The following is a 144,179-nucleotide window of genomic DNA, read 5'->3' on the forward strand; positions in this document are numbered from 1 at the left end:
GACTAAATGCGGTTCCACGAGAGTTCGCCCACCTTGCATTGGGGCCCTTTCAAAGTTTCGCACTGATGGTGAGGAACGGGGATCCCAATACCGACTGGTTTCGCTCGCTGGGAAGCAGCCACCGTACGAGGCTAAGTACCGGCAAAGCCGTTACACCCGCTCTGCGGTGCTTGTACAAATCGGAAGGAAACGACCCCACTTGTCAACGTTACTCCACCAGAGCTCGGGCTGCGGAAGATTGCTTGCTGTTGGAGTGTTCCGGCCTCGCAGGGGGCCATCGCACTGCCTAGACGCAACTTTGATAGGTGCCAGGCGGTCCAAACCCATCGGAGAGGGGTGAGGACTGGTTAATCGCGGGAAGTTCCCGGTGACAAACATGCGCATGCTTTCCTTCGTCCGGTAAGGTGGGCTGGAGGACAGCATCTAGACCCCTTCCCCCTTCCGCTCTGTGTCCTGCGGAAAACTATGGGGCTCAGGTTTTCTTGCTTTCAACGAACGTTTTTGAACGGACACTCTGATGACGATGATGATAATGATGAAAACAATAATAATAACAATGGCTGCGCTAGTCAGGTATTCCAACTAGGTCTTATTGCAATAGCATTCACTAGAATAATGTATTGCACGCACGCGTTGTCGACTGTAGGCGGGGCTAGAGAAGGATTGTGCGTAGAAAAGAGAAGCACTTTTTGCTCATCCTCATTTCCCCCCTTGTATGTGTACACAGGTGGCTGTGTGGCAGGGGAATCCAACGATGCGAAAGCTGGCAGGCAGGAAAGGAAACGTATTCTTTAAAATTATGAGAAGTTCCGGAAAATTGGGCGGGTGGTGGAAGGAGGGCGTCCACTAGGACGGTCATCGGACGGATAACTTGTCCCTGCAAAGCATGCACAACCGAAACATCAGCGAAGGCTATTCAAGTACATAAAAAAGTGTTTAAGTCAAGCTACTTTTCAGAACAATGTATTGGGCGCCCGAAATAATTTAGGGCACATTGTGCTATGTGACGTCCCTGAAATATGTGCTCACGGCACGCGTGCTGGAGGTCAGGCTGCATTGAAGCGCAGCCACCTCAGCGCAAACTGAAACCCTCTGCAGTGTACGTAAAATAATGGTCGCCACGCTCACCCAGCAGGTTTGCGGAACCCTCCAGTAAAGTTCCTAATCATTCCATTCGTGCCGCGCCGCGAAAGCTATAGGCTTACAATCACGTCGGTGTTTGTAAGAATGGTCAGATGACGTACTTACAGGGCTGCCTTTCCTGGCGAATCTTGTCTGCAGTTAGGATTGTGTTAACGTTTCCTTTCTCGCAATCCGAAGCTGTGTCGACAGAATTCCAGTGCTTGTATAGGTTCGATTCACGGTCATCTTCCTGGCATTTGGCGTTGCTTTAGGTGGCATATGAGCAAAACTCTATGCTAGTGCGCCCAAGCTTTCTCGATGTGACTTGGAGGTAGGAGAGGGCAGGTATTTGGGCGATTTTTGAGGCGGGGTATCACGGGGGATAGCCTATGCAACCTTCTTGCTGACGTCAGCAATGCCACTGACCCCCCGCGTTGACTCACATGGTGGCCGAGGCACGAGGTCTTGGGTTCGCTTCCCGGTAGCACATTGTTTCGCCTGTACTTAAAAAAAAAATTCTCCCGGTGGCAAGAACAACTGCACACACGGAGCTCCCCACGCGTTATTATTTCCCTTTTTTTCGTCTGGAGGCTGCTGTTACACGGGTTTCTCAACATAGATCAGTGTGGGAGCAACCCCTTCCCTAGCTGTCCCAAATATATAATTTATACACGTTCATATGGTTGTAAACCTTATTTTAGAGGAGGGGTTCCCCCCTCCCGTGCCAGTGTTACTTTTTACTCTGCTGATATATTTCACGTTTCAGGTTGGTGCGTTCGGTGAACGGTTCCTCGAGGCTAGCCTGGCTTGTTGTTTTTCTAACACCGTTTCTACGGATGGTTTTTCTTGTAGAATAGGCGTCCAGGGAGATAGAGAAAAGAAGAGATGCAGGACATGACGAAATAGCATTGAATCCACGGAGGGACTAGGAAAGCTTGCAAAATTATTATCAGTATGCTTTAGCTACCGGTATCCTAAAAATGCCAAGCTAATTTAAATCAAATAATAATCACATCAGCCTCACCTTCTTTGTATACGAGCTGTTTACCAAGACATTAGTTGACCGCATAAACAGTGCCATAGATTTATGTCAACCGAGCGAACAGGCAGCCAGGTAATCAAGAAATATTCGCAATATAACGAACCTGTCTATACCTGGCCATCGTGGATTAGCAAAGAACGTTCTGTTCAGTGGAAACCACCGCAGTAATGGAACCCTTCAGAGAACCAAGCGTTGAGAATTACATAGAGCTCATGGAGGACATACACAAAAGATGGATGGGCACGATAATCCTTCGCAAGTCAAGTGGGAAATTCCATGCTAGGAAGAGCGCAATACACGGAGACACCACCTCTCCAAAATGATTTACAGCTTGTCTGGAGGAGGTACTTGGGAAGCTTGACGTGGAGGAGTTAGAAATGCGAATAAGTAGAGGATATTTGGCACCTTGAGATTTCCGGATGGCATCGTATCGTTCGATGAGTCTTGAGAAGACCCGCCAATAGTTGTGCAGGAACTGTATTCAAAAAGCTTAATTGTACGGCCAAAAGCCTCATAAATAATAAGAAATCGAAAGTCATTTCAGCGAACCTGCCCTTCAGCTTATGTAATGGATAGAGACCGGATTTTAGGCAAATGCCTATTTTGTTCCTTGCGCTCCTGGCGCACCATTTTGATATATGAGCATGAATTAGCGGCTAAGAAAGGCTTTTATGTTATGGCGTTTTGATAGTGCCTATAAATGCCTAATTTCCAAAAACCCAAAATTGGCGATCTAGAAAATGCCTATTTTCTAATGCTAATTTTCTAAATATATATATATATATATATATATATATATATATATATATATATATATATATATATATATATATATATTTTTTTTTTTTCAAAGACCGGGGGCCGGTCTTTGAAAAAGACCGGCCCCCGGTCGAAACGTTAGCATAAATGTTGTTATGTTTTTCAGTTTGACTTCTCTATCGTACAGCTAACCTCATAGCCAGGAACCTTTTCTTTTAACTATATATATATATATATATATATATATATATATATATATATATATATATATATATGTATATATATATATATATATATATATATATATATATATATATATATATATATATATTGTTACAGTGTGTCAGTAGTTAAAGAAGGGAATGTTAGTACATAGCCCCAAGCATTGCGGACATGTGCTGGGGCTCAGCTGTGAGGAAGAAGAGGTTCGGGCTAGGTCCAACGCGGTGCTCCCTTCTTTGTGTGTGTGAAATACACCTTCATTTTTACGTATTCCTCTACGTAACATCTTGGTGGAGGTTGCCCGACATCCCTTACCTCTCGTCTTGCCGCTCAAATCCTCGAGGTTTCGTGACCATTCATCACGTTACTCCGCAGCGGGCGTCATATTCACCCTGCCACCATGGCTCCGCCCAGCCAGTCGGCGACCCCGCTGGTCGTCGTTACTCAGCCCCGCGAGCCTGGTTTCTTCACCGGCACTGACAACGTTGACGTCGAAGATTGGATCAAGCACTACGAGCGGATCAGCACTCACAACCGTTGGGACCCCACTATCATGCTCGCCAACCTCCCTTGCTGCTTCAGAGGTACGGCCCTCACTTGGTTTGAGACGAATGAATCCACGCTCACCAGCTGGGACGATTGTAAAGCCAAGCTTTTGGAAGAGTTCGGCAACCCTGTCGCCCACCAGTTACGCGCAAAAAGTGAACTTGCCTCCCGTGCCCAAACGTCGACCGAGCCGTACGTAGCCTACATCCACGACGTTCTGGCTCTCTGCCGTAAGGTCGATGCGAGCATGAACGAGCAGGACAAGGTCGGGCATGTGCTCAAAGGAATAGCTGACGACGCCTTTCACTTGCTAATATGCAAGGACTGTACGACAGTCGATGCTATACTGAAAGAATGCCGGCGAATTCGAGCATGCGAAGAGTCGGCGCATCACGCAGCAGTTCCAACGGCTGCCCAACACCGCTGCTACTTCTTCTTGCGACGCACCAGCCCCTCAGTCGTTTTCGCCCGCGCCTTCTTACCGCGACGCCCTAGAGCACACCGTCCAAAAGATAGTGCGCCGAGAACTTGAAGCGACAGCTCCTGCCGAAACTATGCCCCATGCCGTCACCAGCCCTGTTCCAGCCATTTCGCTCATTCAAGCTGTCGTTCGTGAGGAAATTACCAACATGGGCTTCCAGCCAGTATGCGCCGTAACTCCTGCTCTCCGCCACAGTTATGCCCCACCCGGACCACGCAATGTGTACGGCCCTACGCGCTACCGAAACCCCGCTGAATGGAGAACTCCGGATGACAGGCCGATTTGTTTCACGTGCAGGCGTGTTGGGCACGTCGCGCGCTACTGTCGGAACCGCTGGTCCTCCAGGAGTACCTTTTGGGACGACTCCCCCTGCAACGATGGACACCGCCCAACCTCCTATCGCTCGCAGCCCCACCGTGAGACCCAATTACCAGCAGATGCTCCACCGGAGAGTACAACCTCCCAACGCCGTCGCCTGTCTCGCTCTCCGGAACCTCGTCGACTTTCGCCGCACTACTCTCGCCGTTCTTCTCCGGGAAACTAGCTGATGCAGCTCCCGGAGGTGACGCTGCATCAACGACCGACCCCGCAAACCCTCTCTTGACGTTGCCGACTGAAGACAATTTGCTAGCAGTTGAAATTGATGGAGTCCCTGTTAATGCCCTAATTGACACTGGTGCCCACATCTCCGTCATGAGTGCACAGCTGCGCTCTCGCCTCCGCAAGGTACTCACCCCTGCCCTTTCGCACGTTCGCGTTGCTGACGGAGGAACTTCGGCTGTCGCGGGTATGTGCACTGCCCGAGTGAGCATAGCTGGACACCCCGTCACTGTTATGTTCTTTGTTCTGGACAAATGCCCTCATGACGTCATTCTCGGCCGTGATTTCCTCTCAGACCATTCTGCCCTAATCGACTGTTCGACGGGTCTGCTTCGACTTGAGCTCCCACTTTCCTCCGACGACCACGCCCCACCTTTCCTCCACTTACGCTCTGATGAGCACGTTCGCCTGCCGCCTCAAGCCGCTACTTATGTCCCTCTCTCTTCAAGCATGCCCGTCCCCGATGGAGACTACGTCGTTGCGCCCGTCCTTGACGTTCTACTCACCCGAAACGTCGCCCTTCCCCATACTATTGTCTCCATACAGCAGAACCACGTCTCCTTGCCTTTCCTGAACTTCGCATTCCACACCCAGGTTCTTCCGCAAGGAATGACTGTCGCTACTGTTTGTCCGGTCTCCGATTTCCATATTTCCGCTTTTACTGTAAACACCATATCCCATCCGCCCACTTCGTCCGCTACACCTCCGCCCACCACTCAATTCGACGCTATGATTAGCCCTGACCTTTCCCCAGATCAGATACACCTTCTGCGTCAGCTGTTGGCTTCGTATGGTGACATCTTCGACTTGGAAAATCCAGTGCTGGGTCGAACTAGCCTCGTGACTCATCGAATCGACACCGGTGACGCCATCCCCATCCACAGGCGCCCGTATCGGGTATCTCGCGCTGAACGGGACGTCATCCAAGCCGAAGTTGACAAGATGCTCTCCAAGGATATTATCGAGCCTTCGTGCAGCCCCTGGGCCTCACCAGTGGTGCTGGTAAAAAAGAAAGACGGCACCTGGCGATTCTGCGTTGATTACCGGCACCTTAATCACATTACAAAAAAAGACGTCTACCCCCTACCCAGGATTGACGATGCTCTCGACTCTTTACACGGTGCTAAATATTTCTCTTCTATTGACCTTCGATCTGGCTACTGGCAGATAGCTGTTGACGAGTTGGACCGAGAGAAGACCGCTTTCGTCACACCAGACGGCCTTTACCAGTTCAAAGTAATGCCGTTCGGACTATGCAATGCTCCCGCAACGTTCGAGCGAATGATGGACTCTCTTCTTCGCGGTTTCAAATGGTCAACATGCTTATGCTACCTGGACGATGTGATAGTGTTTTCACCCTCTTTTGAAACGCATCTTCAGCACCTTTCAGACATCCTCATAATATTTCGACGTGCGGGCCTCCAGCTGAACTCAAAAAAATGTCGCTTTGGCCGCCGGCAGATAACCATCCTTGGCCATCTTGTTGGCAATAATGGGGTTCAACCCGACCCTGACAAAGTACGCGCAGTCAAGCAATTCCCCGAGCCTCGCTCATCCAAGGACGTCCGCAGTTTTATTGGCCTATGCTCGTACTTCCGGCGTTTTATACGGGGGTTTGCTGACATTGCGCGCCCTCTGACAGACCTTCTTAAAAAGGACGCTGAGTTCCATTGGGGTGCATCTCAAGCAGAAGCGTTTTCTAAATTGATATCCGCTCTCACCACTTCACCTATCCTGGCCCACTTCGATCCCACTGCCGCCACCGAAGTCCGGACAGACGCTAGCGGACATGGCATTGGCGCTATCCTCGCTCAGCGACAGAACGGTAGAGACCGTGTTATTGCATACGCCAGCCGCCTCCTGACGTCCGCTGAGCAGAATTACTCAATTACGGAGAGGGAGTGCTTGGCACTGGTGTGGGCTGTAGCAAAATTTCGCCCGTATCTGTATGGACGCCCCTTTTCGGTGATAACCGACCACCACGCGCTCTGTTGGCTTTCTTCTCTGAAAGATCCTACAGGACGCCTAGGTCGCTGGGCTCTGCGTCTGCAGGAGTATTCGTACACCATAGTTTATAAGTCCGGCCGCTTGCATCAAGACGCCGATTGCCTGTCCCGTTACCCGGTTGACAACCCCGACCTTGCTGTTTCGAGAAACCCAAGTAGTGTGCTCGCAATAACGGATTTGTTACGCCTTGGGGACGAGCAGCGCCGCGATCCATCTCTCAGCGCAATTATGAACCGTCTCAACTCTGGCTCCCATGACCCTTCACTGCGCCTCTTTAAGTTACGCAATGGGATCCTCTATCGCTACAACATCCGCCCCGAGGGTCAAGAGTTGCTTCCGGTCCTTCCTGAACGTCTGCGCTCGGACGTTCTCCAGCAACTCCATGACGTACCCACTGCAGGCCACCTCGGAGTTTCCCGCACCTACGACCGTGTGCGTCGTCGCTACTTCTGGCCAGGCCTTTATCGCTCTGTACGGCGTTATGTGGCCTCTTGCGACCTCTGCCAACGTCGTAAAAAGCCTACCACATCCCCAGCAGGCCTTCTCCAACCGGTGGACATACCCACCGAACCATTTTTTCGTGTAGGCGTCGATCTCCTTGGTCCTTTCCCGGTATCCAGTTCGGGCAACAAGTGGATCGCGGTCGCCACTGATTATGCCACACGTTATGCAATTACACGCGCTCTCCCCACCAGCTGTGCCTCTGACGTTGCTGATTTTCTTCTCCAAGACGTCATCCTTCATCATGGCGCTCCTCGTCAGCTCCTTACTGATCGGGGCCGCTATTTCTTGTCTCGCGTTGTCGCCGATATTCTTCGTGCTTCCTCAACGCAACACAAGATCGCGACTTCTTACCACCCTCAGACGAATGGTCTCACTGAGAGACTCAATAGAACACTTACCGACATGCTCTCAATGTATGTCTCCGACGACCATCGGGATTGGGACGTGGCGTTACCGTACGTTACATTTGCGTACAATTCGTCCCGTCACGACACCGCTGGATATTCTCCCTTTTACCTGCTCTACGGTCGCGAGCCTGTTTTGCCACTGGACACTCTCTTGCCGCCTTCAGTTCCAACTTCGGAATATGCTCGAGCCGCAGTTGATCGTGCCGACCATGCTCGACAAGTTGCCCGCTCTCGCCTCTGCTCATCGCAGTTTTCCCAAAAGGCGCTTTACGATTCCCGCCACCGAGACCTGCAGTTCTCACCTGGGTCTCTTGTTCTTCTGTGGTCGCCGTCCCGCCGCGTGGGGCTCTCTGAAAAACTGCTGTTCCCTTACACGGGACCCTACCATGTGGTCCGTCAAGTGACTCCAGTCACCTATGAAATCTCCCAAGCCGCCCCTTCGCCAACTTACCACCTTGGAAGCGGCAAAACAGACATTGTCCACGTTTCCCGCCTCAAGCCGTACCATCGCCCTCCCACAACATCGCCCTAGGAAGCACCGAGACGGCGCTTTTTGCCGCGGGGGTTATGTTACAGTGTGTCAGTAGTTAAAGAAGGAAATGTTAGTACATAGCCCCAAGCAATGCGGACATGTGCTGGGGCTCAGCTGTGAGGAAGAAGAGGTTCGGGCTAGGTCCAACGCGGTGCTCCCTTCTTTGTGTGTGTGAAATACACCTTCATTTTTACGTATTCCTCTACGTAACAATATATATATATATATATATATATATATATATATATATATATATAGGTATATGAACACTATTTAGCCTCAAGTTTCGCTTTCGAGTGCAGTTTGAGATCGTAATTTATGTCACCGAGCAACATTGGCTGTTCTGAACTCTATGGGGTTTAACTTAGTCCTCTTGTTCAACCTAGTCCTCTAGTTTAACCAGCTGCCGGGAAACAGTAGTTATCAGCAGTGAACTGGAACTCTTAGTCTGAGTGACAAGAGGAAGAGTTTGTAACAAAAAACTTGGAGGTGGTGCAGTTCGCTATTGCTTCCGCAATTTTCACAGTGATTCTCAGACTACTGTGCGCGTACTGTCGAAACAGATATCTTGATTGATTATAGGGTTTAACGCGCCGACGCAACGCAGGCGATAAGGCGCGCCGTAGTGGAGGGCTCCTGATTAATTTTGACCACCTGGGGATCTCGTATGCACGGGCGTTTTTGCTTTTCTCCTCCATCAGAAAAGCGGACGCCGTGGCCGGGAATTGAACCCGCGACCTCGTGCTCAGCAGCGCAACGCCTTAGCCACTGATCCACCACGGCGGGTCTCTAAACAGGTATCTTAAAACATGTGCAGTCGCATCCTCGTTTCTAGAAGCATACTCCAATCCAACTCAATTTTCAATGTTACGATTGAGTATTGAACACGCCTTTGTTAGCAGATTACTCCTATATTGAATAGCCAACGGCGAAACATCACGGTGCAGGTGCATTTCCTTACACCTTAAAATTGATACCGCCGATGGGCTCTAACATACGCTTCTCCACGAAAAATATGTTCGGCCGCTTAAGACATTTTGAAAAATGCTTTTCAAATGTTTGGAAGTGTGTTTGGCAGTGTCGGGACGTCTTGCTTGAACGTTACGGGAAAATTGCCAGTGTTGTACCTAATGGTCCTTGTGTAAGAACATGTTAAGGTCTAATAAATCGTCGTCTCTCTTGTGTTTATTGTTTGCGTCTGTTTTTGTGGTGTCGTAATTTAATAGCGCCAGGAAGACAAAAAGTAACACTTTTACTAATCGGTATTCCGAGAGTCCAAATTCTTTTTCACTTGTTTCACCATATGCGACTCTAGAGCAAGATGCTGTGGCCATTGAACATAAATGTGAGCAGTTCGCTTGTTCAATCAAGACAATGAATCTTCATTAGTTCAGCAGTTTTATGGGGCAATGAAGTGGCTATGTTAAACTGTTTGCACCTTTGTGCCGTCAAAACATTTTGGGTTGCCTGTCGTAGATACAGGCCGCGCACGCCTTCGTCTGAAATTATTTGCGTTCATGTAGAAATGCATCGTGCCTTTGTTTGCGACGTTGGGGGCCTAAAGCATTGTTTTGAGTCGACTGCCTATTTTATGCCCCTAAAGCGAGCATTTTTATCGCCTAAAAATCCGGCCTCTGAAAAACGGGTGGATAGATGTATATTTGGGATCACTTTTAAGTGCTGATACCAACTACACGAAATAAATTAGGCGCATAATTAGTCTTAACGTGGGCAGGGGTGCCTTCGGTAAGCAATGAACAGCAGGCTACCTGTTACTAAAAGGACGGCACAGAGCCAATGCGTGCTGCCGGTGCGAACGGGTGGCGCAGAAACTTGGGGACTTAGAATACGCTGCGAAATAAAATTTATATCGGTCCAATCGGTCCATGGAAAGAAGATTGATGAGGGTAACCCGTGCGGATATGAATTATGAAACATACTCTATTTAGGACAAAGGAGCGGTATTGGCCTGGACACGTGATGCGTAGAACTGACAACGACCGGTGGACCATCATCAGAGTAACGGAAGGGCTACCTGTTAGGACTACGGAAGTAGGCGAAGGCAGATAATTCGATGGGATGGAAGAAAAAAATTATGACGAAGAAGAAGTAGTCGGCGGTCTTTTTCTTATTTTTGTTGGGATCTGTTCTTCGCGCAAAGTTTCCTGCTACCAACTGTATCAGCGCGCGCTGTGCGGCGACAGCATTTCCCCCTTCTTTCCCGGACGCTCCCTTCCCCTCGCTGCCCATGCGGTATAAATAAACCGCCAGGGGGTCATTCCTTGCTCAGCTACTTCTAGCGCAACTCAGTTACCGCAAACTCGATACATAACTAGTATCCCGAATGGTAAGTTCTACTGAGTCGACGCTGCGAAAAAAAGTTACTTCAGTGGTAAATTTTTATGGTCTCTGCTATGTTAGCAGCATGCATGCATGTTTCAGTGGGCAGGAAATGCGAACGGTCTAACCTGCGTCACAGGCTCGACGGTTGGGATAACTAACACGAGTTATACAAGTTTCACGAAGCGCTCTTATTTTAAAACATTAATTATGAGATTTACCACATGTATTGAAACGGCGCAATGTTTTCGGTGCTTCCGTCATACTTTTTGCTAGGCGTTTCGACCGCTTCGCACACTCACCCTATAATTGGCCCGAAGACCTCGAACAGTTATTACTGCTGCGACGGCGACGCCCAAGATAAGGTCAACACGTGCAAGGAAAGCAGGGGAAGGGGGGAAGAGGGAGGGCCAGGAGCCGCGCAGTTGAGGGCCGTGTTCCATAAAGCTGCAGCCGTGCCTGGCATTAACACGATTTTCATGCAGTGAAAGGCATTGCCGCCTGACCCGTACCGTGAGGCGGAGATGATTTTGGACAGTTGCGGCACTTGCATAATAAAACTGCGTTGATTATGAGTGGTCGAAGATTTTGATGCAATAAATTGAAGGTGATGCGCACTTAAACGTTATAAAGGACTCCAGACTTCAGGTGTGGTTTGTACCCGGTATTTGGTGCTTGTCGTCAGGTTTTATAATAATTGTTACGGGTGTAACAGATGGAATGGGTTTATTTACAATAAAGGGGGCGAGGCCGGGGGCGCTGGTGATTCGATCTTTGGCCGGTAATCGAAGCGAGTCCACCTGAGACTCCCCTTTCCCTGGGCGGGCGACTGGCGTTTCCCTGCGACTACTTCAACCATTTTTTTCTCTTAGGCTGTGCGTAAGCTGTGTCACGCAAAACACGAAATACTTTGCTCAGTTCTGTCGCGCCATAAAAATATATCTCATTATTTAATCATTATATTGAACACACGTTTTTCTCGTGTGGCTCTGTCTCTATTCACCTTATTTTATCGCGCTCTGTGTGAGTTTTTATGTTTCCAGACTATATATATATATATATATATATATATATATATATATATATATATATATATATATATATATATATATATATATATATATATATATATATATATATATATATATATATATATATATATTGGTTTGTCATATCTTATTGTTACAGCTAGCGTTTAAATAATCGTCCGGGATTTTTTTTTGTTTCGGCAAAGAGATTCCCGTTTTGGAGGAATGTTCTTCAAGCTTTGCTTTCTACCCAACATTTCTTGTAAGTCACCTGGCTATATTTCGCGAAAGTTTCTGTTTTTTTTTTAATTGGGAGCTCTGTCTTATTGTGCATACCTTTAGAGGAAAAATTCCTGAGTATAGGAGGGCTACCCGCACGGCGTTGTTAATCGGACACGTAATGCCACACTTTTGAAGAGGTGTGCTTTTATCCACAGTCATCCACACCTCTTTACTGACCCTACCTGTCCAGCCTGCGGGGCACTCGACACTCACTACCATTCCCTCTGCGAATGCCCCGCAGACCCGTACCCCCCGTTCCCTCCCCTCACCACTGGGAGCAGATGTTGCGTGACCCGGGGGAGTCAGGCCAAGTCCTGACCACCTCCCGGGCCGTGGCGGTCGCGGCGGCCCTGTGGGCCTCCTCCACCCCCAATACCTGATCCCGATGGACAAAAAAACGTATTCCTTCTTTCCTTCCTTTATCCGCAGCCATCCTGCATACAGCACGCCCCATAACCGGGTACAGCGGCGACGGGTAAAGCACGGAATTTCCTAATGGGAAATCTTGAAGTAAAGAATGCGTTTATGTATGCATACGGCTGGCTTGCGGTTGCATCAAAGGCGAAACTGCAGCTCCAGATGCCAGGTTTTCTACTCACTGTGCGGTAGGTCGATTGCTGCAAGCAAGGGTTCGATTAGGTGCTTGGTGACACCTAAGGAAATAGTAACGTTCTACCGCCAGGAAAGGCAAAGACTACTGGCCCACATCCTATGTTAACGCGGGTGCAACTGGTAGCGTACAAGCAAATACAGTGAGGGTTCTTGTCTCCTCTCCCTTTGCTTAGTCGCATGTTTCCACTCAATACGGTGGGAGCTACCGAGCGCCAAGAGATAGGATAACCCGCCGTCACATATGGCTGAGGAGATCGAATTCGATCAAGAACACCCGCCAAACCTCTTTCCCCCTGCAGAGCGACGGGAGGACTTACTGTCCAACCCCACCCCGGTGGATCAGCTCCATCTGGCCACCAGGGTCCACGCGGCGAAAGCCGCATACATGATCTCGTGAAGAGGGAACCCCTTCCATCCGTCACGGGCAGCAGTGCTGAAAAGGTCGGAACTGATATTCGTCCTCTTTTTCTCCTCCACCCCTGCGAGGCCGCAGGGCGTACCGCAGGTGCTCCGCAGGGACGCTGGCGCACCTGCTCTGCTTCTCACACCCAAGGACGACAGAGCTCCAGCACTGCAGCGTCTTGGACTGCCAAGCCACAACCTCGAGGACCTCCACTTCCCCAGGAGTACTGACGGCATCCTTAGAGAAGTCCTCCTGCACCTCATGACCCACCTGGAGGCAACCGAGCTACCCCGGGGGGAGGGGGGGTTAGCCGCGGCCTCCACAACAGCAATGGTGCGCTGGCAGCTGATGGCGGAGGCCGTGCTCTAGCTCGACGGGCGGGTTGACTGCCCGACTTCAAAAGCAATCCATTCCACATCATTCTCCGGTTTCGCGACGATGCTCTGCGATACACACCTGCCCCGTATACTGTACCGCACTCCGGTTGCATCAGTGATATTTAATAGTAAATTGCACGTTACCACTGTCACTGCTCACTGTCACTGCCCCCCCCCCTCCCGTCTCCCCCAATCTCCAAACAGTCATCTCCAAAGCGTGTAAAAGGCCAATCGCAGATCTGGAGGAAAGAGTTGGGGGCAGTGACTAAAAAAGCCGAACGAATAGACCCGCCGTTTCTTTCGGAACGTACCGCTGGAGGGCTTTGAGCGGTGTCCTTTCAGGCAGCGCTGGTGGTGTCCCGTCAAAACACTAACAACTTCAAAGACGTGGAACGATTGGCTACTTTGCAAAGCATCCGATACGAAAGAGAGACAAGAAAAAAGGTCTACAAAACCGAATACAACGCAAGCACAAGAGTTGGGAATTATCGCGAGAAAGTTGTCGTCGAGCGCATACAATGCAATGATGTGAACCTTCTGACTTCGCAGACCAGCAGGTAAAGAGAAAAGTAAGGAAGCAAAAAAAAAAAAAAAAAAAGAAAACAAGCCGGCATTCCATCTGTGCAGGTTTTATTTATTCTTTTTCTGGTCATGAATCATGTGTTACGTGGGTGTTGGCTTTGCAGTTTTATTCGTGTGACACCTTAGAGATCCATCGAGCAAAATTTCCACCTTCGCTGGTACCAGCTGACACAACATATCTACAAACCATGACAAGATATTCTTCCGCACCCTGGACTTCATGTCAGCTCATAAAACTAGAGATTGAAAACCAGGAATTTTCCTTCTGTGACAGCAAAGGAGTTGTGCAGTAGGGTGGATGGCTGGGAAAAAAGTTCATTGTCAAAATACAGCGCAGAACAAAACAACAGAGAAAGTATTTCCTTGTTTTTGTTATATATTATTGCGTTATATTTTCAAGATTGACGGATTAGTGGCATGGTTATGATTCCTGCTTTGGAAGAACCTCTGGAGACGTCTTTCGATCCCGAGTGCCGAAAGCCGCGTTCGATTTTTCGAATCTCCGCTTAGGTTTCCGCGCACGGGCACATAACAATTTATAGACGGCTAAGCTACTGCTAAAGGCATTTCGCCCCTAACGTAGGAAAGCATCTTTCATACCTGGGCTACGCGGAAACTTTCAATTGGTAGTTGACTAGACATACCTGTGCTACGCGACCGTTTTGAAGGCCTTCCGAAGGCCATCGTAATATTAACCATCTTAATTTATTTTAATTCACCTCAAAGGCCAACTTTGAGTACAATTTAGGAAAGGGTACTCAACCATAGATCACATCCACGTTCACATCAATACATAGATCACATCCATAGATCACATCAATACATAGAAAAATCTGCAGAGTACACTAAACCTCTTTACATGACATTTATAGATTATGAGAAAGCGTTTGATTCCGTACTCACGACAGCCGTGCAGGAGCACTGAAAAACCAGGGAATACAGGAAATCTACATAAGACTTCTAGAAGACATATATAAGGAATGCACGGGCAGTATAACCCTCCCCAAGCAAAGCGATAAATTTCCGATCCGAAAGGGAGTGAGACAGGCAGGTACCGTCTCTCAAAAACTATTCAGAGCATGTGTGGAGGGAGCATTTAGAAAGCTTGACTGGGAAAGTGAGGATTAAGGGTAAATGGGGAATGCTCGAGGCATTTGAGGTTTGCGGACGACATAGTCTTGCAGAGTGAGACTGCAGAACACCTGCAAATAATGCCCGAGGAACTAGTACAATCAGAAAGCACGGCCGTGTGGCTAAAAATAAATAGGAATAAATCGAAAGTAATGAGGAATAAGGCTGCCAAGACCGTCTTCTCCAGCTTAGGAAACGAAACGCTAGAATAAGTAAAAGAATATAACTATCTCTGAGCGGTTGTCAGTGCTGACCCCAACCGCGAGAGAGAAATCCGGCGCAGACTAGGTATGGGTTGGGGAGCACCCGGCAAGCACTCCCAAATAATCAAAAGTATACGCTACCTAAAAGAAAAAACTACAACCCGTGCACACTTCCGGTGATGACATACGGAGTTGAAACTTGGCGCCTTACTAAACAACTAGTAAGCAAACTTAGTTCGGCTCAACGGGCCATGGAACGAATAACGTTAGGAGTAACACTCAGGGACAGGAAACAATTAAGCTACCTGGATCAGAGAACAAACTCGAGTAGAAGATATCATAGTTCAGATAAAGGAAAAGAAATGGACTTGGGCTGGCCATGTAGTGAGACGAACCGACAACCGGTCGACAGTTAGGGTAACAGAGGGGATACCAAGAGGGGGGTCTAGAAAAAGGGGAGGGCCGTTAATCCGATGGAGGGATGAAATAAAAAAAAATCGTTGGTAAACTGTGGACTCGAGCAGCGCAGGACAGGAGCAGTTGGAGGGCAATGGGAAACGCCTTCGTCCTGCAGTGGACCTGAGTAGGCTGATGATGATGAAAGGTCAACTGAATTCAAATTTCACCTCGGCCAAATTTATTTTGAACGTACAGTACGTACCACCAAACCAACTGGGACATGACTGGTAGCCCCACGAAATGCATTTAATCAGTTAGAAACGTTTAAAATAGCTCCTTCGCAGACGTCGCTGAACCTGCCGGCGCATTTTGCAAACAGCCATGGAGCGGAAATGAGATGCCGGCAGGCCAGATGTTTATTCCTCCTGCTAGTGAGGAGAACCGGTCGAGTGCCGCTGGGCGCGCTTTTCCGAGGACTGTCGCCTGCGCGAAGCTGTTGCGCGCAGGTTTGCTCTGGATGGCCGGCCGCTCCTGGCCGCTCCGGCCGCTCGCTCGCCAGCTGCAACGTCACTTCAGCTTGGCCGGAATTGCCGCGCTCTTCTCGACTTAGGTTTCAAAATCGCCGATTTCTGGTGGTCGTTTGTGCCATGCACGCGCGTATTTCAGCTGCCATATGTTGTATCTTGTAACTTTTTAAGGTTTTCAAGAGATCGAAATTTTGAGTGCAGTTGGCCTTTATTCCATCTTCATTGAACTTAATCCCACCTTACTAATCAGTACATATCAATCATTATTCTGTTTAAATCCATCTTAACCACCTTAATCTCACCTTTGTAACCATTACTATCAATCATTAAACAATCAGCGCACATGGTAGCCGAGCCAGGGCGCCAGAGCACCACCGCGCTCCTCCGCCTCGCAGTTCCCGCCGCTGAGGTCACGACTTGTGTGACTTTTGGTTCCCCTCGTGTTGACGCTGACGACGACGATGGTCACTTTGCGCGTCAATATTTTAAATTGTATGAGGCGTATAAGGGAAGAGAAGTATAACAAGAAGAGAAGTATAGAAAAGAGGTGGACAACCTCCCTTCCCCCCCCCCCCCCCCCCCCTGTTCGCGCACGGCACTAGGCTGACCTATAGAACAAGGGTGTCGCACTGACAGGCGCCTAACCAGTGTTTTGAAGCGAGGTGGAAAGGCTCCTCCAACGAGCGTTGGACATGCGAGCGCCAAAATTGCCTTTAAAAAAAAAAAAACATGTGCGCTTTGAGGTACGTAGTCTTTCACTGCGTCGTGTATTGCCCTTTGCCATCGCTCGCTATTACGCCCATCTACACACGCTATCGTTCGGCATCCAAGAGGACCCGAAGGCCTCTTTTCGCGGTGCGCGCAGCAGGGCTTCAGGCTTCACGTGGGCTGCACCAAGATTCTTCCATCGTGCACCGGTTGCAGGTAGGCGTTCTGCAGAAGGTCTCTGGCATCGTCGAGTCCCAGCGAAACTCCGATCTGGTCGCGGGCCTTCTGGAAGGTTGCCGAAAGCTTCTCCTGGATCACGGTGATGCACATGGAGGTGAGCGCGAGGCCGAACAGCAGGTACACAAAGGTGGCCATCATGAACGCAGGCTGCCTCGGCACGTAGTCGCCAAAGCCGATGGTGCTCATGGACACGAAGACGAAGTAGAAGGCCTCGAAGAAGCTCCAGCCTTCCCACAGCGAGAAGATGAGCGCCCCCAGCGTCATGTAGGCCACAAGGAAGAGCAGCACCAGCGACACCGGGACCCGGGCCTCGGCCGCTGCGGCTGTCGCCACGTCCTCGGCGAGCCCCGCCCTGGCAGCCGCGCTGCGCAGCTGGGCGCGCCGCTGCCTGCGCGGATACGCTGAGTACTCTGCCTTGGTCCGCCATGCAACGATGACCTGTGGCCAGTAAGAGAGCATCGTTGCCCGATAAATAAGAAGAATGCTGCCGCTCTCTCGTGCTTCTATACTGCGCTCATGGTGACCTCTGTTCTGATTCGCCAAGAAATCCTCTTTGTAAGCGCATGCACTCGGCGGCCTGACCTGCCCGCATATAGATGATTGAATTAAAAGGCGTCGTGTGCGTTCCTAGACGTGATGAAGGGGCTTTGCTATTACCTAGTTATGAAAAAGTCCCTATTGCGTTCGTGTATTGGCTCATGGCCGCTCCCCAAAAATGCCTACCCACGGCTTTGGGGTGGAAGTGCGTGGCTTGGTTCTGTGAACTGTAACGCGGTAAGGAAGAGGGAAAGATTAGAAGGTGTCATTTTTATAACCCCAAATAATAGCGGCGTACATATTGAGACTCTCTGATTGCCATGCAGCGGGAAGATAGATGTACATAACTGTTAGGTTTTCATGGTCGTATGCAGCTGACAAAATATAGCAGACCTCATTCCTTGTAGTACTGTAGGCAGGGCCAGCAGTCAATTGTGCTTTCTGTCTCCCTCTCCGTTTTTATCCGCGTGCGTGTCTGTTCAGCTAAAGAGATGTACGACGAAGACGATTAAACTATATGACCGCTACGTACTTTATGGCAATTCCCCAATATTAGTTGGCTAGTAACCTGGGGTTTTCGGAGGTTCGGACCAAATTTTATTCGGCGCTTTTCGTGCTGCACGGTTTTTATTTTCCTTAAAACCACTAGCGTAATTGATGTGCTTCCATAATGTCAAGCCTGAAGACGGAGTATATATAGGCAACACCTTTCCAAACTACTATTACTGGTAGAAAGGTCCATAAATGTCAAACATTGCTTAGCGCACAGCAGCCTTGGAAATATTTATAGCAAAACACTAGTATACACAAACAAAAATTACAGCGTACTTTATATTCAAAATTGACGCTGGAATAATGTTTACCGAAACAAATGGAAAACCAGGGTTAAACAACATTGTCCAAGGGAGGCGAGATAAGAGCAAAAACAAAAGACGAAGATTCTCCCTCTCACTATCGCGATCAGCACCCAACACAACAAAAAAGAATCATTGAGAACTCTGCCCCAGTCGTCTTAAACTAAGTTACGTTCCCTTAGCAATTTAATGTAGCAGTTGGTAATGTAGCAGTGGTCAACGCTTTTTTATGATTGCAGCACTGCACGTTGATTGTATACACTACCTGTCCGGAAGCCTTGGTGGCCCGGCGGCTGGCCCTTCGCAAGGCGCGCACGTTCTTGGTGTTGTAGAATCGTCGCATGGCCGTGAACGCCATTTTGATGATGCGTGTGAAGAGCTTGCCGAGGTCGGCCAGCACCATGAGCAGCAGTGGAATGCCGAAGAACGCGTACGCGATGGTCGCCGCCCGGCCGGCATTGGTGCTAGGAGCGATGTTTCCGTAACCTGCGCAGTCCCAACGTGGCGTAAGGCTCGGTGAGCCGTGCACGCACAACGTACTTGGTGTTGCGCACATCTGGGACTTTTCAGGATAGCGTTGGCGTTCCTAAAACACTATACCCTTTCCAGTGCCTTCACAGAAGCTACTTCGGGCTTTATTTTGGGCATTGCTTTACATATTCGAAGCTAAATGCAAGCTTGTAATCGTATGTCTGTGCGAATGCGTGAACCCCGCCCATGTAACAGTTAAGCCTAGTTCTTGCTCAAGCTGATGCTCCAGTTCGATTGTTTTCTTGCTCTCTCCTTCCTGGTTGTAAACTCCTAAGTATTCCGAATCATGCATGTAAGCCGATGATACGGCTTTAATTCTCGCACGAGACACATTAAACGAGCTTAGCAGTAAAATAAACGAGCAGCTAGAAAGGCTCGAGTCGGGGTTTACTAACAACCAACTCACCGTTAATATTAATAAAACGAAATACACGCACGAGGTCGCGGGTTCGATTCCCGGCCGCGGCGGCCGCTTTTCTGATGGAGGCGAAAAGCAAAAACGCCCGTGTGTTCGAGATTTCGGCGCACGTTAAAGATCCCCAGGTGGTCAAAATTAATCCGGAGCCCTCCACTACGGCGCGCCTCATCGCCTGCGTTGCGTCGGCGCGTTAAACCCCATAATCAAATCAATTAAAACGAAATACACAGTGCTGAGATCCAGGAAATAAATTATATCACAATAAGACAAACTTAAGGTTAAATAACGAGTTGATACTACATGAAAACTGTTACAAATATCTAGGTGTATGTTTTGAATCTGACATGCACTGGAAAAACAAACAAAAGTTTGTTCAAAACTAGGCGACGGTTGCCATATCCTCTTGAAGGAGAGAAAATGCTTTGCTTTGTCCATTCTCCGTATGCTCTATTTTGCTTTTGTCCTTAGTGAGTTGAGTTATTGCATTGAGTCTTGGGAAACGAATACCCTACTTATCCGGAGCCTGTAGCACGATAGGAAAAGATAGCTTTAAAAAGGGGTACTGACACGAAATTTTGAAGGCGAGAAAACTTCGGAGATAGGCTGGTGTGAACACACATGCATCATCTGCAAAATATCAGCGGTAAATACAGCCTAGAACATACTTAAAATCGATTTTAAAGTGTGCGAAACGCAACCGAGCAGCCAGCGGATGACTTCGCGCAATCGTCATTTCCTGGATGTGGAGTAAATAAACAACATCAAAACACGTCATGAGTTTGTGTTGGCCGCTTCCGCACTGCCGCCGGCTCGCTGCTCCGATCGCAGGTCGGAACTGCTGCTCTCGAGCAAAGAACGATCCGATCGTTGGCGGTGGAGGCGCCCGGATTTCATTGGCTCGTCGGGCAGCTGGCCGCGACCTAAGTTATTCCAGGCACGCTATTTTTACTGCTTTTTATTACACTGGACGCTAAAATGCGCCGGGGACACAAAAAGCGCACTGAGCGAGCCGCACGGTCGCTGCGCAGACGGCGGCCACGGCCGCGAAGTGGCGCAGGCCGGTGCAGGTAGCTCGAGCGATAGCTTGTTACCGCTGCACGAAATGGGACTCAAGTCCCAAACAAGGCAGCACATACGAGAAAGGAGTTAATGATTCGATTGCGAATTGCATTAAAAAACGTCATCTGCGCCGCTTACAAGAGCGGCAATTGAATATCCGCCGCAGTGATAAGCCTAACCACATGTGTAGGCGGACATGTAGGCAGACCGGCCGGCTGCTCCCAGCGCGCGTCTCCCCACCCACTGTCTCTAGCGTTTGCACTCGCAGCAATTTGCACTCGCAGAGCCTGCATAACGTCCACGGTCGCTTTTTAATTAAGCGGCCGACGAGATCAGTACGTATAGGGCATTCGCAGAAACTGCCAGGGACGCGGATTCGACAGTGCTACGGCAGCTCTGCTCTGTGATATCCGTCCGAAGGTCACGTGGACAGCTTTTTTTACATGAAGCCTACAGAGACCGGATTCATGTCTATACCGATGGCTCGGTAACGAACTCCAGTTCTGCGGGAGCTGTAATTGTGCCAGCCAGATCAGTAGACATTCAATTCAAGCTGTCCCATTTAACAACTTCAACTGCATCCGAACTCACAGCTATTAGCGAGGCTCTTCTGTACCTAAAACAAGAATTACCACAAAAATGGGCTCTGCTTTGCGACTCCAGGCCAGCTCTCCAGTGTCTGCACTCTGCTCTTCGCCGCGGCCCGTACGAACAGCTTGTGGCCGAGATTCGTCAAGAGTATGTCTTCCTAGTAAGGCATGGGCACAAAATTATTTTTCAATGGCTCCCTATACGCCTCGAGCGCTGCCTGTAGGGGCGCCACTGAAATCCTTCTAGCGGCCCGTTCCGAAAGCAGTCGCGGGAGTCGCGGGCCCGCTGCACCGCTGTCGCCGTTGCTTTTGAGGCACGTTCGCGGCTAATATTTTCCGTTTGTATGCGTTGGAAATATATATTTATGTGGAGCAGTCACTCTGTTCGCAAATGTCGTGTATTTACGAGAGTGTATATGCTTCTGACGCGATCTTACTTTAGTACATTCGGTTCGCATAAGCGCCAGGTGTGTGTCACAAGCCGGCGTCGCGAAACCGGCATACATGCATGAAGCTGATTGTAATTCCACTGCCCTGAAATTGACTAACAGTACCTCCGTAAGCAGCGTTCGTTCAGATGCTCATGCTGCGGCTATACACTGCGATGTAAATCGGTTTCGTGTGCTTTCATAATCTAGCGGAGCACTCATAGCTGACAGCCCGTCAGTTACGCTTCATATCTAGAATATTGATCACTACACTGAACAAGCCAATGCGGCATAAAAATATCACGGACATTCTACGCAATAAGTACGATGGATAATGCAAAATTACATGCGGGAGTCAGCACAAAGAATTTACGGCTGGGTCGTCTTGTCGCGAGGTGAGCTTCCCCAAACAGTCATCGTTTACATATATCCTCCGCTTATTTCCGCGGCCGTGACTAAACGCTTCTTCGAAACATCATCATATGACACAGGGTGCCTGCAGAATTGAGCACAAAGTGAAATCAGAGGGCCTTATCAGATACCATACTCTTCTAATGATATCTTTTATCGCTTGTGAACTGTCTTACTGTATACTTCAAAAAATGTGTCCGCCGAGTGATCAGCTGTTCGTTAAAGCGGAAAAACAAAATAAAAGTGAACGCGCAGCTTGTGTGTGATTTACTAAAACGGTCTTTCCTTGATTTCGCTCCGCATTTGTACATTACGATAGTTAAGCGCCCCCTCCCCCCCCCCCCCCCCCCCCTCCCTGTTATGGAAAATATCATGCATTTCGCATCTACTTGGTCCAGTGAGCTCAACCATGCTTGAGGTAAGACGAAGGTCTCTGGGATTTCCGAAGCTGCACTGGGTTTTTTTTCATTCCCGCACGAGCTATTACATTGTTTTCGGGCTAGGCAGACCATTTATTTTTCCGTGGTTTCATTAACTCTCATTGGTCCATGCTATCAGGCGGGAGCGGGCATATATTTAATAATCCACCGACTTGGAATATACTTAACATGTTCGCGTGGCCTCTATTTCTATAAAAGGCACAACTTTTTGTCAGGTATCAGGTGATCACCTCTCCAAATGATATTTTTGTACGACGTATGCATTCAAAACAAGGCCGAATTCGTTGTCCGCGCTCCAAAACGAGACCAACCTCTCACTGTGCCAATATCAGGTCTAAACGAGGCGTCAATAGAATTCACTTGCGCCTGAGATATTCGGAGGTAACAGTGGTGATATTCCGCTGCCTTCGCCGACGCCCGTAAGAGCGGCGAAGAAGCGCGCAGTACCGCGTCCTCGGTTAGCTTTTGTTGGCGTACGAGCACTATATCAACTCTGATCAGGACGCAGCTGTTTTTTAAAGTGCCCTAAACGTACTATTTGCTTAGAGACATCACCATAATAAAATGTTTAGGGCGCGGAAAGGCAAAAAGAAGCGAAAGAGAACCAAAACACTGCATGAGCCGCTATCAGCTGCGCAGCGGACATCCCGTAAGCACCGCGGAGAAGCGGCGTCAGGCGGCGCAACGATCGCGAAGCTCGACGCGTATAGCCACTGCGGCATTTCTGGGAATGAATGTGCAGACAAAGCGGCTCATCATGCCCATGGAAGTGCCCAATCGGCCGACATCCCGTTATCGCGCCATGATGCGGCAAGGTCACTGCGCTCCATCGCCCGCGAAAGTGATCACGCTGTTTGGAATACGCCGGAGTTTTCAAACTCCCGCCTGTACTTGCTCGACCCTGACCTGCAGCGCCACTTACCCACTAACATGCCACGCTCGGATGCCACACTACTGTGCCGACTGTGGATTGGAGTTGCTTTCACCAAAGCTTACTCATTCACTATCGCCATGACTGACAGCCCTGCTTGTGACGTGTGCGCCACGGACGAGACAATAGAACACCTCTTATGTCACAGTGCCCGGTTTGCAACGCAGAGACTGCACCTGTCAACCGCTCTCCGGAAACTCGACAACCAGCCATTAACTGCGCAAACTGTTTTGTGTCACAGGCGTTACCCATCGCAGTCCGAAAAGGCCACAAAAGCATTACTTCGTTTCTTAAAGGACACAGGCCTGTCTGAACGATTGTAGAAACACTGTGTGCCATTGTTCATTTGTCATTTGGTTAGTTTACCGTTTCGGTTTAGGCTTTATTATCCCCTATTGTTTTGTTTTTGTAGTTATCTTTAATTTTTCTCTTCTTGCTCCTCAAGCTCTATTCCCTGTCTTTTCAATACCCTTTCTTTCTCTTTAAATCCCTCCTTCCCCACTTCCCATGCGTAGAGTAGCCAACCGGACTGTAATCTGGTTCACCTCCCTGCCTTTCATGCACTGTATTATCCTTCCTTTGTTTATACAAAATTCGCCGCACCCGCTGAAACCGAAACAGAGACTGGCCACATCAAAAACGTCTCTACCATCGCACGCTGAAGCAAATGAGCGTTCTACACATGGTAAGTAGATCATTAGCTATTTATCGCAACAAAAAAACCAAGACGCAACATTTCTGTGTCAGTGCCCCTTTAAGGTTTATTACATATTCGAAATGCACGGACCCTATAGCAAACCACTTCTTCAAGCAGCCTCTCTTCTACCGTCGATACGTTAAACGTAGCTAAAACAATGAATAAAATATTGAAACAGAATGAGCCGTTACCCCATAATATTTTATACTCCCGAAAAACGACACCAGAGTTGCAAGGGATAACCATTTTAACTTAAGTGTCGCAATAATTACGGTCAGAGGTTGATTGAGTTTAGTGGTGCCCTAATTTGGAATAGCATTCTTAATGATCTAAGAAATAATTTTATACAATCATTGACAACTTTTTTGCTGACCTTGTAATATGTATAAGCAACGTAGTTTCATTACAGGTCAAAATGATACTTGCTAGCGTTGAATTTGAATTCTCAGGGTGAAGTTTTGAATTTCTGGTTCCGAGTTTGTGAATGTCAATTATAAAATCTTGAATTGGAATTTTGAATCTATTGGTGATCTCATTCTTGGAATTTTCGTTATTGGCGCGAGACATGCGCGTCTCCACCCACCGCAATCGAATTGTATTTGCCTGTTATGATGGACCCGACACTGCCCTTCGGCTATGGGTCCTGTAAAAATGTGAAAACGTGCCGCACTTAATTTGTGAACAAGCACGGAACTTGAGAGTGCGCCAGGGTAATCTGTGGTGGACGCGCCGTCGACAAGCAGTCGCGTGGGAAGACAACGCACGCCGGCGCACAATGTCGAGGCTAGTGGAGCTAACTTGCATTGTTGATACCATGGCGACTCGTTTGATCTCAAACAAGACGAACGGTGACTCGCGGCGAGTACCTATACGCCGTGCAAATGTATACGCTTTTGAGCCCCCCTCCTCCCTTCCCCATTTCCCAAAAAGGGATCTCTTGTTTTACTAGGTTTTTAGCCAATATCTGCTTTCAGGTCCTTTTATACTTAACTAATTCGGCTGCGCGAATGAAATACAGATGGCAACTTTGTTTTGATTACTAATTACTGTGTTCGTCGTTCTAATTTAGGTCTGTGATGATAAATTTCGGAACACCTCGCCTCTTAAAGGGGTTATGAAGACAACCTTGCGTAGCTTGAAAGAAATAGCTACGAAAGGATTTTTTAAACAAAAAATGCAAAAAATTGTTTACAAAAATTGAAATACTTTTGCTACACAACGCTAGCAGTGACGCAACAGCGGCCGGACTAAAACATCGTTATAACAATCTATACCTATAAAAAGAAATGCCCGACTGACTGGCTGACTGACTGACTGACTCGTCAACGTTCAGCCGAAACTGGCAGATGTATAAACTTGAAATTTTGCGAGTACAATTTGCGAGTAAAATCCCGCCTTAGATTAGAATTCCATGTGAGGTCAACGTCAAAGATTAGGCCGAGATTAACCTGCGAGGCATACTTGACTGGTTTGCACGCACAAGAAGAACATAAAGGCGTGTGCAAAGTTAACGGGCAATCAAGTACAAATTTTTTTTAATAGATTGTGGAAACGCTCGAGTTGCGTTTTAAGTGTATCAATAATTAGTTTAGCAGAAAACCAGTACATTGAATTACTTGCTGCAGTCTGCAATGATGTAATGGCCGCATACTGAAACAGCGAAGGGGAGACCGCAGTGTTAAGATCATTAACAAAAATATTGAAAAGCAAGGGCTCAATATCGAACCTTGAGGAACTCCCGATTTTATTGGTGCAAAACTGCTACGAGATTCCCCTAGAGAAACGCACTGACGCCGGCCGTGCAAGAAATTTTGAAGCAACTGCAAGAATGGTCCTCTGAATCCAAGCAAGAAAAGTTTATGTAACAGAAGACTACGGGGTACACTGTCGAATGCGTTCTTAATATATAAGAACAGAGCACAGGCAACTTTATTGTGTTCGAAAGCTGAATTCAACAAATCAGAAAAGTTTCCAAGCGGAGTTTCAGTGCCTCTTCCTTGAACGAACCCGTACTGGTGAGGTGAAATAACATTGTTACTGTCTAAAAATTCTGCCTGCTGCGGTGGCCCAGTGGCTATGGCGTTGTGCTGCTGAGCCCTAGGACTCGGGTTCGATTTCCGGCCGCGGCGGCCTCTTTTCTGATGGAGGCGAAAAGCGAAAACGCCGGTGTCCTCGAGATTTCGGCGCACTTCAAAGATCCCTAGGTAGTCAAAATTAATCCGGAGTCCCCCACTACAGCGTGCCTCATCGCCTGTGTAGCGTCGGCACGTCAAACCCCACAATAAATCAATCGACTGTCTAAAAAGTCTGACATAAATGGGTATTTTTCTAGTATCTTGGCGATACATGATAAAATAGATATAGGCTGTAGTTTTCTATTTTGCTACGATCGCCCCCTTTGTGAAGCGGAGTAACTATCGCCGCTTTCATATCAATTGGTATGTTGCCGTTGGAATAATGTTATTCAGAAGTGACAGGAGTACAGGTCCGCGCAGAAGTAAACGGAGCACGGTAGCGGTGGCCGAACTGCATCGCAGCGCCGCGTATGGGCGCCGACGGGAACCATGGAGCGCCGGTCAAAGAGTGTGTTCGCAGTGTTCGCACTGCCCCCGCCGCCCTATCTGATATGTTTAATCGCCGCTCTGCTGGCGTGTCATGCTCGGCGAGACGGTCTTCAAAAGGCAGCGCTGGGCTACAGAGTGCCGCTGGTTGCATTGGCGCTCGCAGGCATCCGCGGCGACCGAATCCGCTGCTCATGAGCTGGACGAAGCTGCGCGCGCCCGCAAACGTGCCTTGTTGCGCGCTGTAAAGGGCGGTATAAAATTGTAGGCCGCTGCGATTTGGCATAGCATGTCATTGCGATATAATTAATAGTAAGCCGGCAACAAAATTGCCACGTACAATATAGAAAGCACATTCACAGACATTTCCGTTGTTCGAAAAAAAAATCTCTCTTACGAGATTTCTTCTTTAATGTTGGGTTTGTCCCAAGTTATTGCTGCCGGTCAGTCCAGGTCTGTTCTGAAGAAAGGAAAATAAAAAATGTCCTTGCGGTGGAAATTCTGCCGGTCAGTCCAGGTCTGTTCTGAAGAAAGGAAAATAAAAAAATGTCCTTGCGGTGGAAATTCTGTATCAGAGAAAACCACAAAGAATAGGTACAATCGTTGCCTGCTATTACAGCGGGTCACACAGGGCGCATATTTTGTTGTCGCATTAAAATCGACGTTGTTATTTTTAACGAGCACCTTATATTAGTTAAGAAAATGTTGCAGATTTAAAATAAACTCCGCATTGAATTGAAAGATGGCTTCACTGCATGACCTCAATGTTCTGCCAAAAAGCGCCGTCAAGGCCTCAAAATGACCGATGACGCGTATAGTCGTCATGACCGATGGCGACCATACTCTTAATCGGTTAATCGGTACAAAATCTTATGACGGCTATCCTCGTCAACGGGAGCGCAAGGGTTAATGCGACAACAAAATATGCGCCCTATGAGGCAGGCTGTAATAGCAGGCAACCATTGTACCTATTCTTTACGGTGTTCTCTAATACAGAATTTCCACCACATGGACATTTTTTATTTCCCTTTCTTCAGAACAGACCTGGACTTACCGGCAGCAATAGCTTGGGAGAAACCCAACATTAAAGAAGAAATCTCGTAAGCGAGATTTTTTTTCGAACAACGGAAATGTCAGTGAATGTGCTTTCTATATTGTACGTGGCAATTTTGTTGCCGGCTTACAATAATTTATATCGCAATGACATGCTATGCCAAACCGCAGCGGCCTACAATTTTATACCGCCCTTTACAGCGCGCAACAAGGCACGTTTGCGGGCGGGCGCAGCTTCGTCCAGCTCATGAGCAGCGGATTCGGTCGCCGCGGATGCCCGCAAGCGCCAATGCAACCAGCGCCACTCTATAGCCCAGCGCTGCCTTTTGAAGACCGTCTCGCCGGTCATGACACGGCAGCAGAGCGGCGATTAAACATATCAGATAGGGCGGCGGGGGCAGTGTGAACACTCTTTGACCGGCGCTCCATGGTTCCCGTCGGCGCCCATACGCGGCGCAGCGATGCGGTTCGGCCTAAGGTCCCTTAAGTAATTTCAGGGACCTTAGTTCGGCCAGGAAAGTTGCGCGTCTGGTTGCCACATGCCGCGGGTTCCAGTTCGACAGGAAAGCCGCTTTCAGTGCTGCGCCCAAGACCCCGTATTTCAGTCAGTTCCGCTCAACTGAGCATCGGTTCAGCTGAGCAGAAGCGGCTTGGAAGCGGCGGCAGCGGCAGCCGCTCAGCTGATAAGCAGCCGACTTTCGAGGTTTTGTTCACGCCGCTCCTGGCCACCACTCCTCGCCGCTGCCGTTGGCGCGGCGGCCCGGCGGCAGCTCTTACGTGCGAGACGGCAGACGGGTTGCTTTCCCGCACGACCTGGAACTCAAGATGGCGGATGGACGCGCAACTCTGCTCCCCTAGGGGAGCTATATATAGGAACTCTAGTTCGGCCTAAGGCCCCTACAGTTAGTTCGGCCACCGCTCCCGTGCTCCGTTTACTTCTGCGCGGACCTGTACATTTTTATTGACGTCAAAATCCCGTCGCAGTTCCCAGATCGAAATTTGATCTATGCCTTAACGTTTATTAGGTTGGAGGCTAGCTAAGAGTGACTGAAGCTCATGTTCTGTGATAGAGGGCAGATAGGCTGATTGCAACAAACTGCTTGATAGCGTGCAGCGCTGCGCATCTGGCCTTGAAACAGCAGAAACTACAGAAAAAATTCCCCCGCATTTCCCCGAGGGGGAGAATGTGAAAGTGCGAATGCACGGTTGTCGGCCCGCTTGCGGCGCTTGCGCTCGGCCCCCGCAGCCCACCGCCTCGCCGCCTTCTCTTCCATCTCTTCCATCGGGTTTGTAGTATCACGTGTACACCACGCAGTTATCAAGCCGCTATAACGCCGCTGAGTCGCCAACGCACGCCGCTGACGACGTAGTTTGAATGCGTTAAAGATATAAGGCGCGTCACTAACACTGATATCACCGTCGCGTCCGTGGCTTGGTCGGTAGAGCGTCGCGCTGCGGCCGCGAAGTCCTCGGATCGAAACCTGGCGCCGGATGCTGTTTCTTTTTTAAATATAGAGGAGCACTGCGGACGCCGCCGCCGCCGCCGCCGCCGCCGCCGCCGGCGGTGGATGGTTTGGGGTCGCTTATAAAGTGCATTCGCACTTAAAAACGTTGAATTCATCAGCTATGCTTTGAGTGTTACCAAGAAAAGCAGCTAGAATAGAGGCAACGTTATTGCCACGTTTTTCTGTGACTTTAATGCTGTTAATTAATGACTCACGTTTTCTTGATGTTTGAGTGGGCTACAGTGAATACACTTCGAAGCTGAGCACGTTTAGCAAACCGGATCATCGCGTTTACTTTGTTCCCGCACGTTTTAAATTTGTTTTGCAGTTCAACACAGGGCAGTGCCTAGCTTGTTCCCAAAGTAAATCTTTCTTTTACTGCAGCGAGTATTTCAGCCGACATTCACTTGTTTTTGGGGCTTCGCGGTCTCATCCTATATTCGTGCGTAGCTTTTCTCCTGCAAGAATAGAAAGCCTCAACCAACTTTTCGTAAATTTGGGAAGGAGGCACAGTGTTTAGACAGTGAACCCAATCAGATTGGCCTACTAGTCTATCCCTGGGGTCGGTAACCGAGATGACTTTACCACCGTGCTCTGCTGAAGGCGGCCTAGGCAGTTGTGTTATGCTACAGATGATCTGCAAGCTCAATGGGTTTCTACAATAGCGGATTGCGCCACAAGGTGACCTGCCCGGATCAATGCAGGACGTGACCAGCTGCCCTGATAAAAATTATTCTCGGGTTGGTTTACGAATCAAGTCTTCCATGCCCCACTTAGGCAGAATATCAAGATAATCTGCTACCAACGGCATTGTGGGGCGAAGAGTATCGATGTTAATATCACCTAGCATGCAAACGTGTTCATCTAGAGCAAAAGATGACATTAATGCATCAAGTTCAGCAAGAAACAACCGCCCATTCTTACAGGGAGACCGGTATACTGATAACAGTACCAACGTTTGGTCCGGTCCGCTTATACGCAAGGCGATAACTTCTGCTTGTGTAAAACAAGCTGGGAGCTGTGATACAGTCCAAGCGTCTCTGATAAATGCTGCAGTACCCCCCACCTTTCCGTCCGTGGAGAGTATACAAAAAAGTTGGGAAAGTCGGAATGCAATACATAATAAAACCTCCCGATTAAACGTTGATCTCAGTTAAAATAAAGGCGTTGAAAAAAGAACGAAAAGAGGACGTTAAAGCACAGAAATTATCCCAGTATTTCCGGATGCTACTGATATTGGCGTGTGCAAGCCGAGTGTAATTTCCCTTTAAAGTGGTGAGACATTTTTTTCTTTAAGGAGGCTACTACAAACCAGCTGCTTAATATGGTCCATGCTCAGTTGATCCTTTCAAGATCAGTCGGCCTATCAATGCGGATCTGAGACTCGCCCTCGAACCTTTTACACAGAACTCTTCCGTTCCTGGTCCAGGCAAACTTGCAACCGACTTCCTTGGCTCTTAACCTTGCCAAACGGTACAGTTCACGGTTCGCCCCAGTCAAGTTTTCGTTGAAGTATAACCGAGGAAAATCTGTGAGCCGAGGCAGCCAGGTGTTTACGGGCATTAAGCCACTTCTCTTTGACTCCTGCCCTCTTTGTCTGCACCAAGATAGGTGGAATCGAGCCTATTTTAGCCGACAAGCGGTGTACAGTCAAGATTTCGTCTTCAACGTCGTCTAACTTCAGTTCTTGGGCTATAACATCCAAAAGGCTGGTAAGTTCTCACCAGTTGTGACAGGAAGACTATGAACCTCAAAGTTGCACCGTCTGTTGTACTGCTCCAAGTCGTTCATTTCTTTGGTTAGTTTGTCAAATTGTTCATTCCGAGAGATGACTGTCAATGTAAGAGATTCAACTTCGGTGCGTAAGGTAGCCAGCTCAGCCTGGTTACTGGTCACGGTTGAAAGGACTGAATCGTATTTTGAGTAAAGAGCGCTGGTATTTTGAGGAAAGAGAGAAACAGAACACTTCTGAGCAAGATGTTCGAAAGAATACCTATTACAGCTTCACTCTGCACACTTCGCAAAGAAGGAAGCGACCACTAAAGTCAAACTAGGGAACGTGGTGTTAGTGTAAGAAAAGACACTGCGCCAAATGTGGAAAGCAGCTAGAGTTCAGGAGGTCCACGAAAGCACCGATGGTGTCATCCGTTCTTGCAAGATCAAGCTGCAAGATGGACTCGTGACAACCAGACCCATACAGAGACTTTGCCTTCTCGAATTTCGTGCCTAGCCATTTTCTGGTAGCCCAGAATGTGGGGAAAATATCATCGCCATGTTTTTTTCGGAGGATGAAGACAATAAAAAAGACAGCTAGATGTGACGGAGAGGCTGAGCTCATAGCTCGCGCTCAGAGCTCGCTTCTCGCGGCACTAGTATTCTCTTCCCTCGCGCAGTCCAACATTAAACGCCCGTCCTGTCTGCCACGCAAATAAAGCCTCTTGATCTCTTTGTTTCACGACGAGCTTCATTTGTGGGTTCCCGCCACGCCTTGGCTCAACAGAGGAATCTCATATTTTTTTTACTGCCTAAATGTAAAAACGATCGTGAATTCTCGACTCTCGCCTCTTTCCCAACCATGCATGTGCACTTATGCAGTAGCGATGAGCTACATCTCGATTGATTCATCGACGGCTTCGCTCCTGGTTTTCGGCTATAACATGTTTGTTTGCGTAATTATCTTCACTAGTTGCTGCGTCGCTTCTAGTTCCCACTCCTATATTTTGACTCGGGATGTTCGCTCCTCTCTGGTAGATATGTCCTCCACTCCCCACTCAATCGGGGACTGAGTCCAGACTTGCTTCGCATCAGATGCATCTCTTTTGAATTTTCTCTATCTAATACGATTAAAAAAAGGCAAGTAAGTGCTCGAGATACCGTGCAAGCATCACAGATTCTGTAAAAGAAATCATACTTACCTCTTCCTTACTTGCATTCTTACCTTACTATTACTTTGAAGCGGAATCTGCTGACTTCGATCATGCACGAATACAAGATTTAATTGCGCAATTTTGAAGCTGCTGACATAGAAAAATAGCATGTATGCTGCCGGGAATCGGGTACAAACGAGGTTAAGCCGTGACAGTCCGGCCCGGTCACGGGAATGTACGACCTTTGCAGCCCACGTATCCCTATAGCCCGTGCAACAAACGAATTCCAATTAGCAGGAAGAAGTGAAACAAAAACCGCCAGCACATAGAACTAGTCAAATGGCATTCGTGGTGACACCCCAGTAGTCCCTCCCTTTCCATTCCCTTTCCCGTCTACTCGAAACACTCACCACCAGTAATTTTAAATCTTGGCCCCAACACCAACTTAATCGGCTCTCCTCCGTCTACTCTTTTTTTTTTTTTCCCGCTACACCTTTTGATGGCACGCCCGCGAAGTGCTTCTCTTTTCCTTGCCTCGTTCCGTGCACAGCCACGGTGCAAGGAGGAGTGTATTTCCCGGTGCCCACACCCGCGGCCGGGAATCGACGCGCTTGGGTTATAGGAAGGAGGGGGGAGCAGAGGACGTGTTTCGTCGGCACGGCAACGCCGCCGCCCCGGGGCTGTATTCACCGCTAAAGAGGTATTTTACGAGCCGCTTAAATGGGCGTGAGATTGAGCTGCCGGCGCAACGGTCGTACTGCGCCGAGCGGGGCGTGTGCACTACTACGGGAGGCCATATACGATCCGGGGTACTAGGTGCGGAAGTGGCGAGCACAATTGGAGTGCGCCGGAATCGATTCTCGCTTCCGCAAAGAGACACGTTCCGCGCGGCTTCGCGCGTTCGGCTGCCGTGCGAAACGAAGTTGTTGCGTGATTCGGCCGCGGGCCTAGAGCGCAGTCCGCACGCCGGACGCTGCCAGCACCGCGATCAAGACGAGCCTCTCCGCCCTCTCCACCTGAATTTCAAGCGCAGCGCGCCGCTGCAAATACAGGGGCCTTCGAGTTAGGTGCGCTCATTACACTCCCGTCCCTCGCCGAGTCCCGGCTACTGCTCTGTCGTGCCGCGAGGCCATTTGAGCCAGCCCGCGCGGCGCTGGACAACGCCATAGATCCGTGCGGTCTGCAATTCCCGTGGTCGATACTGCTTGTTTCGTTCTCCGTTGTTCTATTCCTTCTTTTTTTTATTCTACTGGCCATGGGCGTCGGGTAGAAAGGTGTTGCGATCTTATTCGAAGAGGAAGCCGAGCTGTCATGTATTCACATCGCTTTAGACGACGCGGCCTTCAGCCTTTCACATCCCGCATGCTTCCAGTGTCTCCCATGGGAGACACTGGAAGCATGCGGTTTTTAACCCTGTGCACGCGCTCGGGAGAGCCTGTCAGCTTAAGTAGGAAAAGCGCTAACGGAAACAAGATTCTCGCGGTGATAATATGTCAAGCAACACCTGCGTGGTCCTTTTTTGTTTTAGTGGTGCTTCCGAAATAAATGTTAAATGTGGCCTCCATGCAGTCGCGCCATCAGACAACTTGTCATGTCGATGGTGCTTGACTTAAAGTCTGAGGATCTTTTCCTTTCGTAAACGCGCGAGCAACCACGTCTTAGCGTATTATAGTTGTATGGAAGGGCTTTAACCACGGAGTATTTTAAAGACGATAGTATTTCTTGGGCTACTTAAACCCAGAAATTTTGGTCTGTCTGTATGTCTGTCTGTCCATCTGTCTGTCTGTCACTCGATTCAGCCACCCGGCCAAAATAAAATTGATATTGCGCAATAGTCTTATATACTCACAGCCAAATGTAAACGTCTAAGCCCGGTTTATATGTTCATATTTTTCAACTTTGTTGAACAAGAACAAGTCATTACGCAAATATAAGACAGGAAATTAGTACACAAGGGATATTTACAAGGTTCCTTTATTAACAAATTTATGAATGCTTGGTTTTTCGATAACAAATGATATTCTACATCTACAGCAGAAAACCGCCGCCTCCTGGTGGCATATGAAAAATCACGCGGCAACATTCCAATAGGTAGGTTCCACGTTCTGCTTGGAACGCTCGTGGAGCACGGCCACGTGGTTTTATAAACCTTGTAGTGGGCCGCCTCTATTCACGCGCGTCTCCGCCGTACTGCAGCGCTGGCATCGAGGAACCCGGCCTGTAGCAGTGGAACGCGGTAAATTCAAATCGCCTTGCGCAAACCTTTAGTGTGTTTACCTTGGGATGAGCGCGACGGTACAGAAACAGCATGAGAGGTGAGCGGGAAAGCAAAGGGGGACATTTCCTTGGCAAATGTCTACAAAGACTATCGTCTTTTGACGACATTTGCAACGAAAGGAGCAGATACGCGGCCAATTTTTTGTATGAAAACACTGCACGGGTTTAAGATGATAAACATAAGATCCCAGAAAGATCGCAAAACAAAGGCTGCCCCAAACGGCTGTAAGCTGCCGCGGCTTCTTTCTTATTCAAGTGAAGCAAAATCGGCTATATGATCAGCTTTCTTGCAGCGTTGTGCTTGGTGGCGTTATCTGCTGGTTGTCCTACGACGGGCATGGAAATTGAGGTCAGTGTTTTTCCATCTCTTAGCGCTGTGGTTCTCAAATGGGGGTCCGCGAAGACATTCCAACGGGTCAGCGAACCCCCTTTTTTAAACCTCCTCTCCCTCTACCCCTTCCTTTTCCTTTTTGCCAAACTCAGCCTTTGACTGATTTGATAGATTGTAATGGTATCCCCTAAGTAAGGAGGTGATGACCAGTGTCATCTCACACACACACAAAAATTATGCACTCTTGCTTTAATGCTGGCAGTGCCCTTAGCAGCAGGCTCAAACTAAATTTGTCCGTCAAAGGCGGTGGCCGTCCTACTATATATTCCCGTGTCTTCTGCTCTTCCTCCATGGCCATTCCAATCATTCTAAGTCACGCCTACAGGGCTGCCGTTTACTTTCTCTCTGCCTGACAACCCTAGGGCTCCGGTAACGCAAAATAAAGAGAAAAATCAAGGCCCCCTTTCTTACAGAAAGATTGTTAAACGCGAAGCTTTCTCCCATGCAAGCTGAATAAAGTCCAAATTTCACTACCACGCAATGAACCCAACGAATGCTGAGTGACCCGAATCAAATCATCTAATAGAACCAAAGCATCGCATCGGGTCGCTCAACATTTCTTGGGTTCGTTGCGTGGTCGTTGGTATGGACTTTGACTTTGATTCAGTGTGCGGGGGAGAAAGCTTCGCGTTCAACCATCTTCCTTTAAGAAAGGGCTTTGATTTGTTTTTCTCGAGGCCCTAAAGGAAAGCTGGGGAGACACGAATAATGTCCTCCAAGCGTTTCGAATTTTTATCATCGTCAACGAGTTGGCTTTCCCGCAGTGCGTTTTCAATGCGGCAGTCGCCATCAGGGAGGCTAATGGCCATGTTCTGAGTCTCTTCTCCACTCAATGTGTTTCCTCGGCCGAGTAGAGGATATCGCAATGCCTTTACACGCGAAAATCGCTTTCAATCCTAGACTGGAGATTCCAGGGGAGGAGGGACTCGGATTACTAGGGTAAGAAAGCTCTGCTTTCTGTCCGGGTCCGAATGGCGCGAGTCTATTTCTGATGCCCTTGTTTCTGGCCTTTTTCTTATCCCTTTATATCAAGTGCCGTACCCCCAGTATCCACACAAAGATGTCCTCAATAGAGTGTGCAAAATGTGTGTTCTACCAGGTGTTAAAACATTATTTTTAAATTACACACTGGCACGCTCCCTATAAAACTTGGATGCAAGTCCGTGGTCGTGTTATAGCTTGGTCGACAGACTGCCGCCTCTGTTCACGACCAAAGCGCCAATTGATCATTTTGTTGTAAACTGCAGGGATGCTGTCTTTTTCTGGGAATTTGCAGCGAACACTCAGAAAAGATGTGGATATCACGCCTTTCCCAATTCGATTTTTGCCATTCGACTATTCTGGTGAGGTACCTGATGACATATTTGTTTTAATTGGTTTGTACAGTCTGTGGCGATGCCGCTTATGTGATATGCATGCCAAGCCACCTAGATCAACCAAATCGTATTTCCGAGAAACTGGCATTTGTACATAGTGGGTATAATTCTCTCTGCCATCCACCTGACCGGTTCCTTCTTTTGAACGCTCGAGTGTGTTCCCCTGAATTTTGATATATTTCTGCTTCCGCTAATTTTAGTGTATTCTCTTGTCTGCTTGACTGTCTTAACCATGTAGTGTCCTTGTACTGTCGGTATAACTGAGCGTATTGTCCCATGCAATCAAGAAACAAAAAGTTCGAATGGTGCAGTCAAATAGGGTGGAGGGGAAAAGCGAAAACGCCCGTGTGTTAGAGATTTCGGCGCATTTATAAAGACCCCCAGGTGGTCAAAAATAATCCAGGGGCCGGCGCCCCTCATCGCATGTTTAGCGTCAGCGCGTGAAACCTCATAATCAATTAGCGATCAAATAGACGTCGGCTGCACAACTCGAGGGACCCAGGTTGGATTCGGACCAAGGGAAGCGTTTTTTTCTTGAGAGAGAGAGAGAGAGAAATAACTTTGTTATGTTCATTGGGTACTGCGATGTGGTGGGTGCCGCTAGTCCAGGGCTCCAGTCTCCAGGGCGCCGGGGGCTACTCTGGCGATTGTTCGGCACTGCTCATTGTAGTCGGCACTCGACAGTGCCTCACTCCCATACCTCGGTAAAGTTGGCCGGGCTCACTCAAACTCACTCACAAATTTACTTTGAAATCACCACTCACTCAAACTCAGACTCTTTTCTGAACAACACACCTGCGCTCCCTCAAACTCAAACTCACTGCGAACACAAAACTCAGAACCCACTCTGGATCAGAACTCAAAATGAACTCAGAACTCAAATGGAATCAGAAATCAAATCAAATAAAAATCAATTCAAAAATTAAATCAGAACTCAAAATGAATTCAGAACTCACTCGGTCTCAGAACTCAAAATGGATTTAAAACTCAAAATGAACTCAGAACTCGAATGGACTCAAAACTCAAAATGTACTCAGAACTCAAAATAGACTCAAAACTCAAAATGAACTCGGAACTCAAATGGATTCAAAACTCACTCGGGCTCAAAACTCAAAATGTACTCAGAACTCAAATGTACTCAAAACTCAAAATGGACTCAGAACTCATTCGGGCTCAGGCGTACTTGAACTTAGCCGGGCTCAAACTCCCTCCGGCTCAAACTCACGATGCCACACTAGCCTCGGGCTCACTCAAACTCAAGCTCACGTGTGAGTTTGAGCCCAAATGAGTCTGAGGGAGTGGACTCATGAGTGAGTCCGCCGGCCTCTGCTCACTCCAGTGCTCTTATTTTAGAGGGCGTTTGTGAATTTTGGGGCACCCTGCTGCCGTATGGTAAAGGGTGGCTAGTTGGTTCCGCTTGGAGCACGGCCCCACGGCCCCAAAGGAAAGCTTAGACACGATCATGCTCTTCAGACGTTTCGAATTTTCATCATCATCATCATCAACGAGTTGGCTTTCCTTCTGGGCGTTTTCGGCGCTCCCGGACGAATTATTGGTACAGAGAAAGCTTCGCTTTGCCTCATGTCCAATACATTTAGCTTCGTGCAGCGCGTGTTTGAAGGTCGGCTTCTTGCTCAGCACAACAGCTGTGCGGAAAAACCAGACGCACAAAAGGTGCCGATAAATAAATACCTCCATAGACACGACTTTTGCTGCAAAAGCAAATTGCTTCGCAACGGGTCAATATGTTTCATCGTGGGGTGTGCCGTCACTCTTGCAAGGCCAAGAGGTGTCCCCCGCCCACTCATGGCTGAGAAGCACTGTCCTAGCGTATTAAAATTCATTAGTACAAGGGTGGCAGCATCTTATAAAATATGACGTGTTAAGTGAATGCGCGCCCCACCGTTCAATACTTGATATGCTAAACATCCGAGTCACGCGCAAATACTCGGGGAATAAACGAAGGGGAGAAAGGGCGGAACGAATGCGCATCATACAGTTCGCAATCTTTCACTACATGCGGGCGTCGCAAGCTGGCTTTGGCCTTTTGCCGAGCATATTTTCCGTCTTCATAGTGTCACAGAGCTGGCGCGTGTAAACACGCACCGTGCCAAGCGGCCCTTTCCTCGTCCTCGTCGCTAGTCCTCTGGTTTTCCACTCAAGTTGCCATCTTTAGCGTGTTAACCTCCAGCTGCCCAATCTTGACTTGAAACGTACGGATCCAATGGATGTATTAGTCACCGCCAGACTTCGTCAATCTTGCTGTCACATGGTTTAACATTCCCGCCGAAAGGTTTGCTGGTTGTGCTAGCGAGTGGTCCGCCTTTCTTGCGAGAGATGGCGCGGCGGAGCAGTATCGAGAAACAGAGAATCTAGGGGCGCGGGAAGGATGGCAGCGAAAAAAACTTCAGTTTGTAAAACCGGCAAAGGAGGGCTCGGGGAAAAGGGAGTGCGTTGCGTTTTGACCCTTGAGATGGCCGCCTCAGAACAACGGCTTTATGAGCAAATACGCGCGACAGAACGAGAATTTTGTATGCAGTGGCAAAGATCCTGAGGCGATCAAACACGCATCGTAATTGAAAGCAGAAGTATTCATGCAGTCTCAAATTAAAAGGACGTCCACCTTTATTTAGCGTCGGGATATATACAGACGAACGAAGCGTAACTGGCGTGCAGTTGAAATGAGCAAGATTCGATTAGAGCGTTGGTGGGGAAAAAAAAAGAGCAGAAAGGAGGCGTTGCCAAAGCGATCAGATGATGGTTAGTTAAGTTATTCAAAAGGGAAATATGAGCCTTAGTTCAGAAATAAAATGTATACGAACAGAAATATAGCTTGCAAAGGCGAGATGGCCTTGGCCATAACTCCAATTCAAGGCGGAATCATTTAAGCGGCATCAGTTTAATCACCATGTCGTCAGTGATCGCGTAGTATGCTTTGATGCCTGAAATAAAATGTGCTGTTCGGCTAGTTTGTACATTACAGCTAAAAGAAAAGAGCGCTAAGAACAAGGCATAAATGCCGAGGTAAGCTTTACTGCATCGACATAGCAAAGTTGCAAAAAAAAATAAAAAAACATAAAAACTTTCAAGGGTTTGGAGAATGACTGAAGTCACCCTCCAGTTTTCAGGTGCGTCATAATGCCGCAAAAAAAAAAAAAAAGTAGTTCAGTTAAACCTGGATGTAACAAACCGCTATGTAACGAATTCCTGGATTCAACGAAGTTTTCTAATTCCCCGTTGCCACCCTCAGAGAAGCCCACGTGTTTGGGGCCTCTATGTAACGAAGGTGTTGCGGCGGTTAACCTTGATGTAACAAACTCGCTCAGCTTATCAGTCATTGTTTTTTGCGCTTTTACTGAAAAATCGACCAGAGGAATGCACTAATTTACCGAGTACTGGTACTAATTTAAGAAGCCAGCAGCTACGAAAATATTGAGAACCGTCAAAAACAAATGATGATGATGATGATGAACAGAGCGGCTAGCGCTGTCCCATAGCTAACGTAGCCCTAACTTTAGCCTTTGCTTGTGTAGCGTGACACCTGGTGGCAAGGGTAACTAACTTCAATTTTTTTCGCCCGCACCGCGAACTACTGCTCGTTTCCCTCTCAAGTGCGGTGTCGGTTCGAGACGTAATTGCGCGTGTACTCTTCACTGCTATCTGTGCTGTAGTTCACCAGGGATGAGTTCCGCTGCCGTAAAATAAAAATTTCACTCTTTTCGAGACAAGCCAGCATTTTTAAATGCCGTCACCGCCCGGTAAAATATCCAAGTTAGCGCCATCAACGATTTCGGGTGCGAAAAAGTGTGTCGACCAGTTCGCGAAAGGCTCCCTTTCATCGTAAGTTTTGTTTTTGAAACACGACCTAAAATGACCGAAGAAATTGGTTGAAATGAAATGACTTTATTTCTGATAAAGTATGTACAAAACTTTTTGGAGGTAAATTGGGAAAAATGTTGCTCAACTTCAACTTGACGGGCCCAAAAAACCATATGGCAGCAGGACGGTGGGTGAATACAATCGTCTTAAAGGGACAGACAACCGATTTTCGTCGAGTACATATTCTCTATCCCAAATGAAAGGGCATCACTTAAAGCATCTTAACGAGAAGCGGTTTTGCTGATAACGCCCTAGAACTTTTTAAATCGAAATTTTTAGATCTACGAGCCGTACATGTCCTCCCAAAAATAATGCTGGCAACCATGACATACAGTAGCGCGGCAACATACTTTTGTCTGTATGCAAAATGAAAAGCGATATTTAAAAACTTGTTCTGAGCTAAAAAAACTGTGAATCGCAGGCTTTATTATTCCTTTGTGAGTTTTTTTTTAAAAATTCACCAGTCCATTTTGCACGAAGGCGCCATCTGTTCGGATGCACGATAGGTAGAATTTGGCTTCACGCATGCTTCACGTTGTGGAGGTCGGAAGTTCGATTCTCCCCGGGCGCGTCCTTTTTTTTTTAAGGTGCCATTGGTGTATTTGGAAACTGAAATATTATATTTTGGCGGAACAAACGCCCCTGAGTCAGGCAGAATCGTCAAAGCTCCTTCACTGGGTCTGTTTACTGAACGCTGCGTTGATTCTGGGCATGGAGGCTCAGTTAGCCACACTGAGAGCAACCCAGCGGCGGCGGGCGGCGTTGGCGGGCGGCGTGTCTTAAAAATTTTCAAAATAATGTTTAAAAATTCATATACAATATAAACTTATACAAATAATTGCGTTAAAAGGTTTTCAGTAAGAATAAACGTTTCAGCAGTTACAGTAGCTGCTAGGTTTGCAGGTCACGTGACAGGGACACATATTGTAGTGTCAAGTTTCGACACTACGAACCGCCACCCTTCCGATTTGAGAAAGTTTGCTGCCAAATTAAACTTATTTCCACCAATTTGTTTATAAATTGCTTGTGGTTACCGGGCTGTATGAAACGCTGGCTTTCATATGAGCTAGAGAAAATACGTGCGACAAAAATCGGTTGTTCGTCCCTTTAAATGTAGAAGAAAAAACATACAAGCAACATCGGAAAAACGAAAGGTATACAGACGGCGGTACGATATCAAGCATGGTGTAAACGGAATACGGAATAAGTAAAGCCTCCAAAAAGCAGGTCATAAAACAAAGCAAGACAAAAAGACAAAAAGGGACGGCAGACGCATAACTTCGATACTCTCACAGACATCGCAGTAGACAATGCTAAGCAAGCAAATGTAATCGTGCAAAAGTAAAAGTTAACTTTGTTTCCGATGTCGGGTCTGTCCCCGGGCGTGCAAATCAACGCGAACGGTTATTTATTAGTACCATTTTATATTATTATTATTATTATTATTATTATTATTACTGCAATATCATAATCATCACTCGCCCCCCCCCCCAGGGCGAGCCTACAAATCCACCCCTGAATTCATCCCGGCGTGCTTGGCTAGCCGGATACGAGCACGCAGCAACAGCACTTTGGCAGATTAATACCCAACACTGTCGTTTCACTAAGTACGCTGTCGTTCTAAGTAAACACATTTCTATACGCCGCTAACAGTAAGTACATTTCTAAACACATAAAGACAAGCTGGCGTGACTGACTGTCATGGCTGGTAGACTAACTACTAGCATCGGCCAGCCCAAAGCGCTGCCGGGCCTGGAGGCCTCAAATAAGAAACCTACATTATCTCCACGGCGCAGTGGCTCACTAATGCTGGATGGTGCGCAGTTCCAACCGTGAAAATATGAAAAAGGCTTAGCAGTGTTTCCACAGACCCCTCAATATTTGTTCGGCCCGTAAAGTTATCGCATTGGTTTTTGCATCTGGAGGTGGCTCATAAAATCTATGAAATGCTGCAGGTGGGCTTCACTAAAACGCCCCCAAACGACCAGTCAATGTTACCAAACGCGTGAAGTTGGCGAATGACGAGGTCGAACATGCGATTAAAGCAAAAAATTAAAAAAAGAGTCGGTGTAGGGGCAAGAGCGCAAATGGACGCCTCGCGCTGCCGACCCAGTGCAGATTCTATTTTTTACTCAAATCGCATGCTGGGCCTCATCATTCACCAAATTTGCGCGTTTGGTAACGCTGACTGGTCGTTTGGGGGCGTTTTAGTGAAGCCCCCCTGCGGCGATTTCTTGAGGTGTACAATTGTACAAGAACAAATTTCAGGATTTCTCGAAATTTCTCTCCTGACGAGGTCAAACGAGTGTACATCCGGGTTAACCGTATTTTCACAACTTCCACAAAAATACGAATGGCTTTAATAGCAAATCCGATGTAGATACACTTAGAAGCTACAAAATTAAGACTGCAGAACAATGGGAGACTGTTCTGCTCAGCTCCACACCGGAGGCACAACTAACAGCAGTCCGGATGGCCGAAGCTGCCGCGAGGATCCAAGGAATCCTGGCTGACGGATGAGGGAGGGAGACCATCCAGGTCGTCTACCCTTCAGAACCCATCTCGGGCATCAGATAAAGTCATCTCTCTCTCTCTCTCTCTCTCTCCACAATATCTCTTCGGAATAACTGTTTAACCTGCCATCGTAGTTACGTCACTGATAGGAGGCACCTTTCTTTCTTATTACAGAACATGATGGATGCCTGACTGCAAGCAAACATTTTTCTGTACTTACGTAACTGTGCATCGTCATCACGACCCGCCTCTGACTAACTTGAGGGGAAGAGCGATTACTGGGATCCAGCTCCTCACAAGAGCTTCTGGCGGGTAAGGGGAGGAATCATCATCGTCATCGTCATGTTTGTTTCTTTCCAAAGAAGGACACGTCACCCGCTCCTATGTTAGGAGCTGGCTGAGGAAGAGGGCGTGTTTGCCTGCGTGTATCAATAACACTCGTCAAATGCTCTCCTACTCGGCGTTCTTACCAATTCCTTTAAAAGAAGAATGATCCTTAGATTTTTTTTCGCTATTGATAAAATATTAAATGACACGTGTGTGGGAATCTCGCCTTTCAGTGGCGCCTATCATTTTTCCCCACTCTTTCCAATCACTGACTGCCGTGAATCCTCGTCCAGAGCAGCTACATCATCACCATCATCAGTGGTATCTTCATCATCATCATCATCAACTGCTCATTCGCGTCCACTGCCGGACGAAGGTCTCCCACAGATGTTTCCAACCGCTCCTGCCACCAAATTTTTGTTTCCATCGAGGCGCACTCACTGGGACATCGAACAATCCCACTATTTCGAAATACGAGGACTTTCACCTCTCCCTGTAAATGGGACACTCGTCTGTATAATATTCTCATTGTACTGCTTTTTTTAGGAATCACTAATAGACTGAAACTGAAACTGAAACTTAGCTGCATGCTAATATGACCAAACAGTTTACATCGACTAGAGATTCTGCTTATGGAATAAATAAATATAGTCTTTCAAAAGGTAATGCTTGTGATCAAGTTTCTAGGCAGCGTGACGCACCTTCTTGTTCTGATACAAGTGACCTAGCTTCATGGGCAAAGCGTACGTTTTCAGTGGCACGTCACAAAGGCGCTAACAAAGGCACAACACTGAGCTGAAACAATGATTTCAGGCTGCTTATGCATCCGCTTATCTCCATCAGAGTGAAGCGAATCTTCAAAGAATTCAGTACTATACAGGCGCCGCTTTACTGTGGCAGCGATTACTTAAAACCCCTACTTTTTGTCAACCCACAATTCTAGCGAACTCTAGGAGCGCACGAAAGTTCAGTCTTTTTTATTATGCCGGAATTAATCATTATACCTCCACCAGCTTATGCGCAGGTTGTTCCATATTACCCACACGTCAGAACACTGTACAGTTAAAATGCGCGAAATGCTGCTCTTCTACTGAGGAGACGCAAGGAAAACTGTGGAGATTAGTTTGGCCACACCTGTCTCCATTCCGATCAAGGTCGGATTTGAGGTGAAATCAGTTGGGGCAGGTGTTTGCGGAAACGTTTTGCCACTCAGAACGTCCCGGTAGCAGTTTCGCAGCCAGAATGCTTTGGGTTGTGCGGATTATCTTCCCATCAAAGGTAATCTAAAGTGACTGTGGGCACGCACATGGCCAACATTCACACAAGTGTCGTTACGCCCCTTGCTCCCGGCGTTGTTTCCCTTTTATTCAACCAAATGCAGTACCCCCCTCCCCCTCCCCTTTCCCTTGTGCACCAGAAGAAGTCCGAGCAGTAAGTAATGCACGTACGAACCAGCCTCCTTTCCAGGCCCTCTCTGTGTTCTGTGCTTGCCCTCATCTGTAACCAGCTTTGTGGAAAAAATATATATACCATTATGCACGACTAAAACCCCTGGTACATTTTTTGCCACGGCATCTATAACAGTAGGTTTTCACAGCGGCCAGTCTTGCTTCAGGTGTCAGACGTCGGCCTCAGGCATTCGAAAAATTTAGTGGCCACGGGATATCCTTGAAATAAAGGCTTTTACGGCAATAGTAACGAAACGATTGTTATTCGGAACTGATGCGTTATTATAATTAGAAACGCAGCACGTTCTGTCCACAAAGAAGTGTGTAGGTGTACTAATTGCGGTAATTCTTGCCCTACCAAGCAATCGTATCGGTGAAATATCCCGCTCTTGCAAATTTTTAAGTGCCGACACTGCGGCGGTCGGTCGTTTTAGTTCCCAAGAGGAAGCGACGCGTTCAAGAGGCTACCACGCAATAATTATAAAAACGAATCCGAGCCGATGACACACACGGGCTGCGTAGAGTTCTTTTCTTACCTAGCGATCGATTGAATGCAATTATGCAGAAGCCTAATTGAAATTCGCCGGCGCACGCGTGGGCCTGCCACCTTGATATGCATGTGAAAGGAGCGGCGCGGGCCTCTGTTGTCCCACCGGAACAATCCGCCGACCTGGAGAGGTGATCCGAAGAAGAAATACTCAGCCGATGGGGGCGTGCACGGGAACGGAAACACTAGATGCGAACAACGGAAGGAGCCGGAACGATGGAGCCATCGACGAGATCGAGCAGCAGGCTTTACATGAAGGTCGGGGAGGCTATTATTGTGGAAATAGCTTATATATGCACAAATTTCACTTGTGCTCCATAACGTATTTCGGAGGTAGTGATTACTAGTCCATTTTTGTGCCACGAGGAAGAAGGAAAAAGTTGGCAGGTCTGCCTTTGTACCCTTTCGAACAATGTGATTCGAAGCGCGTGAAGCATAAATAATTGTTTGGAAGGGAGGTTATAGCACGTGTTATAGCACTTAACGGATTGCCCAATGTCTATCCCCTAGAGTAAAACTGTAGTCCTTCAAAGTTTCACACTGCCGCTGCGGCCCAAAAACTACTCGCTTTGGGAGTTCACGACACGTGGGAAAAGCTGCAAGAAGTCCATAATTCAGCTTAACTACGGCGCCTGCAATGGACCTCTACAGGTCGACAAGTCCTTATTACATTATTGCAGCGCCATGTCCTTCCGAGGAAACAAAAAAAAAAAAAAAAACGCATCCCTCTAGCCCTGCGAGATTGCACCCGGGTGGCCCCAATCCCTCGCAATATGCACGCCAGCTACCACATTGGCCGCCGGGCTGCTCACGCTCGAGTCCTTACTGCGCAATACGGGAACGACCCCACCGCTCTATACACAGATGCTACCCCATACCCTGGGCACGCCGGCCACGTAGCCTGTGTAGTTACGCATACTGCCCAATGCATCAATGCCGCCATTACTACCACAACCTCAATCGATGTCGCTGAAGAAATAGCCATTGCCCTGGCCGCCACTTCCCGCCCTGAACCATGCAGTTACTATCCTCACCGATTCGCAGACAGCCTGCCAAAACAACCAGATTGGCCGAATTTCTTTATCAGCCCGACTAATCCTCAAAAAACTGCTTGGCAACTCTGGGCTCCTGGAGACACCGCCATCCCCGGCAATGAAGCGGCTCATGCCGCGGCTCGTGATTTGATACACCGAGCCATTGCCGACGGTGGAAAATGTATACCCCATCAAGAACAACCCCACCTACTGAGTGGCTACAAAGAAATTCTCCCCATCACAGGCAAACTTCCCGCAGCCTCCCACCGCCACACGGGCGCCTCTCCAGAGAGGAAGCTACAACTTGGAGGCGGCTCTAGATGAGTACCCACCCACATCTCACCCGCCTCCACCTCATCTTCCCCACCCGACAACCTTCCCTCTGTGCTTACGGTCCCCAGCCTTGCACCCTCTACCATATAATATGGGAGTGCCAATGTACTCCAGACTTTCCCCCACTTCCCAACCTCACCTTAGAGCAGTGGAGGGCTTCCCTCGCCAGCCCAGACCCGGATATCCACCTAAAACTGGTGACCCGAACACGGACGGCCAGCTGAAGTCAAGGAACCCCGGACTAGGGATGCCTCCCACGGGGCGAGGCCCACTCAGCCTCTGCTCGATAAATAAAAATATTTATTCTCTCTCTCTCTCTCTTCAGCTATTTAGGTGGATGGTATGCTCAATTGCAAATTACAAACAAACGTGTTTTGTTTCGTGCACTGCTTGTCCTTCTTCGCAGAGTGGAATGACACTGATCTCTTTTCTTCTAAACTGAACTGTTAAATTGGGCGCGCATTTTTAAACCCTAAAATTTTAAGCAAGCTATTCCGAGAACTCAAAAAAAACATCCATATTGTCATGGTACGAGCACTACAACTTTGGGAATATGTATGTATGTATGTATGTATGTATGTATGTATGTATGTATGTATGTATGTATGTATGTATGTATGTATGTATGTATGTATGTATGTATGTATGTATGTATGTATGTATGTATGTATGTATGTATGTATGTATGTATGTATGTATGTATGTATGTATGTATGTATGTGTATGTAGGTATGTAGGCATGTATGTATGTATGTATGTATGCATGCATGCATGCATGCATGCAAATAAGATGACGAGATATAATGTATCGCTCAACGACAGGAGGCAACACTGTCAACGACTGCAGGGCAAACGGCCAGCTTGACGCACGCAAATTTGCCTCTGGCTGCCTCACCGCCGTCCAAGGCGGCGCTTTCAACGGAGACTTAATGCCCGAAAGGTTTTCATGTGTTAAAAATGTCACTTGAGCTTTAAAACAAAAATCTAAAATCCATACCAAGTGCATCATCCGTTCGGTTGGATGGCCGCAGGCTGGAAGAGAATGCCAAAACTCGCTAAAGCACAAAATCATTTTTTCTCTGTGGAAGTCTTTTGCTATGAAATTTCAAATTACGTTTGATATATTATAATTTTTCCTCTAGAAGGTTGCTGCTATCTGATTTCAAGTAGAGAGAGAGAGAGAACAACTTTATTTAGCCGCACAAAATCGCGGCGACTACGTGCCGGATGGGGTGGTTCCCTCTTCACGGGACCCATATGCTTCCGCGGCTGCCTGGCCCCTGGAGATCAGGACGAGCTGGTCTTCCAAGGCGGGGCTGGTTAGCAAGGTCTCCCATCGCTCGTTAAGGGGTGTGGGAAGGGTGGTGGAGGGTAGGGTAAGGGGTGGGGGGATTGTCTCGGTGTAATCGCACTCTCCGATGACATGCCGTGGCGTGCCCAATTGCCCACAGAAGCTACACTCTTTCTCGTATATCTCGGGGTACATTCTGCTTTGGAGATAGGGGTGCGGAAAGGATCCTGCTTGTATTTGCCTGTAGATCGTTTGGTGCGCTCTGCTGAGAGATTTATGCGGGTTAGGGTACCGTCTTCTGCCTTCCCTGTAGTGGCTGGTGATGTCCTTGTAAGTCGTTATGGCGTGCGGCTCGTGCTCGTCTGCCCGGTGTTCAAGTTCTCGGGCAAGCTGGTGGGCGAGTTCGTTGCCTTCCAGCCCTGAGTGAGCCGGTGTCCATATCAGTTCGACTTTCTGCTCGGGTATACGGCGCATTCCTCCCTCTAATATTCTGAGTGCCGTCAGAGACACCTGCCCTTTTCTATAGTTGGCATACGCTTTTTGGTCTTCAATATTCTTGGCGGAGCAGCGAACGGGAAGTTTTTAGAACGGCTTCAGCGAAATGTTATTTTTTGTCAGAAACTGTGGAAACGCAGTTCTCACTTTTTAACAAAAAAATTTGAAGCGCACAAAACAACCAAATTCCGAAAATATAGCGAAGAATGGTGGCAGTAGACGGAGGGGTGTTGCGTAAAAAGCCAGATATGTAAACCTTGCTATAACCGATGCTCAGTCTCAAGGTTTTTATGAAATTTTGACCGCGAAGGTGTTGGCAAGAACTCTTGTGACAACAATATTTCCGTAAAAAAATTGCCCCAAATCTATAGCGGGAACTCTATTCCCCTGAATATACAGTAAACCCTCGTTTATACAGTAAAACCTCTTTATAAAGAAGACTTCGGAGCAGGATACTCTCTTCGCTGCAATCAGTACTTCACTAAAAGCGGGACATATTTGACCTCTATGCAGTGCAGCGGGGGCCATGAAACGTTTTGAACAAAGCGATATCGCTGTAAGCGGTATTTTTACATACGTGTATTGCATTGTTGTTAAGCAGTGAAGAAAAGGAGCGTGCGCAGTGTCATAGTGAAGGAGAGCATGCGTCCAACCATCGCCGGATCCCCGCGTGGGTATGCGTTGTGGGCCTGCAGGAGTCAGCAGCAATGTGTGGCCGCGTGTCGAGAAGGGAGACCCCTGGCCGAATCGCTTTGGATGACTGTCCTCCAAGCGACCACTCGTTCATACAACTATCGTTTAATTAAGCGCCACTGAAGAAAACACGCGCACGCGCACGCACACGCACGGTCGGTGTGGTAGTTTCTTCCCCGCCTTTACCTCAAACCCACTCACTGTCCCGATGTTGCACATCAAAGTCGTGAAGTTGAGTCCGCGTTAAATCGAGCTGAGCTCACGTGTTCTCACAACCCTCAGTTCACGCCACTGCGACAACTACGTTGAGTTTGCTGAGCTCGAATGTATTGCTGCAGGTTCGCTGCGTGGCGAGTGTACTTACAAATCAGAGACGTAGGGGTGGGCCAAGGGGGGGGTAGGAACGCCTTCAGCCCAGTTCTCATCGCATACATTCCTAACGCGCATAGAACAGTACTCTTCTTCTTCTTCTTCTTCTTCTTCACCACCAACACCAACGCCATCATCATCATCATCATCATCATATTCAGGTCCACTACAGGACGAAGGCCTCTCCCATTGACCTCTAACCAATCCTGTCCTGCGCCGCTAGAGTCCACAGTTTACCCCCGAATTTCCATATTTCATCCCTCCATCGGATTAATGGCCTTTCCCTTCTAGACCCATCTCTTGGTATCCCCTCTGTTACCCTAATTGTCCACCGGTTGTCGGTTCGTCTCACTACATGGCCAGCCCAAGTCCATTTCTTTTTCTTTACTTGAACTATATCATCTACTCAAGTTTGTTCCCTGATCCAGCAAGCTCGCTTCCTGTTCCTAAGTGTTACTCCTAACATTATTCGTTCCATGGCCCGTTGAGCCGACCTAAGTTTGCTTTCTGGTTGTATAGAAAGACACCAAGTTTCAGCTCCGTATATCATCACCGCCAGTATGAACTGGTTGTAGATTTTTCTTTTGAGTAACATAGGTATATTATTTGGGAGTGCTTGCCGAGTGCTCCCACACCAATACCTGTTCTGCGCCGGATTTCTCTCTCGTGGTTGGGATCAGGACTAACCATCTGTCCAAGGTAGTTATATTCTTTTACTTATAGCATTTCGTTTCCTAAGCTGAAACGGACGTTTTTTTTATGCTTACTCCTCATTACTTTAGAATTATTCGTATTTATTTTTAGCCCCACGGCCGTGCTTCCTGATTGTAGTTCCTCAAGCATTGTTTGCAGGTGTTCTGCAGTCTCACTTAGCAAGACTATGTCGCCCGCAAACATCAGATGACTCAAGTATTCCCTGTTTATCCTTAATCCTAAGTTTTCCCAGTCTAGTTTTCTAAATACCCCCTCCAGATATGCTATGAATAGTTTTTGGAGAAATGGTATCTCCCGGTCTTACTCCCTTTCTAACGGAAATTTATCGCTTTGCTTGTGGATGGTTATCCTACCCGCGCATTGCTTATATGTCTTCTAGCAGTCTTATGTAGGTTTCCTGTATTCCCTGGTCTTTTAGTGCTGCTAAAACGGCGGCGGTGAGTATGGAATCAAACGCTTTCTCGTAAGCTATAAATGCTATATAAAGGGGTTTAGTGTACTCTGCAGATTTTTCTATCACTTGATTGATGACATGGTTGTGATCCATCGTTGAGTACCCTTTCCTAAACCTTGCCTACTCTCTGGGTGTTTGGGAATCCAGGCTGTCACCTATGCGACTAACTATAAGTCTGGTAAACAGCTTGCAAACTAAGAGCACGCTGATGTGTCTGTAATTATTGAGGTCCTTCGGATATCCCTTCTTAAGAATCAGAATAATGTTGGCGTTTTTCTAGGCCATGGGCACTTTTTGAGCCTTCAAGCATTCCGAAACAAAATCTCCTTCCTCCTTCAGGCGATCGACGGTTATGCCATCGTACCCTGCAGCTTTTCCTATTTTCATGCCTTTGAAAGCCTTTCCAACTTCCTCTTTAGTTACTAATGGGACATCGCAAGGATCAGTAGCTTCGCCTGGTCTAACGTCGCTGGAATACGTCTCGTGTAGAATCATTCTGCTAGATTTATTATCACATCTAAGAGGGTAATGTTATCCTGCTCGTCTCTGAGTGCGTACATCCTGTCTTTGCAGCTTTCTCTTAGTTGCTTTGAAGCTTCCACCTATTTGCGGCGTTTCCTCGACCACTGCCATGTGTATGCACGAATGTCGTTCGTTTCACTTCTGTTAATCAGTTTCGACAGCTCGGCTAATTCAATCCAATCTGCCGTACTTGACACTTTCATGTTCTTACGTTTTGGCAATTAGTTCCTTCGTTTTCTTAGTTAGTTTTCCAGTTTTCTCCCTACATGTTGCTCCTTCTGCAGCTGCTGATGATTCACTGAGTGCCGCAGTTAGGTTGTCATTTAGCCTGTTTGCACTGACCTCGTTTTGCTCCTTCAGGAGCGCGAATTTGTATTGAAGAGTTATTTTAAACTCCTGCGATCTGGCTCTGACAGACTTCATGCGGGGTTTCTTAGTTTTCACGAGTTTCTTTCTTCCTCCTTCCTGATTCAGCCTTAGCTTACATCTAAACATCCTGTGATCGCTGCTCCTGACCTTAGCACCTCTACGTCTTGCACGATACCTGGGTTGTCACTAAAAATGAAGCCAGTTTCGTTTTTGGTTGAATTATCGAGACTATTCCATGTCCATTTCCTATTCTTTCGTTTGTAGAACAATGTTTTCATCAACCTCAGGTCATTTCTCTCTGCTAATCCCACCAGTGTATCTCCACGGCTGTTTCGATTGTCTATTCCGAAGTTTCCCACTAAGCTTTCTCCCATTTGCTTCTTTGCATTAAAGTCTCCAATAACAATCGTCAACTGCGTTGTTGCCTTCTTCATTACTGATTCTACGTTCTCGTAGAAGCTATCTGCGGCTTCATCATCATAGTTGTTGGCGTGTAGGCCTGTACTTTCTTTAATCTGTTTCGCTTGTTTAGCTTGATCACCGCAGCCGCGACTCCCTCGCTAATGCTGAAAAACTTTCCCACGCTTCCTGCTATTTCTCTGTGGATTAAAAATCCCACCACGTGTTCTTCTCATGGTGCCCACTGTAGCATGGAATTTGCCCGTTAGTGAGCTCCATGAAGCCTTCTCCTGTCCTTCTAACTTCGCTTAACCCTACAATGTCCCACTTAATGTCCCAGAGCTCCTCTTGTAATGCAGCTAGGCTTCCCTCACTAGAAAAGGTGCGTGCATTGAACGTTGCCAGGGTAAATTTCCCAAGGCGGCCTGTCCGGACCCAGAGGTTCTTAGCACCTTCCTCTGTATCGCTGCTCTGACCGCCGCGTTGGCGGGTGCTCTACAGCTTGCTGGGGACTGGGGGTCGAGAGTTGAGTTGGTCAGTCATTAGTAAAATGTTGGTTAAAACGACTAACCGACACTTTACATTGTCGCTCGTGATTTACTTGTTCTCGGCAGTGTTGTTCCTACGTTTTTTTTAAAGAAAGAAAGAAAGAATTAATTTGTGCCGAGTCTTTACAGGGACGGGAGCAGAGGCTATAGGCTCTTCAGCTTGACAAGGGCCTCTGCACCTAACTACAGTTGACAAATAGGGCACTTATTAACAATGATCAAATATGATATCGCAGAATTTCCCTCAGTAACACACACAATAAAAATTCACACAGTTACAGAGTAGAGCTTAGAAAACATAGGCTTTCACTTCAAGAAAAACTCACTCATATACTTTTAAAAACTCGCACAATTGCAGAGTAGAACTTCACAACAAATATAACATAGGCGTTCACATAATAGTTTTATCACGTAATACACATTTATCAGTAAAGCATTTTAAGTACATATACTTTGTTATATATATTCAATGTCATGGCATAAAAGGATGGACTTCATTTGGGTTTTAGAATCAATATGACTGGTGTCTATGAGACCATGTAAACGATTTAATAAGGCGGGTGCTTGATACTTGATGTGCTGTTTACCGCAATTTGTCCTCACTGTTGGGGTTTTCCTGTACAGATGACGCATGTTGTATTTAAAATTCCGATTTTATGGTGTGTTCTGAAAACTGTGAGGATAATTTTGCTGAAACCATTGTAAAAGCCTGAAATAATATAGTTGTGTTATTTTTAGTATCGAGTATTTTTCGAAAAGTGGCTTAGTTTTTAAGTCCCTGATGAGGCCATGATATTGTTCGAAGGTTCGGAGGACTCTTTTTTGCATAATAAGTAGTTTTTGATAGTTCGTTTGTGTCGTAGTACCCCGTATCACGATATAATATATCATTTTCGAATAAAAGAGTGCATAATACAACTCCATTTGTAGCCATTTTGGTACAACTGGGCTGAGTTTGTATAAACACCCAGCAGTTCTACTAAGCTTCATAGTTAGTTTTTGTATATGTGTGTTCCATGTGAAGCCTTCGGTAAGCTATACGTCTAAAAACGTCTGACTGGTTACGTGTTAAATTTGCCTGCCCTCAAATAAAATGGTCGAATTATATAAATGCGGCTTATTAATAGGAGCAAATACAATGCATTTGGTTTTACTGGCGTTTAGTTGTAGTTTGTTTAGACTAAGCCATCCAGACAGCTAGCTGGTGGACGTTGTTATTAACCTGGTGTTCAAGTTCTAAAATAGATGTACCGCTAAAAAAAATGTTCGTATCGTCTGCGTACATAATTAGCTTGGGAGAACATGGGATATCACAGGGATAATTTATATAAATTATAAATAGTAGAGGACGGAGTATTGACCCCTGCGGTACTCCTCTAGTTATGTTTGCATAAGCCGATGCACTGTTGTTCATGGAGACATATTGACGACGTTTTATAAAGTAGTTTTTCATTAGGTCAAGAACCACACCACGTACGCCATACTTGCTAAGTTTATGCGTTAATACTTCATGATATACTGAATCAAATGCCTCCTGAGTGACTCCATGTAATCTGGTTCCAGTACAAGCTACGCGAAAATACTTCAGGGAGAATTCAGGAACTTTTGTGTAATTAGTCGAGATGCGGGGCGAATTTCGGGCGCTCAGCGAAGTCGTTTGCTCAAGTCGGTTTTTTCTATTCTCAACCAAAGAATAAATTTCCGGGCAATGAGCAGAATTTGATAAAGCTACCACACGGAAGTATTTTCTAACAGTTATAATCCTGCAATACTTGGTTCCAATAAAGCCATTGTTGTGCAGGTGCGAGCAGCCGAAAGTAGCGCGCAATTAAGGCCGCCAACGTTCCGCCGCACTCTCGTCCTCATGCCGGCCCACGGGCGCGGCTTAGGAGGCGCTCTGTGTCACGCACTGCTTTCCGCTGCATCGACGCAAGACGAAACGTGAAACTCCCGCTGAGCCGAGAATCGATTGAAGCTTCTGTAGCTTCTGTCCCTCCTGCCAGCTTCCTCGGTGGCCTCTGGACGAGCGGTCATGTTCATCTCGCGTCTAGCTGTACACACCGATGTGGTCGTTACAGCGCCTGCCCCCGCCGTCGGGGGAGAGAGTCGGGAGAACGTCATGAAGCTTACTCCTGAGCTTCGCTTTGCCCTTTTGTAGCGCTGCGAACCGAGGGCGCGCCACTGGGCGAGCCCGCTCAGGCGAAGATAAAAATGAAGGAGGAATCAGCACATTGCGGGGGGAGCGCCCAAGACAAACAAACCGTATAGACTCCTTACGCCCGGCTTTCAGATTCCGACGATGGCCAGGATTTATTTATTTCCGCTGCAATAATCCCAGAAGCAGTAGAGCAAACCCTTCCGCGCTTTGTGTCTGCGTTGTTTTCCTTCCGCCAGTACTTCCTTCGCTTTGCTTCCTCTTGTACCTGTGAGTTGGCGTGCGTTTGGGTAAAGCTTTCTTCTGCTTGTTTGGCGCTGTCTTCGATGTTTCAAGAGCGCTGCTTAGCGAACCTATGGCGAGCTCTTCACCGGACGTTACCCGCCAACCCGGAACCAGCGTCGCGCGGCCTTTCTTCCCTCGGACCGCTCTTTCTTCTCTCCTCGCACTCCCGACTGCTTCATTTACGACAAACAAAAGGCATCTGGAGATTCGGCCCCGAATCGGCCGGTAAGCTAAGGACAACACTGTACAGGCTGTGACAAAGCTGATCGGAAGAACGGTTATATGATTACACAGCATACCGATGGTTTGAACCAAGCTGCACTGCCCTTCGATTTAATACCAACGCTGGCGCTCTCCTCTCTGGACATCACATTATTTAGCAATTTGTCCAATTTTTTATCACTATTCCGACTTTTTTATTCGGCGAATGCTTCTCATGTCACTCACTCACTCACTCACTCACTCACTCACTCACTCACTCACTCACTCACTCACTCACTCACTCACTCACTCACTCACTCACTCACTCACTCACTCACTCACTCACTCACTCACTCACTCACTCACTCACTCACTCACTCACTCACTCACTCACTCACTCACTCACTCACTCACTCACTCACTCACTCACTCACTCACTCACTCACTCACTCACTCACTCACTCACTCACTCACTCACTCACTCACTGAGAAACAACAGGCCAATCGCAGTATTTAAGAAGTTTAGCTGCAGGTGCTTCGTACATATGCTCTGCGCATGTGTTGCTGCCAGCGCGAACGCTAAAATTTGAACGTATTCCAACCATGATCCAGTGTAAGTACCAAATAAGCGAATGATGAGTGTTACTACACCTAGTCTAGGAGTATGTGCTGTAGCTTTAATTAGTATATCTGCATAGGCGTCGGGAGTAAGTATTTGGGAGGCAGTGAAAATAAATGGGGGGCAGTAACAGGGAAGAACTGCGAGACGAAATTAGCCAAGCAAACATCTGCAGAAACGATCATCTGTCCCGTTCTTCTTCTTCTTTGTTCAGATGCCGCTGCATGGGCGGTGAACCTGTGGAAACGTCTACGGCCATTCGAATCGTCCAGTGGCACAGGACGGCGGTGACACTTGCAGAGACAGCGGCCGTAACAGTGAAGCTCTTCGATAATCACTTTTGGACTCGCCGCGAATAGTCCGCGAGTAGTCCGAGGACCTTCCTCGTCAGATGAGTGTACATGAAAAACGAACCCCGGATTGCGTCTCGGGAAGCCCACGGTGAGTGCGGGACTGATAATCGAAGAGCTGCGGTGTCTCGCCCCGGGGCGCACTCGGTGCCCTCCTCCCGCGCGGCAGCGTCGTTCGACCTCCCTCCCACCGGCGTCCGCCGTTTCATCCGAAGGCGCGCACGGCCACAAACTTCATTTCTGGACGAATGATGAGGATGAACCGCCATCTGTTGTTCTAGGCCGCCGGCGGCACTCGGCTGTTCGAGCTGCGAGCCCTATCAATAATAACTGCGCCGCTCTGTGCTGGCTGGACTCTTTCGCGACGTCTGCAGCGACCGACGACGTGAAACCGAACTATATAGTTCTGGCTGTTTATTTGCGCAAGCCGCAATAACCGACCCTTCCTACATTCTTTCTTTTCCTTCATTTCCCCGCTGCCATTCCCTTCGGCGTTGTCGTCTCAGTCTCGTTTAAACGGCCCAGGCCAAGGTTGCCTCCGCGAGTTCTGTAATGCCGGACTTTCGCGATGGAATTGTGCGGATACGGGTAGCGCATTAGCCGGATCCCGCTGCGATCCCAGTCGGTCTCGGCGACCATCGAGTGTTGACACAGCGGATAGTCTGCCCGGGAACTCGCTTCGTCAAACAACGTGAAATGTGCAACCACGTACCTTTCCATACAGAGCAAGTGGGAGTATCGTACCTCCTACGAAATGACGAGCACTGTCGGCTTTAAGCTGATCGTTTTAATTAATGCCATTGCTTTATAACTGCCCCCCCCGCCCCCCCCCCCCCTCCCCTTCATGTTTATGTTTCGGAAGGCCTATAACCCAGTCCGCATTTGCAGTAGCTGCCCCTACGCATGAGGCTTGATTCGCGGCAGCAGAAGAGAGTAAGTATTTCTGCTGAAGGGGAAATTCAGGAAACAACCCTCTGTGAATGATTTCACAGCAGATTAAAAAAAAAAAACCCAAAGTTGCCTAGTTTATTCCGCAGTACTTCACTACGATGCGCCTCATGACCGAGGTGCAGTTTTGAGGCGTAAAAACGTTAGTTATCGAATCTCAGTTAATTAGACAAAATGCGGCGATGATTATTTCATTTTAAAGTAGAGGTGGGACCACAAGCCGATAGAGGGTGACGCGTTAAGAGTGAAAGGGGGGGAGCGTATGGTGAGGCGGATATCATGGAGGATGGCCAAGGATTTAGCCCCCATATTGCCACCGTCTGAAGTAGCAACCAAGCCTTGCCGTATAAGTGGGGTAACCCCACACTAGCAGTCTCTCTCTCTCTCTCTCTCTCTCTATATATATATATATATATATATATATATATATATAAGATCGAACGCTTTCGATCTTAACAGAATAGTGGCGTTATCAAACAGTGCTTCGGAGTTGCACCTCGCCTAATGCGCGCCCCAATTCCCGCCGGCAGATTTTCAAAAGGTATTTTCAGAAAAATTTATCATAATGTAATTACTATGCGTGCCATTACGCAGTCCTGTGCGATAACAGGGGCTACGGCTGGTACTACATTCGAGAAATCGGCATAGGCTTCTTTTACGTGCCGCCACACTCCTAAGTACGGCCAGTTTATATTTTTGTTCCTACTTCAATGCCGTACTACAATGACTTTTCGTCTGCTCTAGAAACGTGTTAAACCAAGTTTAAACGAACGGTTTGACTTTTTAAGATTTTTCTGTAGCGAATTAAAAATATAGATACCTATTTTGGGCTGCCCATTAGGAAGTTCGTTTGGTGAAAGCGAATCGCGTCGCCTTTTTGTTTGTCATGAGATACTTGAGGTTAAATTCCTGTCCAAAGACCAGTATAGACAACAAGACCGAAGGCTTTAGCCTGTCAACCATGGAGAGCACGCATTAATTTTCTAAGAAACCACCGGCAAGTTGTTTTTCCAGCTCGAGGCCTCGCCGCGAGGAAGCCAAGCAGAAATGGTGCACGGTTTGAGGCGCGCGCGATTCTTTCAGCATTTGAAAAAAGTGCGCTGAATGTGTTTCCTCGTAGACCCTGGTCGCAGTGCCGCCTCTCTGCAGCAGAGATGCCGAGCCACGTGACAAGCTCTGCGGATAAGGAGAACGGCAAGAGGTACCGCGGAGACGGTTGAGGGAGCAGAGCCGGGCGGCGCCCAGAAATGCGTTCGCCGAAAAAGGGGAATTGGGTTTCCTGCTGGCGGAACGAGCGTCACCGAGCCAGGTCGGTGTCGCGCTAAGCTGCACTGTCCCCCTGGGGAACGCGGCAGTCGTCCACTGTGACGCAGGACAAATGAGAAGCACTCGCGCACGAGAAAAACAAAAGTAAAGTGACAGAGGAGGTCTGGCCTCGGGATACGCGGATCGGGCGCACCAGTGTGCAGCAGCCGCCCATCTTGTCCTTGCAGGCCTCTGACAGCCGCCATCGAGGAGACGCCGCTGTCTAATAAGCGGGCCCGCGTTATCCTCCGTTTTGTCCTCTAATTTCCTCCCGGCACACGGAGTTCCTCCCACGAGGGGTATAACGGGAGCGGGCAACCAAGTAACGAGCCTCCTACGCCTACGGGCCGCGCAAAAGAAAGATCCGGGGGCGAAGCCTCCTGCTGCCGAATTGAGGAACAGGTTGCTTTCGGGTATCACTCGCGACAGTGATTTGTCGTGGCCGGGCGGTGTGGTCGATATCCGAATATAGCCCTGTTCTGGGAATGAAATCGCTTGGAAAATGAAGAGCTCGGTTGGAGCGCAGAGCTTCGATTGGGTTCATTGGCCCGACATGGGGAAACATTCTGTAAAAAAGGAACAGTGGACGCTTTTTCTGCGACGAAACAACTGTTCCCGCGAGAATAACTCTTAAGGCGGTGCGGCCTCGGCGTGTACGTTATTATCAAATTTAAGAAAATAGCATCTGATTGCTTTGGGGCACCAAGGCTGGTGGGTCCGCTATTCTAAAACTTGCCCTCCGTAGCGTTTCTAGTGGGCGAACGCATTTCCGAAAATTGAACACGGCTTCCTTTTTTTTATATCTATCCTATACGTGTGCTTCTCGTTCACTGGCTATGTCAGCAGCTAGGCCAATACCAGTCCTATGCTTTATGAACTTTTGTTTATGAGTTGGCTTCATTGTATAACGACTAATTGTGAGCTGAAAACAGTAGTACTTTGCGAGAAAGGTGAAGGAAAAGCTAGAAAATATCTGCATTTAAAAAGTGTGCTGCGCAAGATTTAGCGTTTGTAAGCTCGCTGCTAGCCAAGTAAGGTTAGAAAGGCAGTACGAGGCGGCTACTGACTGCTGCGCTACCTTCCTTTCCAGGACTGATCTCTGTTCCTGTGCAAATACACCTTAGGCTACACAAGGGGACAAAGAGGCCAACTGAATAAATGAATATAAATTGGCGCTGTTCAAGAAAGTGAGGCGAAGGTCGCGGGACGTGGGTGATTCTTTAATGGCGGGTGGAAGTGCTATACGCCTCGAGCGCGTCCTGTAGGGGCGCCACTGAAATCCCCCTAGCGGCCCGTTTCGAAAGCAGCCGCGGGAGTCTCCGGCCCGCTCCCCACGGTCATCGCTGCTTTCGGGGGCCCGTTCACGACTGAGATTCACCGTTTGTAGGCGCTGGAAACACATATTCATGTCGAGCAGTCACTCTGTTCGCAAATGTGGCACATCTACGAGAGTGTAAATGTGTCTGACGTGATCTTAGTCTGGCACATTCAGTCTGTACAAGCGCCAGGTGTGCATCACAGGTCGGCGTCGCGAAACCGATATATGCATACGGAGATCATTGTGATTCCACTGCCCTGAAATTTACTAACAGTGTCTCCGTAAGCACAGTTTCCTCAAATGGTCATGCTGTGGCTATACGCTACGATGTAAATCAGTTTTGTGCGCTTATATAACCTAACGGAGCACTCATACCTGAGAGCACGCCTGTTATGCTTACCAATATCATACCTCAGATATTGATCACTACCCTGGACATACATTTCACGAAATTCTACGAAATATTTGTAGGATGGATAATCCAAAATTATACCCGGGATCAGCGCACGACAAAAAAAAATTAATGCTGGGGCGTCTTGTCGTGAGCTGAGCGCCCGCAAACATTCATATATGCTACATATAACCTCGGCGAGCAGCGTGGTGGAGGGCTTCTAGAGTAATGCGCGTCCGCGACTAAACGTTCCTTCGAAGCATAGTCATATGACGCAGGAAGCCTGCAGAATCTAGCACAAATGGAAATCACACAGGGCCTTATCAGATATCCCCCTCTTCTAACGGCACATTTTAACAGTTGTGAACTTGTACACCTCAAAAAGTGCGTCCGCCGAGTGATCAGCTGTTCGTTGAAGTCTAAAAATTAGAGTAACGTGCACGCGTAGGCTGTGTGTGTGATTACCAAAACGTTCATTCCTTGATCGCTCCGCATTGGTACACAACGTTAGTTAAGCGTCCCCCCCTCCTCCTCCCCCCCCCCCCCCTCCCGACGTCTCGCGAAATAGCAGCGCATTTCGCACACTAGTTGGTCTCGTGAGTCCGACTTGGCGTAAGTTGAAACGACCGTTTTTTAGCATTTCAGAAGCTACACTGAGTTTTTTTTTTCATTTCCATACGAGCTATTCTGTTTCTTCCGGACTTGCAGACCATTATTTTTCCGTGGTTTAATTAGCTTTTCTTGGTTCTTGCTATAAGGTATGCATGAGTGCACATCTTTCATGACGCACAGCCTTGGAATATACTTAACATTTTCGCGTGGTTTATATCCTTATAAAAGGCACAAGTTATTATCAGGTATTGGGTAATCGCATCCCCAGAATATATTTTTCTATGACGCATATATTCGTAATGAGGCCGCATTCCTTGTCCGCGCTACAAAACAAAACACACCTCTCACTGTGCCAGTATCAGGTTTAAACGAGGCGACAATAAAATTCACTTCTGCCGGACGTATTCGGAGGTGACAGCGGTGGTATGCTGCTGCCGTCGCCGACGCCCGTAACAGTGGCCGAGAAGGACGCAGAGCCGCGTTCCCGGATAGCTATTGTTGGTGTTTGAGCACCCTACCAAGACGCAGCGGCTTTTGAAGTGACCTAAACGTACTGTTTACTTACAGACGTCACCATAACAAGTTTTTTAGGGCGCGAAAGGGCAAAAAGAAGCGAAAGAGAACCAGAACACTGCATGAGCCCCTATCAGCCGCGCAGCGCTAATCCCGTTAACGCCGCGGACAAGCGGCGGCAGGCGGCGCAGCGATCGCAAAGCTCGAGGCGTATACAATGATGACGATACTAGGAGGCAGCTGCCAGTGGCCACATCTTCTTCCTTTCTAATATTTTCGGCGTCCTACAGGCCCCGCAATAAACAGAGGAAGATATTGAACATGAAGCGACGGGAAAATATAGTGCTCACCGGTTACTCAGCGTCCTCGGATTTGTTGTAGCCAACTGCAAAACACTATTGTTCAAAGTCATGTGAGCTGTCCGTTTTGGCCACGACCGATTTCGTGTCCGTGCTAGCCGTGCCAGAGTAGTCGATACTTCTTCCACCGATGCCTCCAGCGTCTATGAAAAATGCGGTTTGTGGAATGAGACTAGTGTAATTACCGCTCGTCTTGACCAACGCCTGGACCATCGTTTGGACCATCTTCTGTCTTGTACAAGGACATGTCAGTACTCACGGAAGCGTCATGTGGCACATCGCTTGTCGTTTCTTGGGGGAATGCAGGTACCGGGTGGTTCTTCTCATGCGTATACCAATCAGTCCACGTGGGGCGTTCCCTTTCATTCTCATTTTACCAATCAACCGGCAGTTTGTCATGCGCTTTGGGGTACCTGCACCTGCTTGTCGTAGGTCCACCCCATTTTGCCATTTTCGTTTTGATGTCGGGGACTTGCGACCGCGCTTTGTTTTGGCCAACACAATCCCCTTCGAACCCGAGCTACCACGATGGCGACGTGTACGTGAAGGCTGCTTGGATGAGTCTGAGGCTCGGTCGATGTGTCGATGCTGATGAGGGGGTTCTTGTTCTACGTTCGGCGCTTGCGAACCTTCAAGATATCGCTCGTTGTGCACCCAACTTCTTTTCATCACATGCAGACAACGCCAACGAGATGACTCTTCCGCCCCCCCCCCCCCCCCCCAACACTGCGTTGCCGTTGCTCGGATGACTCGTCTTCTTTGGAGATAGTCGAGGGAATTGATCGTTTGGAGTGCCTTGTGTCTTGGAAGCTGTTGTCTGGTCGTCTGACCACGGAACAGAAATGGTTGCCTCCTCTGTGTTTATTAGTGTATTCATTTCTTGTTTGAAGGAACGAGCCACCTGTGGCTACTGGCTGCTGTTCACAGCGTATTCATTGATGTTTACGATACCATCGTGTTTTTCGGGGAGTATTTTTAGAATGTCACTGATAGAATGCTTTTGCACTTCCGGGAACAATCGTTCCATTCTAAGTTTGGTCAACAGGACAGAAGTTTCGAAGTCCTCCGCATTTTCCAATTATTCCGTGAATTCATCCAGGTCGACAAGCTACTCAATTTCGGTGTCCAGTTTCTGCAGAATTGCATTTTTTTCTATTAGGAGAGAGAGAGATCTCTCTCCTCTCTCGGGCGCCGAGTTCGAATAATTTGTGTCTCGGGGCAAAGATAGGTATGCCTAGTGGTTGTTTGTATATCTTGCGGATTATTGTGTTTAATCTCCCCTTTTAATGTCTTAGGATCGTAAGAACGGCGCGGCATATGCAATTAGACTGATGAGGAAAGCTTGAATGAGTCTTATGATGCTGTTTTTAGGCACCCCTTCCAGTGAGCAGTGGGAGAGGTTGCTGACCAGCTCCGACTGTGAAGATGAGGCTATGCTGGTCGACCTGGCGGTGACGGCGGCGTTCTCTTGCGGCCTCCCCTGGACATAGGCGGCTGACCACACCCCCTTTCCTTACCCTTTTGCTCTATAATAAACGTTTGTTCATCATGTCTACGTTTGGTATGACAGTCCAATCTTTGGTTGTGATTGAGATTATTTGGCGACATTGAGGCTGACGGCCATTGGGATAGATGACAAGTAGTTCCGATTTTTGCCCTGAGCAGGAGAGAGACTTCTAGGGATAACATAGCTATCAACCACTTCTATCGCTTGTATCTGTATCTGTATCTGATACTTCTATCGCAGGGTATCTGGTATCATCCCATCACTGCCTCCTGCTACCCAGAGTGTAATATTGTCTGCATAGAGACCATGATTGAGTCTGGGATTGAGTTTCGGAGGCAGCCCCACGAGAGCCATGTTGAAAAAGAAAGGAGAAAGGACTGATCCTTGGGGAGTGCCCTGTTCTCCCAGTCGTATAGTGCCCGATTGAACATCACCTATCGTGAGGCTGGCAGCTTTCGCTGTGAAAAAGTCTCTCACGTAGTTTTAGGTGCACTTGCCCACTCCGAGCAGCTCGAGATTCTGTAGTATGGCCGAGTGTTTGAGTTGGTCAAAGGCTTTAGTTAAGCCAGAGTCCTTCAATGCTTTTCTGGTCACGAAACTCCGCCGTAACGCTATGGGAGCAGTTTGCTATGTCGCCGAAGCCGCCGCGGGGCGGCGCTGATCGCATAGTGGGGGACAGACGAAACCTGCGCGCTGCGTCGGCGAGGCTGCACAACCACGGAATCCGGTAGCATCGGCGCGTTGTTTTCCGAGTTTTAAGCTACCAGTTGATGTGACGCCTTTGGTGATATTGTGCAAGGACACTGGGCGGAAATGCCCAAGACTTGTTGCGTACCGGGATGGCGCTCCGGCTACAGAGGTACGAGCGAAAAGGTCTCGTTGTTTTGCTTGCCGAGTGACGCCGATAAGCGCGAACAGTGGAAACGTGCGATACCGCGACAGGAAGCCGGCGGCTTTTCTTTTGACTCGCAGCATGTCCGTGTCTGCGAAAAGCATTTTGCCACTGCGGACGTTGTTTGGAACGACACTTTTTTGGTGAAAGGAGACGTCGTCTCTTTGCGACGTGAGAAACCGAAGCTGCGGCCCGACGCCGTTCCAAGGCGCTTCGACGGGCTGCCGGCGTATCTGAGCAAGCCGAAGCCGCGATCCCGTTCAACGAGGGTCCAGCCAGCAACAAAGAGACGTCGTTTGTCGTCGCCTGATGCCATCGCAGAAGAAATTCTGCCGTGTTCAAGCACGGAAGCATCCCAAACAGCAGTGACGAGCGCTGCAGGTAAGCTAAACAGTTTTTCGTGGCGATTCTGCTGTTTGGACCGAGTTTGAAGCTCCCAGGAGCCTCAAGCGCTATATAATTACGTTTCATCCTCCTGTAGATGCGGCAGTGGGTATTGGTGCATACGCAGAGACAGCCTGCCAAACAGAAGAGGTCGTCTGCCCTATTTCTGAGTTGCTGGCAGTGAAGGGCCAGCTTCGGAGCACGACGCAGCGACTCCGCCGGAGCCAAATGAAGCTCGCGAAAATGACCGCGTTAGCGAGCAGGCATAAAAGGCAGCTTACTGACACCCAGAAGCTGTCTGCTCGCGAAAAGTTGATCCTTGATCAGTGCCTGATGAAAGCCAACGCGAAATCTCCGACTGCTGTAAGGTAAGGTACTGACATGTGCTCAAGTGTTGTATTGCTCATAATGGCCTCCTCTCGTGTATGTGTCCATTAATGATTTTGGAGAACACGGATATGGCGAAAGATAAAAAAACTGGTCCAGTGCATTGGCCCAGTCAGCTCAGGATACTAAAGGGGCATATGCAATATTCTACGTCCTCTTGGCGTACTTTGCTGTCTCAGCTTTTTCTGGGGAATGTGCATGCTTCATTGACAAGAAAAGTGCATTTAATTAGGCGTCATATTGTGTTTGCACTCATTTCAGCATTCTGAAAAGACGTAAAGGAAAAATGTGTTCTATCATGTGAGAAGGCCCGGTACTATGTGGTTACATAAGAAACAAACCCTTTAATTAATGCTTCTGTTGTTTGCACTGCTTTGTATGTAATTTTTCGGTTGGTGGCCTCTTCCATATCCTGTGGCAAGCGCATGCAGCTAACCATTTGCATGTCGTCAGTGATGTCATCGTATACCTGCACTATGCGTGCATGACATGTACTGTGATGGAGAGTGGAAAAATAATTAATAGTTGCGTGGCAGCATTTTTTAGGCTGGCAGAAGTTCATTTTTTGTTTATTTTTGGTTGCTTGCGTTTTAAAGCTTAAATTGTGCATGAGTGATGCCGCATGCTTTTCCGCACCCACATATATATTTAGTGGTCGAGCTAGCCGTTAGAACTGCACTTGCTCGTTTACCAGCATGTGAATGCACAACACATGCTCTACTTCTCCCCTAGGTACAAGAAGGAGTGGATATATGACTGTTTGCTTCTTAAGGTGAAGTCGACTGCTGTCTACACTTTCCTACAAGAAAACGGCTACCTTCCCCTTCCCAACCCTCGCACGCTGCATGGCTACCTGAGAAGCCTCAAGGCCGATTTTGGCTTTGATGCAGGTTTATTTGCAGTCTTGCGTGAAAAACTTCAAGGAGTCCCAGAAAGAGAACGCCGAGGTTAGACTCCTTTGGGAATTAACTTACCCTGGTTCTGTTTTCAAACAAGCCGCATAACTAACCAAAATATTTTCGCAGGTGTACTAATGTTTGATGAAATGAGTGTGCGGAAAAGTCTGCACATCAGAGAGTCCGACATGTCCCTTTTGGGGAAAGTGGACTTTGCTGAGCACACGAGACCAGCAGACCGTGAGAAAGATGGGGACCATGTGCTCGTGTTCTTGTTCCGGCCTTTTCTTGGTGGCTGGTCGCAGACGGTGGGAAGCTTTTGTGCGTCTGGTGCAACACCAGGCTCAATAGTGGCGAAACTGCTGCTTCAGTGCATTGTGCACCTTGCCAATGCTTGCGTTGTGGTGGATGCCATCACATGTGACAATTCCACAACAAATCAGTCTGCTCTGATGTCCCTGGGTAAATATCTAAGTAATGAGCTTGCAGTTCTGAGTTGTATTTTTTATTTATTTATTTCCCTGTAATGGGGCTGACAAGCGTAATTTCTCTCCAGGTATCAGCGGTGACATGAACGCTGTAAAGACCACTTTCCAACACCCATGCGATCCAGCGAGATCTGTCCATGTGGTGATAGATCCTCCTCACGTATTCAAATGCGTACGGAACAATCTGCAGAAGGTTGGCAAGTTTCTGGTAAGAAGTGTTTGCATCTGCACTAATTGTGCTCTACATTGTCTCTTTTCGTGACATTTGTTATTGTTACAGCTGCCCGAAAGCCAAGAAGTTTTTCACTGCCACTACGCTGCCCTACTGGAGTATGAAATGGAGCAAGCTGGGCTGCGTGCGGTGCCCAAGCTGACGAAAGCGCACGTTGCTCCAAATGCATTCCAGAAAATGAGTGTCCGGCTTGCTGTCCAGGCAAGAAACTCAACTAATTTACACCTTGGAACATGTCTGTACAATTATTTTTGTCACTGAAAAAAGGGAAGCATGGTGGCTTAAAATTATTCTATGTGTTTTACAGTTGTTTAGCGAAAGCACTGCTTCAGCCATGGAGTTTTACAGTACACAAGAGGCGTGCGAGAAGCTTCGTCACTCGGCAGCAACTTCAAGCTTTACAAGACGCATGAACAAGCTATTCGACAGCCTCAGTTCTCGCAGACCAGAGCATGTGATGTACAATGAAGCTGAACACATTGCTGTAAGTGACTGATATTATTATTCTAATAATGGCACTATTTTTACCTATGCTGATATTGTTACTGAATTTCAGACGTTGAAGGAGAATATAACTTGGCTGGACGAGTGGCAGAAGTACATCGAGTCGTTGCCTGTGGCGAGGCGAGCGTGTTTCTTGAGCAAGCCAACCTGTGCAGCGCTTAGAATAACGCTCCACAGCACAGTTGCACTAGTTGAGGTGCTCCTTGGCTCTGGTTTCCGCTACGTGCTCGTGGGTAACTTCGGACAAGATCCCTTGGAGGTAACCATATTTACATCTCAAGCTTCTGCGTTTACTACAAATTGCTTTCTTCTTTCAGCGCTTCTTTGGCATAGTGAGGCACGTAGCTGGCGATGGAGGGCAGCCTACTGTTCAACACTTCTTGTTCATTTACCGTATGCTTTCGGTGAACAACCTGGTGCGACCACCTAAGCGTGCTTCTGTTGATGGTGATGGGCCACAACTCCTGCTCAAGCTGCAGGGCCTCTTTGAAAAGGAACCGCCTGCCAACAGTCAGGTAGAACACCAATTATTTTTCTATTTAGGGACAAAAGAGAACAAAGGTGGAAATCAGTTGTTGGTTTATGTGTTCTTTTTTCAGTAGTTAGTTTGCGAAATCTTTGTTATGAATGACCAATCAGCCCAGATTTATAGTATATACATGCTTTAGAAAACAATGCTGAAACATGGCAACATGAAATATGCATTTCAGGTTGATGCCCTGGCAGTCCTCTTCGACGATGTCTTGTTGGAGCCACCAGGGAGCATACAAGCTGCATCTGCTTCGAACCAAGTGCTGTCGCCCAAAGAGTGCATACTCGACTACCTCGCGGGCTATGTGACAAAGAAGTTCCTCACCATGAGCTGCCTTAGCTGTGTGGACACTCTGAAGGGCTCATCTCGGCAAGCAAGCGACTTAATACTTGCAAAGTCAAGAGGTTTCCTGCAGGTGCCGTCAAGCCGACTGCTCAGTCTCCTGCAGATTGTGGAAAGCTACGTCGAAGAACTCACTGTTAGTAGAGTGGCTTGTGTGGACGTTTACATGAACATTGTGGAGAGAGTGTTGCTGGATGAGCGTACTTCAGCAGCTGCTGTGGGTTGTGGGTCCCACTATGTAGGCACCACGGCAGAAGTTGTGCACTTTTTTCTCAGGTGTCGTCTGCTCTTCTTTACGAGGGAAAAGAATAAGCTTGCACGGGCAAGTAAGCGTGCAACATGCCCAGCTGGTGGGGGCAAGAAAGTGATTAGCTGAATTGCTTCCTGAATGGATTCAGGCATGCAAATATGCAGCATTTTACTGTGTTTTTTCTGTGATACATAATTGTATAAATGCATTTTTAAAATTTTTGTTCTCTAGTATCTCAACCATATTATTTTTAGTTCCACTTCATAACAACTCACATTATTTTCCTGTAGGTGTCTGCTTCCTTGTGCGGGTCTTGTACAGTTTATTTTTCACTCTTTGTAAATTGTCTTTGTAGTTTACTGTTTTTAGTGTTCCAGCGTATTCATGCACCTTATTTTGTCACCTTGTTAGCTTTCGCAAAAAAATCTTTCCCTGTGTTTATTCACTGATGTGTCAAAGACGCCAATTTCCCTTCGTACTTTTTCATTTTGCTTCAAAAGTTTGCGTTGTTTTTAGTAGTTTTGTTACCTTCATGTGTCGGCCTTGTACATAGTTTTTCAATGCCTTTATATACTTTGCATTCTTACTTCGTTTACATTAGGTTTGTTTTGCAATAGTGCCATGTTCGCGAACATTTGCCGCGATGCGTGCCTTGGATTTGTTTGTTTTGTTACTAGTGCATGAATGCACCTTGCTGTCTGATCTGGTGTTACGAGCTGAGCGCTAATTTACTTTTTCTGTCGTAAGCAGCGCTCGGTAGTTTTGTTTAATAAGTAAAAGATGTAACCTTGTCGTCACTAACCCAGACTTCCTATCTCATTAGCAATGTTCTCGGTCTGTACAGATGTTTCTCAAAAGAAAAGCATTTCCACACAAAAGAATGCATAGCAAACTTTGAGGCATTCAATTCGCTAACACTCGTCTGTGCAAGTCACTTTGCTGACTGTTTCTTCGACGTATATGCTTTCTAGCTTATCGCGGAACACAAGTTCGCTCCTTCCTTTCAGAACTTTAAGTTGCCCTTGAGTACGTGACATCGCTGCGCTGTCTGTTGTTTATGCTTTTATAGCTTATTGTGCGAAAATGTTTTCTGCTATAAACCGTATTGTTTTAAGAACACTCCATCATCATTGAGGACATGACGATATGTATTGAAATATTCCCTTCGTGGCATTATTGACTCTCTAGCTTGACAACATGTAGTGTATTTTGACCAATGTGAAGTAGTCAGCTGAATAAATCAGCGGTGGAGCAGCAGCATCATGCTCATAAACAGGTGTGCTTTTTTAGAGACTTTGAAACACGGCTTCATTTCAGTAGGTCAAGCATCCCCAGTCAAGTATCTTCATAGCTATGCCTTGCGAGTATAGTCTATCATAGCAAAACGCCCTGTTAAACTGAAGCATGCAACATCGAAGTGGTAGTTGGATTTGGCTCGGAGGGTGGGACATTTCTGGGAAAGCAACTCATTCGGAAATTGGAGCTTCCCGAATGACCTTGAGTGGCTGCACAATATTTCGCGAGACTCAGTTTTTCTCGTTCTGTGCCTATGTAACGTTACTCTGTTGAATGAACCAACTAGCCTAACAGCAAGTTTTATTACCCTGTTGAAGTTCCATGAAAACGAACACAAGGTAGCTGCGAACTCGAACTTAAACTTAGAATCCTAGAGATGGGCATGTATTAATGCGACGAAAGCTTCATCGCTCGCACTTTGAAGCTTTGCTGAAGCTCTATGTAATGAGCGCACAGGAATGAGGTCAACTGTAACAAACTAAACACGAAATTTATAGCTTTAGCTTCGGTACCGCAGCCGCGGCGAACACCGGCGGCGTAGACTGTCGGATTGCATATAACTCGCGCGATCGGCGTCGCCGCGGGTGCTCACTGCGCGTATAATATTTGCGAATTTCTAAATCTGAGGCTTCGCCAGAGTCGAAAAACCAACGAGATAACCTTCGCTTAAACAAAGCACAATTTTACGCTGCCCTGCACGAGATGAAAGAATTGTCGCAACAACAGGTACATTCATAACTGCTGCGGCACGACTGGCTCCATCAAAGCGTTGATATCATGCAAAGGTAAGCGAAGAAAACCTTTTCACACGCGAGTGCAGCAACCACATTGTACGTCAAGCTAAATATGAATGATAGCAGAATATTTTATGAGCTTTCAACAACTGCCTCGAACGGGTACCAGCTTCGGCGGAATGCTTGCGCGCGGGTGGCGCGGGCATGAAATGCCCCCGCGCTGACAGCGGCGACCCTAGCGGCGACTTTTGTCCCTGTATGAAACGGGAGCCGGAGTTTCGTGACCAGAAAAGCATTGAAGGACTCTGGTTAAGCCTAGTCCCAGGACGGCCCTGGTGTCATAAGAAGAGTTGTGCCGTCCCTCGATGACTTGGTGCTGTGTTGCAGGAGCACGTCCTGCGTCGAGAGACCTTGTCTGAAACCGAACATTGAGTCCGAGAGTAGGTGTTTGCCTTTGGTCGGGTTTAAAATAGATACCTTGAAGGAGTGCTGACACGAAATTTTCGTGTTACGTTTTTTTCACTGCCAGGGGTGCCTACCAGCCCACTAATCATAGCACATTAGACGGTCGATCTCATGGTAAACAATCATGTACGGCGTCGTTTTTTCTTGTCAGTTTCGGTTTCGACAAAACGAACGCTGAGCGGCCGCCATGACAGGAGGGCGCCCCTGACGTCACCATTCTTGTCGCACCACTGTCGATCTGGACGCGCGCGCCCAGACCAAGAAGGCTTTATACAATCTCCTTGGCCCAGACCGGCCGAGGTCTCCACCATCCCCACGCGCCCAGACAGCATGACGTCAGTCCGAAAACCATGACGTGTTACACACGGCATAGCAGCGCGCACCAACCGCAGCCAGTGCGTCGGCAACGCCACGGGGGCTCCGACGTCGAGAGTTTGGGGCAAGGAGCAGATGATGTCATGCTGGCCCGCTTTGATCTTTCTTGTGCGGGCAAAGATCACAATGGATCTAAAATATGTTATACTGAACGGTGACTGTTGAAACTTGCTGGGAGATATCTCCTGATAAAAAGGAAGTATTTTACATAGTTATCACAGCTTTGAAATTTCGTGTCACTATTCCTTTAACTTTAACATTGGCCCTGACAACCCAGCCATAGACAACGAAGGAGCTCCCAACTTAACATTGGATGAACCTTTCACGGAGGCAGAGATGAGAGCAGCAATGTCTCAGCTCAGAACCAAATCGGCTTCGGGTTCAGACGACGTCACTAACGAGACGCTTAAGAATCTGGATGATGGTTCTGTTACGGCCCTGCCTAAATACTTTAATACGTGCTGGAGGGAAGGTGACCTTCCGAAGCAATGGAAAACAGCAAAGATCGTATTCATTCCTATATCCGGCAAGACTTTGAAGATTGAGAACCTAAGACCCATCTCTCTGACGTCTTGCTTAGGCAAACTTTTGGAGCACATGGTCTTGAATAGACTAAACAATTACGTTGTCATTCTAGAGCATTGTGGTGAAGACGCCACAAAGGGACTTCTTGGAGCGTATGCTTAGGCGGTGAGCGGCGAAAACGTTTCCTCTTTTTCAGTTACTCTGAATGAGAGAGACGGGTCGAAAAGTTGTCGGCGACGGCGAAAAGCCTGTGTTACGTGGGTGGCGACCGCCGGAAGCAGTTTCGTCTACGTTCCGCACAGTGTGCTTGGCGCCGCCTGCAATGTTTAGTCGTACTACTCCGGACAAAACAGACCGCTGGCGCGCCTTGCCCTCTGAAAACTATACCTCCCAGTGTGGAGCAGTTGGATCGCAAAAATATACAGAAGGCACAGCTTGGAAAAGATGAACACCACGCAGAGAGGAACAAAAAGCCTAATTCGAACGATGAATCAGGGCAGCCAACCAAAGACATGCATATATAGTGCTTGTACGAAAAAAAAAACAAAAAAAAAACAGCGATTCTCATTAAATCACGTCCTCAGGTTGCACATATTCGGTTCAAAATGATTGAAGCAGTAATTTGCGCGTCTCAAATATTTCTTTTTCACTTGCGCTCGTCACCAAGCCTTTTCAGTGCTGGGTAAGGTGTATGAAATGATGATGGAGCTTCTTTTTGTTTTTACTTTTACAACTTCTAGGCCTGCTAAAGAATTCGTGCATAAGCCCACGCACCCAATATTTTTTTATGCACCCAAACGGTTCCCAGTTTCTTCTGGCCCGTTTTACTTCTTTCATCCTTCAAATAATAACGAATAGCTCTAGCATATGTTACAGGTTTTCTTTTCATCCTTTGCAACTTCTGGCGTCGTCAAGTTGGAGCCACTTTCAAGTCTGAAGAATTCATTTGCTTCGTGAGATTGATTTGCGCTCGCAGAGGAGAAAGAAAAGAACGCAATTAACTCGCTTGATGAATTCATATAACGAGCCGTCGGAAACGCAAAAAGAAAGAAAGAAGGAGCGAGTAACCTTTCCTGTAATTTGCTTTGAGAGTTCGGAAGCTATCAATCATCCATATAAGTAGCGAATGTGTCGGGGGGGGAAAAGGAACGCACAAGAATTTCTTCGTTAAAAAGAATAAAAACAAAAACCGAAACATGTGCTACAAATGTATAAGCAGCGGTGCAGCATCTTAAAATAATATATGGAATGTAATAAGATTTCAGCGCGAAATTAAGAGAAAAAGACAGACTCGTCAGAATAAAGCACCCGCGCTCACCGTTCGAAGGATCCTGCAAGAGGGCTGTGCAGCATTTTTTTCTACAGTCAGTGATTAACCGGCTACTTTGTCCTGGAAAGATGGTGATTAACAGCAGGATTTGCTTTGCCACGAAGAGTGAAATATATCTTACCTCGAGCTTAATTTAGTGCCCTCTTTAGATGGGCACAGCAGCGCATTCCTGCACTTTGAACCCATCATTTTTGAGCTGCTTCTTTCTTTCTCTCTCTCCCACAGAAGACGAATTACGATGGGCGTGCGGGTGAATATAGATGTTAGGTTTCGCGATGAAATGTTCCACTGAGAAAGACTGACGTCAAAAAAGGCTTCCGTTTCGGTATAAATAACGACGTTGCGCTTTGCGTACTGAGATAAACATTTTTCACGGGTTCACGCGCTTAGTTCAGCTGACACTTTCGAAAGGTTCCGCAGCTGGGTGGTTGCACGTCCAGAAGAAAAGTTCTCCCTACGTGGAATACCATTCTAAGCTTCATAGACGAGCACAAAGAATTGCCTTAAAAGCTTCGCACGATGATGACTAGCCGTATAGAGTACCGCTGTTGTGTACAGGCGGCTTTAGGATGCCATATGCGTACCGGCACTTTCCCCGAGATAGTGACTCCCTTCTAGCGGTGGGACGCAACGGTTCGGAACATCGCTTGCAGACGTTCATTTTAAATTTCTAGTGAGCATTACAATAATTAGATTTCGTAAAACTGATCTGGAATTTAATTGCCGTACCTTCCAAGCCTATGTACAATTTGTTGCATCTTGTGGATCCAGCCCGGGGTTCAGTGGTTTAGGTTGAAACAACAAAAACAAAAAAAACATAGATAAAAGTCCGCCAATTTTGAATGAACCTTAAAAAGTCAGGTTCTTCCACCGCCGGGTGCGCGGGGACAAAAAAAAAGGGGGGGGGGGGGCGGATGTCTGCACGTGGGAATCTTGTGAAGTACACAGTGCGCCTGCTTTGTGCGCACTGTGTACTGCAGAAAGCATAACCCCCCACCTCCTAAAAAATTAACATTACTAAAATTTAGCACATGCTTCCTAGCTTTCCTCTAAATGAGGCGGCCATCAATGCGATTTATTTATTGCCGCTTACTGCAGTCTCGGTTGCGACGCTTGTCAAGATGGGTTGGGGCAAAAACGCGCGCATCGGATTACCGTCGTGATTTCGCAGTCTGCCCTCCTAACGAAAACGGCAAAGACGACCACGCGTTGTCCAGATGGGCAAGCATTGCCCGACGGCCCTCGAATCGGGCCGTCGCCGGGCCGCAGTGCGCCTTGCACAGCACGTGAAGTCAGCTCGCTATGGGCAGCTAAAAGACGCACGCTCCGAGCCTGCCAAGTGAAACTGTTATATCCCTAAAGTAGATTTGTTAGGCTCACAATTGAAGCGAGAGGGAAAAATTCCTACTGCATGATGTGCTCGCTTGACATTTTGGACAAACGTACTCTTCAAAGTGTTGTTGGGGCAATGGAAGCACTGGAAGTCAATTTTTGGCTTTAACTAATATTATTCAGGGATGCTTTCACTTCAGTCATTCATAACCCGGGCTGTTGAGAAGAGATAAGACGGGGTTAACGGGGGTGCCACGAATTCTTGAGGGCCCTTCATGGCAATTCTTCAGAGCGATCTCGCTGCCCCAGATGGAGGGCCTGTGGGGGATATTTCGGTGCAAAACCCTTACAGTCGGGGCAAATCGCAAACATACGCGCTACACATGCTATGAAGCCTCAGTGAAGCGGGCAAAAAACAAAAACAAAACAACAACAACAACAACAACAACAACAACAACAACAACAACAACAACAACAACAAAACGTGGCACGGACAGGAACCGGGCCGGCAGCTGTGTTTTACAGGCAAGTTACCGAGCCACTAGACTACGCCGACTTTTTCTCGTGATTGCATGGAAGAGTAGCAGAAACTTTAAAATCACGCCATCTACACATACCCAGCTTTCTCGCTCAAAATTCCGACCTCTCAGGAACCTAGCAAAACAACTTCACGAAAGTGATATTTGGCATAAAGCAAGAAGTCAACGTGAAGACGAAAACTAAAGTAACTTTCAAGGATTCTGAATATTTTTTTGTGTAATTTGCTTTCAAATCTTACTCCCCATGCAATTGTATGGGATAGTTTCCATGGCTCTTGAACTTAGTCGCGCAACGCGCAAGACTTGAAACCGTGCACTAATCAAGTTTTCACCCACAATAGTAATAGCTGCACGAAAATAGTTTACGTTTCGCTAAGTAACTACAGAGTAATCACTGTTGAAAGGGACCCGCCGCGGTGGCTGAGTGGCTAAGGCATTGCGCTGCTGAGCACGAGGTCGCGGGTTCAATTCCCGCGATGGAGGCGAAAAGCAAAAACGCCCGTGTGTGCGAGATTTCGGCGCACGTTAAAGATCCCCAGGTGGTCAAAGTTAATCCGGAGCCCTCCACTACGGCGCGCGCTGCGTTGCGTCGGCGCGTTAAACCCTACAATCAATCAATCAACTGTTGAAAGGACTGCCATGAGCGGGAAAGCTGCACATGGATAACGTTACGTTCACTAACACACGCGTCAGAAGGCAAACATGCGCACGCTTCAAGAAGATTCAACCAGTCCGGCGGCTGCGTTGAGCCGGAGGACATTATGCACGAGCGCACATTGTTAGCGGGAAATTGATTTCATACCCGGAGGTTCTTCCCAAATGTGGTCATCCTCCCGACACTTACACAGGCGGAACAACCCAATGAGCACAAAAAGGTGATGGGGAACTGATCGTTTTTTGGTCACAAGCGAGAATCGAATACTCATGTGCAGCTTTCCCGCTCATGGCAGTCCTTTCAACAGTGATTACTCTGCAATTGTTTAGCTAAATGAAAAGTTCTTTTGCACAGCTAATATTCGGGGTGAATGCTTGCTTTGTGCACAGTTTCAAGTCGCGCACGTTCCGCGACTAGGTTCCTGAGCCATGGAAACTATCCCATAGAAATGCATGGGGAGTAAGATTTGACAGCGAATTACACAAAAAATATTCAGAAACCTGGAAAGTTCTTTTAGTGTTTTCATCTTAACGTTGACATCTGGCTTTATGCCAAATATGACTTTCCTAAAGTGGTTTTGCTAGGTTCCTGAGAGGTTGGAATTTTGACCGAGAAAGCTGGGTATGACAGGGTGTGATGTCTATATCTGTTTTTTTATTCCGCTGCTGAATGTCCCCCCCCCCCCCCCCAAAAAAAAAAAAAATACACAGCATCACAATACAAAACAAAGCAGTTGTCAATTATCTCGGATTGATTGCTCAAGAGACTGTCAATAAACCAAACAGCACATATACTCCTTTACTACGGAGCCATGTATTAACCGGCAATGTGTATGCAATTTGAAAAAGAAGGCACTTTTTGCCTACATATCACCAGCGAAAAGAAGTCACGAGCGAAGAAAGAAGCACACAGGACCATCGCCAGACTTCAACTCTGACGATTAGCGGTCGCCCTGTGTGCGTCTTTCTTTGTCCGTGTCGTGTTCGCGCTGATAATGTGTATTCAAGTCAAAACTAGCCAGCCCAACTTTAGCCATTAACCAAAAGCTTTTGCGGCGCCCTGGATGCACGTGCGGTTGGCTCGCTGCATCACACTGCTGCATAAAAACCTGAGATAAGTTTGACGGTAAATGGGCATAGGGAATAAACTTTGAATGAATGAGTGCATTCAGCTTTTCCTCTGTGCACAGTTCGTACAGGTGCTCGAGGGAGAAATGCGCTGCGGGGAACGTTTAAGTGTCAACAGCTTTTGTAAGGAAATCAAAGTTGGCGTACTATTTTTGTGGCGGGAAGGCGCACATAGAAAAAGGCAGATAAGCACTCAGGTATTGCTGAATTAATAATTGTAAGATGAGCTATCAACCATTTTTAGAAAGAAAGAGAAATACGGGCCGAGATAATGGGCAAACAAATGCAGGAGACCCACGTTACCAGACTTTGACTGGAGGAAAAGGTTATCCCAGCGCACGGGCTCCCATCCGGACTGAAGCGCGAAACTGGCCGACAATCGGTGAAGCACCACAAATGGCGTACAACCCTGTGATCTGCAAACCGAGTGAACGCACCCTCTTTCGTGCCTGTTCTATACGAGCGAACAAATAACAACACTAGGCTAAACAATTTAAGCATGTGACGCTTGAGTACTGCTCATGTGCCCGATGTTAATAATGCTTGTCTCAAGAACACGGGCATTGACGTAGTTCAAGTTGTCATGAATGAAGTTGTAATGAATGACTTTCTGCAGGCATGCAAACTACATTTGTCACTGATCACAAAGTCTTTGTTCATTTGAGGGCCCGGTGAGATAATTTCAACTGTTATCGTGTTACTTCTTCTCTGTCCGCTCGCAGTCGCTATTCTATTTTTTTATGACCCTTGTATTCTAGGTATAAGATCACGTGTATGTTTTCTTTGTGGAATATATCAAGAGCTGCAACTGGCGGAGTTAGTACTACTGAGTTTATACTTTCAATTCGAATATGGTGTCCTAATCGCCGAAGCTACGGCTGGCCTACGAGCCGTGTCGTAGAGAGCTACGGAATAATTTAACACACACACACACACACACACACACACACACACACACACACACACACACACACACACACACACACACACACACACACACACACACACACGCACACGCACACGCACACGCACACGCACACGCGCACGCGCACACACACACACACACACACACACACACACACACACACACACACACACACACGCACGCACGCACGCACACACAAAGAAAAAGAAAGAATGCCTCAATGCGAAGATCACTGCCGATCGGTGTCAAATTGGCCCTATGTTCCTTTCTGACTTTGGGCTGTGTCGCTTTAAAGCGAAATAAACACAACTGCAGCACAATTCAAAGCTCCAGTGTCGGATTCTACATCAGCCAAACTTTCAGTCAAACGCGCTGCAAATGGACATGTCTGTTCAGGTATCCGCGCGGTCAGTGCGCATGGCAGAGCCCGGGCTTACATATGGACTGGCGGCTCTGTTCGTGCGCCGGGCTGATGCGATTGACACGCCGAGCTGCAGTGTGTTACGAATAAAGCGATTTTCGCGCCTTCCTCGACGGGCTGCGCGGGGCCCTTCCTTCCGTGCGTTCAGGTCCGCAGCCTCGCTCCTCTGTGCCATCCTGTCCTGGCGATGTGTGCTTCTTTTATCAAGTTACACTTCACTGGCTGAGGGAGCCCCGTACCGCTCTTTGGAGAAATAAAAGAAAATGGTTTCTTTGTTTCTATCGTGGTGGCTCGGCCACCGCGGTGATAGATTTTCATGCCCGGCGTCGACGCTAACAGGGGAAGCGACATTCAGAGCAGCGCGCCAGAACTCGCCGGTCCATTACCGGGTCGTTATTTCTGTGTTTATGCGGCTTCCCGCGCCACGCTTAGCGTGCGGGGCCCTCAATTTCTTTGACTCTCGCCGCCGCGGTTCGCGGGGTTGCGGACGCGCTCTTGCGTTTGCCTCGAGGACTTGGGTGCGCGTATTGTTCTCGCCAGACACTTCCGGCGGATGTGCGCCCTGAGGAAGCGGAGCACTGGCCGGTTCCACGGAGCGAGGAAGTGTGCGCCGGCTGTCACGTTTGGCAGCTTCCTCTGCCCTGCCCCCTCCGCATGTCGTTTCCGCTAGGGACGAAAGAGGAGGGGAGGGGCGGGGCAACAACGCCGACTTTTTGACACGTCCTGAGCGCTTCGAAACGATGCCCAGGCTTATCGGTCGACATTCGACTCCCCTCGCAGGACTTGGACGATGGGCGACTGATTGCCGAGCTGAGAGCAACAGCGCTGGGATGATTCATTGTATCTGCATACTGGCTCCGCCGCACGTTCTGTTTATGACCAACGACGCCTTCTCGAGGCACCGTATGATGATGATGATGCTGAGAGTGGCCTTTTCTCTTCGTAACGCGAAGACTTACTATAGAGAAAGTCAGAAAAAATTGGCCGCGTATCCGCTCCTTTCGTTGCAAATGCCGTCAAAAGACGATAGTCTTTATCGGCTTTTGCGAAGTAAATGCCTCCCTTCGGTTTCCCGCTCACCTCTCATGCTGTCCCTCTTGCGTCGCGCTCCTCCCAAGGTAAAGACGCTAAAGGTCTGCTTAAATCATTTTAAATTTCCCGCGTTCCACTGCCCCAAACCGAATGTCTAGGGAGCCTACATGCGCCGCGCCTTCGTCGCGCGGCGCATGTAGGCTCCCTACGGGTGTCTCGATGCGAACGCTGCCGTACGGCGAAGACGCGCGTTAAACGAGGCGCCCTACTTCAACGTTTATAGAACCGCGTTTCCTTACTCCACGTCCGTTGCAAGCAGAACGTGGAACCTATCTAGTGGAACCTTGCGTAACTGTTGCCGGTTGATTTCATAAAATGGCGCCAGAAGCTATAGTGGCGCGGGCGACAGCAGGCGACGGCGGAGTGGATTCTTTTAAAGACGATAGTCTTTCTTGGGCTACTTAAACCCAGAAATTTTGGTCTGTCTGTATGTCTGTCTGTCCGTCTGTCTGCCTGTGACTCGATTCAGCCTCCCGGCCAAAGCAAAACAATGCCTGCGCAATAGTCTTATATAGTCACAGCTAAATCTACCCGTCTATGTCCGGTGTAATGTTCATACTTGTCAACATTGTTGAAGAAGAACAAGACATTACGCAAATATGAGACAAAAAATCAATACAGAAGTGATATTTGCAGTGTTCCTTTATAAAAATTCAAACATGCTTGACTTTTGCGAAATTAAATACTTCATCAACTGCAGAAAAAGAATTCACTCCGCCGTCGCCTGCTGTCGCCCGCGCCACTATAGCTTCTGGCGCCATTTTAAGAAATCAACCGGCAGCAGTTACGCACGGTTCCACTAGATAGGTTCCACGTTCTGCTTGCAACGCACGTGGAGGAGTCAAACGCGGTTCTATAAACGTTGAAGTAGGGCGCCTCGATTAACGTGCGTCTTCGCCGTACGGCAGCGTTCGCATCGACACGCCCGGTTTGGAGCAGTGGAACGCGGGAAATTTAAAAAGATTTAAGCAAACCTTTGGCGCCTTTACCTTGGGAGGAGCGCGGCGCAAGAGGAACAACATGAGAGGTGAGCTGGAAAGCGAAGGGAGGCATTTACTTCGCAAAAGCCGATAAAGACTATCGTCTTTTGACGGCATTTGCAACGAAAGGAGCAGATACGCGGCCAATTTTTTCTGCAGTTGATGAAGTACTTAATTTCGCAAAAGTCAGGCATGTCTGATTTTTTATAAAGGAACACTGCAAATATCACTTCTGTATTGATTTGTTGTCTCATATTTGCGTAATGTCTTGTTCTTCCTCAACAATGTTGACAAGTATGAACCTTACACCGGACATAGACGGGTAGATTTAGCTGTGACTATATAAGGCTATTGCGCAGGCATTGTTTTGCTTTGGCCGGGTGGCTGAATCGAGTCCCAGACAGAAAGACGGACAGACAGACAGACATACAGACATACAGACAGACCAAAATTTCTGGGTTTAAGTAGCCCAAGAAAGACTATCGTCTTTAAAAATGGAGAACAGATTGATCTTACATATCCATGTTACATAACGAGCTCAGCTTACAAAAGTGTGTACCCGCCGAAGTGGCTTAGTCATGCTGCTAAACCCAAAGACGCGGGTCCGGCGCCGGTCGCGACGGCTGTTTTTACGATGAATGCGAAAAACGAAAACGCCCATGTGTCGAGATTTTAGCGCACCGAAACGTTACCAAGGCAGTCTAAATTGCTCCGTAGCCCTCCACTACGCAGGGTGCATAGGCCAGGTTTAGCTTCAGCGCGTAAAACCCCGAGCAATTAATTTTACAGCGAAGCTGTTAATAACTCGGTGTCCACATATCGTGTCCGTCAGCAAAATCGTGAAGGACGGAAATTTTTCATCTACAGAGCTAGTGCATTGTTTTGCCTTTTTAAATGTCTCCTGCAGTGACCTTTTAGATGGTGTCTTTTCCGTTTAGACACGAGCACCTTGAAGGGCTTCTGGAGCAACGTTTTGGCCGGTGTCGTTCCCATCTAAAAAGGTAACCCCTTTATGCGTGCATCCGGTAACTCCTTTATGCGTGCACGGTTGGGGCGGGAAGGGGTGGGGTGTTGGGGGAGGGGTGCGGGAACGCGCAGACAGGCTTCGCGCGCTTACCGATGACATCCTCGTTGAGCCGGAGGGTAGGTTTAAACGTGGACGTCTCATGGCTCGATGGACCTGACTACTGTCCTTTGTGGTCGAATTTGGGTTGGTGTGTTACACAGACAGCAAGATGCATACGACGCGGGAGGGAAGCGGACAGCCCCATGTTTGTTGGCTAGAGTAAAACTCGAGTTCTTCCAAGTTTCAGTCAGCTAATTAGCTAGAAAGTATGCCAATCGCAAATTACATACGAACGTGTTTTGTGTCGTGCACTCCCTGGACTGCACCCAGCTTCGCTGGGCACTCTTCTTCGCGGAGTCGAAGGGCGCCACTATCTATAGCGTTGATGAGAACGGCGTAAGGAAAGACAATAAGGTGGGAGCGAAAGTATTTTGTCTCGCTAGGCTTGTACGTATATCAGGTAGAAAAATCAACGACAATTGTCGCTGCGTAACTCCGTAATACAAAAAAATCGCGCCAATCCACCCCGTGAATGTGGTTGGAAAGCAAAGCTGTAAACGGCACCCATAACGATTACCCATGCGACGTCACTTAAATTCACTCACATCGCTCTACAAATAGCAAAACCAGAGAGAAGAGAAATGCACTTAACCACACCATTTATTACTTCAAAGAGATATTCTTGGTAAGGTAAAATCAATGCATGATGCATGAACGGTGCTTGATTGAGTTGTATTGGTGTAGCACAAGAGTGGAAACTTTTTTTATAAAATTAAAGTAAGCTCCAACCCGGTGTTAGACGATCTGACTTCTCCGTCTCTGGGCCGCGGACGGAGGCGACGAGATTTACGGCAGAGAAGGAGAAGGAGGAGGAAGAAATACTTCTGTTCAGATTTCTGAACGGCCCAGAGTGCAGCCCTGGGGAGTGATTCCTTCTTCTGTGGGGCCCATATGCAGTCCGCGCGGCCTTTGTTCTGTCCACCCGCTGAAGCTGGGTAGGTAGAGAGGGCCTGGACAGCAGTATCTCCCATTGCTCTTGTTGAGTAGTTGACGGAAAGGGAGGAGGGTGCTCAGGGCTAAAGTCGCACACCCCGATTACGGGGCGGAGTGTTCCTACTTCTGAGCAAAATTTACATTCCGCGTCGTAGCGATTCGGACACATTAAGTGAAGACGCGTAGGCTGTGGGAAGGAGCCCGGGTAGTATGAGCCGTAGGGTAGTTTGTTGTTCTCTGGAAAGGTCAGGGTAAGGCGAAGGTACGGTCTCTCTCAGAAGGCAATTATGCTGGGTTATCTTCCTGAACGTGACAAGCGGGTGACTGTCCTCGTGCAGCTCCATAGCACGAGAGGTAAAAGCGCAGGCTTGTTGTGTGCGCGTATTTGTTGCCCTCCACTGAAGCGTGAGGGGGCGTCCACATGAGCTGTATAGAATCATTTGGGGAGTAATTTTTAGCACGCGCAGTGCAGGTCAGGACACCAAACCCATCTGGTAATTTCAGTAGGCTTGCTGGGAATCGGTGACTACCCTCCGAACCCCTGGTTGAGCGAGAGCCAAGGTGATGGCTGCTTCTTTTGCTGCCGTCATTTCTTGGGTCCTAAGCGAGGTACACGCAAGGAGGTTGCTTCTGGAGGTAGCCACGATGATGGCGTATTGCTGCCCTACATGTTTGGAGGCGTCTGTTTAGATAACTGCATGATCCCCACCGGGGGTGGTGTTTAGAGCTTCAGCCCGTGCTTTTCGGTGACCCTCGTCATGTGAGGGGTTCATATTTCTAAGCAATGGGAGCATCTTTAGTTTTAGTCGCCAAGAGTCTGGGAGTACGTCAAGCGGAGTGACATTCTGGGCTGCCCAGCCAATCTGGTGAAGCCTGCGGTTACCAACCGCAGGTCTGAGTCAGACCTTCTGGTTAGAAAGAGGGCCTTCTATCAGCTCTTCCACCGTGTTGTGGAGCCCGTGCTAAGCAGCCTCTGCGTGGACGCACTCATGAGAAGACCAACGGCCTGCTCGACCACCTTTCTGATCATCATATAAAGCATCTCTATGTCTTCCTTGTCGAGAAGAAGACAGGGGGTTGACGTAAGTGACTCTCGAGAGACAAAAGCTTCAATTAATCGAAAGGTACCGGATTTCTTTAGGCCTCGCTTCTTGGTGGCAACTCACCTGATCATATGTATGATTTGATTAATGCTGTTTTTGAGGCGCTGCAAGGAGACGTCACTCGTGGTGTTAGCCTCGAGATGTAGGCCTAGGATATTGATGCTGGGGCTTGGAGTGATGGCCTGGCCATCAAGGAGTATTTGAATGTATTCCTTGGTTTGGTGGGAGGGCGGACGACAAGGAGCTCTGATTGTTTACGTGAACACTGGATGCCACAGGCTTTAGCACATTGGTGTACTAGAAGTGAGATGCTATGCATTGGTGTGAGCTTCCTTTAATTTTTGTAACTACATGAGCAAGGTGCGCACAGGGCCGCTAGACGGGCGCGAGTGGTCGCGTGACGCTTTCACGTGGCATTCAGCGAGAACGCAGGGGGTAAACCCGTAGATGTGCTTGGTGAGTACACCACCTGTCTTCCCCGTCTTCGCGTGGGCTCGTAGCTAAATCGGTAAGACAACGGGCTCTCGCTTTGTTAGTCTATTAGTTCCAGGTTCGAGTCCCGGCGGTGCCAGTAAATTCTTTTATTTGTTCGCTGGAGTTTTCTGGTGACACCAACGGTCGCGAAAGAACCCTTGGGGGGTAGAGGTAAAAAGCTTTGCTTTAAAATGCCATGGTGGAGAGGGAAACGTTGAACACCTCAGAGAACACTCTAGTTAGCTGTAAAGCAACAGGTGAACTCAGATTAGTTCGACAGACTTTCCGAATCCATTGACTCAACTGTCAGTTTAAAGTTTACGGGTAGCGCAGGTATGACAATATGTTTACTCACTGCATTGATACCTCAAAGATGGTCGCTTATACGAAATTCTTGCTCAAACTCGGCAATGTTCGCAAGCGCAAAGCCTACACCGAATTGACCACGACAAAAACAGACCGTAAATATTTGATGAGGGGTCTAGTCCCAGCATTCGAATGGAATGTAACGACCCAAGATGCCTCACCGCAGTCGGGTTCCTTGGTTTCCCCATCTGAAGGAATGATTTTCTTTGGTGTTCCTTGATTTGCAGTTCCGGATTGCCCGAATAGTTACAACCCGAGGCACAATCATGCATTCGTTTTCCGTATTTATTCCTACGGTGCTTCTTGTCCAAGAGGAGTTCTCAGACTGCCAGCGAACTATCCAGGACTCCTAAAGCACATCATTTATTTATTAAACGAGCGAAGGCACGAGCACTGCCCGTCGCGTAATTCGTCTGTACGGAAAGATGCAGCGTTGGCAGGCTGGTCGCGACTGTGAGCTGCATACGCCAAGATCACGGGTGAGGTCACGAGTTATCTCGTATATTCGGATTTCGCGCAAGCAAGGTTGCAACCCGGCAATATAAATAGTACGCGCAAAGAGACGGTTAGAGCTGACTTTGGGAGCTCGTCTTCTGATGTCGCTTAAAGGGGCTACGAATACGAAATACAAGCTTGTTCTATTCGAAAGACTGTGTTTTATAGTACACTAAACGCTTATCCGGCAGCAAACGATGCTGTATTCCAGGGGAACCGGAACCGAACCCGAACGGAAAACTGGAACCGAACCGGTATTGTTGCAGGGAGTGAACCCAAACACGAACAGTTATTTTTGTAGCGTAAGCTACACTGGCCGAGGTTGAGCAGTTTCGCGTGTGCCGTGAAGGGCTGTTCTGCGCAAGCGCGAGGGACATTGGATTGGATTGGCGTGGCTTGGCTTGGCTTGGATTCGGATTGGATTAAAGTGGATTGTGTTGGATTGTGTTGCGTCATAGCCGCGGCAGACGCACTGGCGCAGGCGCGTGCCCATGGGCACGCGCCGGCTACTTGGCTACTTGGCTACTGCGCAATGGCTACTTGGCTGCTTGCGCTACTGCGCAAGTCTGACGCTGCACCGGAGCCGCTTGATAGCCGTTTCGCGTGGCTCGTGAAGAGCCGTGCTGAGCATGCGCGAGGAGCAGTGACTGGACAGGACTGGGCTGGACTGGAGTGGACTGGATTAGACTGAATTGGACTGGACTAGACTGGATTGGACTGGATTGCTGAACCTTAGCTCACGCTACGTATATCCTGGCATAGCAGAGCTAAGCCACTACTAATTTTTTTGAGCCTGCTGAACCTGAACAGGAGCTGAACCGAAAAATAAATAACGGTTACCGGTTCACGGCAAAATGGTTCGACCACATCTTGGCGATAATGCGCCGTCAATGTCATTCAGGGCTTTTCTCTTTCATGCAAGATCAACTTCGTAACCTTTCACGCGCTTTCCCCTTCGGAGCAACCACAAAACCATCTACGCTTTATACGTGGACGCAACGGGGAAAAGCTATGGGCACCAATTGTGTGTTGCTGCTGGTAGTATGAGCCGAGGGCAAAGCTGAGAAAAAGAAACATTTCCGGCATCCTGAAGACGACGTGAATCTTTAACTTCGCCGCTCCTTCGCTGCGAATATAGGAGCTATCAATTGCTGCACTGCGCACGGCGAAGGCCCACACCCTAAACATGCTTTCCATAATTTGCTTAAAAATGTCGCACACCTTAGAAGTGTAAGTATTTTAAAGGGGTTATCCGCCGGAGTGATTCAGCGGCTAAGCCGCTGCCGAAGATGCATGTGCGATCACGGCCTCCGGCGGCCATTTTTCTGATGTAGAAGAAAAACGAAAACGTCTGTGTGTCGATATTCCGGCCGTCGTTAAGCAGTTCCAGGTGGTTAAAATTTTTCTGCCACCCTGCAACATACGGTGATCCTCATAACACAGGCGCATCGAACCCGCCAATATTTTTTGACAGGTGTGTTTCCGGGGGAAAACAAAAATGGTTCTAAATTATTCCGCGCAGAGCGCATACCTAATAATTCCTACTCTTTCTCGCTGCCTTCATCCATCTAATAAGCAAAGAACCAAAAGGTAGATTTTTCTCTAGACGCCCCTTCTTTTGTCCGACTTTTTAACCAAACTTGTCATTACTGCGAAGGCAGCAAGCGCCGCAGCGCCCGGTATAACCAGTCGTTAGTTTTTCAAACCACGTGAGTGGACATGCTTATACCGGCTATTTCTCGTCGTACGTTGACGTCAGAAGTTTGTTGTAAAGTTCTCTACGTGTCACCGCAATGCACCTAACCAGGTCATATTTCCTGCTTTCTAGCTACAAATCTGCACAAGCCGGATGCAACATGCTTTTGAGGCATGTGATGAGCAACCTTGGATTCGATTTGTGAAAGTTTGAAAAAAGACCCAAGTCGGCTATTTTTTATATTAGATTTCAAAGTAGAGCGATGATTACGACTTACCAGAAATGCAGCGTATTTTTAAAATCGAACAATTTTATTAGAATTAACTAAACTTTTCACGAAGACTGAAAAACTATGGACGAATACCAATAAGAACACTCGAGCTTGCTTAGACGCAGAAAAACAAGACCCGACGTTTCGGCCATATCGAAAAATGTGACATGTCTCTAATTTTTGATTAGAAAGAATTCCTTCTGCAAACAAACAAAAAAACGCGTTAACTTACTGAAAAGTATGCAAAGCTTCGACAGAAGGAAAAAAAAAACCTGCGGCGATAGATGCAATAGTTTGCGTTTTACAGAGGTATTTCACGTGATTATTCCAACGTGCCTGTGACCCAAGCCAGCCTGGAATTTTTTTTTAGAAAGGGAAAGTTTTTCTATTACAAAATAATTTCACATATATTATTCCCTGGGCACAAGAAGATATATGAATTTTCTGTCCAAATTAAAATGTCAACCGGACACATTTGTCAAATTTCTAGGGAAAACACCCTAAACTAGCCCCTAGGACGACGTCAGGGCTGGACGAGAAAGTGGCTGGTAAATCGCCACTACTTCGCCTGCTTTCCCTGATACCTGGCCGAGTTGTTTAAAGTAGTTTAAATTGCACCGTTATTGGGAATAGCAGAATTTTGAATTTTTGTTGGTGTTTTGTTTTTACGGTTGCTTTAAACTGCTGAACATTTGTTTCTCGCCTCAGTGATAATTCAACTCATCGAAGCGGTTCGGTACATGATTTAGTGGAACGTGCGGAACTGAACCGGAACGAAATGAATTAACCCGAACCCGAATCGTAATCGAACCAGTATTTTTATCAGTTCGACACCGTGCTTTATTCACTGAAAAATTAAAGAATCCAAGCCGCAATTACACTTCCCCGACTGCATCGTATGTTTCGTGACGTCAGCAATTATCTAGTCTGGGGAGGTACATAAAACTAAAGGTAGTATGTTGACTGAAGCTGCCACCATGTATGCGACAAAGTGCATTTTTTGTAACCATAGTTACCATGTTCCGTCCTAGTTGGCGCAGAAATAAGGCAAGGACCGCTGTTCGCACGGCGTTTGGTCTTGACCGTAATTTACCTACCGTGTTTTGTTATGGCTGATAGTAATCGTTTCGTGAAACATCAGGTATGACTCGACAAACAGAGTCGCGTGAGTGACAGTGTCGTGTCAGACAGGCCCAACATGCCTTACGGCTGTGTTATAAGCTGTGTCGCTCGGCAGAGTGCCGCACTGACTGCTTCTATAGGCCTCATGCGCTGTCCAGGCGGCGCAAAAGAGAAGGAGGCCTATAGGGTAGTACATGCCTCCGCGTTTCCCATACGTTTGTATTGCTGAGCAACGCTCAAGAGTGCGGTGTTTTCCGGCCCACCACCACAGTAAAATATTCTCTTCGGCACTCCGTTTGGCAGAAAATACAAATTATTTGGTGCACAAATTGGATTACAGCGTCGGGGAAATGGCAGGTGAGTGACGGAGCTCTCCCACTCGCAAGCGCACCGATGGTCGTATGATAGAAGTATAGTGTGAGCCTATAGCGCTTTTCCCTGAATCTAATACGCCTTATGACGTAGAGCTTTCAATTACCGTATGTTATTAGAAACTAAAGAGAATGCATTAAGCTATTATTGCACAATTCATGTGTTGAGTGCTCCGTGCAGCGCCGATCGAAAGCGCGCAGCCCCCCACTATGTAATTTCGCTCGTTTTCGATCGCTAGGAGCAATTTAAAAGTGCAACCTGATGTAGCAGTAACCACGGTTTGCTTTTCGTATGGATCAGTACTATTCAGCGGCGAGCGATGGCTGTATATAAATGAGGGGGAAGAAGAAAAGACACAGAGCGAATCGCGAGTACGTGGCAGGTGATGTCGTATTGCTTTAATTTCTCCTATTCGGCCCTTTTATGTCGCCGAGATTCTGTTCATTAGCCCACTTTGCCTTCTCAAAACAAGCGCGTGTTTTAAGAAAAAAAAAAAGTACTCGCGCGAGTTGGGGCTCGCCGAATACCTCAATGTCTATTTGTTTGCCTGAATTGGCAATGATATATTCATTTTGTAAGAAGCTCGTCGTTTTCAGTGCTAGCAAATTTCATCCGTGCTTCGCGCATTGCATAGCGCTATAGTGCTCATTTCTACGTGCGTGCACCTCAAGGTGGCGTAAGATATGCAGAGCGCCATTGCTTACCTTTGCAAGTCCTGGCAGGGGTAGGCCTAGCGCAAATATTCTTTCGCGAACCGATGAGCAATCTAGTAGACACCGTTCCCAGAGTTTGTGCTCATGAAAACACGAAATCCAGCCACACCAGAAGCAAACTAGAACATCAACAACAAAGTCAACAGCTAATATCTAGGGCTAAAACTCCAAAACATTGTGCCCCCGTATAAATTCGTAGATCGGCCTTGATCGACCGGTTCGGTTCTCCCGCAGGTGTATATCGATTGGTATACGTACACACAGGCATAAAATAAGAAAAATACTGCGCACTATTCGCTGGATGATACTTTCCGCTGGTTTAGATTCCTGCATCACGGCTCTAATTTACCATATTTGTATTATTTTCAAAACCGTCACGCACACATTCGATGTATTTTTAATCATTTGGCTCTACAGCGCGCCCAGAGTAAGTGTGCTTATTTTTTTAGCTTTTTCAGCCACTGACTGCTTATGTGTGCATAGCTCTAAAGGATTTGTTTGGCGACGCATGAGTGCTCCTTATAAATCCCCATCAAATTTCCCCTTTGGACACATTTCTCTGAAAATTTATTGTCCCTTCAACGGCTTATGCGATCGCGTGGCTCTGAGTGGTGCTGCTATAAGAAAAGCGACACGTTAGTTGATGACATGGAACTTTGCTGTTATCCCGAGGGACGACAGCAAGGTTCCATGGAAGAAGGACCGGTTTGAAAGCACCAAGTGAACGTAAATTCCACCACTTACCCGCGCGACAACGGCGTGTACCGGGAGCTCCCCGTGCTGTTTACGGGAGAAAAAAGGAATCCGCAGCTTTCGGGCTTTGTTGCACCAGTGGAGCCAATCGTCGTGATACTTTAACCATTTTTATACCGTTAAAGCACGCTAAGCTCTGTTATGAATCAATAAAAGTCGAGCTCGCGTTTGCTAGTCGATGCCACCCACGGCGGCAGGGCACGAGAGGGCGCTGCATGTCCGCCTAACTCTAGCGCAGGAAGCCTATGTTTACGTGTTCGTTCGTAACTTTCATTATTTACCCCACCACTCTTACCGCTGTAAAAGAATGTGCACTGAATTCAAGCGCAAATAGCTCGTTATCGAGGATTATACTCCCTGTTTAATTTCCGGTGGATTGCGCCGGCCTGAGCCTATCACAACGAGTTGCTCATAATAAGTCATAAGTTTAGTGCGGAAAAGTAGCTAGTGAGTCGCATGCTTGTTCTCTGTTTTCCTCATCATATAGCTTATCTGAGAGAAGTTTACGTTAGAAGTGGTGCCACTATAGTGCTCTAATTAGGCAATCTTTCGAATGAACCAAACTTTAATTTTCTCTTCATGTCCTCTTTAACCGCGGCGAGCAGCTGCTCTCAAGTTGTCTGATCAACGCCTTCTACCGTTTCCCTAATTTTCTCCCCAAGCTCTTTCTCCGTTCAATTAAATTCTCTGTTATATGATAAGTTACGGTTTAAATCTTGAAGATAATACTGATGGGTTTAAAGCTATACATTTACCATACTTTGATTTTTTGTTGAACGAAACTATTATTTCGGAACATTTAACAAAAAGATATAATTTTAAATCGTTGTATCTCCGACTGGAAGAGCCTTACTTTATGCCCCATTGCCACACAAGGTATATATGGACGTGCGACAAAAATATGCTATGTTCCTGCTGCTTTCAACCAACTTTGAGGCGATATTTCTCGTATAAATGTATGCTATAAATGATAACTTTTTGATCAATAGATATTGTTACACGACACGACAGGGCTGCATGCTTCACCAGTATAAACGGTATGCGTTACTTTATGGGCACATCTTCCCCGCCAGCAGCCCGGGCCATGAAGAGGAGAACGAAGCGCTTTTTTGGGCAGAATAGAGGGTCGCACTCCACGCCCTCCGGTGAACCGCTGAAAGTCCTGCGAATAAAGCCTACTTCGCCTCTTAGTCGCCTACTCATCCCTGTAACAATATTAATTGCTGCCAGTATCCTCCATTGTGTCTATTTTCCATGAATTTTTTTAGTACACTGCGCTGGCGCGAATTTTTTGTTTCCTCATTTTGCTTTGGTTTTGCTATGTATTTTGGTATTGTCTTCCTTTGGTTATGCCGACTTCCATGCTCTGCCACTTAAGTCTTACGTGGCCTTGACCGGCGATAGTTTTTATTCTGCTTGAATAGTGAAATCAATCAATCAATCAATCAATCAATCAATCAATCAATCAATCAATCAATCAATCAATCAATCAATCAATCAATCAATCAATCAATCAATCAATCAATCAACCAATCAATCAATCAATCAATCAATCAATCAATCAATCAATCAATCAATCAATCAATCAATCAATCGATCGATCAATCAATCAATCAATCAATCAATCAATCAATCAATCAATCAACTTCATTCACACCAGAAACGCGGCGAATAGATCGTGAGCTCCGATACTACCGATTGAAAGCCAACATTGAACACACGACGACGCAGGTATACCCTAATGAGAGCCCCAGAGAGCGGACGCACGCTAGGCGCAAGCGTTGAATGCGTAAACTATCGTCATTGAAATGTCCGAGCAAGGTGCACGGGGATGCAGTGGGAGAAGGGAAATGCGCGGCCTGCCTCACCGATGGTGGTGAATACGGTGCCGCAGTAGAACATGGCTCCCCAGAAGGTCCACAGCGGACGCTCAGCGTCTGTGGTGACGCCGGCCTGGCAGAGCGCGCGCATCTGCGCCTCGTACTCCTGGAGGCGCCGCTGAGCCAGCCGCCTCCAGAGGGGCTCGTCCGCCGCGCCGCAGCCCCTTCGCAGCTCTTCTACCAGCAGCCGGCGTACCTAGAACAAAGCCGCGGCTGGCTTCACTGCATGCTCTCGCGCACTACTTGCTCTACCCGATTATTTTCCTCCTAAGGATCCCGGGATCCTTATCTGTGGATGCCTGTAAGGGAACAGCAAGTAATTCTCCCAAGGACAGTATGCTTTGCCGTTAAAGACAATCACCAGAGGGGAACTATGCTTACATTTTTTTTTCAGTAGAACATATCCCCCAAAAGGGCCTCTAGCCTCATCCATTCCATTTCAGTAGAACCGCCGCAAAGTAGAACCGCGGCAAAGTAATGCGCATGCCTACGTTGGTGTTTCTTATAAGCTTGACGCATTTTGAAACCACGTTTATGTGCTACTCGGCCCGATCCCATGTGAAGCGCCTGTTTTTAAACACATTTACCTAGGTTTTCTCGTGTTGCCCTTTGCAGGCCTATAACCATCCTTTAACCGGGGCCTCTACTAGAATTTCGAGGGCATGCTTTAGGTACCAGACGTCGTAAAAGAATGCATATTTTTGAGCCGCTTACTGGCGGTCTCGGCCATCGGTGTGACATACCTGGCGGAGGCTTGCCTTGGCGCGAGTCTCGTAGGGGCCCTCAAGAAAGCGGAAGGCAAGGGCGCCCATGGCCGCGTACACCGCCAACAGCAGTAGGAGCAGCACGTGCGTGAACCAGCGTTGGGAGACGGTGTGTAGGCGCTGGGCCACACGAACGCCCCACGACCGGCGGTTCGACAGCGTCACCACGTGCATGGGGCTCAGCAGCGGCGGGGCTGTACCGTGGGTCGGCCGGACACCGTCGGCCATGCCGGCTCACGTGGCACCCGCCGCTCTGCCTCGTGAGCCCTGAGTGGCGGGCAGCAAGTGGGAGCTTCAGCTGTTGACCTTGAATCGAACGTTTCGGCGCATGCTTACTTTTAATGCGGCGATCATTACTTAAGCGGTTCTCAGGTATTCAGTTTTTGCGCCTGCGCTTCCGCCCATAATGGTAGGGCTGGATTTGAACAGGCAAAATTGCGGGGTATGCTAGAACTATCTAAGGATGTGGAGGCGAAAACTTAGTTGAACTGTCTGTTCATCTGCTGTTGAACTTTCTGTGGAACTTTTATGTTGCTCTCGTCGGGAAGCTGCCGCAGTCTCATACATAGACGCTTTCTCCCAACGGGGTTACGACGAGAAGCATTTCGAGCTGCTGCAGCATCTTCCGCTGTGGCATACTTTCTCGGTATTTCCCGCCTGGGACAAAGGCCTGGTTCGTCGACACCCATAGCGATGTGGAATTAAGCTTGAAACAACGCGGCCACGTATACAGGGGGCGTCCAGAACGTGCGATCCGCCGCCATTTTTCAGAAACCTCCTCCCTCGGCTGCGGTTTCTCCTTAGACGTAGTAGAGGAGACAGAATAGGGCTCTTCTATGGCACATGCTTCCTTAAGGAATGTGCGGGAAAGATTGCCCTCCATAAAAAGAGTGGGAAGTTCACTGTCAGGAAGGGCGCCAGACAAAGAGACCATCTCACAGAAATTATTTACAGCATGTCCAAAGAGGGCAGGGCCCAAGGGGAGGGGGCAAGGAGGGTATATAGGACGGCTTGAACGGAAGGAATCATCGATACGAGTAACTGGAGAATATTCGATCCCCTTGAGAGAATGCTTAAGGAACTGTACCCGTAAAGTTCAGTCGTAAGGCTCAGTGTTTCGTCGTTGTGGGCAATTCGCCACACTGTTAGATGTTTGAGAGGCCGGCCACTGGCATTCCATCTTGTCTGAGTAATACTTTTCATTGCTGTCAGGTTAGCTCGTAAGGCACCTTGACACGGACAGGGTACATTTGTACAGCCAACAACAGGCTGGGCTACTGCCCACTGTGCTCTTACCGTGGCAGGTGCACAATTTTCCGAACGCAGTTACCTGCGAACTCCGGTTCACCGGGGACATTATACGTACTTTAATCCAAATTAACGTTTCACAAACGGGCCGAAAGCCTTATCTTTAGTCTACGTAATGAAATGCATGAAGATGTGGACAAGATATTATCTTGAACAAGTTGTCACATCCAATCCAAATTAAGAGAGGGAAATCAAGCCTAAAATTAGCATGGGCTGGTGTGCATGCGCCAACCACTGCGAAGTTTTGAGCATCGGGCTACCTCTGTCACTAAAAAGGAAGGTACACAACGAAACACTATCGCGGTCATGACTTATGGGTCAGAAACTTGGCGACTTACTAAGCGCCTCAAAAGAAAACTTTGATCGGTCTAACTATCCATAAAAAGGAGAATGATAGGGCTAACGCTTACAAGCAGGCAAATGACGTCCTGCATGAGTTAGGTAGCTAACTTGGGTGAAAGACATTCGAGCTCAAACTACGTGTAAGAAAGAAGTGGACTTGGGCTGCGCATGTAATGCGGAAAGTGACAACGTGCGGAGCACCACCAGGGTAGCAGAGTGGCTACCGAGAGACGAGACTAGTTGCACAAAAAGACATAACTCAATGGCGGGATGAGAAAATTCTGCACAAATTATGGATTCGAACATCGCAGGATACGAGTTATTGGAAGTCAATGGGGAAGTCCTTGGCCCTGCATCGAACGTAAGGCTACTGGTGGTGATGATGAATGGCGGATGCTTCACCGTCGGCACGGAATGCTTGACAACTGCCTAGCCCACATCGCGAACTTCAAAGCCGGTTGCTTGCAATACAGGCTTGGCTGTAGAATCATTGTATTTTTAAAGCAAAAGTTTTCTCAGTGGGACCGATAGCTTTTTGCGAAAAAAACCAATGAATTTCCCCATAGACAGGTCGGTGGACCGAGAAGCTCTGATAAGGACACGCGGAAGGATAAGGAAGCTCTGATAAGGTCTCTGGACACGCAGTGCGTGCATGAAACCGGGCTCCCAATTTGTCAAGGCGGTCACTTGAAAATCGCGGTTCTAGATAAGACAATTCACGGATCGATCATGAAGACGGAGTACAATAGTACATTTGTATCTCATAAATTACGTATCGGTAAACATTTAGGTCGTTCGTAGATGCGTTTACTTAGTGCGCGAAAAATCGTCGCATGGGGTCGTTCTTCGTTTGCCATTTGGGTCTTTGTTGAAGGTTTGGCGATCGATTGGACGCACGTTCAACAAAGTTTGGACGCACTTTTAGCGAAGGTTTTGACGCACTTTTGGCGAAGGTTTTGACGCACTTTTGGCGCAGTTTGGATGTGACAAAGCTTTCGCGGTTCTTCTCTCACCTTTCTTTAGGGAGGAATGGTAAGTGTTTTGCCTAAAACTTGCGGTAGGTTGTTAGCCAAGAACGAGCACACCAAAACTGAAACGAAATTCATGCGAGAAATAGTTCATTCGATTTAAGCTTTACCGTTCGAAAAAAAGCTTTTAGCGCATTATTTTTCAATTTGCTATCGTAAAAACAAATCCAACGCGTATTCTCAATTAAAAACGTAGCCTAGCTTAAGTGCTTGTGTTTCAGTTCAAATATGATTGATGCTTTTTCCACTAAATTTTGTGGACCTGTGTGAGTCATTGGAGCAGTTGTAGTAGTGTATAACGGTTTTGCGTATATTTATATTGTCTTTAAGCATTTGCTCAACTGTTTTTGGGAGGGAGGTTGAAATGATTGGCGCGTGGGCAGACAAAATATTTTCCCTTTTTAAAGAGCGAAAGAAATACTATCGTCTTCAAAACCAAGATATCAAAATCTCAATACAATGCGTCCTTTCTGAGAGTAGGGCAGATCGAGCAACGTACACTTCATCCTCGCCGACAGCCGCCGAAGCGTGTGCGAACGAGACGTGTTGAAATGTTGAGCAAAGAATGAGACCCTTATAGCGCCAAACGCTGAATGTGATCAGCTTTGCAGCTTGAAGTGAAGGGAAAGACAGTGGCGAGTGCGATAGGAAGCGCAGGCGCACATCGATGCCTCGATGCAGTTTACCCCGCGCTCGCGTGCCCCGGCTTATTTCGCCGCCGGTGGTACATTTACCTTCGTTGGGAGTACAGTGAACAAATAAATGAAAAATAAATAAAAATTTAAAATTCCGCCCCGACCATCAACGTTACCGTGCTCACCGACTGACAACCTGCCGACGGTTTGCAACGGGGGACATCACCGGCCTTGCAGCTACCATCCTCCAACAACGACCAGAACCACCGCAGACCCGCATTGTATGGACCCCAGCCCATACACGCTACCAGTCACCGATCAGGCCACGAAAGAGCAGGAAGTCAACTGCAGAGACAACTGCAGACTAATGTACCCACACCCAACAAGACTACGCGCCGTCCATCCTACTCCCAATGATCCTCTATGTGCTCATTGCCAAGCCCCAGGTACACTCTACCATATTGCCTGGGAATGCCAACTAAAGCCAGATCTGCCCCCCATCCCCAACGTCTCACGCGAGCAGTGGGACAGTACGCTGGCCAGCTCCTGCCCTGAAACACAGCTTTGCCAGCGGACAGGGCGAGCGCACCGGGCCGTACCAGTGGAGTCTTGGACTGAAGACCGCGACCACAAATATGCTCACTTCAACTCTTATTAAAGTTTCTCTCTCTCTCCCTAACAGGGAATGAAGTCGCGAATGCCACTGCCCGCGAACTTACCCACCGGGAATCCCCAGAAGGGAAGAAGAAGAACCACTTAGCGGATCTCCGGTCCTGCACCCCTTCTCACAAAACTACTACGATATCCTCCATCACTATCGAGCGACCCGCAGGGCGCTACCGTCCCCACATCCATCACTAGGCGTGGTCGATGCACACATTTGGTGACGACTCCAGAGAAATACTTACTACCGCCACATCTTCCTCCATTGAATTTCTCCTATTGCATAGCTCCCTTCCACCCCCCCCCCCCCCGCCTCCTTCTTGCTGCCCCTACTGCCCCAGTACCTCAAATACAACTCATTTAGTTTGGATGTGATGTTCCGACCGCCCACCCCCTTGAGCAGTGGGACAGCTCTTGCTCCGCCGCGGCCAGCTCGCGCATCAGGAGTTTCTGGTGACGCGCACCCAGGCCGCCGCAGCACTGTGTGGACTGCCGGACTAGGATATCCACCTACCACCAACGGTCTCGCTGAGTGCAATAATAAAAACGTTTTCCAATTCAATCCCATCCTGAGGACACCTAAGCACTTCTTATGACTTGTGAATGCGGACGCATTAGTGCTCACTTGGATGTCGGAGAGGGCTCTTTCGAGTAGGTATGTCGCCGCCGCATCCGCGGGGATGACCGGGAACCTCTGACGGCCGCTGTCATCGTCGCTGGCCAATCCCACTTAGTGGATCCTCCTCCTCCTCATCATCAGCCTGCTCAGGTCCACTGCAGGACAAAGGCCTCTCCCATTGACCTCCAACCGCTCCTGTCCTGGGCTGCTTGAGTCCACAGTTTACCCCCGAATTCCCTGATTTCATCCCTCCATCGGGTTAATGACCTCCCCCTACTTCTAGACCCATCTCTCGGTATCCACTCTGTTACCATAATTATCCACCGGTTGTCGATTCGTCTCACTACATAGCCAGGCCAAGTCTATTTAATTTTCTTTATTAGAACTATGATATCTTCCACTCTAGTTTGTTCTCTGAAACACGTAGCTCGTTTCCTGTCCCTGAGTGTTACGCCTAACATTGTTCGTTCCATGGCCCATTGAGCCGACTTAAGTTTGATTTCTAGCTGTTTATTAAGGCGCCAAGTTTCAGCGCCGTATGTGATAACCGGCAGTATGCACTGGTTGTAGATTTTTCTTTTGAGTGACAGAGGTAGCTTACTTTTCATTATGTGGGAGTGCTTGCCGAGTTCTCCCCAACTCATGCCTACTCTGCGCCGGATTTCTTCTCTCGTGGTTGGGGTCAGCACTAAACATCAGTCCAAGGTAGTTGTATTCTTTTACTTCTAGCGTTCCGTTTCCTAAGCTGAAGAGGACGTTTTTGGCATGCTTATTTCTCATTACTTTAGATTCTCACATTTCCACCAAGTGGATATGTGAGAGTTTGGTTGCTTTTGTATACGGCGCAGGCCAATGGCTTTCACTAAATTGGCGCAAAGCTTATGACGACAGCTGCCATTGTTATTGACCAATCAACCTGAGTTGGTATGCGGCCTTCACGTGTGGTAGTTAATGCAGAGCCTAACGACGTACGAAAAAAACGTCAAAGTCACTGTACATCTAGCTGGGTGTGCCTATTATCGACGATTTTCAAGTTGAAGACCGCAACGCATTCATTCCGTCCACCATATGTCAGCTAGAACCATTGTCGCATAGTGGTGTCGGGAATTCCGAAGGCAATGGGTTCCGTTCCTACCCAATCCCAAATTTTCTTGTGAATTTAATTAATCATAATCATAAAATTACCATTAATAGCCCATTCGTGTCCCCTGCAAGTCGAAGGCTCTCACCAGAGATTTCCAACCACTCGTGTCGCGGGCTCTCCGAGTCCGTTTTATGCCCCCCAAATTTTCTTTCTCATCCCAGGTACAACAGACAATAACAAGGCGTCAAATGACATAGCACGCCAACCTGATCCGCTCCACATGGGAGACAAGGACGCGAATAGATCTAGAACAATACAGGGAGCGACAAAGGCTCCTTTCATCGCTAGAAATAACGGGACCGATGAGTTGGGAGACCGCTACTCAGTACGGGTCCCCACATCGAGAAGAAGGTGGTCCAGCTGGCCGAAGGGGCCGCTGGATCGCTGGATCCACTGGAGGGTGCCACTGGATCCTGGCGGCCACCCGAGGAGGAGGAGCAGGAGGAGACATCCCCCCTTCGAAGTGGATCCAGAATAAAGTTATTCTCTATCTCCCTCTCATCCCTCCATCGGGTCTTTGGTCTTCCCCCGACCCCGTTCCTTGACAGCAACTGCGATAAGTTAAACAAATGGTCCAGCGGTTGTCTCTTATTCGCATTATATGGCCTGCACAATCCTACTCCTTACGCTTAAGCTCAGCTAGAATGTCTTCGACCCGATTTTGTGTCCTAGTCCTTAACACAATTTTGCTATGCGTAAGCGTTACCCCTATCATTATTTCAATCGCTCGTTGGCCGACCTAAGCTTTCTTTCAAGGTACCTGGTAAGGTCTAAAGTTGATGACGATAGCTTGCCTTTTCTGTCGCAAGACCATCAAAGGGCAAATAGCGCCAAATATAATTTAATTAGACGCTAAGGAAGAGTGGAGTGGAAGAAAACCTCGGGTAAAAAGTTTAAATATAAACTTAATACTTTAATAGATCTAAAGTTTACGCCCTACATGTCATCACCGGGACACACATTGGCTGTGCGCGAGTGCTCCCACTCACAGAAGCCGCCCACTGCTCATGATTACAGAAAACTCCCAGAAAGCAGCCCAGCCCGCACAAATTCGGCGCCGAGTTTCCCTCTCTTCCCCAGAATTACCATCAATCAACTCACCCAAGATACCCACGGTCACCTACTTTTCCGAACACCACGTTATACCTACCCGGAAGGAGCACCCTTGATCGTTTATTCAGCATTACTTTTGATTTCTTGTGTTTACATTTATTCCTGCAGCTGAGCTTTCCAAGTACAGTTGCCGAAGAATTTTCTACAAGTCCTGTATGGACCGACTCAATAAGAGGATGCCATCCATAAATCTCAGATAACTCAAGTTTTCCCAATGCAATTGTAACCATGAACTTCCCAAATTGTGTTTATAGCCTACTGCTTCTGCAGGTAGGCGGTAAATAATTTCTTAAAGGCTGTGTCTCTTGTTTGACATCTTCCCTGATAGGAAACTGCTTAGTTTTCATATGAAGAAGTACCGTACCCGCTCATCCTTCCCGGATGTCCTCAAACATCGTACTCTGTACTCCTGTACTCTGTGATCTTCCATTGATCTCACCACAGCGATGGTGACTGGTGAGCCGAATGCGTCTTTAAAGCGAACGCTTTCTTAGTGGAATTGATGGCGTCCTGTCAAAAAACTAACGCATTTCCCCATAGACCGGTTGGTCGACCGAAAAGCTCTGATGAGATCTTAGACCCACGGCATGTGCGTTAAACCGGGCTTCCACTCCGTCAAAAAGGTTACTTGAAAATCGCGAAAACGGAAAGGTTGTAGATAAGGCCATCCACGCATCGATAATAAGAAGGAGTACATTATAAACCTTTTTAACTTCTTCATCGTGAGAGCTGCCATATTATCAGTGGGCTGTGCTAGCGGCTCCATGATTGGCGCGGTTGTAACTCCGCATGCGCAACACAGCCTAGAACATGTCCTTATTTTATTACAGATTAACGGATGAAAAGGTTTATACTTTTATTTCAAAAACCACGTATCGGTATACATTTAGATAGTTCGTGGATGCGTTTACTTAGAGGGCGAAAATCGTCCCATAGGTTCTTTCTTCGTTTGATTTGATTGATTGATTGTATGTTTAACGCGCCGACGCAACGCAGGCGATGAGGCGCGCCGTAGTGGAGGGCTCCGGATTAATTTTGACCACCTGGGGATCTTTAACGTGCGCCGAAATCTCGTACACACGGGCGTTTTAGCTTCTCGCCTCCATCAGAAAAGCGACCCCCGCGGCCGGGAATCGAACCCGCGACCTCGTGCTCAGCAGCGCAACGCCTTAGCCACTGAGCCACCGCGGCGGGTTCTTTCTTCGTTTGCTGTTTGCGTCGTTGAAGGTTGGGCGATCGATTGGACGCACTTTCAACGAAGGTTGGACGCACTTTTAGCAAAGGTTTTGACGCACTTCTGACATACTTTTGATGTGGGAAAGCTTTCGCGCTTCTCAACTTTCTTTGGGAATTGATGGTGAAGTTTTATAAAATATATAAATGCCACATACGGATATTTGTGGTGTTCTGCATATTTTTGATTACCGATTTGATGACATGAATCGGGAAAACAACGGCAACACCACGCGTCTTAGCGTGTCTTGGTGTTGTAAACGGAGGAAGGAAATGAACCATTCATCGTCACTAATTCGCCACTCCTCCTCATGTTAATGAGGCACGGAGGCACAACATTGGGCTTCCGCTATTCAAACTGCATCGTGCGACAGGAGTTTGTCGCAGACTTCAGTGCGTCAAGCTCGCTCGATTTCTAGCTCTCTGATTGCTACAGCTACTCCAAAATGCAACGTAGAAGGTGACGTTTTAAGCTCAGATGGATCGTGCATTGGTCGTACCTCGATTGCTTACAGCCAGAGGGGCTTCATAAAGCTGGCACGCTATGACCTGGCGGGGGTTATGGTTCAATAACTTCTTGAACTTTGTGTGAGTGTGGATTCCTATACGCACAAGCAATATTTTATATGTGCACGTGCATATTCGCCCAGTGTCCACGCGCTCTGACTTAGGCCTTGCTAGGAAGGGAGTCATCTTTGAGGTGAGGGTCAAAACTATATATATGTGGTCTCACTCGTTTCATTGGTGAGGTCTGCACGTCAGTGGTTCACCCTATTGCATAATTAAGTATTTAATTTGTGAACGCAAGCGTTTCTCATCAGAGCAGGATGTGGCAGCCCCGGTATAGTATTCTGCCGCAATATTCACATATTTGGTGAGGCCCTCGTCACGCAGTGGCCATAAGTAGCCTCTAGATTGAATGAATGAGTTAAAGATAGAAAAACGCAACTTAAATGTACTGTTTTTTGCACCGGTGGCCATTTTAGGGGCGGTATTACTACTCCAGACGCCGGCTCCGGAAGGTGGCTTTTCTGCTCCGGAAGGCGGCTGTTTAATGCGTTCGCCGTAAATATATGACCATAATTTGGCCCCATCGCCTGCGAGAGTAGTTCGCCAGGCCTAAAGAAAGGTCGAGCGACTTACGTTGTCCATCGGAAGCGTCGCAACACAGCCTGCAGAAGCAGGACGGCGCCGTCGCGGCGCGTGGCCGTGGAGCCCGAGCCGCTCCGCAGCCGCGGTGCTCGCACGCGTGACCGCGGCCGACCCTCGGAGGCAGCACTCGGCAGAGCCGCCGATCGCAATATTTAGCGGCACGCGGCCAGACGAGCGGCTGCGCGCAACATGGTCCTGGCCGGCGCCACCTCCCGATTGGCGGGCCCGCATACACCCGCGCTTCGTCGACACGCTCACCGCCCCTCCGGCTGCCAAGAATCGCAAGAGCCAGCCAGCGATGTTGTTTCTGCAAACGCGCTGGGAGGGCTGCAGGTGACAGAAATAATGGAACCGTCGCCCACTCATTGCTCACATATGTATACGGTGTAACAAAATATACACATCGCGAATGACACTCAGCTCATGCAATTACAGCCCCTTGTGGCATGTTGAACAAGTGTGTAGGAGTTCTACAAAGGACGATTTTTCATTTTCTCAATAAAAATATAGCCAGTGTTTACTCATTACAGCAGAGCTGTTATAGGCAACTCCCCACCCCCGTTTTTTTTTTTCTGCGTGAGTAGGATGAAAAAAGCCGCTTCTGTCTTCCCTATCTCGGCACACACTCTCCCTTCGGCCACCTTCTCGCCTTCAGCGCTTCATATTTTGATATAAGATATCCTATATTGTCCCTGTAAAAATGTCATCCGAGCAAGGCATTTGTGTTTAGAAATGAAACCGACTTTAAGAGATCGGTGCAAGCTTGGGCTTTGTACGCTGGCTTTCTCACATTGCGGTTGCACAGTGAAGCCTACTGACGATCCCGCCGAACCTTTTCCGACGTGACGGCACGGTTTGATCGGGTGTTTGTGGCCAGCTAATAACTCATAAATAGCTCCGCTGAATACACGCCTTCTCAGGGTGGAATGACGGTGCATTTTGTTTAGCAATGGGTAGATTCTTTACAACTTGGACAGGATGCGATTACTCCTTTTCGTAATGGTTTAGTTCACTTTGGAGGTTTCTTTCGGGGCTCAGCAAACACGTGGTTGACTTGTGCTCTCTGTGTCTCTCTTTTCCTGTGTATACATGTATTGCCAGAATTCAGTAAGAAACTTCTCAGTATTTTGTGTTGCGTACTCACTAAAATCACCTTTCTGTTTATACTCATCCTCGCAAATTACCATGCACACTTATGTGGTCAGCTTCCCAATTGTCCATGCGTAAACAATGTAAAATAACCGTCTGCGCGAACTCATCATCACCGCCTTGATTCGTCTCCGTCGATCTCGGGCTGCCGAACTAATGCTCTCTGCGTGAGTCACTCGTCGGCAGCTACGGGCACGACTTCAAAATGTAACTAATGTGACAGGCGGATGCCTACATTAGTTACATTTATTACATTAGTTACATTTATTAGTTACATTTACCTGCCTGATTACCGGTGGAAGGTGAGCGATCGAAGGAAGGAAGGAAGCAAGGAAGGAAGGAAGGAAGGAAGGAAGGAAGGAAGGAAGGAAATGAAATATTTCTTCGAGAACCCTTAATCTAGGCCCTTTTTTAGTAGCTGCGGCCAAGGCTTCCCCCGCTTGGACAACAGGTGCTGCGTTGCTGCGTTTGGGTCAGTCAGCCTCGCCTCACAGGAGGAAAGGGTAAGGTTGGAAATGTGCGCCCACGTTGGGTGCTGACCACAAGCCCATGTTGGGGTATGCTCCGAAAAAGGAGCAAGAGGGCTTTGCGGATAGATTTCGGAAGCGGTGTGTGAGTTGTTCGGTGGGCAGTGGAGTTGTCTGTATCTGTCGGAGGAGGTGGACTGCCGCCTTGTGAGTGCGTGAGTCGGTTTGGAGCATATACTTCGCGCTGCGCGTGGAAAGGCGCGAGGTATGCGTGTTGACTAAAAGGTGGTTTTGTCTTCCATCAGTGTTTGGGGTGGGGGGCTGCATTTCCTGCCAAAACCTCGTTACCAGGAGTCCAAGTAACCTGGAACATGTGTCTACTGACGTCGAGCGCCCATTGAATGAGGCGTGGAGACGTGGAGTACATTGGTTAGGGGAATGCTGCAGCGCTCGTATGCAATTTTCATAGGATTCTTGCGGTACTGCTTGCCGGTGGTTTCTAATACATGCTCCACTAAACTTCGGACAATCCAGTAGACTTCGGACAAAACATACTCATTTAAATAATGGAGGAGCGCGGACAGTACTGGTCATTCGCAATGAGTGGGTATGTTACACAGAGGCCACACAGGGAAGAGGCACCAACTCGTGGAAGTCGCATAGCCATCGCTGGGACGAAGAAGAAGTCTCGTCTCGTTGGCTCTCCGTCTCGACTCTTTGGCTACTCGCCCCTGTTCTCTGCTTCCCCTTGCGGGTTTTGGCCAAGTCTTTTTGATTTCAGATTGCTTTTCATTTCGTTTAGAGAGCACTTTCTAACGCTGGAGCATTTCCTAAATTGTAGGTTCGGGAAGCAGGCGAGCTGATGTCGTTCAGCTCTCCCGGCCAGGGGCCATCGCCCTGGTCGGCTTCCCTTTCTGTGCAGGAGCTGCCTCTGAATTTATTCTCCAGTGGTGGCGTGAACAGGGTTCCTGTGACTCTGGTTCCGGCTAATGGGGCGTCCATTCGTCTCAACCATCCCGAGGCAGTTCAGTCGGCCCTGCAGGGTGCCACGCAGCACTACTAGTCGGTGACCGAGGTCCGGCAATTCGGCAAAGGTGGCCTAGTGTGTAGGTCCTCAGATCTGTCCTGCATTTCTGACCTGCTAAACTGTCGCATGTTCGGCTCCATTCCGGTGAGTGCGTTCATCCCTCATCATCTTGCTTGCTCAAAGGGCATCATACGGGGTGTTAGCGCTGAGTAGATGGCCACGGACGTGCTCCACAAATTTGCAGACGCTGGGGTGATTGCAGTGTATCGCTGTAGCCGAGAGGCCAATAACACCAGGGTCCCCACTGAATCAGTCATCGCCACATTTGCAGGTCTTACTTTCCCCTCCGAAATTGAGGTCTGGCCACTCGTTTTCAGAGTTGATCGTTTAAATCCGCGTCCTCTGCAGTGTAAACGGTGCTGGCGATTTGGGCACTCTTTGAGGTGTTGTAAATCACCCCTTCGTTGCTGCTCGTGTGGGAGCGCGCACTCAGCTTCCGAATGCAACGCAGATGAGGTAAAGTGCTGCCTCTGTCAGCAAGGACATCCAGCGGACTACTCCAACTGTCCTGCACGAGCTCAGGAAGTCAGTGTGCTCGAAGTTCCAGAAAAACGTCGCTGTTCGCGGGCGGAAGCCACAGCCATTGTCAGAGAGTGGGCTTTCGGATACGTGTGTGTTGCCTCTAGTCAGGTGGCTACAACGGACCCTTCCTTGCCTTCGCTTGTAGATGCTGCTATCGCAAAAGCCATACCTGCAACAGTTGACCATATGTCAGGTATATTTTCAGGAGGCTTTCAGCAAACGCAGGCGCAAATGCAGATGATGTCGTTGCTGTTTTCTCAACTGCTCCAAGCATTCCAGGGCATGGTCCCTTTCACGCAGCAGCTCAACTCCAACTCTACTAATCCATTGTTCAGTCTTCCTGAGGCCGTCACTGCTCCTCCTCAGAGCTCTCCAGTAGCCCCACCAATGACAGCTTTCTTGGTAAACCCACTCTGTATCAACACCTTGGCAAATAATGCAACAGTGCTTGCACCAGCGCAGTCTCAGAGCGCTGCATCTATACTTGCTGTTTTTCCTTCTTCTACCAGCCAAATCACACCGAACAATCCATGTCATGAGACGCGACCTTCGTCTACAGCTTCCCAGTCCACTTGTCACCCACCTATTGATTGCTCCACAGTCCCGCTACCTCTAGATTCGTTTGACGAAACATCGACTGAAGACATGATTGTTACCTTTTCCAACAAGAGAGGCACGTCCCCTCTACCCGGTCCCTCTGCGAAGTCAAAAAATAGGAACGCCCTGTTACGCAACACCACGCCAGAGGATATCCTAACCAAAGCGGTGACTGAGGCTAACATATAACTAATCATGGCGTCTCTTAAAGTGTTACAATGGAATTGCCGCTCGATTCGATCCTCTTCTTCCGACCTTTACTCTTTAACAGCTAAAATTTCCCCTGAAATTATCCTTCTACAAGAAACTTGGTTGGACTCCGGCACATTTTTTACGTTTCATAACTACAAAACTTTCCGACTGGACCGTCAAGGTCGCGGTGGGGGTTTACTAATATTAATATCTAATAATTTCTGCCGTAATGCCTTGAAGACTTTTGACTTCTTGTCCTCTCAATGTGAGATTCTCGGTATTGATTTGCTTCTGCCGGGTTGCAAGCCTTTTTCATTGGTAAATGTGTATTTCCCCCATGGAGATTTCGAAGTCAGACCTTTAGATTCGGCTATCGTGGTGTGCCAGAAAGCTGTGGTAGTGGCGGGAGACTTCAACTCGCATCATGTATCTTGGGGATTTAGGACAGACACCTCAGGGAAACGTCTGTGGGAATGGGCAGGCGATAATGACCTTCACTGTCGAAATATGGGCAATGCCACTTTTATCAGTGGTCAGTCGCGGTCTGTCCTTGACCTCACTTTTGCAACATCAGGGCTGGTATCCTCGTGGTCAACAGTTGATTGCGAGACGAACAGTGATCATATCCCTATTCTTTTCGAAATAGCTTGCTCCGCGAAAATACCGAGCCACAGAGTACATTCATTCATCAATATAACTAAATTTTCCTTGGCGTTGGGCAATGCACTCTCTACTTTTCCACCTATGGAACAAACCTGCAGGGCTGAAAGCGTGATCACAGCTCTTAATGATTCCATACGTAAAGCAAAATTTACTGTTGCATCAGTCCACAACAACTCGTGTAGTCCTTGGTGGAATGAAGAATGTACCAGAGATTTCCGACGTAGAAAAGCCGCTTGGAAGCAGTTTCTTCATAATCAGAGTCCAGCTAACTGGGTTAATTTTAATTTTTACCGAGCAACTTTCAAGCGAACTGTATTACGTGCAAAGGAATCCTTTAACATTGGCCGATTTTCAGACCTATCAGAACCACATCGTAAAAAAGCATTATTCAAGTTTATGAGGTCCAGGAAATCCTGTCCCCCCTCTCTGAACCCACCCTCACTGGTTCGTACGCCGGAAGAAATCGTAGACTTCCTAGAGAATATTGCTTGTGACCTACAGCTGCGATTTGCGACGAGCATTCCTCCTACAAGCCGTCGTACTCTAGGCTCAGCTGATTTTGAAGAGGTCACTATAGGCGAACTGGGTAAAGTCTGCGTCTGCGCCAGGGCCGGATGGTATTACCACCGCAATGGTAAAATTGTTGTATAATGAAGCTCCGGCAGATTTGCTAAATGTAGTTAACGTTTCACTTAGAAACGCATGGATACTACCTGAATGGCGTTTGGCCAAACTTCTGCCTTTCCCCAAGAAGCCGGAGCTCGGTTATTCGATTGATAACATTAGGCCGATAGCTCTAACATCTACTCTAGTTAAAGTGATTGAGCGCGTTTTGCTTCCCTGGATTAATAAGTTTCTGATTGATAAGAATATCCTAAACTGCAGACAAATTGGCTTTAGAGAAGGATGCTCCATTTAGTGGGCACATATAGACTTAGAAAGTCGCATCCAGTGGGCACGACGGTATAAGCAGGTTGCAGCATTGGTCACTCTGGATATCTCGAAAGCTTACGACAGTGTGGAATATGGCATCCTCCTAGATCTCCTGGCTTATTATTCGTTCCCGGAGTACATCACTGCGTGGATAGCGGCTTTTATAGAAAACAGAGAGTTCTTTTGTTACCAACATGGCTACGCCTCTTCTCGTTATAAGCAGACGCGTGGAGTCCCCCAGGGGTCTGTCATCTCCCCAGTGTTATTTAATGTGCTCTTGAGCTCCATACATAGTCAGCCTGATGTACAAACATACGTTTATGCAGATGACATTGCCTTTTTCTCTTGTTCGCAGGATATTCATTCCCTGTTTCATTCTCTTCAGTCGTATCTGAATGCTCTAGAATTATGGCTGGACACTCTGAAATTTTCGTTAAATATTAATAAGTGTATACCATTCTCGTGTTCCCCCTTATGGACCCAATATCGATTTCGTTATCCTATCGTCAACAATCCATTCGGCAGGTTGATTCACTAAAATAGCTTGAAGTTATATATGACAGTAAATTGAATTGGCGCCTCCACATTGAGCACATTCCAGCGAAAGGCTCCCGCGCTGTCGCTCTTTTGAGGGGTCTTAGCCACAAGCGATCAGGTCTGAGAGCAGATACACTCTTGATGATTTACCGTATGTATGTTCGCCTAATCTTAGAATTTGAGTGCGTTTTGTTCTCTGGCTCTGCGACCTATAAGCTCTCGCCTTTGGTGAAGCTTGAACGTCAAGCATTGCGCTGCTGCTTAGGCCTGCCCGCTTACGTCCCGATTAGGGTGTTGTACTTAGAAGCCGGAGTTCTAACGTTGAACTCCAGGTTCAAATACCTAACAGTCAATGCATTCGCAAAGTTCTTTGAGTCCCCGCTGGCCAGACCACAGGCTGTTTTCCTCCAGCATGCAATGTCGTTTTTTGGTTCCTATTGGTCTCGTCTCCGGCGCCCACAGGTCATTTTTGCCAATTCGTTGCTTACTCCATTAAACACCGCCCTCCTTTCAGTTCCCGCCTTGCAGTTACCATCTACAGTAGTAAGGATTTCGTTTGATAATATTTTCCCCCAAAACGCTAAGCTTCTGCCGCCTAACATAATCAATAACATTCTCCTGGCTCACCAGTCCGAATACCCATCCCACGTGGTCATTGCAACTGACGCTTCGAAAAAAGACGAAAAGGTTGGGGTGGGTATTTTCTCTCCGACATTGGACTGGTCTTTTTCATTGCGATTACCAGATTTTATCCCATTTTTTATGCAGAATTTCTTGCTCTACTCCTTGCAATCCTGAAACTTGATCCGGTGAATTCTTCCGTGATGTTACTCACCGACTCCTTGTCCGTGTGCATGGCTCTCTCCTCAGAAACTTTACATCCTATTCTCAAAACTTTTTATTCCTGCGTCCCCACTCACGTGCGGGAGATTCGGCTTGTTTGGCTGCCCGGCCACTGTGGGTTAATCCTCAATGAAACCGCTTACATATTAGCTAAAACAGCTTTGGCTTTACCGATCGTCGAAGTTCTTCCCCCGTTTTCTTGCGTGTTGTTGGCACGTTATCCCCAATACCTGTTCAATCAAAATGCCTCCGATCATGGTCTGAACACTTCTCCTGAACTTGAACACCCCAGGTACCGCTGGAAGAGAAGTTTATGCCAAACTCGCTTGTGCGAAGTATTGCTGACTTCTTTTCGTTGTGGTGTGCCGCCACTTAATCGGTATTTATATAGGGCAAATGTGATAACCTCCCCTCTGTGCCACTTTTGCCAAGAAATTGAATCCGAAGAGCATTTCTTTCTTTTTTTGCCGCCGATTTTCTAACCATCGGAGAAGGCTGCTGGAGATTCCCCTGCTACGTTTTGGACTGCCTTTGACTGTACCGGTGCGTTTGTCGTTTGGGGGGACTAGGCTGGGCCGATGCCATAGGGACGTGTGCAACGCCATCCACTCCTTCATTTCGGAGACAGCTCGTCTGCAGTGTTAAAAACATTCCGACTAGGCTGACTTTTACTATGGTTTTCCTACTCTTCTCCCTGTTGTTGTTTTCGTGTTTTTTCTCTCTCTCTCATTACCCTAGACGAAATTCTTTTTTCTGCTCCATTATTTTGTCTCGCATGATTGATTTTAATGAAAACATAACTCTTCTTGGCCAATCCCCCTAAGTGGGTATGCGCCATTTTTCGGGCCACCATCACCACCACCACCACTACTGGACAGCGCGACTTGGTGCTTCGGTGCTACTGCTGCTGCTGGTGCTGCTGAAGAATAAAGCCTGAAAACCTTCTTATAGTTTTGGTGGAGGTGCAGCGATCTTCGTTCTCTTACGCTGGAGCTGCGCACTCGGACAATCGACGCTCCCAGAATGTCTCGCAATGATGACCCCCGGCCTACCCCAACACCCATCGTCTGTGCGGGTGCAATTCGTGAGCGGGACCCTCCCTCATTCAACGGCACCGACGAGCAAGAGGCAGAGGACTGGCTTGCTACTTTTGAAAGAGTGAGTACCCATAACCACTGGGACGACCGCCTCAAGCTGAATAACGTCGAATTTTCCTTGACTGGGCTCGCAGAGCGCTGGTTCTGGAACCACGCGGCAGGTCTTTAAACGTGGCCTGAGTTTAAAGACGACTTCAAAAAAGTATTCGGCCGCCCCGCTGCTCGAAAACTCCTGTCGGAGCAACATTTGCGTGAGCGTGCGCAGCAAAGGGGTGAAAACTTCACTTCTTACATTGTGGATGTCGTCGTTCTGTGCCGAAAGGTTGACGGTGCCATGCCCGAACCAGAAAGGATAAAACACATCCTGAAAGGCATAGACGACGATGCCTTCCATATCCTGCTGGCAAAAAAACCCCAAACTGTAGCTGAGGTCGTTACCATTTGCCAGAGTTGCGACGAGTTGCGGAAGCAGAGGGCTCTCACTCGGCGACCCCTCGCAGAATCAGTTTGTGTCCAGCTTGGCCGCTGATGACGGCGACGGTACCTTGTTTCAACAGATCCAGCAGTTTGTGCGCGAGGAAGTGGCTCGGAAGTTGTCGATCATCAACCATGTGCCCGAGCGTAAATCTTCTCTCAGCCCTGAACTCAGGACCGTTCTCCAACAGCAAGTCACTGACTCCCTTCAAGCTGCACTGCCGTCAAGACCCGTTGTTGCCCCGGTGCCCTATGCCACCACCATACCCCGTGCTCCAGCGACTGCAACCCTGCCTTATGCAGACTCTATGCACTCCGTGACGATGGCCGCTAATTACCTTTCCGGACTCTATCCCTCAACGACCTTACGCTGAAGTCGCCGCCAGGTACATGCATCAGAGCCCCGTCGTTTTCCCGACCACCCGGCTTTTACGTCCGCCGGTGTTGTCTGGTCCCCCGCTCACCAACCCTTGGAGGACGCTGGACAATCGCCCAATTTGCTTTGCCTGCAGGGCTCCTAGACACGTGGCACGCTACGGCCACCGCGCCACGGTGACGGTACGCAACCCTGCCGCAGCTTCTCCCTACCCCAATTCGCCACTCATGCAGGAGGCCACCGCTTATTCGCCGATGACATCTATGCCGCCCGAGAGTCGTGATTTCGAAAGCCGTCGGTCTTAATCTCCGCGACGCCGCTCGCTATCTCCCATGCGTCGTCGTCCTGTTCCAAGGGAAGCGGAAAACTAGGCGCCGCAGTTCCGGAGGCAAGAACTGCGTCGTAGTCGATCTGCCCAAGGCCTCCTCCCTCTCCCGCAAACGTCATTCGTGTTACCATAAATGGCGCTGAAATCTTAGCCCTTGTCGACCCTGGAGCCGCCGTTTGTGTCATGGACGCCAAACTCTGCCGCCGCTTGAAGAAGGGGAGGACGCCGCACCTTGGGTTCTCATTACGGACTGCTACGGCTCACCCCATTGACCCCACTGGCGTGTGCACTGCCCGTGTCGTTATTCGAGACGTCATGTACGCTGTTCAGTTCGTTGTCCTGCCTTCCTGTTCCCGCGATGTCATACTGGGGTGGGACTTCCTTTCTCAACATGGAGCTGTCATCGACTGTGGCCGTGCCGAAGTAGAGCTCTTCCCGTTCATGGATAATACCGTTGGTGAACCGCCCGCTACTTCTGCCGTAAAACTGGTCCTCGCGGTAGAAGTTAGCATTCCTCCTCATCCCGCCATGCTTGCTTCTGTATCCTGCCCATTTCTGTCCAATGCGACAGTACTCTTTACGCCTTCTGGCCTGTTTAACCAGCGACGTAGTCTTCGGCTTCCTTTCTCCCTGCTTTCCATCCGTAACAGACAAACTACACTTCTCCTTTCTAACTACGGCTCGTGTCCGTGCACCTTGGAACGCCGAGAGTGCGTCGGCCGCGTCGAGACCGTACATTCTACTGTCGCTGTGGATGTGCCCGACGATTCAACACCGCTTGAAATCAGTGGACTGTGTGCTCCTATAGCAGCAAAATCCCCCCCCCCCTTCCCCCGTCTGCAGACGTCTTCCTTCGCTCCATTGATGCCGACCTTTCACCGTCCGAATAAGACCAACTTCTCGCACTGTTGAACCGATTTCGGACGTCTTTTGATTGTGTGCAGACGGGTCTGGGACGTACCACCACCGTCGAACACACCATCGATACCGGGGGTCACGCACCTTTACGACAACGTCCCTACCGTGTTTCCCCCAAAGAACGCAGCGTAATCGATGAATAAGTCGAGGACATGCTCCAACGCGGTGTGATTCGACCATCCACCAGTCCATGGGCGTCGCGGGTAGTGCTTGTCAAGAAGAAGGACGGCTCTATTCGGTTTTGCGTCGATTACCGACGGCTCAACAAGATAACTTGCAAGGACGTATATCCTTTGCCGCGAATTGATGACGCCCTCGATTGTCTACAAGGCGCAGAGTTCTTTTCATCAATTGACTTACGCTCGGGTTCCTGGCAGGTTCCCATGGCACAGGGTGATCGTGCAAAAAACGGCCTTTGTTACTCCTGATGGCCTGTTCGAATTTAACGTTATGCCGTTTGGCCTCTGCTTTGATTGATTAATTGATTTTAGGGTTTAACGCACCGACGCAACGCAGGCGATGAGGCGCGCCGTAGTGGAGGGCTCCGGATTAATTTTGACCACCTGGGGATCTTTAACGTGCGCCGAAATCTCGTACACACGGGCGTTTTTGCTTTTCGCCTCCATCAGAAAAGCGGCCGCCGCGGCCGGGAATCGAACCCGCGACCTCGTGCTCAGCAGCGCAACGCCTTAGCCACTGAGCCACCGCGGCGGGTCGTTTGGCCTCTGCAACGCGCCTGCAACCTTCGAGCGGATGATGGACAACACTCTCCGTGGACTCAAATGGCAGACGTGCCTTTGTTACCTGGATGATATTGTGATCTTCTCTCCAGGTTTTTCGACGCATCTTATTCGACTTGAGCAAATATTGACGTGCTTGACGACCGCAGGCCTTCAGCTCAATCTCAAGAAGTGCCGTTTTGCTGCCCGAAAGCTTACCATCCTTGGCCACGTTGTCTCCAAAGCTGGTGTCTTGCCGGATCCTGCCAAGTTGCGTGCTGTAGCGGAAATTCCCAAGCCGACAACTGTGAAGGCCCTTCGCAGATTCATTGGGCTGTGTTCATACTTTCGCCGATTCGTTCGCAACTGTGCATCTCTCATCGCGCTTTTGACAAAGCTCCTCAGCAAGGAAGGCGGCATCTGTGAGTGGTCCACGGCCTGCGACGACGCGTTTACTAAACTGCGCCATCTCCTCACATCTCCGCCAATCGTGCGCCATTTCGATCCTGAGGCCCCTACCGAGATTCACACGGACGCAAGAGGGGTTGGTTTGGGGGCTGTTCTCGCTCAGCGCAAGGCAGGATATAACGAGTATGTAGTTTCTTATGCGAGTCGCACGCTAACACAGGCCGAGACAAACTATTCCGTGACCGAGAGAGAATGTCTGGCCGTTGTTTGGGCGCTTGCGAAGTTCCGCCCGTACCTCTACGGGCGCCATGTCCATGTTGTGACAGACCACCACGCGCTTTGTTGGCTGTCCTCGCTCAAAGATCCTTCTGGTCGGCTAGCGCGCTGGGCTTTGCGGCTACAGGAGTATGACATTCACGTCACGTATCGCTCAGGCTGGCAGCACAATGATGCTGATGCCCTTTCGCTCTCCCAGTTGCCTCATGACAGCGACGGGGTCTCGAGCACCGATTGCTACGTGTCGCCATTGGAGGTTCACCCTATGCCGTCCGAGCAAAATACCCTTGGATTTCCTCCATGTTGAACTTTCTGTCTGGCTCATGGGCGAGCGGTGCATCTCGGACACTACGCCGGCAAGCGTCGCACTTTGCCATTCGTGACGGAATGCTTTCCCGTTGCAACTAACAACCCGAAGGTCGCAAGTGGCTCTGAGTAATTCCGCGCCACCTACGCTCTGAAATGTTTTTCACGAAGAGCCGCATTGCGCCCATGCTGGTGTCCCTAAAACATACCAACGCTTGCGCTTGCGGTACTACTGGTGAGGCATGTACCGCTTTGTTCATCAATACGTCCGTTCGTGTGTTCGATGCCAACGCCAAAAATATCCTCCCCGCCAAGAAACTGAGCCTTTGCAGTCCTTACCATGTCCAGCAAGACCATTCGTACGTGTAGGCATCGACCTTTATGGACCTCTTCCTTGCACTGCAAATGGCAACCGATGGGTCGTTGTTGCTGTCGGCTACTTGACCCAGTACGCCGAGACTGCCGCCCTGCCTGCTGCTACCGCACGCGAAGTAGCCTCCTTCCTACTTCGGCAGTTCATTTTGCCGCATGGGGCGCCACGTGACTCCTCAGTGATCAAGGAAGGGTTTTTCTTTCTGAAGTTATAAAGGCCCTTCTTAAAGCCTGCCGCGCGGTCCATCGCACCACCACGGCGTATCACCCTCAGACCAATGGCCTCACCGAACGTTTCAACCGGACTTTGAGTGACATGCTTGCTATGTACGTCGCAGCGGACCATTCAGACTGGGACGCAGGACTACCATTTGTGACCTCCGCTTCTACCTACTCACGCGGCTCGCTTGTCTGGCTGTGGGTTCCAGTGCCTTCGCCAGGCTTGAGCAGTAAACTGCTTTCGCGCTACCAGGGTCCCTACCGCATCGTCAAGCGGACGTCTCCAGTAAATTATGTGGTTGAGCCTCTCACTCCTTCACCCGATCAGCGTCGCCGCAGCCAAGACATAGTCCATGTTCACCGCCTCAAGCTTTACATTGGCCCCGTCGTAGTTTCATCTCCCTGAGTCGTCAGGATGGCTCTTTCGTTCCCGGGGGCAATAGTAAGGAAGACCGTTGTCTGCACCATACTCATTGAAATAATGGAGAGCGTGGACAGTACTGGTCATTCGCAATGAGTGGGTATGTGACACAGAGGCCACACAGGGAAGAGGCACCAGCTCGTGGAAGTCGCATCGCCATCGCTGGGACGAAGAAGTCTCGTCTCGTTGGCTCTCCGTCTCGACTTACTGCACAGCGCGACTTGGTTCTTCGGTGCTACTGCTGCTGCTGGCATAGAGTTTCATACCAATATATGCTACAGGGAAATCTGGCGCTGCATTCGCGGGCCGCAGTGGGCGGCGCCATTGCAGCTAGCGACGTTCCTCGCCTACTTGGCACATGGCTTAGTTTTTGTCTCGAAGCAAAAAAAAAAAAAGGTAACATTGTTTCATGTTCATCTTTCATGAAGCATCTAAATAATTCCTGACAAATAAATCTTTCTGGAGCTTTTATTTTATAATAACAAAACAAATTTAATTAATCTCCTGCAGTAATATTGCTGCTTGTTTTCAGCCAGAGGCAACTTTCCGGCCTGTTCGTGAGCCATGTCAAGGACAAGTGGAACGTGCCTGCCCGGTACATGACGGAACGCTCGCTGAAGCGCGGCTCCCCTAAGGTCCCTAGGCTCCCCTAGACAGTGGCGCCAAATTTCCATCTAGTGTATATTAGTATGAAACTCTATGGCTGCTGGTGCTGCTGAAGAATAAAGCCGGAAAACCTTCTTAATATATATATATATATAAGAGAAGAAAAACTTCGAACAAGGTAAAAGCACGATTGTGGCCTACGTTTCAGCAAAGAGGAAAGCAAGTTCTCTTTGCTGAAACGTAGGCCACAATCGTGCTTTTACCTTGTTCGAAGTTTTTCTTCTCTTGTGTTCTCTACCATCTTCAAAGTTCTACTACTGCCTATATATATATATATATATATATATATATATATATATATATATATATATATATATATATATATATCGAATTATAATGGGAAATGAGGGGCGCGTTGAATGAAGACAGAAATAAGGGTAGGCAGTCAAGAAATCCAAGGAAACCAAAGGGGAAAATGTGGTAGGTCAGATATATTTTTTTGTAAAAAAAGAAAAAAAGTGGAGAAAAAATGCCCGCCGGGTGGGATCCGAACCCAGGACCTCCACAATACGCGCGTGGTGAGATGACCACTACGCTACCGGCGGGGCTATTTTCCCCTCCTTTCCCCTCCAAGGTAATTTTTTAAATGCAGAGCATTTCAGTAACTCACGATGTCACCCGCGTTGTCGTCCGTAGTCTGCACCGCACCCCTCCCTACTATATATATATAAAAAAAATACTATCCGGCGCCCGGTTTCGATCCCTCGACCCTGCGGGCGGAACGCAATGTACATGGTGCTCTACCAACTGCGCCACAAAGCCGACACAGAGTGGGACTCTACGACCGCGCCTTATATCGTTGACTCATTCAAATTACTGCTGACGAGCGCTCTCTCGTCAGCAGTTGCCACAAGTGCAACATTAACGTAACGCAAACTACTTAACGTCGTGCGCCCCCGGAAATGCTCTGCATTTGATCGTGCCCCTCGCGAGGGGGATGTTTTACTGCGTCTTCTCTCGGTCGCGGGACCCGTGGCGCCATCTGGCGGAGGCGCGGCACAACTCGTAGCACTTTCTTTGAAAAAGCGCCTCGAAAGCGCGGCAAATATGAAATTTTTTTGCAAAACACGTGCACCCGAAACACGTGCAGCCAAAACACGTGCACCCGGCCTTCCCGAAAAAGACTTTTTTCCTGTGCTTGGGGGTGGTAGCCAGCGCCACTCCGACTGCTCGGGGCGAAGGGGACCTTTTTAACTCCCGGGCCGTTATTCGAACGTCTACGGCATGTCGGGAGCGGTCGACCAGCGTTCAACCCTCTTAAGCTACCCATGGCACCAAGACTGCCTGAACAGAGACCCTCGCTATGCATATAGCGAATTAGAATGGGAAATGAGGGGCTCGTTGAATGAAGAAAGAAGTAAGGTTAGGCAGTCAAGAAAGCCAAGGAAACCAAGGGGGGAAATGTGGTATGTCAGATATATTTTTGTAAAGAAAGAAAGTGGAGAAAAAATGCTCGCCGGGTGGGATCCGAACACTCGACCTCCAGAATACCCGTGGGTCGTGGGTTCGGGTCGTCGTGGGTCGGGGGTCGTGTGCGCGGATCCCACCCGGCGGGCATTTTTTCTCCACTTTCTTTCTTTCTTTACAAACAATATATCTGACCTACCACATTTTCCCCTTTGGTTTCCTTGGCTTTGTTTACTACCTACTTTAAATTCTATCTCTCTCTCTCTCAATATATATATATATATATATATATATATATATATATATATATATATATATATATATATATATATATATATATATATATATATATATATATATATATATATATAGCGAATCAGAAAATGGGAAATGAGGGGCTCCGTGAAATAAGACAGAAAATAAGGGTTGGCAGTCAAGAAAACCTCGGAAAGCAAAGGGGAGGTTGTGGTGAGTCATAGAAAGAGATGAAGAATTTTTTGAGTCGAAAAGAAAGTGGTGAAAAAATGCCCGCCGGGTGGGATCCGAACCCACGACCTCCAGAATACCGGTCTGGTGCGATAACCACTACGCTACCGGCGGGGCTGTTTCCCCAGCACTTTCTCGGGTATTTATATTAAGGTATTTTTGTTTCCTGCACTTGGGGGTGGTAGCCAGCGCCACTCGGACTACTCGGGGTGAAGGGGACCTTCTTTTTAACCCCCGGGCCGTGACTCGAGTGTCTACGACATGTCGAGAGTGGTCGACCAGCGTTGAACCCTCTTAAGCTCCCTTTGGCACCAAGACTGCCAGAACAGAGGCCCTCGCTAAGCATGTAGCGAATCAGAAAATGGGAAATGAGGGGCTCCGTGAAATAAGACAGAAAATAAGGGTTGGCAGTCAAGAAAACCTCGGAAAGCAAAGGGGAGGTTGTGGTGAGTCATAGAAAGAGATGAAGAATTTTTTGAGTCGAAAAGAAAGTGGTGAAAAAATGCCCGCCGGGTGGGATCCGAACCCACGACCTCCAGAATACCGGTCTGGTGCGATAACCACTACGCTACCGGCGGGGCTGTTTCCCCAGCACTTTCTCGAGTATTTATGTTAAGGTATTTTTGTTTCCTGCACTTGGGGGTGGTAGCCAGCGCCACTCGGACTACTCGGGGTATATATATATATATATATATATATATATATATATATATATATATATATATATATATATATATAAATATATATATATATATATATATATATATATATATATATATATATATATAGGGCGCCGAAGGTCAGGTCACGCCGTTTGCTAGTTCCTAGCAGTGCCACTCCTGGCACTCCCTGTGTGCTTTTCTGCCTTTTCCAGGCGCCCAAAGCGACAGCCCCAACCCCAGAACATATACATTTGCATGGCGCTACCGCGTCGTTTGAAAACGACGGCTTGTAGTTTTAGACAATTGATGCCGTGGTTGTTGTATTGCTGTTAACATAAAAGGAAGCAAGGCAGCAGACATAAAAATTGCATGTTTATTCATAAAACTGACACAGTAATGCAGAAACACGCAGATGTATACGTACAAGTTAGTGCTATAGGGATACGAGATATTTTCAGATCTTCCAAACCTGGACACATTACACGCAATATTTGCGAATGACACGAAAGGTAAACCTTAGTAGCCGACGTCTCCTTCGCAAAGATTTATTTTTGTGCCCTGAAGATTTGATAATATCCAGAGAGTGTCTTGTAACAAGTATACGCTATACTTGGAACACAGATGGAGCTCTCCGGATGGCGACTAGATCGAGCCACCGTTGAGCTGCGTGGCAGGCTTCATCCTAAGGGTGTTAGGGCTCTTGGCGGTATTATTTATGGGTAAGCTGGTCTCCACTTATTTACAGCATCGAGCTTTAATTATGAGTCCAAACATGTGTAGTTCCGACCAGTGAGGGATTCTCCTTCAAAGCATGCCACGACGTTTCTTCTGCAAAATTTACTAGTGCGGCTACTGAAGCGCGGTGAACGATGGAGGGATGCTTCTAAAACGAATCTAGATTATGAATGAGCAGGTTTAGTGGCCTAATTGTCTCAAAAATAAAAATTGGGGAGTAGCGCCCCGCAGCTATTTCTTAGCAGAGTTGCGCCGTTTTGGCGGTGTACAGAATAATTTACTCTACGAGGTATCTTTAACTTGTTCTGGAATCTCGTACACACGCGCGTTTTCATATTTATCCCCATATAAAATTAACCCTCCGTGAGGGATAATTAAAATCATCCTCGGCGACTTTGCCCGTACTCGGCTTGTTTTAGTGGATAGCTGGATTCAGTGGATTCAGTTTTAGGTTGTAAACATGAGGAGGTGCAGTGAACATGCTGTAGTTTATACTCTATTACCTCACCTTTCAGTCAACACCTTCGTTCTTGTTTCTAGAATTATTTATGTTAGCTATAAAAATGTCAGTTATGTCTGTCTTTTTTTCGCTTTTTGTCGAGTTTGAACAATTGAATATTCATGACTTTGTCTCTATCGGTCTCACTAATTTCAGTCCTTCAACCAGCTCCTACCGCTCGCACGCCTCCTTGACGATGTTCTTTTGCGTGAAACGCGTGCTGAAACGCCGTCACAGCATTCGCTAAGGATTCGTGACTTTAGGGGACAATTTAAGGGTTTTCCTCGAACCCCTTAGGTTGGGAGTAGACAGCGGTGCACTTGGCGCTTGGGTGTTTCAAGTTCGCTGGACGCCGTTCCGAGTGGAGCCGCAAAGCGGTTCTGCTTCCGCCAGTAAGCGGGAGGCGGCGCAAGGGAAGCAAGAAAATCACCCGACAGCGAGACAAAATTAAGCTGGCCTTGCATGCGTGGTCTCGTGGCAAGCCGGGGGGCGTCTTGAAGAGTGCGCCTCACTGGCGCTGTCTTTGGGCGCCGCAGCTGATGTCGATATGGGCGGCGACCACCATGGTTGACGACTGCGGACTCTCCTCCTCTTCTTCGGGCGGCCCGCACTGGGACAGAGAAGAAATGATTTGGCGCAGAAATCGTAACGTAGATGACGAGTGCGGTGCATACAGAAGTGATGAGCACATGTTGTCGCCGGGAAAACATTGCGAGGCCTTTGCGATGTTTTAAGCAACACGGCAACGCAGAGCTGAAGGCCTTAGAAAAGTCTCCAGAGAGCTGATAAATCTTTGGACTCTCTCGGAGGATCTGCATACGTGGAAATAGAAGAACGTTCAGTCTAGGGACAGACCTCATAAAATTCCTATACATGCTATCGCGTGGGACGAGAGACAGCGGGAGCACAGGTGACGGATTCACAAAGGCGTCATATATGGCGCTTTCACTTTCGTGTGCAGAACCAAACATAAAACCGCCGCGATGGCTCAGTGGCTAAGGCGTTGCGCTGCTAAACACGAGGTCGCAGATTCGATTCCCGGCCGCGGTGGTCGCTTTTCTGATGGAGGAGAAAAGCAAAAACGCCTTAGTATACGAGATTTCGGCGCACGTTAAAGATCCCCAGGTGGTCAAAATTAATCCAGAGCCCTACACTACGGCGCGCCTCATCGCCTGCGTTGCGTCGGCGCGTTCAACGCGACAAACAATCAAAACCAAACATAAACACTGGTATTTGGGTTATTTACTACGTGCCATCGGCGCTGCCGTTAGTGGCGTGGGAGTAATCGCGAACACCGATGTGGTGTGCCCCCATATTGTTTTCGCCGTGAAATTGACACCAGATCCCTACGTTGATTATCTCTAAAATATTTCGCTTCCCAATTTTATGGTAGCGGAAGCTCGAGCAGTACCGTTGGAAGTCCTGCAATACGGGAAGAGGCACTCGAGGAGGAACGGCGACGAGTTGATGAGGGGATGAGTTTGACGAGGTGCGTTATAGAACTTACCGCAAGCGTGTAACGAAGAGTATGATCTGCTGGGTTTATAAATGGATCACAAGTAGTGTTCGCAAGTCAGTCGCGGCCGTGACGCCAACTTAAGCAGGATACTACTCGTCTGGTGATGCCGCTCTTAGCACGGGATTCTCGTTGGAAACAGACAGGTAGCCGCATTGAGCGGAACGAGGGCGGCAGCGATAGAAAGCGGCCGTGTTGAAATATCACGAGACAGTGGGCGGAACCAATGCCGGCCGCTTTGTTCAACGAACACTAACAATTTGTTGTCCAGAAAATTCCGGATAAATAGCAAAATAATTCACATCTTGAAGTAATTTTGATGTTATTTGTCTCACACTGACACATTTGTGTACCGTATAATGTTCGAAAATTACCCCCTTAGAATAATGCCGTATGGGTGCTGTAGGAACTTGTAATAAATAAATAAATAAATAAATAAATAAATAAATAAATAAATAAATAAATAAATAAATAAATAAAACTTTGTTAGGGAGGGGCTGGCTCAGAGACCCAGAAGGATGGTTGGCCGGGAAGATGAGGGGTAAAATTAAGTCCGCCTCAGGATGTCAGCCTCGCGGGCGAAACCCCACAGGGGACGCAGAACGCGGGCGGCATTGGTGGACTTAGGTGGCGTTATCCAGTCCTCATACGTGGAGCATGGTCCGCGTTGGCACGCACGAACACCCTCCAGACCCGGACACTGCCATACGAAGTGTTTCATAGTAGGGCAGTCCCCCAAGTCGGCAGGTGACGTCAGGATGGGTGGGTTGAACGTAGTCGGGTTGCTGGCGTTTACGATGCAGAAGGGCTTTCCTTTGTCGGGACACTGATTTGGAGTTTTCACGTGAATCGTACCGCACGTGTGGGAGACCGCTGCAGCTTTCGGGCATATGTCCTGTTTGTGCCCGGGACCATGGCACCGGTGGTGGCACACGAGGGACCTAATCTTGTCGGCTATCGTGAGTGTTCCAAAATATTTGACAATGCGAGGGGGTCGAGGAGACTTAAACGTAATGAGGGCACAGCCACATTTGCCCATCGGTCTCACCGCTAGAATTTTCACACTTTGCGTGGTACGTGCCTCCATGACAGAAGCGCTAGTTTCTCCATGGTCGCAGCCATGCATTACTCCACGAGTCATGCCACGTCCCGGCGCCTGGTGCACCGTGGTTGGAAGTGGAAAGGTACCTTCTGGTATAGGTAGCACCTTTAGTCGCAGTAGCTTGCCTGCCTGTGCTGAATCACATGTTTGAACGATGATCGTGTTAGCATGCTCGATAACTCGTTGACTGCGAAGTGCTCCCTCAAGTCAGTGTTTACAGAGAAGGCGGCAATAGACTTGCACAGCAATTTTGTGCCGGGGGTCTCGACGTCAAATCATTTATTTGGTCGATAAGTAAGAATGTGACTTCCTACATCCACACGCTCTTGGGCCTGCACAGGACGAGTGTGTCGTCTGCGACACCGCTCAACCTTTTCGCTTAGGTTGGGATTGTCATCGTCTTAAGGGATTAGCACTGCAGATAACCAATCAGCCTGGAGATGCAAGGCAACGCGGACTCGCTGGTCTTCATCAAAATGTGAGGGGTCGTCTGTTCGCTTGCATGTGCCGTAGCTGGAAGAGGGTTTTTTGCACCAGATTTGGCTGGTGCAGCGGGACCGTTAGGCTTAACATCCAATTCCCGGCCTTTCATTAAGGAAGCTGGTTACTCGGAGTTAATTTTGATCATTTCGGAACACACTTACATCCGCCACTTACATGGAAAGGCACATAATTTCGGCAAGTCCGGCATGTTTTCAAGAACCATCACGGTGGAAGAGCGATGGCTGTTCTTCCTTCTCTTCCTCAAATAAATAAATAAATAAATAAATAAATAAATAAATAAATAAATAAATAAATAAATAAATAAATAAATAAATAAATAAATAAATAAATAACCAAGCAAAATGTACACGCAAAACATTTGGTAGAAAGTTTGTTTTTTCGCTTGGTTTTGAGGGTGGGACCTCCTCCTCATATTTTATTTCATAATGTGTAGTCATGTAATTGATGCCCCTGTAGTCAATAAATTACAGTAATAGTTAGTGCACGTTCCGTTGCTGAGCTTTTTGTTAGAGAGTTTCAGGAAAACCACGCTCAGGTGCCGGAGTATTTCGGGAATTGCGGAGGAACATTTGTTAGCGGTAATAGGATCTAAGAGGAGCTTCCGTTGCCATCTTGAACCATTGTAACCGAGTATGAAATGGCGACGACGAGTACTGCGAGCCGAGTTTCTGTTTTAGGCTTTGTCCTCCTAGAATGCCAGGAATACCTTTATTAGAAATCATTGTGAGGCTGCTTTCGTATTAAAGTGAAAGTCTGGGCCTGTTGGTTCATGACGTTCAGGGAAAAAATTGGCTGGTGATTACGATACTCCCTAATGCGATGTTTGGGCGCAGCAGCAGTGCGCTGAGGCAGCACTCGTGGGTTATCTCGACGGCAGCGATGATGAGCCTCTTTGTCGGCGGCGCGAAGTGCGTCTCAGGAAGGGACCGCGAACTGCGTCTTAAGCGAACGCCTAAAGGGGCCATGCAGACAAAACACAAGTTTGGGTCATTCAAAAGATTGCCCCGTTATAATCACGCTGACACCACTTTTAACGTAAACTTCGCTCAAATAAGCTATATAATTAGGGAGAAAGGGAATGACCATGCGACCCACTAGCTCATTTCCCGCAACAGGACCTATGCATGATGTCATGCCAGCCCGCTCTGCGATTGACGGAGGCCGGCAAAAGCAAACGCAAATTAGGCAGAGCTTATATGCTTGCCGAACGAGCTATTTGCGCCTAAATTTAGGGCACATTTTTTTATATCAGTAAGAATGGTGGGTCAAACAGTAGAAGCTACGAAAGCACACGTGAACACAGAAGTACCGATGCGTAGTGCTATTGGTACTGCGCGCACTATGCTTGTTTTAGATGCACAGCACTGCCGGGATTTGGGGTTGTTTCAGACGGCACTGGCCGATTGACGCAAGCGACGGTGTCTTACGTGACCATATTTGTCGAGCGAGCAGTATGTTTCACGAAGCGATTATTTTCTCCATCAACAAAAACAAGCCAGGTTTAAATACGGTCACAAACAAATCAAACGCAGAAAACGGCTTGCCGCGGTGTGGTGGGGCCACCTAGGTTGACTAACAGTAAACAAGTCTCCGTTCCACACCAAGTTTAGCTGAAAGACCTGTACTTATGATGTCATTGCAAACGTCGTTCAAACACAAGTTTTGGCGCGAGAATAAAAATTTTAGCCTTAATTGATTAATTTCGCAGTGAATAAAGCATCGTTTGCTTCCGTACAAGCGCTAGGAGCACCATAGAACACGAAATCTTTCGAATAAAACAAACTTGTATTTTGTCTTCGTGGTCCAAGCGAGGCGCCGTCGAGCGCGCCTCGTCCGGGCACAGCATGCTGCCCCCTCCCCTCCCCCACCGCACACTTTCCCTCCCCTCCCAATTTCGCAACACTCTCCTCCTTTGCTTTATTTCATCGCTCGCTTTTTCTTTAACTCATCGGTCTTGCCATCGTTCGCTCGGTTACGTCGACAACGCGGCTCAGCCCATAGACGGCCGCCAAAGGGCTGCGCCCTAAAACCAGTGGAAACACGCTGCAACGAGGAGAGCAAAGATAAGGGCGGTCACTGGACTTGCAACAAAATATTATTGAAAGAACTCCTATAAATACTTTTTATGGGATTTGTTTCGATAGGAACTCCCGAAGGAGGAGCGAAATGCATCAGTGAGCCTTCAGTGGCATTAACTGATAAGAAGATAGCGTTTCTAAATGCAGCCTAAGATGACAAGTGTGTGACAGAGAGTTCTGTGGCGACCTTGGGTTTTGAAGGGGCGAGGGGTGACCCATCTGCGCCTGCGTCGTTTTCGATGAAAAAGTATTTACGGGGAGTTTTTTTCAATAAAATTTTTGTAGTAAGCCCAGTTACGGTCCTTGTCCTTGCCTCTCCTCTTGCGTAGCGTGTTCCCATTGGTTTTTCCCTGAACTGTATTCGTATCCCCGGTTCTGAGACCGAAACTCTAGTTCCATATGCAAAGTAGGGTGTGACGAGGGTGTGACGAGACCGAACGTATTTCGTCCCACATGAACGACTTCATCAGCAGCGGGGTCTATGTTCTTGATTACGCTCTTAACGAAGCCAACATCGCTTATGCTCTCTCTCCCTCTCTCTACTCTCTCTCTCTCTCTCTCTCTCTCTCTCTCTCACACACACACACACACACACACGCACACGCACACGCACACGCACACACACACACACACACACACACGCGCACGCGCGCGCACACACACACACACACACACACACACACACACACACACACACACACACACACACACACACACACACACACACACACACACACACACACACACACACACACACACACACACACACACACACACACACACACACAGCGCCTGCGGGTTGTTAAGAAAGGGGCGGGCGAAGAGAAGCAGAGAGGCAGGAGGCCACCGTTCCGAGCAGTTCCTTCTTCTTCCATTTCTTTATTCCTCTACTTCTTTTTCTACATTCTCCCCCCACCAGAAGATGGAGGTCCCATTTCTAGGAAATGAAGTGTCTGCACCGGTCTCTTAATTATCTTCCCATCCTGCGTCTTCAAGCTACAGGCCCGAGTGAGCCCGTCTCGTTCAGGAAAAACTTCTTCAACACGGCCCAGCAACCAAAGGCTCCTGGGGGTGCCAGTTGCCTCCACCAAGACCACGTCCACAACTTGTAAACTTCGGTTGGACGCACTTGGATGATGATGAAAGGACCTCAGCTCGAGGATATACTCTCTTCTCCAGCGATTCCACAAGTGGTCCAAAAGCTTCTGCCGGTACCGAAGCTTGCTAATTCTGTTTTCACGTGTCACCTGGTTGATGTAGGAGTCGTCCCCATTGCCTGGGCCAGGTGTGCTCAGCAAGGAAGTTCCAATGAGAAAGTGCGCAGGGCATATAGGCGAGGGCTCCTCCGCACTGGTGTACGTATAAGTAAGAGGCCTTGAATTGATGACAGCTTCTACTTCTGTAAGAAGCGTGGTCAGCTCTTCTGCGCTCAGGCTCGTCTTTCCAAGCACCTTCCGCAAGGCTGACTTTACAGAGCGAATCAGCCTCTCCCACCAACCTCCCCACCACGGCGCTGCTGGGACTATGAATTTCCACTTAATCCGGTTGGTGGCGAGAAATGAGGATAATGGAGAGGTGCCCATTATCCTCCGTGCCTCTTTGACATCTCTTGAAGCTCTTCTGAATGCGAGCGCGTTGTCGGAGTACAAAGTGCACGGTACCCCTCGGCGCGCCAGGAACCGACGAAAAGTGAGAAGGAAGGCGTCCGAAGAGAGTCCGGTTGTTAACTCCAGGTGCACAGCTCTTGTGGTAGAGCACGTGAACAGCAAGACATAAGTCTTTGAAGTAGTTGCGCCCGGGGTGTTTTTCACGTAAAGTGGACCAGCGAAGTCGAGTCCAGTTACCTCAAATGGTTTGGATGCCAGTAGTCTGTCCTCAGGCAGCGGAGCATGTTGCACGTTGACAGGTCTGCTGCTGAATCGTTTACAGAGGAAGCAAGCACGAATCACCTTCTTCGCCTCCTGCCGAGCATGAATAACCCAGAAACGTTGACGTAACTGGGCCTTAGTGCTCGCTACGCCACCATGAAGTACGCAACAGTGGGCTTCAACAACCATTAACCTTGTGAAGGCATGTCGCTTGGGTAGTATGACCGGATGCTTTTCCTCGTAGGCAGCTCTCATTCCCTGAAGACGACCACTTAAACGAAGAACTCGGTTGTCGTCGAAAAATGGGTGGAGGTTATGCAGGACGATTGTTTGTCGACACACTGGCCACGTCGAAGTTGCCCGATCTCTCGGTCGAAAACTTCATTTTGGGTATGCCGTATCCAGAAAATCTCGGCCCTGGCCATCTCCTCGGCGGTGATCGACGCAAGAAACGACCTTTGCGTATGTCGACAACGTTCCATGAAACTGAAGACCTGTGCCGTGATACGCAGCAGCTTTTGCAGACTGCTAAATCTCTCGAGGCATAAAATGGGCTCTGAATTTCCCTGTGTCTGAAGAAGCAGCCCTGCAAATTGAGAGTTCTCATCCCCCGGCTGTGGGCCATCACCCGGCTGTGGGTGCACCATCTGCTCCCCGCAGGCGTCTCTCAATCTGCTTGGGTCAGTAGGCCAGTCAGAACGCGGTTTCGGCAGCCACTCTGGGCCTCTCCACCTTATTCGACTCTCACGTAGAGTAGTCGCAGACACACCTCTCGAGGGTTATCTGCAGGGTTATCTTCACCTGAGCAATAGTCCTCTGATTTGGTTACAGTTGTGATTTCAAATATTCGGTTCCGGACAAACTGGTTTTGTTTGTTCAGATACCCTCGGATCCATTTGAGTACTGTTGTAGAATCCGTCCACATGACAACGCTCGGCGAAAACGTATCCTACGATGTTCGCAGGTAATTCACCATTCTCGTTCCTACCACTGCGCCCATCAGTTCCAGTTTCGGAAGAGTGAAGGCTTTCATCGGTGCCACTCGAGATTTGGCCATAATCAAGGAAGTGACAACATGATCATTGGTGTCTGAAGCCTTGAGGTATACGCAAGCTCCATATGCTTTCAAGCTGGCGTCTACGAAAACATGAATGTCAGCAGCTTTCACTACTGTGTCAAGTCCATGTCTCACGCACCTTGGAATCCTAATCGAAGCCAGCTGCAGTAAATCGGCGCACCAGGCTTTCCACAACATGGCTACATCTGTGGGTAGCTCAGCATCCCATGACACCTGCCTCATCCACAATTGTTGAAACTGGATCTTAGCTGTGACAGTAAATGGCGCGAGAACTCCAAGTGGATCGAGGATCCTGGCCGCCGTCTTCAGCAAAGAACGCTTCGAGTTAGACGTGACCGAAGCCAAATACTGGATTACTGCTTTGGGCGATAAGTCAAAACAATCATGCTCTGTATTCCAAAGCATTCCCAGCACGGTCCCAGAAGTTGGTGCTCCGTCAACGTTTTCCTCTTTCTGGTCAAAAACCTTCTGAAGCTGCTTGTCATTAGTTTTTCATTTACGAAGATTCATAGCAGCTTTACTCATTATAGATTTCGATCTCTCGTAAACGTCCAATCCTTCGTTGTATGTGTCCGCTCCTATGAGTACGTCATCCACGTAAAACGACTTCTTCAGTTTTCCTGCCAAGTCATGGTCGTCCTCGCACACCGTATCCAGGTGATGGTGGATAGTGGCCATGAGCAGAAAAGGACTAGAGGTTGACCCGAATGGCACTCTCGTCATTCTCCATTCGACCATCTTTTCCGTGGAACTGGTAGGAATGTTCTCAAACCAGAGAAATCTGAAAGCGTCCCGATCCGTTTCTTGCACTTCGATTTGAAGGAATGCCTTTTAGATGTCCGAGTTTATAGCTATGGGATACCACCGGAACCGCAGCAGAACCTGAAGTAACTCTGGGTTGAGGTTGGTTCCTTTGTCGAGACAGTCGTTGAGGGATGGTACACCTTGTGAATGCGAGGACGCGTCAAAAACAACTCGCAGCTTGGTTGTCAGTGACTCCTCGCGCACGACCTCGCGATTCGGCATGTAGTAAACCACCCGATCATCAGGAACTACTTTGGGTACGACTTCAGCATGGTTGAGCAACAAGTACTGTCTGATCACTGTGTCGTACCTCTGTAGCAGCCCTTCTTGGTGGGAAAGTCGCGTTACTAATCTCTGCAGCCGGTTCAGTGCGATGTCATGATTGTCCGTCAAGGAATTCTTCCGGCCTTCTTTCCAGGGGAGTGCAACAGTGTACCTTCCGTTGTTCTTCTGAATTGTTTGTTTAAACTGTACCAGGCAGTCAGTAGATTGTTCGCACGAGTCCGCTATGCCCATTGATTCCAGTTGCCAGAAAGCCTGCAAGAGCTCTGACGCAGATTCGTCCTCCGTGACGCTGCTCCCCCTCAGAACGCAGACCATGAGGTGAGTTCCCCCATCTAGGAATGCCTTCTGCCGAGACGGACCTTGAAGCGTCCACCCAAAAATAGTGTTTATCGCCGCCAGGCCTTCGATATCCGGGCTCCGAATAACTTCTCCCGTTAGCAAACGCCAAATGTAGTCGGATCCAATGAGCGGACCGAGGCCAGGCTCTGAATCTACTCCTATGAACATCTGCTGGTCAGCAAAGACCTTGCCCTGCCTCCGCAGATCTTCTACGAAATAGATATCAGCCGATGGTGCTGATACATCTTGGCAGATGACAGGTACCACTATCGCTTCAATGGAGTGGACATCTGTAGCGTGTTGGCTGCGCAGGGGGACTTGAACGACTTTTCGCTTCTGCGCACACGGGGTAGAAGCACTGCCGAACGTGTTGAATGCGACCGTCGTCTCGTTCACAACCTTCAAACGCAGCTTGGTTGCGAGGTCTTCGGTGATGAACGACCTCTGGCTTCCGCTTTCGAGTATACCTCGAACGAGTCGGCTCCTCCCGTCGTGGCTCAACCATGCTCGGAACGTCTAAAGGTACACCCCATTGTCTTTAGAACGATCGTTCGACTGTTCGTTGCTGCTCTCTCCTGACGCTTGAACCGGGGCCGATACGCAGACCGTTGTTCCCGGTGCACCCTCGGTTGCATTATTGCCTTTGAACGAAGGGTCGCACATGCTGGTTGCATGCCTCCCGTGGCACGACGCGCAACTCAATCTGGCCCTGCAGTTTCGCGCTTGGTGACCCTTGGTCGTGCACCTAAAACATCTTCTGTCCCTCGCGAGATGCTCTTTCTTAGTAGCCAGCGAGATGTCGGCGAGCATGAACGCGTGCTGTGCTTCTGGGAATGGCAAAATAATCACTATTCCTTTCGGTCTTTGCGGTCAGTGACGTGTAATGCCGACGCCGTGAAGGGGGCAACTTCGCTGCTTCTCTGGTCGGTTGCCAGCAACTTGTCGTTGGGGCAACTCGCAGCACTGCTCGCGGCTCTCCAGCTCCATCCTCACAAAGGTGAGCAGCTCTTTCAACTTATCGTCCGCTTCAGCTGTCGCTGCCAATGAGCGGGCTGGGAGCGCCTCGTCTGTTGGGGAAGGGTTCAACTCTCCCGATGAATTGGCTGGAGGAGGGCCGTCCTCTGGGGAGGAGGTCAGCTCTCGATGCCGCTTCTCTTTAGTAAAATTCAGCACAATATCGTGTGGGAGCGCGTGCTGCAATATATCTACGAGCATGGCAGAGAAGCTGCAACTGGGCACCTTCAGAGAGTTCAAGCAGCGGCTATGCAGCTGCATCGTAGAGCTGCCTGAGCCCCCGTATGTCAGCAGACGATTTTACAGGCGGCAGATTCCTCAGTGCGGAAAGATGCTGCTGCTGAATCCTTCGGTTATTCCCGTATCGCTGCTTGAGGATTTCTATAGCATCAGCATAACAGGCGTCTGTGGTCAGTAAGCCTGCGATTACTGCTGCCGCCTCCCCCATCACGTAACGGCGCAGATAATAAAACTTCGACGTGGGCGTCAGAGCGCTGTTGTTGTGGATGGTTTGCTCGAACTGCTCCCAGAAACCCGTCCAAAGCTGAAGCTCACCTCGAAAGACAGGTACGTCCAGCGGTGGAAGCCGAGGTCCCGAGTTCGTGACCGCACTTTCCTGTCTGAACGGGACCAGTTCGTTAACAGCCGGCGAATGTGGGGCGTTCTGAGCGGGTCGTTCAAGAAAGTCGATCTTGCATCGAATTTCCGCCAACGTGTTCAGGGTCCTATCATTGTATTCCTCGGCCGCTTGATACTCGATGTCTTGTTCCTCCGCCGTAAGGAAGGCCTCGAGCTCCTCGCTGATCTTCGAGAGCTCGGCGTGGTTGGCCACGAGTCGATCTTGCAAGCCCGTGAGCTTGGCGATGTCTTGACATCCAGCGTCGAGCAACGAGCGAGCTTCCTTTATAAGCCTCGTATTCTTGGCTCTTCGCGGAGAAATCTTGCTCTTTAGGCGCTCCATTACGCGGTAGGCTGCACCTAATCGTCCCCCCAGCCGTGACGTTTCAGGACCACTTCGTTAAACGATTCCTCCCCCACTCGCAGCGCGAAGTGGCGGAGCAGATGAGAGACGGGCCCTTGACGTCGTGCGTTGAAGTCAATCGTTTCCGCACGGGGTTTTCGGCACCAAATCTTAAGAAAGGGGCGGGCGAAGAGAAGCAGAGAGGCAGGAGGCCACCGTTCTGAGCAGTTCCTTCTTCTTCCTTTTCTTTATTCCTCTACTTCTTTTTCTACACGGGTAATTCTGTACGCTGTGGGTATACGTATCCCTTTGCAATAATAAAAGCAGCAGCCGGCGGGTATGCGCCGTAGCTAACGTTTCGCTTCGAGGTCTTACGACGTGAACCGGTACCCGGAGCTTGACTCTTTTTTAGGTTGTCGGTGTTCGACCTCAAGGCGTGTAGTTAGGCCTACTGCTTCTGGCTATGGTGTACCTGAGTTGCCTCCTCCCTGTGGTGCACATCAACCTTTGCGCAGACGAGGTAAAACGGGAGAACACGGGAGGCGTCAGGAATGATTTTCCGTGAGTGCGTTTTCAAACCGCTCATGCGAAGTCGGCGGAGGTGGATATAATGCGGCGCAGCGACAACCGGTGGACCACCAAGAGAAGGATGGGAGGAGCGACCGACAACACGATCGGGGGATGATATAAAGGAAATTAGGTAGATTCCAACAGCGCAGGACAGGAAGCCTATGGGAGACGTCTTCGTAATGCAGTGCGCAAAAAATGGCAAGCCTAGTGCGGTCCATGGGCTGTCGAAGGGAACACGAGAGCATGTTTCAGAACGCCGGCTAAAACTGGTGCGCAGACGTACAGAGAGGTCGTGGTTGGAACATTTGGTAGTCAGCCCGACCGCCGACACTTGATACGCTGGCACTTTAGCAGGCATTTTGCGAGAGAATGCAGCCCGCTCCCGTGTTGTATTTCACAGTAGGCCGCACTGTACATATAAGCTCGCTTACATATGGTAACATGGATGATATACAGGGTGTCCCAGCTACATTACACCAGGATTTTAAAAAAGAGTAATGGCGTTACTCGAAGAAAACCTAGTGCGTAATGTTTGCGGTACTGTGGAGAGCGGATAATACTTTTTTGTTTATGAGAGTTAATTAATTAATTGTAATTAATAATCTAACTCGAGAACTACTGTCCTAATCACTAAAGTGTCAACGAGGCGCTTGTAGGTACCCACGAGGGGCATCTAACTGCGGTATTTTCAGCAGCGAACTAATTGCGTACTCATTTATTCTGACTCATAAAGAAAACCCGCGAAATACGAAAAATCCCACGTGACGGCGCTCCTGCGCGCATCGTAAAGCACTGCCCTCAAACAGACTGTCTCTGAGTTAGCCAGAATGAAATAAACAAAAGTAAGAAAGAAGAAATGCGACCGAGTTTGTGCCTTATCTGCCACATGCGTCCCGCAAAACTTTCTGCTGCTGCTCCTTTCATACATATCATTATCAATGTGATGCGCTGTCTCTTGGGGCGGGGGACAGGCAAAGCAGCTGCTTTCAATAAACTTACTTGGGGGCGCTGCTTTACGATGCGCGTGGGAGTGCCGTCACGTGGTATTTTTCATATTTCGCGGGTTTTACTTTATCAGTCAGAATAAAGGAGTACGCAATTAGTTCGTCCCTGAAAATACCGCAGTTAGATGCTTCTCGTGGGTACCTACAAGTACCTCATTGACACTATAGTGATCAGGACAGTAATTCCCAAATTAGATAATTAATTACAAATAATTAATTAAATCTCATGAGGCGCTGTCAAAACAGCACACGACGAAAGGGCACGCGACAGAAGAGCACCGACATAACAGCATGGCGTCAAAAGGGCACACGACAAAACAGCACGGCGTCAAAAGCGCACGCGACGGAAGAGCACACGAACAAAACAGCACAGCGTCAAAACAGCACAGCGACAGAAGGGCACGAATTTTATGGAATGCCTAACTGGGCAATTGTTTAGATTTTAAAGCGTATACAAACATTATAGAGGGCGCAAGATGCTCTGTAGGAGTTTCTCTTCACGTTCCGCTGCTCTTTCTTGTATAGAACCAAAAAAACCAAAAAGAAAAGACGAAAGGTTGGGCTATATGAAACTCAAAATGGCTTTTGTTTCCTTTTCAACATCAAGGTTTATAGAAACGATCCCTTACACTAATCGTTTTGAAGTAGCCCTTCAATTTTTTGGGGTTAATATCAGAGTATAATAATAATAAAAATATAATAATAACAAGATATTGCCGTGAGCCCCCTTACAAAAATTATTGGAAGTCTCTGCGTATCACAGTTCTTTCGATTCTATTCAAATATTTTCTAGCGTTGCAGTTCCGATTGAATGTAGAGGTGCCACAATATGTGGAAGCTCTCTTCCACCTTATGCGACTCGGCGTTGCCTACACATTTGTTTTGTTTAAAAAATGGCGCAGCGTGCACTGCAAGAAAAAAAGCAGAGATAGCGGCCCCCCCTCATCGTCGGAGACCAGTCTGTTGCATCTCACATTTATTTCCGAACTTGCCGCTGAAACGTCTCCAAGACTGGCAGGGCCGGATCGTTTCGTCCGCAGGCTTCCACATCTTTCCCAAAGTGGGCCGCCCGCGCTAGAACTGGCGGCCGAGTCTAAAGTCAACGCCCGCGCTACGAACCCAAAGGAAATGCGGTGCGCCCGGAATGCGATGCTCAGTCAGTATCCATAACGCGAGGATCCCAGGTTCGATACCGACCGCGGGCAGGGGCCCCTTAGGGGCTGGGGATGTTGGCGTCTCCTGTCGTCGTCTTTGTCGTCGTAATCGTCAGCTCACGTAGTCATGGTGCTAAAAAACAGGAAAAGTCGTTTACGCCTCGCGCGAGAACGTAACGCGTAATAAAAAAACCGGGACACTCGTTTACCCCTCGCGCTGGAGCGCTTCGTAACGATTATTAAAAAAACACCGGTACACTAGTTTACGCCTCGCGCAAGAGAGCTTCGTGCTTCAAAGACAAGAGACTTTTACAGCAAAGCTGTGTACCTCTACCCCCAGTGGTTTCATCTCCGTTGGAAAAACGCCAAGGCGCCAAGAATACACTTTTCCACTGCATGCATCGCCCCACCTCAGGTTTCACGTTAGTGGAGATGGCCCGGGATTTTTTTCTTTCCAATTATTGTTATTGTGTTGTTCACTGCCGCCGCTACAACCGTGCCACCCTCGGGCCTTTGGGGTGGCACAGTCACAGTGTTAGGTTTCCGGTTTCATGGCGTTTCTGGTTTATGGTTTCATGCCCTCCCGAACCACAGTTATTTCTCAGGCTTCGAGGCTTTTTGGTAAGACTGACGGACAAAGCTCGGCCTCGCCAGTTCTGCTGTGAAAGTGACTGGGAAAATTCACCATCCCGCGCATGCGGAGAGCACAAGGAAGATGTTTCCACCGTGTTATTTTAGACTGCCCAATATACTCCAGGCTAAAACGTGAACTGTACCACAAACAATAGCAGTAGCTAACCATATTATGGTGGGTCCAGAAACTATTAGGTATATGGCCTGACGCTGGACGTCAAAATAAGGTTGTCCGTGCCTTCAATGCATTCTTTAACTCAACAGGTGTCCCTTAGACCTATATCTGAACAATATAAATATCTTGACCTAAAAAATGTATCTTTACGGAAAATATTGGTAAAACAGGCGCTGCATTTGCGACAGTCTCCGAACTTAAAGCACAATGAGGATCGCTTAAATGATGCCGATAAAAGTGGATATTTTTATTTATGCATTTCTTGGACAGATATGCCACGTTTCGTTATTTCATTCTATTCGTTTCCCAAAGAACTCTTTTCCTACTTGTTTTTGACGCCAGCACAGTCTGCCGAGAGCTAGTTTAACTTGTACTTCTCTCAATTTAATTTGACAAGGTTCGTTGTCGGTTTGCACCAGGTGTGTATCCAACCTAAGTTCCTCCCATGCTCACAAAGTTTTCTACTCAAAAAGTCGCTTTATGGGAAAAAAGGTATTTGTATAAAAAGCTTTAAGAAAGACACAAGGGTACGTTAGCTAATCTTTGGTGTTATGGTCTGCACAAAGTGCAATGTCCAGGTCACATTTCTTCCTTTTTTTTAGTTTGAAAAACAGAGGAAAGAGACGATCATGTACTCTACTACCAGAGTGCTCTCATTTTCTGACCCGTTCTCTCCCACTATGCTGATGAAGCCCATACGTTTTCTTTTGTTGGCTTGAAGGCTTTCTGAGTGCAATACGTCATTTTGTAATTTTTTTAGCATCGCCACGGTGACAGACTGACAGCACTTCGCTTTTTTTGTTTTCATTTCACCCAAATGATCAATGAGCCGAATTTTTTGTTGTCAACATTCTCAATTTGCGGCCCACGACTGCCGGTATTCAGGGTCTGCCCGGGCCGGCTCGGCCCAAAAAGTGTTTTTGTTCAAGCCCAAGCCTCGCCCGGGCCCGAGACAATGCGCGCTGCCCGGCCCAAGCACGGCCCGTGGGCCGGGCTGGGCACGTCCTTTTGGACCGTCCCGGGCCCGAGCTGTGCCCTAACTAGAGAACTACCCGGGCCGCAATTTCTAGGCCCGGCCCGAACCTGCCCGATAGAGACACGGCCCTGGCCCGGCAAACTTCTAAAATGTGGGCCCGAGCCAGACCCGAGCCCGGCAGAATTTGATAAATTAAGCCCGAGCCCGCCAGACTTGTTAAATGCCCTCCCTAGTCCGACAGGCTATAAACATGAACTCGAAGAAGTTTGCTGTTAGCTTAAAAAGCGCAAGCACAAAGCGAATACGACTAATGTGGATTTAAATTTCCATTAAACTTGGACCGAACTTTGTACAACTTCAATATCCTCACTTAGAAACTGTTCTTTTAGTAGTCATGAACTCAAATTGCCACTTCGTTTGCGAGTCTTCGAAATAAAGAGACACCGAGGATACTTTAAATGATTCGGAGCAAGTGGATAATTTTTTGCAATATTAAATTCCTCAGCAGATACTGCAGCTTTTGCTGTTCCATTACTTGCTGAAATTTGAGCTGACGATGCGTCCGGTTTCACCACTTCATTTTAGTATTTTCCTCTAGTTACGTTGGCAGCAATATTTTATTGGCACTTCTGTTCTTTTTTGCCTCTTTTCATGGGTTTGAAAAAATTCTTCCCAGAAGAAATCATGGGCTCTCCTTCAAAAATTGGTCCTTCAAACTCTGCACATAGTCCAAAGTCCAGGTCACATTTGTTCTGTTTGTGTTTGTTTGAAAAGAAAAGGGAAAAGACAATCGTGTTGTACTGTGTGGCTAGAGTGCCATCGTTTTCTGGGCCACTCCCACTATGCTGATGGGTCCCAGATATTTTTTTATTGATGTAAAGGCTTTCTAAGCGGAATCGCCTTTTATCATGTCTTTTAACAGCGCCGTAATGAATTTACACTTCGCTTCTTTTTGTTCTCACTTAACCTGAAACATCAACAAAAATATTTTTGTTGTCAACAATTCATAATTTGCGGCGCAGGATTGCCGGGCCTGAGGGATGGCCAGGGCGGCTCGGGCTGGCACGGCCCGAAAATTTTAGTTCAAGACCGAGCCCGGCCCGGGCCCGAGAAAATGAGTGCTACCCGGCCCGAGCCTGCCCCGCCAGTGCACTACGTCAGACTACCTAGCTACGCCACCGCACCCGACTGTTGCAGTGTGCTGTTTTGTCGTGTGCTGTTTTGTCGCCGTGCTATTTTGTCGTGTGCGCTTTTGTCGCTGGGCTATTTTGTCGCTGTGCTTTTCTGTCGTGTGCGCTTTTGACGCTGTGCCCTTCTGACGCTGTGCTGTTCTGTCGCGTGCTGTTTTGTCGCGTGCTCTTTTGACGCCGTGCTGTTATGGCGGTGCTTTTCTGTCGCGTGCCCTTTCGTCGCGTGCTGTTCTGTCGGTATACGAAATCTCATTAACGAAAAAAATACTGTCAGCTTCTCCACAGTACCGCAAGCATTATGCGCTAGTTTTTCTTCAAGTAACTCCATCTCTTTGTTAAAATCTTGGTGCGTGATAGCTGGAACACCCTGTATATGAAGAGCGGTTCGAGACCAACGGGAGGAGAGGCCTTCGTGCTGCAGTTGAGATGATCAGGTTGCAAACTACGGCTTTGATGATGCCTGTGCGGCCGGTTACGATGATTATGGCGGTTGCGAATGAATACGACCCCATGTCTGCAATCAGAACCCCCCCCCCCCCCCCCTCCCCCCGCCAAAAAAAAAAGAATCCAGGCTGCATGCCTGGACAAAGACAAGACCTGCAGATAACTTTGGGCAGCATTTATTTAAGTATAATTTTTGATTTTTTTATATGGTGAATTCGCGTTTTATGGAGACGGAGAAAGTGAGTCTCTTCGAAGCTTGCCGCGGGCACCCAGTTAACGCGAACGAATGGCGCGATAGCTATTCGTCCGCTCGCAGCTTCAGGCTGCGCGAGGCCAAGCAGATACGGCGCTGCCCGCTTGTGCCCGGCCGGGCCGGTTTCCTTTGGATAAAGAAAGCGCCTTAAGAAAACATGGTTTTATCCGGGCCGGTCGCCGAGGAAAACACGACGGAAGCGGGCAGCGATTTGCCGCACCTGTGCTGGCGGCCCCCATTTCGCACCGCGTGCCGGCGTGCGCGCGGATCGGTAGCTCACCGCAAAGGAATAAAAGAAAAACGCCGCAGAGGAAGAAAACAAATCGGCGCGCCGTGTAAACGACGCGCGGCGTAGGCGACGAGCGAGCGACGGCGCCTACTCGCTCACAGCGCGAGTCTTCTCCGCGGGGAGCATACGGGGCCGCCCTCCTCCGATTCCCTGCCCGAATTTTCATTCTGCTTCTCCGGGCCTCGCTTTGTGCTTGCGGAGACCGCCGGGCTTTCTTTACGAGTACGGGTCTCAGCCGGCCTTTGAGCTGTTCTAACGCTCAACCTGGGCCGCGGCAGTAAACTTTACAAGCGCTCGCGCTGCGGGCTGCGCGGCGCAGTGGCGCGCCGCCGCCGCGCGCGCTCGTCGGAGGGACGACGACCGTCTTGGCTGCTCGAGGCCTTACGGCGGCGGCTCCGCAGAGCCCCAGGCTCTAGGGTTATTGTCTTGGCAACTGCCTGGCCGCGGCTGGCCGAGCTATGGGGCGCCCTCGGGGTCGTTCTCGTTTGGGCAGCGCGTCTGATTCAGCTGGCCGGCGGCTGTCCGTGCGCCTCACGACGAACGTTTTTACGGCCTCGGCTTGGGGCCCTCGGGGATGCTGCCGCCTACCGCTCCTCGCCTTCATCGCGCAGGCGCACCTGTAAGGTGGCAGCTATGCTTGGCGGAAGTATTGCTTGTACTTGTAGCCTGAAACAGCGCAGGGGAATCTCAGTCCCTTCTTCCGTGGCAGGTGTACCGAGCGCAACCAGGAGAGGTGTTTCGGTGTCAGAACACCCCCCAAAATTTTCTGATCGATGCATTCCCCCTATGCCTCCCTAGCATTTCGCCCTTTTTTTTTTCGTCCACGCTTCACACTCCTCGTTGGTATATTAACATGTAAAAAAGAATAGACAGGAAAATGAATATCGAACTATGTTTGAGCGCAGGCTATCTTTTCTTTTAGGTTTTTTTTTTCGCCAGTGGCGTATAAGACCCCCCGAAAAATATTTCTGGCTACGCCACTGCTCATATTCGATTTAAAATGATATAGAAAACCTACAGGCAATAAATTGTGGTAAGTCTCTCCTGTGAGTACGTCCACAAGGGGAAAAACTAACAGCTCGGAGTTTGATTCGAGTTGCGCGCAGCGGTCAAGAACGGGCGATGCGACCTGGTGGACCTTTGTGGAACATAAAACTCTTAACGGCTAAGCAAGTCTGCGCGAGAAAGGTCACCATGAACAATTCTGTGAAGGAATGTAAGATCTGCCCGCATATATACGGCAGCAGTTCAAGGAAGGGATGGAAGGAACTATGAGTAAGTCAGAATCAGGACCCAGACTGTGATTGTGATGACGGTGCTCAAATATGGATAAAAACTTCTGCACACGTTCTATTAATTCACTACTAGATTTGGAGATGCCTTTCCAGGCAACAAAAGCATATTCTAACTGAGGGATACATATTGTATTGTATAACATTAGAAATAGATCTGGAGAAAAGAATTCCTTTGAAATCCAACACACATTTCCAAAACTGCGGAACGCTCGTCGTGTGATGAGCCTAATATGAGGAGAAAAAGAGAGGGTACTGTCTAAAAGCCCCCCGAGGACCCTAATCTCGTCAATCCTTTCCAGAGGCGCTCCCTCAATGCTGTAGGAAAACAGTCGACGATGGGTTTTCCGGTTTTACGTGATAACCTTTGTTTTAGCAGTGTTCAAAATCAAACAGTTCTTGCTGCTCCAGACCGATAATTCCGACACATCCCTCTGCAAGGCACAGCAGTCCTGAACACCGCTAATGTGCCTAAATAGTTTGACATCAGCAGCATAGAGAAGAAATTAAGATTTTGTTAACACTGTTGACACATCATTGATAAAGATAGAAAACAATAGTGGACCCAGCACGGAACCTTGAGGTACACCGCTTGTTGCAGTGTACACACCAGACGTTTTGTTGTTTACATCTACGTAAAAGGACCTGTCAAGTAGATAGTTGGACAACAAGGCAACAAGGGCTGCGTCTACACCGGACGCAGTAAGCTTGTTAATTAATAATTGATGGTTCACCACATCAAACGCCTTCCTGAGGTCAAAATAAATGACGTCCAACTGGCCGTTTTCACAAACTGCAGCCGATGTCTGTGTCATAAAGCTTGCAAGATTTGTAACCGTCAATTAACCCGAGAAAAAGGCGTGCTGATTTGGGATCAGAACGTTCTTGACGCAGGGAGCAAGAACGTTGTGCAGAGCTGACTGAAAGAGTTTTGAGGCGACACAAAGGAGTGAGATTGGGCGATAGTTAGTAACGGCTGACTTATCACCAGACTGAAATATTGGAAAAATTCGAGCGATCTTCCATGCACGAGGAAATTTGCCGGAAAGTAAACAGTTATTATAAATGGAAGTTAAGACAGGCACAAAAATGTTGCCGTAAGCCTTTATGAGGGCTGCTGGAATTCCATCTGCACCACAGGAAAATGATGGTTTCATCCGTTGAAGGCTATCATTGACAATTTTTTCATCAAACATAAGTGTGTTAAAATTAGAGTTATTAAACGATAGGTGTTCGTCGTTGCCATCTGGCAGTTGAAAGACAGAATGAAAGTACTGAGCGAAACTGGTGGCAACATCCTCAACCTGTTCCCCATCGGAATTAAGCAGGCTAATGTGTTCTTTAGACGCCTTAGAACGGCCGCGTACATACCTCCAGAAGTCAGCCGGTTTCTGAGACGCAGAAGCCTCTAACGACTCTATATAGAGCTGGTGGTCACGCCGGTAGAGACTTTTACAAAGTGAGCGATACCGACTAAACTCCGCTTTCCACTTAATTGTCATAATCAATCAATCAATCAATCAATCAATCAATCAATCAATCAATCAATCAATCAATCAATCAATCAATCAATCAATCAATCAATCAATCAATCAATCAATCAATCAATCAATCAATCAATCATTTATTTAACGTGCCCAGGAACAACCGAGAGGTCTTGATGCTGGCGCACAAAAAAAAGAAAAAAAAAACTAAGAATAACACAATAGAAAAAGATGACTGTTCAGAAGAAAACTATAAGAGACACAATGCGTACAGAAATATTAGGACGACAGGACAAAAGTAGATTAACACAGTATGAGAAATATCTAATGATAATGATGAAAAGTCAGATAATATACATACATACATACATACATACATACATACATACATACATACATACATACATACATACATACATACATACATACATACATACATACATACATACATACATACATACATACATACATACATACATACAGCGAATCAGAAAATGGGAAATGAGGGGCTCCGTGAAATCAGACAGAAAATAAGGGTTGGCAGTCAAGAAAACCTCGGAAAGCAAAGGGGAGGTTGTGGTGGGTCATAGAAAGAGATGAAGAATTTTTTGAGTCGAAAAGAAAGTGGTGAAAAAATGCCCGCCGGGTGGGATCCGAACCCACGACCTCCAGAATACCGGTCTGGTGCGACCGGGATCGCACCAGACCGGTATTCTGGAGGTCGTGGGTTCGGATCCCTCCCGGTGGGCATTTTTTCACCACTTTCTTTTTGACTCAAAAAATTCTTCATCGCTTTCTATTACCCACCACAACCTCCCCTTTGCTTTCCGAGGTTTTCTTGACTGCCAACCCTTATTGATATCATACTCTATGGACAGAAGAGTTAGCCACAAATAATGTACTCGTCAAGTGAACATACAGCCAATTAGAAGATAGTGAGGTAAGTATAAAAGCTATACAAACGAGAAGTTGAATAAAATGCAGTCACGAGCAAACAAAGGAAGGTGGCATAGCAAGATTGTGTGAAAGGAGTAAGGCATATACGTTAGCTACAAACAGCACTACTCAGCCCTGCACGAAATTGGGCGAGGGAGCCATTGAAAACATCCAGTTTGTCACCAAGAAAGTTGTACAGGCTTTGCAGTCGGTGGATAGGCGAGTGACGACTACTAGTTGCACCAGTATGGAATGGATGGCGTGATTGCGTGCACTTCTGGGGAATTCGGAGCATAAGCTGGGACAGAAGTTCTGGGTAGGAAATGACTCCGTGTAGTAGCTTGTGCAGAAAAAGAAGATCAGCTCGATCACGCCTAGAACTCAACGAAATAAGCTTAGGAAGCTGATGTTGACTACAGGACAAAACAGCACCGCGTCCTAGCCGGTGTTTATATATTGACAGGAATTTTTTCTGCACTCGTTCAAGATACTGGTGGTTGGACTGGCAGGTTCCATTCCAAACGACAGATTAGTATTCTAATTGGGGGAGGCATACTGATGAGTAAAGCTTTAAAAAGGGAACAGGAGAAGTGAAATCTCTTGTAAACCTGCACACCGCACCCAGAGAGCGGAGGGCCCGCCCGACCACCTGTCGTATATGGGGAGTGAAACTGAGGGAGCTGTCGAACAGCACTCCAAGGTCTCTAACCTCGGAAACTTTTGACAGACGAGCATTATTAAGCGTGTAAGAGAATTGGAAGGGATGTGTTTTCCGGCTGTAGGTGATAACTTTGGTTTTATTAGAGTTAAGAATTAATCCACTTAATGCACTTCTTAAGCGAGCCTGAAGCGTCCGCCGCCGTCCGCATTCCGCCGCCGTCCGCATAGCAACAGCTGCGGGTGCGCGCGCTCCTCGTCTTCCTTGGCAACGGGGGGAGATGGGCGCGCGCTGCCTGGCCGCTGACATGGCACATACCCACGTGGGGGATTGGCCAGGAATCTCCTCGTCTTCCTTGGCAACGGGGGGAGATGGGCGTGCGCTTCCTGGCCGCTGACATGGCACATACCCACGTGGGGGATTGGCCAGGAATCGGACGTGAGAAGGGCTAATGCACCCGCTTAAAGGAGTACTGACACGAAATTTCAAAGCTGAGATCCGCTCTAGCAATGAAGTACAACGACAACACAAATAGGTGTCTGTGCATGGCACATACCCACGTGGGGGATTGGCCAGGAATCGGGCGTGAGAAGGGCTAATGCACCCGCTTAAAGGAGTATACTGACACGAAATTTCAAAGCTGAGATACGCTCTAGCAATCAAGTACAACGACAACACAAATAGGTGTCTGTGAATAAATGCATCTTTCTTTCTTTGTAGTTGTGTGTGTGTGTGTGATCTCTCTTTCGCGAACATTACCGAACCGCGCAAATTCAACTCCTGCATTCGCACTTTCACATTCTTCCCCTCGGGTAAATGCGGGGAATTTTTTTTTGTTTATGAATGCAACCGCAGTCATGGCAACGCGAAACGATTTTCAATGCCAGCGCAATTCGGCGCCTGCAGTTACCCCTCCTTCGTTATGTACAGAAATGCCGTTTGTACCAACTGGACCAACACTAATATTTCGCACAAGTCCAACGGAAAAGTTATCGCTTTTGAATGTATGAACAGGGTGCAGTAAATATATGCGCACGTCGCACGCATCACGCATCAGTAAATCAAACGTAGAAAAGGAAATGGGAACACGAACACACAAATTTAGTTATCATTTGCGTGTAAGCCAAATGGTTGCGTGATCCGTTTTGGAATAATCACATTCACGATTCCGGCACGTGGAATCAGCTTGCCTCAATTAATCGAAATTTTGATTTCTTGTGAGCAGCATCATATTCTGTTTTCTGTTTCATTTGTCTCTGACTCTGCTTACACTCGAAATGCATCGTTTTTGTTTCAAGAAACAAGGCCCGTCCCCGTAAAGAGCGGACACTACCAGGAAACCAACGTGTTTGTGTATTTCGCGGCATCTTTCAAGTCAGAGGGGTGAGAGACAGAATGGATCACACATTCTGTGGGATTCGTTCTTCTCGTGTAGCTGCGCACGACGAGGGGCACCTCGATTAGGCGCAAAAGTGACGCGTGTGGTCGGTGACTGGCGGCGCCGTGGCTGCAGCCGGTGGGCTCCCGCGGTCGATGGGCGCTGGACGCAATATTGGCCCTATCCGCTGTCATCCATCCAGCCGTTTGTTACGGGGCCCGTGGCTGCTATTGTCCGCTGTCCGACGCCCGGTGACCGTCTCATTCTCGAGCGCTGCTCGGGGCGGAAGTGCGGCGCACTGCTCCGATGATGCTCGGCTGCGGTCCGGCTCGTCGGCGTCGGCTCCTCGTGGCTGCTCCTGTTCGCTGCTCCGATTGTCGATGTGCGGCCGCTTCACCGCCGGCAGCCGACAGGAGATCGACTGGCCTGATTTATTGCGCTGTCCCAAGCAACAACCCTGACGGCATCCCTGGACAGCTGCGCCTGAGTGGCTTAGGCCCAAAAGCTGCTAATGAAGTGTGATCGTATGCTCCTACCACGCTATCCTAGTTTCTCCTCCAGTCCGTTAAGTAAGCGACACAAGTCTGAAATCCGAGAAATCCGACTAAGGTTTTAAAAACACCAGCGTTGCCAACCAACAGTTAGGATTGCACTGAGTGAGACCACGACATCGAATTGCGAGCGCACCCTGCGGCCCTGGCAGATAAGCGATCGAACTAAATAGCATTTTATAGTGTGGGGACAAAAACCTCCGTTAAACCGCTCTGTCAGTGGTGGGTACTTGTCACGACAACACTGGAGAGGCCTCATGGTTGTGTCCTTGCCGAGCCCTGACTCAGGACTTCAACTCCAGGCACCCAGCCCGCCAAAGCGTCACTCTACCTGCCCTGCCGAGCGTGAAGTCAAGCTTACGCCTGGCCCGCGTGTGGCACAAGTGGCATATGGGGTGCCGTGTACGCTCATAGCTACACACCACCGAACGTAACAATGCGGAAAACCATCTTAGCAGGTAAGTGAGTTGAAGCTCGCTCCATGAAAAACCAGTACTCAACATGCATCCCCCCAAATAAAAAAGAGCTGATTACCCTGATTTTGTCACTGACTGTTATGGCTGGCCTCGATAAATATCCGCATGTACGCCGCGACCTGTCCTCATCATCATTGTCAGCATTGTCAAAACTGCTGGTCATGATGACGCCGAGGCCGATTAATCGTGATGTATGTGCGTACTCCCGCACGTACGTCACGACGCATTGTTATCGCATCGTCATGATAATGGCTTATCATCACAATAAACGAGCCCACATCAACATCAACGTCATCGTCGTTGCCTGCGTGGGTAGGGGTTTGGTGGAGAGGCGGGATGCGTAGCCCTCCTCCATCGTAATACACAATAAATTGAGAGCTATTTATTTGTTTATTTATTTGAACAAACTGCAGCCCTTGACAGGAATAAAGATCGATTTGGAAGTGTGGTTGCCGTAACCGCTCTCCGAATGCTTCGCTTTTTTGCCCGTTTTTACCCTTCAATACCATCCTCCTTCGCGCTGCCTACTCCTAACATTGCTTCGATCACCAGGAGGCGGACCACCGCATCAAGCGGCTTGCTTGCAGCCGTGAGCGGACCCTCTGGCGTGGCGGGGTGCCGCCATCGCCTGCGCTGCATGCCGCCATGGAAGACCAAAGCAGGAGCGTCCCACACCAGTCTCCGTCTGCTATACAATGCAACACAACCACATTGCCCTCCAGCCCTGAAAAAGCGGGCAGTACGCCAAACTCCAGCTGACCTGCAGACTGATTCCAACGTGGTTGAATTGGACCAGGTACCATTCACGCCTGTCACGTACAAGAAGGAACGAACCACCGGAATCCCGTTCGTGTTTGAACCGACAGTAGCAGGATGTACGCTATGGAAAGTCATTCCCAACGTCTCGGCTGCGGGCGTTGTGGCGACGGCACAGGAGAAAGTCTTAAAGGAGTACTGACACCAAATTTTGACGCCTAAAAAATGATATAATTGGCTTCAGTAGTTTGTACAGATGCCTCACAGAAATTTTTGCAGCTATCCGAGGCCGGAATCACATCTAAAATCGATTTTGATTATCCAGGCCGCGAGCTTCCACAAATCGGCAGCACTAGCGAAATCGCTTTCGGCGTGACGAAACATCGGCCTGCGTGTCTGGCCGGTTCAGGCTGACGTCATATAGTCGTTTTCGGAACCGGAAACGATATCCTGCGCTGCTGTTCCCGGTGGTATTCGTTTGGGCAGGAGACGTGGGCGTAGCTGTCTGAGCAATGCTTGTAAACGTTGCGTGTTCGACGTCTTTGCTCTTCAGTTCGTGGCCGGC

General features: G+C 48.3%; 2 protein-coding genes across 2 annotated transcripts; one reads left to right on the forward strand and one right to left on the reverse strand.

Annotated features, from left to right (window-relative positions):
- The first annotated feature begins 3,545 nt into the window (after positions 1-3,545).
- Positions 3,546-13,256, forward strand: LOC144162635 (uncharacterized). Its single transcript, XM_077693254.1, has 3 exons — positions 3,546-3,618; positions 4,594-5,669; positions 12,978-13,256. The coding sequence occupies exons 1-3, from the start codon at positions 3,546-3,548 to the stop codon at positions 13,254-13,256; spliced, it is 1,428 nt and encodes a 475-aa protein (XP_077549380.1).
- A 3,568-nt stretch (positions 13,257-16,824) lies between these two features.
- LOC144156217 (TWiK family of potassium channels protein 7-like) lies at positions 16,825-100,647 on the reverse strand. The gene is made up of 5 exons (XM_077688100.1): positions 100,479-100,647; positions 91,230-91,517; positions 90,475-90,682; positions 18,711-18,931; positions 16,825-17,492 (listed from the first exon to the last, which is right to left on the reverse strand). The coding sequence occupies exons 2-5, from the start codon at positions 91,476-91,478 to the stop codon at positions 16,986-16,988; spliced, it is 1,185 nt and encodes a 394-aa protein (XP_077544226.1). The 5' UTR covers positions 91,479-91,517; positions 100,479-100,647; the 3' UTR covers positions 16,825-16,985.
- Between the last annotated feature and the right edge of the window lie 43,532 nt (positions 100,648-144,179).

The sequence above is a fragment of the Haemaphysalis longicornis genome, unplaced genomic scaffold, assembly GCF_048455015.1.
Source record: "Haemaphysalis longicornis isolate Haplotype H1 unplaced genomic scaffold, Haemaphysalis longicornis Haplotype H1 scaffold_1, whole genome shotgun sequence".
Classification (NCBI taxonomy): Eukaryota; Metazoa; Arthropoda; class Arachnida; order Ixodida; family Ixodidae; genus Haemaphysalis; species Haemaphysalis longicornis.

What these genes read in the sequence shown, in the direction of transcription:
- LOC144162635 (XM_077693254.1), top strand. Translation starts at nt 3,546, where the DNA reads ATGGCTCCGCCCAGCCAGTCGGCGACCCCGCTGGTCGTCGTTACTCAG. An exon ending in CGAGCCTGGTTTCTTCACCG is followed by an intron (nt 3,619 to 4,593) that starts GCACTGACAACG and finishes CCCCACCGTGAG; the next exon opens with ACCCAATTACCAGCAGATGC. An exon ending in TCCACAGGCGCCCGTATCGG is followed by an intron (nt 5,670 to 12,977) that starts GTATCTCGCGCT and finishes GCGAGGCCGCAG; the next exon opens with GGCGTACCGCAGGTGCTCCG.
- LOC144156217 (XM_077688100.1), bottom strand. Translation starts at nt 91,478, where the DNA reads ATGGCCGACGGTGTCCGGCCGACCCACGGTACAGCCCCGCCGCTGCTG. An exon ending in CACCGTATTCACCACCATCG is followed by an intron (nt 18,932 to 90,474) that starts GTGAGGCAGGCC and finishes GGGACTGCGCAG; the next exon opens with GTTACGGAAACATCGCTCCT. An exon ending in CCACCAAGGCTTCCGGACAG is followed by an intron (nt 17,493 to 18,710) that starts GTAGTGTATACA and finishes TACTGGCCACAG; the next exon opens with GTCATCGTTGCATGGCGGAC.